The 144,179-nt window shown below is 34.7% G+C and overlaps 9 protein-coding genes, 3 non-coding genes and 2 pseudogenes across 13 annotated transcripts in view; 5 read left to right on the top strand and 9 right to left on the bottom strand.

The window, feature by feature from the left end:
* The window catches only part of LOC145616848 (nuclear pore complex protein NUP98B-like), an 8,956-nt gene extending 5,946 nt beyond the window's left edge, over window positions 1-3,010 (top strand). Inside the window, exons 5-11 of the mRNA XM_081671570.1 lie at window positions 1-200; window positions 433-472; window positions 580-637; window positions 795-933; window positions 1,043-1,159; window positions 1,268-1,445; window positions 2,316-3,010. The exon at window positions 1-200 is cut by the window's left edge and continues 222 nt beyond it. Coding sequence (XP_081527696.1) covers window positions 1-200; window positions 433-472; window positions 580-637; window positions 795-933; window positions 1,043-1,159; window positions 1,268-1,445; window positions 2,316-2,863 — 1,280 coding nt within the window. The 3' untranslated portion in view covers window positions 2,864-3,010. The remainder of the gene's footprint in view (window positions 201-432; window positions 473-579; window positions 638-794; window positions 934-1,042; window positions 1,160-1,267; window positions 1,446-2,315) is intronic.
* Window positions 3,011-8,912: 5,902 nt separating this feature from the next.
* On the bottom strand, window positions 8,913-17,194 carry LOC145616624 (glycine--tRNA ligase, mitochondrial 1-like). Its single transcript, XM_081671379.1, has 9 exons — window positions 16,681-17,194; window positions 14,864-15,246; window positions 14,644-14,761; window positions 13,927-14,121; window positions 13,591-13,815; window positions 13,369-13,428; window positions 13,180-13,260; window positions 12,660-13,065; window positions 8,913-9,385 (listed from the first exon to the last, which is right to left on the bottom strand). The coding sequence occupies exons 1-9, from the start codon at window positions 17,179-17,181 to the stop codon at window positions 9,153-9,155; spliced, it is 2,202 nt and encodes a 733-aa protein (XP_081527505.1). The 5' UTR covers window positions 17,182-17,194; the 3' UTR covers window positions 8,913-9,152.
* A 1,131-nt stretch (window positions 17,195-18,325) lies between these two features.
* On the bottom strand, window positions 18,326-19,060 carry LOC145616847 (uncharacterized). Its single transcript, XM_081671569.1, has 2 exons — window positions 18,827-19,060; window positions 18,326-18,784 (listed from the first exon to the last, which is right to left on the bottom strand). The coding sequence occupies exons 1-2, from the start codon at window positions 19,058-19,060 to the stop codon at window positions 18,326-18,328; spliced, it is 693 nt and encodes a 230-aa protein (XP_081527695.1).
* Window positions 19,061-29,478: 10,418 nt separating this feature from the next.
* Window positions 29,479-42,566, top strand: LOC145616550 (cysteine-tryptophan domain-containing zinc finger protein 3-like). 2 transcript variants are annotated; one of them, XM_081671296.1, is made up of 14 exons: window positions 29,479-30,129; window positions 32,959-33,031; window positions 33,118-33,248; window positions 33,406-33,774; window positions 33,861-35,140; window positions 35,322-35,635; window positions 35,725-37,433; window positions 37,538-37,695; window positions 38,195-38,355; window positions 38,755-38,915; window positions 40,650-41,339; window positions 41,436-41,497; window positions 41,622-41,719; window positions 42,252-42,566. In XM_081671296.1, the coding sequence occupies exons 1-11, from the start codon at window positions 29,965-29,967 to the stop codon at window positions 40,845-40,847; spliced, it is 4,719 nt and encodes a 1,572-aa protein (XP_081527422.1). In that variant the 5' UTR covers window positions 29,479-29,964; the 3' UTR covers window positions 40,848-41,339; window positions 41,436-41,497; window positions 41,622-41,719; window positions 42,252-42,566. The 2 variants fall into 2 exon arrangements, with proteins under 2 accessions (XP_081527422.1, XP_081527423.1); XM_081671297.1 differs by having other exon boundaries at window positions 41,419-41,497.
* A 3,688-nt stretch (window positions 42,567-46,254) lies between these two features.
* Window positions 46,255-48,263, bottom strand: LOC145616846 (uncharacterized). The gene is made up of 3 exons (XM_081671568.1): window positions 47,923-48,263; window positions 46,522-47,830; window positions 46,255-46,440 (listed from the first exon to the last, which is right to left on the bottom strand). Exons 1-3 carry the CDS (start codon window positions 48,261-48,263, stop codon window positions 46,255-46,257), a joined length of 1,836 nt encoding a protein of 611 aa, XP_081527694.1.
* An 8,806-nt stretch (window positions 48,264-57,069) lies between these two features.
* LOC145617835 (homeobox protein LUMINIDEPENDENS-like) lies at window positions 57,070-65,519 on the bottom strand. Its single transcript, XM_081672589.1, has 13 exons — window positions 65,049-65,519; window positions 64,890-64,917; window positions 64,501-64,631; window positions 64,045-64,391; window positions 63,857-63,950; window positions 63,685-63,778; window positions 62,893-63,016; window positions 62,755-62,806; window positions 62,620-62,663; window positions 62,431-62,519; window positions 61,820-62,215; window positions 58,763-59,361; window positions 57,070-58,172 (listed from the first exon to the last, which is right to left on the bottom strand). Exons 1-13 carry the CDS (start codon window positions 65,220-65,222, stop codon window positions 57,444-57,446), a joined length of 2,901 nt encoding a protein of 966 aa, XP_081528715.1. The 5' UTR covers window positions 65,223-65,519; the 3' UTR covers window positions 57,070-57,443.
* Window positions 65,520-68,307: 2,788 nt separating this feature from the next.
* Window positions 68,308-70,476, bottom strand: LOC145617410 (protein LYK5 pseudogene; annotated as a pseudogene).
* Window positions 70,477-94,503: 24,027 nt separating this feature from the next.
* On the top strand, window positions 94,504-95,046 carry LOC145616845 (glutathione S-transferase T3-like). The gene has a single exon (XM_081671567.1). The coding sequence runs from the start codon at window positions 94,504-94,506 to the stop codon at window positions 95,044-95,046; it is 543 nt and encodes a 180-aa protein (XP_081527693.1).
* A 1,374-nt stretch (window positions 95,047-96,420) lies between these two features.
* LOC145616844 (uncharacterized) lies at window positions 96,421-97,496 on the top strand. The gene is made up of 2 exons (XM_081671565.1): window positions 96,421-96,561; window positions 96,990-97,496. The coding sequence occupies exons 1-2, from the start codon at window positions 96,421-96,423 to the stop codon at window positions 97,494-97,496; spliced, it is 648 nt and encodes a 215-aa protein (XP_081527691.1).
* A 2,004-nt stretch (window positions 97,497-99,500) lies between these two features.
* Window positions 99,501-118,582, top strand: LOC145616625 (metal tolerance protein 2-like). The gene is made up of 12 exons (XM_081671380.1): window positions 99,501-100,892; window positions 103,975-104,044; window positions 107,916-108,013; window positions 109,131-109,276; window positions 110,753-110,868; window positions 111,891-111,987; window positions 112,574-112,658; window positions 113,545-113,607; window positions 115,096-115,201; window positions 116,943-117,085; window positions 117,894-117,985; window positions 118,069-118,582. Exons 1-12 carry the CDS (start codon window positions 100,512-100,514, stop codon window positions 118,184-118,186), a joined length of 1,515 nt encoding a protein of 504 aa, XP_081527506.1. The 5' UTR covers window positions 99,501-100,511; the 3' UTR covers window positions 118,187-118,582.
* Window positions 118,583-120,213: 1,631 nt separating this feature from the next.
* Window positions 120,214-120,289, bottom strand: LOC145618773 (small nucleolar RNA Z155). The gene has a single exon (XR_014108023.1). It is a non-coding gene; the product is annotated as a small nucleolar RNA Z155 (small nucleolar RNA).
* A 93-nt stretch (window positions 120,290-120,382) lies between these two features.
* On the bottom strand, window positions 120,383-120,458 carry LOC145618771 (small nucleolar RNA Z155). The gene has a single exon (XR_014108021.1). It is a non-coding gene; the product is annotated as a small nucleolar RNA Z155 (small nucleolar RNA).
* A 146-nt stretch (window positions 120,459-120,604) lies between these two features.
* On the bottom strand, window positions 120,605-120,696 carry LOC145618770 (small nucleolar RNA R41). Its single transcript, XR_014108020.1, has one exon. It is a non-coding gene; the product is annotated as a small nucleolar RNA R41 (small nucleolar RNA).
* An 8,605-nt stretch (window positions 120,697-129,301) lies between these two features.
* Window positions 129,302-129,823, bottom strand: LOC145618384 (nuclear transcription factor Y subunit B-5 pseudogene; annotated as a pseudogene).
* Between the last annotated feature and the right edge of the window lie 14,356 nt (window positions 129,824-144,179).

The raw sequence follows: 144,179 nt of genomic DNA, 5'->3' as shown, positions 1-144,179 counted from the left end.
TCACTGCCGGTGATCCTAATAATCAGCTACTACATAATCCTCAGTTATCAACTCAAGATTTAAGACTTTGGCCTGATTACTTAAGAACAACACCTAAACACCTGTCAATCCACTCACCATCTACTGGAAATGAATGTGACCAAGCTATTAGATTGACAAAACCATGGCCAAACAATGGAAATTCAGTGATCCATACAATTGTAAGTAATGCGCAGTATTTTTCTGAACTTCCTATCACTTCTTTCTGTGTGTTGCTCATCAAGTAATTTTCATCTGATCTGGTTGAAATTGCAATACATGATTTTCTTGTTTGGATTATGTTATAGTTTTATGCTCATTGCTGTCTCTTGGATATTTTAATTCTTTTCTTTTTTTGGTAATATTTTCTTGCTTAATTTGTTCTACTAACCTCCTTTTGTCTTCCCTCATCAGCAAGCATCATCTCCCTGGACAACACCTCTTGTCTCAGCAGGTATTTTTAAAAAGTTCATATGATCATTATGAAAATATACTAACGGTCTCTTTGCTATTTTTGGCACAGCATTTTAACTTTCTTTGCTATTTTCTTGTAACCATTAGGGAATAATGGAGGTGTTTCACTCGATGTTGGCTTGCCTCAGCCCGATCCTCCTCAACAGTAAGCTGATGTTTCTATCTTCATTTTTATTGTTGTAAAAATTTGTTCAGTAGTATCATACTTTTATTTCATGCATTGTGCTGTATACATTTTTTTAAAAAAATCAATTAGTTGACTAACCACAAAATATTGAGGCAATCATCTTATTTCTTTATAGGTTCACAGCAACAAGCAATGTCACGGAAAACATTATAGCTGTGAAAGATCCTTTTGGATCTGAGACTGCAACATTCCAGCCAGTGATGGATCACTCTGCCCATTCTTCATTTATTCAACATGGAATCTCTAGCATGCCCGTGAGTATTTCCACACGCTTTCCATGCTACATTGAAAATAAACATTTTTTTTTTATTTAGCATGATTTTCTTTTAAAAATCTCACGGGCTATGTTATTGTGCAAAATAGGTGTCTAGTAAACCTGCAAAAACCAGAGTTCCATCTTATTTTACATCAAGTCACCATTCACTTAAGCCCTTGAAAGTGAGTGTCAGGAAATATCATCCTAGCAGTGATGGTACAAAGGTGAGGAGGGTATTATTTATGTTGAAATTCTGTGAATTTGTTGTATCTGTACTTTTTCTTTTCCCTTACTTTGTTGAAGTCTTTGTTTCCACTCATTGTCCAATATAGGTGCCCTTCTTTGATCAGGCTGCAGAAGGTCTAAATATAAGCAAGGGATATAATTATATAATTCCAAGGGAGAATCCTAGATCAGTGATTGCTGCATCCACCGAGCCAGCCTTTGACGGTGCTTCCAAAAAAGAGGCATCTTCACTGAATCATGCAGCTACTGTGGAGTATGAGGATGGTATGTCATTCATTTTGTGTGTTTTTAGTCAAGCTCTGATAAATTGGTCTGACTGTTTTAGGAGCTTTTCCTAATTTTTTCTATCTTGTTCTAAAATCCTTTAAAGACTTATATGCCAGGTTGTGATCTGCAGATTATGTGTGCATATACATATTTTATAGGTTTTGATGCATCATACATTTCCACTATACAGGCAACAAAGTATAAAATGGATTAATGATAAATGAGACACTACCTATGATAAGAAATCTTATTACAAAGGTGAGGAAATTTTGAGTAAAATAAACACAAAGAAGATATTCAAAAAGCACATAGTTTTGTTAAAATAAGTTGAGGTTCCTGATTTTGTTCTGTTGGGAAATATATCTATGATTTTAGTACTTTGGAGGACTCGTGGACAAGGCTTCCAGAAACTTGATTGGCTTTTGTCTTTGTGTTCATGTTTTGGATTTATAAAAACTCGTGCATGAGATGGTGCCAATTCTAATTCTAGGGGAGAGTGACATTACTTGTTAAGGAGGTGAGTTTGTTAATGTATCACAATAAAAAAAGTATGAGACGGTCTAAGCTAAGACTTGGTTTCATTTTCTAGCCTTGAATAAAGTATGTTCCCATTTCCAGATCATATCACATTCTGCCATTCTGGCCACCATATATGTCTCCTGATGCCTCAGAATATGATGGGATTGCCAATTATTATTCTAATATTTGTGTTGTATAAGAAACTAAGCATCTGGATGTAGCTACTTGAATAAATTTTTGTCCTTATTCTATAGTATCATTTATGCCAATTTATGATTTCTACAGTTTTGATGTCTCTATAATTGTCACTTAATAGAGATCCTAGTTTCATTTCTTCTGATGTGTCAGGTACAGACAATGCTAAGAAAGCCCAAATCAGCAGTTCTGAACCCATCTCTCATAAAGATGATTTTGCTAAAACCAATGACAGTGCAAAAGAGTTGGAGCTCTTGCTTCCAAAGCTACAACGCTCTGACTACTACACAGAGCCCAAAATTGAGAAGTTAGCATCAATTGAAAGATCTAATCCAGGATTTTGCTCCCATGTAAAGGACTTTGTAGTGGGCCGAGATGGCTTTGGTTGGGTGAAGTTTTACGGGGAGACAAATGTACGTGGACTCAATCTTGACTCCTTAGTTCACTTCAATTATCGAGAGGTGATAGTGTATGATGATGAGAGTGAGAAGCCTCCAGTTGGACAAGGCCTTAACAAGGCAGCTGAAGTTACTCTATTGAATGTTAAATGTGTTGACAAGATTGGAAAACAGCATACTAGTGAGAAAATGGTTGAGAAATACATTGAGAAGTTGAAGCAAGCAGCTGGAAAACAAGGTGCCGAGTTTGTCTCCTATGATCCAGTGAAAGGGGAATGGAGGTTTAGTGTGCAGCATTTTTAGTTAGTAGATTTTTCGTAATGTCAGAAGAAAACAATAGTTGAAGGTACAAATAAATACCCCAGTTTTTTTCTTAGTTCAGAATGTCGAGTTCCTTAAGTGTTTGTTCATAGATTTAATGATGGTTTGATGATAAGAATTTTTTTCGAAAGTAAAGATTTTCAGTATCTAGTGATAAATTTGTGAATGCATTTCATTAGATGTTTCGAGTGCAATTAGGCTAAATTTTCATTCTGCAGTGAACTTTGTGTAATCTGTCTTTTCTATGTCCCTCACTCCATTCCAACTTAGCTCCTGTTAATGTTAAAAAAATGTTTGCAAGGCATAAGAGTATTTTTCCCAACATTGCAATATGAAAAAAACGAAGGAAGTATAGGTTTGGAAATCTAACCACCATCAAGTTCTATTTATATTTATGACATGTTTTAAATTTACAAGCACCCCAATAACAATAAATGGCAATTGGTTTTTTTCTTTTTTTTTTTTTTTTTTTTTGACAGCTGAAAAAAGGAGAGTTAATCCCCAGTAACAATACAAATACTAAAACAATGAGAGTTTAACAGTAAATCTGCAATGTTTCAAAGATGCATTCTTGCATGTTGAGCTCCTGTACAATCTCCCTGCAACCATTTTAGAAGTCTTCTGTCAGGGATAAAAATTTGTAAATGCCACAAATGCAGCTTCACCGCTTCTTTGACTCCCTTGAAGATTGTTGCCAGCATGCATGAAACTATCTGCTGGTTGCAAGGACCACTCTCCCTCTTTAATGGCATCTGCAGTAGTTCTAACTTCTAAGTATCCACCACCATCCTCGATTTTTGTTTTTGCTTCTTACTTGCCTGATCTCCAGAATAGTAGGTCTGCAAACACCACTTCCTGCAGTTAAAATGTAACACTTAGTCACTTACTCTATTGGTGTGCTTCCCTGTTGACCTGCCTTGATTCGAAGCCTGGGGAGCAGCTTTGTTCTGACTCGGAATCAGCTGTAAGGTCATCATCTTTAGCAGCCATGATACCAGAACCCGCCTTATGTTCCATTCTCGACTTTCGTCTCCTCATCAAAACAAAGTTTGCAGGCATCAATATCCCACTCGGCATTATATTTGCAGAGGGAGGCTACTCTAACATCTGTGATGGTAGCTTGGCTACTCCAAACAGGTGGCTTTCCATGAACCTAGGGAAGGTGAATATAAATGACAATTGTGAATTTGTGATGTTAAGAACAAACTCTACTGAAGCCAAATCTCTGAATCAGACCCTCACACACGGGATACAGCTTTGAATAGGCATAGCATGGAGGTTTTTTCTTCACTAAAACAATCCCCACCCTTGAGCAATAGACGAATATCCAATTTGAAAGCTCTATAAAATAATTATTTTTGAATATGAGAAAAAAAAATTACTACGTATTTTAATGTTAAACTGTCATCCATGCCAAAAAAAAAATAAAATTATTCAAGGTAAAAAGAACATTAAGCAGTCCTCTCACAACGGAAGGTACTAATGCAAAAAAATTAGAAGAGAAACAATTTGGCAAAATTCATGAATGTATGCCAAAACCAAAAGTGGGTGAAAAGAGTTTAAAGATGAGAAAAGAATAAAAGGTTGGTTTAAGCACCATTATGCCTCATATTGTAACCTAACCTTATCATTTTCTTCTAATCATTACTAAATGGTGTTATCCTCCAAGTTGTTGCCTTGTTTATTCCATATTTACATACATATTAACATATATAATGCACAATTTCCATTGTTGAGCTTGCTAGCTACTCTGTAGCGGGTGAAAAGAGTAAGAAATTTCGTGTTTCAACATCAAAAGAGACACTTCCAACAAATTCTTTTAAATAATTGCTTTCATTTGCAAATTACTCCTTCAGGACTTTGAATGCGAATGATTACTAAAAGCCAATCATAAACTATTATTTTTAACAAAGACTATAATTTATCAAACATAGACGATATATGTTGGGCTCAATCCTAGCACAGTTCAAGGGTAAGAATTACCCCGCCTTCACATAAGTAAAGCATTTAACAATAATTATTAAATAAAATACTACCAAACTAAGATATCTTGTAGGTAAGAATGAATAGAAGTTAACATGGACCATGCTGATCATAATACTTGAATCGAACAGGTGACTGAGGCTTTTGGTAAATTCTTCAATGCGTTCTCGATTAACATATGATATTTGGGGTATTTTTTTTACCCTAAACAATAGTCCAGTCAGCCTTAGCTTTTTGTCAAAGAAAAGATAGGTACATTTTATTTGCGGTACCATACTCTCTCCTAGCCTCAACTTTAGCTGTTATAGCTTCCATGTCTCTTGGGTTAGAGTGCAGATAAGTTTGAGCTCTATTGAGAGTGTCTGCAGCAATCTGGAACTTCTTCACCACATCCTGACAATTATTCTTGTTGTAAATCAACAACTCCTTCTTTACAATCTTCAATTTCTGCACCACTTGATACATAAGTGTCCCTGAAACAGAGATATCCCAAGCATGCCTCACCATTTCTTCAAATCCTGAATAAGTGCTCTACATGTTAAAATATCTAAAAGATTTTTTAACACAACATTGGTAAGGATACACTGTGACCACCCTAGGACAATGATCAAAATCACCTTCATTAACAAAGGCCATATCAGAATGTTCAAAACTGGTACACCAAAGATCATTGACTAATCCTCTGTCAATTTTAGAGAAAACTCTAGCAAAACTCCTTAGCTTAGTTCAGCTTAATTAGGACCTGTTCTCTTTAGCTTAAGTTCATCAGTTCAATTCAGTTCAGCTCCAATCAGTTCAGTTCAGTTCAGCTCTAATAAGTTCAGTTTATATTTATGTTAAATGATATTGCTAATGATAATTAAAGCCAAATTTCATACTTTTTAGCATAACAACGATGATAATAATAATAATAACAATAATAATAATAACAATAACAATAATAACAATAATACTATTAGTAGTTTAATTCAGTTTAATTCAGCACAGTTCAGTTCATTAAATCAGTTTAAACCCTCATTCGAGTTAATATGAACCGACCCTTAAGATATACGGAACCCCTTTTTAAACCTCCACGTCCCACCCTGTTTTAACCCCCTAGACAAGAACCTTCTAAGAATCTTCTTTAGTTGATACGTCGACAACAGTCACCATCATCATTACACGCATTTCATTAAATTTCACAAAAATGGCAGAAGATCCGACCGTCAAAGAATTGACTGAAAATGATGTTCTTCGTAGGTGCACAATATCTCCTGAATTGCACACATTACTCTTTAGACCCAAATTTGCCGAAAGACGCCCATTGGATGCAGTAAAAGCTGATGAACCCATTGGTAATGGTGACCCGATTTTAATACCGGCAAGAAACGCAGCTGGAGCAGAAATTTACCTTTTCAAATATGACGTTCGAAGAATCGGTAACAATGTCAATTTGATACGAGAATTGTGCAACGAATGGAGGCGTTTTGATGTTGATTTTGCATTAATTGAGGGTACAACAATTAGGTTTTTCTGGCATGAAAATCAAGACTATTTGTTACTAATTAGTATTTTTCCCGCTCTTTGTAAGCTTATTATTGCTGTGAAGGTGCTCACACTTTGTAAGTCTAGTCTAGTAAATAAAAGGGCTACTACAAGCATGCTCTCCCCCTTTCTCTCATTTGTGCTCGCTCACACACAACACACCAATGGCAATTGTTGTCTGGGCATTTTCTCATATATGGTTTTCCTTGCAGTTGGAGGACATCAATGTTTCTTGTGACCCCTACCCCAAAGAATATGTTTACTCTGGAACAAGTGTAGTTTTCTACCAGTGCCTCAACATTGATCAATGTACGGATGTCAATGTTGATTCCCTTGAGAAGGAATTCAGGAACTTCGATCAGTAACAGCTACCGAGGAAAGCCAGTGAAGATTTTACTGAGTACCGTGCCAGCTTCAGAACTCCCGAACATTGAACAACTTTCTACCAGAAAAGTGAAAGAAATGAAAGCATTGTTAGGAGCTCAAGCTGGTGTATTGAATTACGCTTTTTGAAATGAAATGGAGCGAGAAAAAACAAATGTCCATATTTTTTGGTAGTCATCTGCTAATCATCAGCTCTAGGTAGCTTTCTCATGTGTATGACTGTTAGTAAATAGATATATGTACATAGAGAGGGTACAAAAATTCTCTGGAATGTATAGATTTACGTGGTGATCTACATCTGTACATGAAAATCAAGTACAGTACATTGACGTCTTTCAAGATCAACTAAGATCAGAGGAAAGAACAGAAAATACACTGCTGATTTTATTTTTAGCCATGAAGCTGCTTATACCCCCAGTGGGAATTTTTTCCAATAGCGAGAAGCACTCATTTTTTGAATCTTAATACCTGTTGTATATCATTGTACATCTTATACAGGTTCTTTTGAGCACATCAACAATCTGCAACACTTGGTCAGGCAATACTCGGTATTTGGCACATAGTTGATGTACATCTTATACTTGGTCAGTCAAATACTGTAAATCTTATACAGGTTCTTTTGAGCAATGTACATTGTGTTTGTAAGCAACATTATTGACAATAGAAGGATCTTTCTTATTTGTTTTTTTGTACGTCGCTTATAGCTGAACTTAATATCACTCAATCATGTGGCAATTGATCTGAACATGTGACTCCAATCTTCATTATATACATCATGCATTCCTCTTGTTTTAGAAGCATTTTTAGGTACTTAATCCTGTACTACTATTTGCTTCTTCACTGTATTTGGCAATGTTGCCTTTGCATACATATGGAGGTTGAAGTCTTCCTTGAACATATAGTTGGTGTGTCTTTATTTTTTTAATTCTTTGAGATGAGGAAGTAGTAAAACACAATATTATATGTTTTGTTACTTTTAATTCTTTATACTAAGGAGTAGTAAAACACAATATTATATGTCTTGTTATCCCGAACAAATTCACAATCCTAAAAAGAAAACACAAACAAAATTCATACTGGTCTAAATTCATTGTATAAGTTTTCTTTTTTTAATTTCTAACGATATGAAAAATGTTTCAAAACATGTACTCTAAAAAAAATTATTAGATAAAATACGAAGTAACATTCTATAATTCCTTGTTACCACCGTCTTGTACATTTTTTTATGCTTGTGTGGAAAATTTAAATTGATCCAACGAGTAAAAAAATTCTTGATTAGCTGGTGTTCAAATGAAGGTTGGCTACAAACCCTATAATATTGATAGTATACTTTGTAATTCCCTTTAGTTAACTCCCTACGAAATTGAGGTAAAAATTGCTGATTCTTTAGACCTTTGTATGATACACTGATTGAAGTATACAATATCGCTTTTTTCATAGTCCGACTGTTGTTCTATAAAAAGGGGTTGAAGTTTCTAATGTATCCAATTTAACAAGTGTATTACTGCATTGTTCTACTCTGAGTAACCAAGGATAACAAACTCATAAAAATATAAAAAAACAGGTAACCAACCAGGTATTCAGGTTTGCGAAGAAAGCGGGAGCAACGTACATCAACAAACCCAAAATGAGGCACTATGTGCATTGCTACGCAGCCACGCTCTCCTCCTCATCCAACGCCCTGAGATGAGCTTTCAAGGAGAGAGGAGAAAATGTAGGTGCCTGGAGGCAGGCCTGTTATAAGTTCCTTGTGGCAATTGCTGCACGCCAAGGATGGGATATTGATGCCATCTTCAACTCCCACCCACGCCTTTCCATTTGGTACGTCCCAACCAACTCCGCCAGCTTTGTCATACCGAACGCAGCTCTAGTAAGTTAGTAACACAAGCAACTCCATCTCTGCTGGTGCTGGGCCACACCATCTTCCTTTCTAGGTAGTCTTTTGTAGTTGTGCTATTTCTTGTAATTTTTGTGGAATCACATCACGCATAGTTCAGAACTTGAAAATTCTTCATTACTAGGGTTTATCTCCCTGAAATTTGCTGAATACTACCGGTTTACATGAATGATTAAGTTTTTCGTAAAACCATGGGAGGCATATTTTGTCAAAAGAGACAAATAGCAAATGAGATGCTCTAGATGTAAAATTCATAGAAGTGGCAATTTCAGCTGCTAAGAGTATGTTGCCGAGATGAATTTGAATGCAAATATATCCAAATTGTCTAATTCAGAACAAAAAAATTATACAGCGTGACAAATTGATAAATTATCTAAGGAGAAAAATGGCTGTCAGCATATATGGTATCATGAACACATACAGTTAAATAGCACTATTTTTAATCCTTGCCTCTGTAAACAACTCTTTTTTCAGAAGCTCTTCTTACTCATCAGCGGATGCAGATGAATGAGATGGATATCTCCACTGCACATCTGCCCAGGTGCTCTGACCATCAGTCACCTCTTTAATAACGGATGAGACCTCATTAACATTGACCCGGATCTGTTGCTTGCTATCTCTTTCCCGAACCGTGACAGAGTTTTCTGAATCAACAGTAATTGCAAAGGGTACTCCAAGTTCATCGGTCCTTGCATAACGCTTGCCTATTGATGTACCTGCAAAAGTCATGTCGGTGGTTGGTAAGCTACTGAATGCTGATACTCTTAGTCTTTACGTGCCAAAATGGGGCAGACAGAATCAAAGGTTTTGTAAGGATGCAACTTCTACGAGCCCTGCCTATAAGGTGAGATTTTCATAAGGCAGAGAAAAGTATTGTAAAACGAAAAGTAGAAGTAGCTTCCCATGAAACAGAGTTTCCCATAGAAAACTAAATCTCATATTCCCATGTGATCTAAACAAACACTATGATCATAACACCTCCTGGAATACCAGCTTTTGGGAAGTTAAACAATACTACTCAGGTTACCAATCAAATTTTCTCAAGTGAACATAAGCAAGAAGCACCTCTGAAAACACAGATCAACTCACTATCATGACTCTAATACCACCCCCTTCTTTATTTTGAGAGCACCTACCTAAAACAAAGTGGAATACAAGAAAATGTCATACAGCACCTTCTAAAATTTTATTTGTCTCGAAGCTTATCAAACCATTATCCAAATTGCTAGAATGGTGCAAATATACAGCCACATCGTTTCAGTTGGGCAGTAATTTCAAAGAGTTACAATAGTTCAAACCAAAAACTGTCCCTAATTTAGTACTCTGTTTATCAAAAACACCAAATCTCGTCCAATTATATGTTTCAACCCTTAGTCACCAAGCATTGAACATAACATTTCACTCAAAAATTCAAAAGTTACAAGCTATGCAGAGATACAATGAAAGATTAACCCATTTCTCCTTAGTAATGGCTTCAAGCCTCTAATGGTCTGCTCTACCTAATCAAATAGCTTACAACAATTATAAAATCCTATAAGATTTTGAAATCAAACGCACATTGACAACCACAGCACGATTGGTAACCACGCATCATTTCCGTTACCAAGCCATGAACCAAAATTGTTATTTTGACCTATTCTTTCAAGTTCCACTTGTCGTTCCTTTATTTCCTTTCCAGTCACTTCTTTCTTTCCTCCCCAAACCATTTTCCACTACTAAGCTTCACCTTTAGCAACAATTCTTACAAAACTTCAAAACCCACTTCATAATTAGACCATAAGCTCAAGCGTTCTCAAATTTTATCCAAATTATTTTCCCTGCACATTGAAAACCTGGCTCATTCACTCATCTGATTCAACTCATTTCGTTAGCTAGTAAGATTTGACCTCAATTTGTTAATCAATTTATATATCTAAGATAAAGCTCTATAATTACCCGCCATACATTGATTGATTATGTAATCCCGCCGAGAAAAGACAACTACATAAAATTACCAAGGACAAATAAACTAATTCTGAAACTTTCAAGCTCTCATCCTCTTTGCTCTTTGTTTTGGGTCTCAACAAATCACCATCACAACTCCATTTCTACTACCCTTAATCCACCACCACCATGGTTATAATAGAACCAGCAAATTGATACCTTATTTCCCTCTTGATACCTCAATTTTCTCGATCTTTGCTTTGCGTCTTTGGGCTTCCATCATTCTGGAAACAGCAATCCTTACTTTATCGGAAAGCAATGTTAGCTTAGGAGGTTTAACTAAAAGCACGTCCCTTTATTGTTGCCTTGCAGCTTTCAGATACATTAGTCATGCTCCCCCCCCCCCCCCCTCTTACTTATCATCTCCCCAAATAGCCCCGTTGGATAATATAAAAGATATTTAATCTATAAAAACAAAAAAAAAATTGTGTGTGTGTGGGGGAAGGGGGGGGGGGGGTGGGGAGGGGAGGAAAGATGCACGGGATGAAAATGAGAAAGAATAAGGAAGAGGATAAAAATAAAAAATAAAAAGACAAAAGCTTAAACCTTGACTTATTTGGCAAGGAAACCGGTGATTAGTTGCTACCGACCAAGGGAGTGGCCTCATAAGGTTCTTCTAGTTGGCGGAAAAAGTCTTTATGGTACTATCCCACAAAAGTGTTTAAGACTTTAAGGCATTATATAGAAACAAATTTACTGATAATTACTTAAAATTTGATTTTCCTTTTGAGAGCTTTGATCCATTTTATAATAGCAAGGACTGATTGCTCAATACACCTTGGAGATCTATACAAGTGTAAAGGGCCCTAGAAAATTTAGGGGGAATTTGGTTCACGTAATGGTATAGGTTTGGAATCAGGAATAAAACTAAGGTGGTATGGGGTTGGAACTTGATTCTTAATATTTGAGTTTGGTTATTGTAAGTGTATGAATTTTTTCCTTTTTTTAGATACCTAGTGGTTTGTATGAACCATACCCACCTCCTTCCTTGGGTTTCTAAAACCCATACCTTATGGGATTTTCTTAAAAAGACAAAAGGTATGGGGTTTACCCATTCTACACCCATGCCTTACACATTTATACCTAAATTGCTTTTTTAAAAAAACACTGTACCTAAAGTGCTTGAAACTACAACCCCTAAGGTTTTGGGAGATTTGGCAATTGACTGTCAAATTTTTTTTTTTTTTTTTATTAAATTTTAGAATGGTTGTTTGACCAAAATGTATGGAATCAGCCATCAGGCTTTTGTTGTTTAGCCTAGAACTACGCAAAATTACATTTAACGATACCAAAAAAATCTTTCCCTCTGTTTTCTTCTAAGTTACTTACTTTCTTAAACCTCCTTTTATTCTAGTGACACACTTTCCCTTTGGAAAACATGTTACTCCCTCCATTAGTCCATCCAAATTGCAACATTGACTTTTTGCACTATTCGCAACATGTTACTCCCTCCGTGCCCAAAAAAAAAAAAAAAAAAAAAAAAAAAAAAAAGGTGTTGCAAGTATAAAAATAAAAAAAAAATAAAAAAAACAGAGGAAGTATATAGATCAGTTGTAAATAATCTTGTAAAAGCTTCTAAAGATAAATTTAAATTTTTATTTTCACGGATTAGATGCCACTACTTTTGATAAGTCCAAACAAGTGAACTATGAGTTTATGACCAATAAAAAAAGTGATATTATTTCAGTTGAAAGAAGCTCAAGTTTACGGTTTACCCATGTTATAGTTGTTTTGCACGGGATAAATTTGAAAAAAAAAGGAACTTCACACATGCAAAGCTTAAAATATTGGCTCACCTCCCTATTATTTTTAGTTAAAGGTAGTCCAAATTTACCAATGTAATTTTGTTTCAGCATGCAACGAATTTCATTTAAAACCAAAGAGAATCCATGAATCATATATACACAAACAGGAATACGTGTCATTATTCCTTCTCCAAGTAGAAAGAAATTAAACTTTGAAATCAATTATTGGCCAAAGATTTTCAATGAAGGATGAGAAGAGTACCAGTGGTGTCAATTTTATGCGAGATACCAGCTGCGGCCAATGACTTAACAATTTGTGCAGCGACTTCCTCATACTGCTGATTTTGAACCAGGGGAAACACAGTGCATTTGATTGGAGCCACAAGTGGAGGGAAACGGAAGACATTCAATTGCTCATCCCCGCCTTTGCTTTGCCTGGTATAGAAAGAATGCTCATATAAACAGTAAATAATTCGCCCAATGCCGAATGATGGTTCAATAACTGATGGCGTAAAAACCCTCTGATGTTCCTTCTTCTTCTCCTTCTTGATAGTTACCATCTTGTTTGTTATTGTCACATTCTTCCCAAGAGTGCAAACATTGAATTCCACTTCACCCTTAGACTCCAAGTTGGCCTTCATTTCCATAGCTTCTTTTTCATCCATGGCCTGCATGAGTCGAACCAGGGCAAATTTACATATAACATAGCATTCCACTATAATGAAGTAACCAGTTATAGTCTCAATGTAGAGCAGTATGAAGGAAAATAATTTAACTATTACCTCCAATGCTTCAACCACCATCTTTTGATTACCCTTGAATGCAAGGCCAAGTTCCTTTTTCACTGGAGTGATAACAATTTTCTGAAAGAATATCACATACGTACATCAAGACAGTTGGCTAGTACCATACACTTAATAAACAGACCTGAAAAAAGAATAATCTATAGAAAGAGAGGAAAGTGGTTATACCTCTACTTCTTTTGGTTCTGCATATTTCTCATGAGCCACAAGAGCTACACCACTTTTATCCTAAACAAATTTATAAAACTTGTAAGTTCATGGCAAGTTCATGGACTTCACTGATATCCCTTTTTTCAAGTAAATGTTACAAAAATGTTTTCAGATTACATCAAAAGAAAAGGATGTATTAGCTGCATAAAATCAACATAAGATTTGCTAACAAAACCTTACCGTGTGAGCACGCAAATCATATGCAGATCTATCAGCAATGCCAACACACTCAATCCAGCCATATGAGCATTCAATCTCAGCATCCCAACAATCAGCAGCATAATGAGCCATCTCATTTGCAAGATGCTGACGGAACCGCAATCGTTCTTTGTCAATTCCAAGGCTGGTGAGGAAGATGTAAACTCTCCCAATGAAATAGCCCAAAGTTTCATTATTGATAGTGCCCTGTATAGCAAGGAACATAACACATCAGCAAGAAATATAATGATGTTACTCAGAGTGCACTCAGAGGAATCATATATGAGTAAACACATCAAAACATGAACATAAACTAACCTTGCTAACTGCTTCACCAAGGACCATCTTCTTTGCAGATTGCCCAGATACCTGCAGCTCCCTTGGAAACATCAAAAACTCCAAATTTGCTACTTCAGGAAATTTTCGATGAGACTTATCTTGGGGATCCACAAAATGTTCAATTTCTGCCAACGTAAACTCACGAACCCTAAGAAGACCTTGTCTTGGAGAGATCTGAAACACAATAATGACAATAAGATATTATGATTTCGGAGAAACATGATAAGAATGAAGTGAAAATTTCCCCTATTTCATTCCTCATGCCTGCAATTTACCCTAAACTTGTCTGTTTTCTCCGCCGATTCCAATTATATCAATATCAAGAGCACGTGTAGTAAAAGAAAATGACCTAATACACAGGATGAAGTGCAGGAAGAATGCATTTACGACAACTAGATAACAGTTGAAATAATTTTGATGTATGCCTCAAAGCCAAAACCCAAATGAGCAATCCATATGTTCATTAAGTTAAGAAACAATTGAAAATCCACACTACATTCTACAGACATCACAGTCAAGTCATACAAGCCCACCATAGCACATAGACTTTTTAATAATTTGACCGGCCTAACATGCAAGGTTTTATATAAGCGTTCAACACACACTGACCCAAACAGAATCTACCTGACTCCAACAATATGGTAGACAGGTCAACTAGCAACTTAAATTCACAGAGAAACAATGAAAATTACAGACCTCATTTCTAAAGGCTTGACCAATTTGGGCAGCAGCAAAAGGAAGCTTATTGCCATTGTAATAGTACAGGTCCTTGAAGTTCACAAAAATACCTTGGGCTGTCTCTGGTCGCATAAACCTACAAGGCCCAAAAAAAAAATATCAGGTCATTGATTCACCAGAGGAAGGGGCAGACAAAATCAGCAAACATATGTTTTGAGAATTTGACAAACAAACCTACCCAGGGCTCACGCCGGAAGGACCTATTGAGGTCTGAAACATCAAATTAAATGGATATGGATCAGAAAGAGGATTTTTTGTGTCAGGAGCAGTTATACCATACTCCTTTATCTTTGAGCCCATCTCTTCAGAAGAGAAATCATCCAGCATAGCCAATACATGTTTGAGTTCTGCTACTTTTTCTGCAGACAGACTGAGGTCCTTCTCGAGTTTCTCCTTGCAGAAATCCTTGATCAAGTGGTCTGCACGGTAACATGTGCCGGTCTTTTCATCCTTAACCATAAGGTCAGTAAACTTATCCACATGTCCTGAGGCCTTTAGCACAACTTCTGGTGTCACACATGGGCAATCAACCTCCAACATGTTTTCTTGCATGACAAAATGCTGGCAGTACAAAATATTAGAAGTTTCAGTTCTATAACACATGCCAATTTGAAGTATTGAGCGTAAGTGATTTGAAAAGTAGGTAAAAGTAAATGATATTAACAACAATAGTGAGAACAGAAGAAGTATGATAGCTATTCTAATTTTTTCATAGCACAGCACATTGGGGTGTTGGTGTCCCCCCATCCAATCTACCTAAAAAATGTTTAAAAGAAATCCCACAACACAATAATCCTCAGTATATGATAAGCATGTGAATCAAAACTATCCCTGTAACTAAACCTAAGAGTCAATGTTGGTATAATAGGTAAAAGTTGTACATGCACAACAAAAAATTATATGCTTTGAACAATGAAAGTGCAAGAACTAAATCTCCTACAAGAACCACCATGATTACACAAACCCAACAAGGCATTACGGATTACAGACTTCACAGCAAGGTTACGAAATAATAATGAATGTGGCAAACATTTCACACAAAATCCTTACTAAATTGAGTAAATCCTAGAAATTTTGAGCAATTCTTTCTCAAATTCTATTTTTAAATACCAACCAGACTCAAAAATAAACCAGTGTACATATCGACCAAACCTCCCTGGTCCGCTAACAGTCGTAAACTACATATATCGTGAATAACATGATCAGCCTCTTCTTTACTTTCCATTTCCATAATAGACAACTAAGAAAAACATTCATTGTAACTTCATGCATTCCTACCCAATATACCATCAAACCAATAAACATCAAAACATATAAAAGTTTAAAATTTAACTCCAAATCCCACATAAAAACTCAACTCAACTTCATGCATTACCGAATCACAATCTCAAAACAATCAAACCAATCATAACAAATAAACATCAAAACAATAAAATGTTCAAAATTCAATCTCAAATCCAACTTAAAAACGCAGCACAACTTCACTCATAATCAAATCACAATCCAAATCCAATCAAAACCAATTCATCGCAATTAATTACACAATTCAAGCACAAAAATGCTCAAACTTCAATCTCAAATCCCACATAAAAAACACAACACAACTTCATTCATAACCAAATTAAAATCCCAAACCAATCAAAACAATTTCATCACAGTTTTCTACACAATTCACTTCGAATTCAAACATAAAAATTTTCAAACTTGAATCTCAAATCCCACATAAAAACCCAACTCAACCTCAATCATAACCAAATCACAATCCCAAACCAATCAAAACCAATTCATCACTATTAATTACACAATTCACTTCCAATTCAAACACAAAAATGTTCAAATTTGAATCTCAAATCCCACATAAAAGCCCTACTCAACCTCAATCATAACCAATTCACAATCCCAAATTAACCAAAACCAAATCATCGCAATTAATTACACAATTCACTTCGAATTCAAAAACATTACAAAATCTCGAAATTAAATAATTTATAATACCTGACGCCAAAAGGCAAGAACATTCTGTTTAACAGCACAACCAGGAGGACCATAATCATACAATCCAGCAACACCACCATAGATCTTAAACGAAGGAACATAAAACAACTTCCTCTCAAGCGTATTAATCACGCCTTGTCGAAACGCCTCTTTACTCTCACCACCATTACTCTTAACAATTTCCTGAAGCTCCTCTTCAATGGCAGCCTTCTCCAATTTCAAACCCTTCAAACCTTCAACGGCGGCGTTAATGGCGGCCTTATCGGCGGCGGCGGAACCCTTGAGCTCCCTCACAGTGTTCGCTTGAGCATCGACGGCGGCTTGCTTGTCAGCTAGGGCTTTTCGAAGGGAGGTTTCAGTGGAATCCATTAATGGTGTGAAATGGCGGAGGAGAGAGAAAGTGGTTAGGGGTTTGGAAGAGAGAGAAAGTGGTTTTGTTAGTGGATGAAGGAGTGAGCCCACTCTTCTACAAATGTTCTCTAGTATCAAACGATGATACATGAAAAAAGAAATTAAAAACACCTTTAAGTTGTGGAATAATTGTGATGTCAATGGGGGTTTTAACCTAAACCTTCCATTTCCAAGCCTTATTGCATGAGGGAGCCACACGCCCGCACTAAACAAAAATCGTTTATTATGTGGTATTTTCGTAAATAAATCAATATTTGAAAGACTCATTTTAATAAAAGGTGTTGCCTTATTTTGCGAAAATGCCACTAGATAAACACCTCTTTTTTTATCATGAAGATCAACTTGTGTTTTCTCTTATTGTATCGCCCTCGATTGTCATCTACAGCAACTTGACCGCAGAGACTTATTTACATCTCCAATCAATGTTCATTATAATCATCATCTTCTCATCATCATCATCATCATCTACACTTTAAGCATCCCATTAAGTTATAAATATGTGTACGAACGCCCCTGCCCGAGAGTACATTTTCAGTCAAACCCTTTTAAAGAATTTTTGTGTGTTATGTAAGGTAAATGAAGAGTATGAGCCTAAATGTTTGTTAAGAAAAGAAGCAGGTTGCTTGTGCTCTCATCTACTATCTACAAATTAGCTTGGAGAGCCATTGTATTTGTAAATTACCTGCCAATATATGTAAAAACCAATATATATATAATTGATGTCATGTCCTAATGATTATGATGTTCTGTTATTCTCCGTGTGTTGAAGATGTATTATGTAACTATGGATTTGACAGTTTGTCTAAATTTTACTTTGCATTATGTTGTTGTTCTAATTCATTGTCTCGATGTTTGATCTTGCATTATTTTCTTTTTGTTTTGCTTCTGAATATTCCTTCACTCTCCATATGTGTAATTAACCCACATCATGTTTTCATGGCTCCAAAGCAAATATAACTTGGTTTGTTGTTTTAGGGGGTGGATGTCTGCATGGTTGTGCACATGAGACCGTACGTGTATGGCGAATGAGATTAAATTTTATTATAATAATCAAAACAGGACAAATGAGGAACAAATCAAGGAGCAACCAACAAGTTTTACAAGCTTGTAAACCATCAATGAATTTCACGAATGAGACAAACCGAAGGCAACCACAAATAAAGGAGGCCTTGATTCATTGAGGTTTTTTTTTTAGAAGAAACAAGGGAGGGAGCATTTTATTAATAACAAAACATCAAATTACATCAAGCACCGCCAAGGAAGTCACTCCTTGCGGGAATGAATCAACATACAATTGCTCCACTCCAATAAAAGGAAGTAATCTAGCCGTTAGATGCGCCACCACATTACCATTCATTTTGATATGAAAACAAGAAAAGTCAGCAAACTCATTACTTAAGCAGCAAATGTCCTCCACATCAATCAAGTCAAAGGCAGACCTCCCATTACTCCTCTTGTTGATAGCAGTTGACAGGTTAATGGCATCACACTCAAGCTCGACGTTGGTGTATCCTAACCTTAAAGCAGTCCGCACTCCCAACCTCGCAGCAAGTGCCTCAGCAATCCCAACTGAACCCCTGAAGTAATCTCTCCGAACCACCACGACAAGCAGGCAGCCCGCTTCATCTCTGATAACAACCCCTAACCCCACGTCATTACCCTCAAACACCACAACATCGGTGTTGATATGCACCTTACCATCCAAAGGGGGGCTCCACTAAGATCTTGAACACACCCCACTCCTAACAAGCTTCCCACAAACCATGGCATTACAATTTTCAAAATCCAATACTAGCTTGACAAAGCCCGTCGCACCCACCACATCATTGTTCCAAGCATCCCCAAATACCACAGAATTACGGTAAGCCCACGCCGCCCAAGCAAAAGCCAAAAAAAACCAGCAACTCGTGATTTTCAAACTTGTCAAAAGCCCTGGACAGTCTATCCACAAACGAGGAACTTGGAGCATATACTAACAGCGAGGCATAAGGGAAATAGTCCATATACCTTTCACATTGGGGCATTGAAAGATGGCGTGGATAATTGTTTCTCTCTCGGTGTTACAAAGGCCACATTATCCATTTTCATGTATATGTCGGTCATACAACCTTCCCATGACAGCAACGGAACCAGAGCAAGCCTTCCAGAGGAAATTCTTAAGCTTAGGAGGGCAATCCAACTCCCAAATCTTGTTCCCGTCACTGCTTAACCTTTCTCTCCAGCTCGTGACATGACCAAGTCGACCAAGCTAATAACTAGATTTTGTAGAATAAATACCATTTTTAGATGGCCACCAATATCTTACACTAGTTGTGCAGCAGTCATATTAAAATGTTGCTGCATGGTCGCTTCGTTCCATGTTTCTGCCTCCAATCGATCAGGTCTGCCACGAGAAGATTAGGGGGCTAACTAAATTCGGAGAAGGAACAAGATAATTATTTTCCCCCGGTAACCAAGAATCATCCCATACTCTTATGGAATTACCATTCCCAACTCTCCAGTTTATCCCCTCCAACAATAATGCCTTAGCACCCCAAATGCTTCTCCAAACGAAACTAGGATCATGACCCCTCAAGGACGAAACGAAATCACCATTCTTGAAATATCTAGCTTTAAGAACCTGGTGAGTGAGAGAATTTGGGCCACACTTGAGTCTCCAGCCTTGCTTTGCTAGAACAGCTTGGTTGAAGATTTTTAGGTCCCTAAACCCCATTCCTCCAATAGATTTCGGAAGACATAGTTTCTCCCAACTCGCCCAATGCATTTTTCGCTTTGTCCCTTTAGCCTCTTACCAAAACCGGGCTAACATAGAATGAATCTCATCAATAATACAATCCGAGATACAAAATATATATATATATAAATATTTCTTTTTCATATTTATAACATGTTAGATAATTAGCTTAGATGGCTAAATAGTCACTTTTGTTGTAAGTGGTTTGGGGTTCGAATCCTCTTATCTTCATAATTTTTTTATATTTAATGATGATGTGGCATGCTGTGATGTTGGGTAAGGGACGTGGCACCATCAAGTGTTTGTGAACTGATGTGGCATCATGAATTATTAGTGAAGTGACGTGGCGTAATTTGGAAGAGTCTACGTGGCGCATGGACGTTTTTATAAACGCCTTTTAATATATTAGTATAGATATTTCAAGTTTGATAGTTGGAGTTTGTTATTCACTCTAGTTCTATATTATCATATTTTTATGAGTGGAATTGTAAGAGTTGGGATTGTTTGATATGTTTGGAGTTGTATTTGGTGGATTTTTGTTGGAGTTGGATATGTTGGAGATGTTGATCATTATTTATTTTTTATCATGGGTTTTATTAGGATTTGGCTCCCTTTTAGCATAGCTTTTCTCTCACATATTCCCATATGTTTCCTACCCTTTACCCTAGCCTTACATTACAAGCTTTAAAGACCTTCCGACCTTGTGCATAGAGTTGTGTAGATGTGAAAGTGTTGCTTATCAATGCAAGTTATGACTTGACATATTCCGAGTAAACTAATAGGTTGAGTGTATGTCTTTTTAAACACACGAGTGTATGAGTTTGGGAGGGCATTGTTCACATAAAAGGGGTTGGGTTGGAGAGCGATCGAGTACATCTTTTACTCGCCACATAAATGAGAGTTGAGTGTGCGAGCACTAGTCTTGAATTCTATATGCTCATGTGGTTTGCTCTATTTGAAATTTGCCGGGGAGGATGAGTGATTGGATGAATGAGATTGATTGATATTGAAGCATGTTTATTAGATTTACCTTGAATCGTTTGTGCTTGATTTGTTTACTTGGGGTGAGGCATGTTTTATATGTTAATTGAGGAGCTCTTTTCTTATGGACAAGCAAAGGTTTGGCTTGGGGGAGTTTGATGTGTCTAATTTATATAGTATTTTACCCCCGTCCCCGGTCATAATTAGTAGTGTTTTTGGCTCTTTAGAGCCACTTTTATCACTAATTGGTTTTTTTATAGTGTTTTCATAGTTTTGGTTGAGTTTTGTAGGAAATTGCACTTTTGGAGCATTTTCATGGGTTTTTCATATACGGACATTGGAGGAGCACGATCATCCTTCGTAGCCCAAGGCCGGTTAGAGTCATCGCACCGGTGATTAAGGGCTCGGTATTTGAGATTCCAAGGCAATTGGACCGAGTATTCAAGACCCAAGGAGGATATTTGGTTTGGGCCGAAGTTACGAGCCCAAACGAGGAGTCCATTGTCCCCAAGTGGCCTTGCTCGGCCAAGAGAGCTCCCGCCCGAAGGCGCGCCCGACCGGGCAGGGCGGAGTATGTGAAGCAGCTGTTGTCGCTTGAACTCGTGCCCGGCCGGGAGCGAGAGAAGACTCTAAGGACGAAAAGGCGGGCCTGATCAAGTGGTGCCTCGCCCGATCGGGCGCATGTCAGCATTAGGAGTTTTAATCGTCGTTTAAGTATGTTTTAGTTTAGGATCCTTGCATGCTTAGTATAAATACTTTTCTGTTAAGCAAGTTTAACATCTCTTTTTACTCTTTCTTACTCTTCTCTTAGACTTTCTCTCTTTACTTAGCTTATTTTCTCTCTCTACACTTTATACTTTGTTCTTTACTCAACTCTTAATTCCGATTATTTTGGTAACAATTTCTTTTCTCTTAATCTCAGTTATTTATTTTATTCCTTCGATGATGTCTTATTTTATTGCTTTGATTGGTTTAGATTTAATTATGCGTGAGTAGTTTTATTTCTAGGGTTTATGGGGATCCATAAATAATATGAAGGGGTAATTTATTATTGTTAATTATCAATGCTAGATTAATTTCCTATTGATTGATTTAATGCTCTGTGACTAAATTAGGCCTGATCTTTTATGTATGAGTTTGACAATATTGATTCAAGATTCGAGAGATGAGAATTAATGTTTAGGTCTAGTTTCAATAGGCAGGTTAATTTATAAATGGTTAAGTCGAGATTCGAGAGATGAGATTTAATACCGGTAGATTAATTCTGTGATTGTAATACGTAGCGAAAGCCCTTTATGATCTAGTTAATTGATGCATTGATGATTGACTATTATTGATTATTGATATTGCATGATAATTTCTTATTGAATTGTTTTATCGCTTTACAATTATGGCTTGTAAAAGTATAACAATATTGAATTGATGAATCGAGCAGATGTTAATTTCATAATTTGATATTAAAGGCTATTATCAATAAGAGCTTAGATCTAGTAAATTGCGAGAGCCTGTTAGATCTATGTTATTTATGCAATGTTAATGATTGATTGTTATGTTTTACCCTGGAGTATTATTTATTGGTGAACCTATGCCCTAGGTCTTTTATTCATTGATTTTTCTCTATCCTTTACTCTTGCCTACTTTTAATCTTCATAGTTTAGTTTCCCTTTTATAATAACACTTGGTTACCTTAATAATTTAGACTATAATAATTAATTGGGAATAGAAAGACTTGTTTCCCTGTGGATTCGACCCTGCTTCCCTATCTACTTTAGTTAGAGGATTTAGGTAATTACTTTTGATGAAGTGATACGACGACTTTAGCCTGTCACGACACAACTCATCAAGTCCGGACACAATATTCTTGCAATTGAGAAGCATATTAGCATCTGCCACAGCACACTGCCACTCCCCAAGCTCTTTTTCCTTATCAGCAATCCTCTTTTTCACATTGCCAAAAGTGCTAACTGCCCACTTACTCAAACTTATAGCGCAAGCAACTAGTTTAAAAGGCATATTTAAATTAGCATTACCTTCCCATGCATCTTTAATTCCCTTATGACAATCATCATTAGACAACCAAGCAGCTTCAACATGGAATCTTTTCCTACCCTTTTTACATTTAGGAGCTTCACCAATTTGCAATAATTCTTGTTTTCAAATCATCAACCAATAACTACCAACAATCACCATCTCTCTCTTCTCTCTCTCTTTAAGCTAAAGCTTATTATTTCTCTCTCTTGCTTTTCTAAACCTTGCCTTTTCAAAACACCATTCGTCTATCACGAGAATTAGACACACCTAGTCAAGCTCGAAGTTGCCTTTGCCCTCGATGTGAAAGGTTGATAATTTCTTAGGGTTTGGTCCCAAATCCCTATTTCAATTATTTAATTTAATTGTTTGATTTAATATTTTATTGAAGTTTAGTAACGTGTGTATTATTTTGATAGAAAGATATACGAGGCATCAAAGTAAGTAGTTTAATTACAATTTCGATATAGAAAACATGCTTAGAATATTATTTTAATTTCTAATATTATGTTGGGATGTTTTTAATGCTTTCTAGAATCATGCTTAGGTTGCTTCTTATTTCTTCTATCTATCATGTGAGGGTTAAAGCTTTGATATTTAATAATTAGTGACATACTAGGATTTTTTATTAATCTTGTTAGTATCATGCCTAGGATCTTGTTAATATTATTATTATGCTCTGATGAGATTATGATGATGATGATTGTGTCTATAATATTATGTTGCTTGATATTTTATTGTTATTGCTTGATCACGCCTATTCTGCAGGTTTAGAGGGAATTTGTATTTGAAATCACACCTAATAAGATAATTAATAATTTGATTTAGGCTAATATGACTTTAATTCAAGTGATCGCCAATAATAGAGTTATTTGTGCATTAAAAACCAACCAACATAGATTAAACGGGTTTAGGACTAATTTAATGATTGTATGTTGATCAGAAAACGTGAATGAATATGAGAAGAATAAAGTAGAGGCTTATTTTAGGGCGGGTTCAATCTCTTTTAGGTTGGATTTGTACTTTCATCCCCGAATATCCAGTCATGGTTCCAGACCACTATGGTGTTAGCGATTTATAGGATCGTGAAGGGGTGTAACCTTCACCCTGTAAACGGTTTACAAGTTCCTAAAACTTGTTGGCGATTATTTTGCTCTAGCTTCTTTCCCTTTGGATGACACCATGCTTAAATGCATTATCACAGTGGGGCTCAAGTTTGGGATGCATGAAATATTCCCTACAAAGGTAAGGTGTTTGTTAGTAGTTTCGGGCCACTCGTACATACCTACTGCGCTCCAAAGAGGGCCACCATTGTCATCCGTTATTTCCACCGTAATATGATGAATGGAATAAGAAACAACATGAGAATTGACATCCCGTTACCACAATCCAATCCCTCCTGAGTTCTCATCACTACTTAAACAAAGACCCCCCGAAAAGCCGCTTTTATTCCTAATTAACTCCAACCTTCTATCATCTATCTATCATCGTCTCCATCACAAAAACAAGATTTGAGTGCTCTCTCCAATACCAATCTTGGAGAGCTTGAACTTTCTGAGGGTTGCCCAACCCTCGGCAATTCCAACTTAGGATTTTCATTGTCCTTCGTGGTGTTGGTCATCGCCAAACACCGCTACTTTTGAAAGTGAAACACCCTCACTTAACTCACTCACCACTTTTTCTTTTTTTGCAACCCCCACCTCACCATCAACCATTTCTACCAATCACATACCTCCCTTTCTTTTTCCCCCAACCAGCAAAGTACTCTCTACACACATTCTCTCACCCCTATTTTCAAAATGCTCACCTTTTTCACCTTTCTCTCCCTACCCTTGGGCCCCTCTGCAATACCCTCTACATCCTTCTTCTCTGCTACACCAGATAACTGAGGCTGTAGCCTCTTTACACTACTATCCCCCGCACTTATATTTCCCTGATCACTCACTTCCCCATCCTCCACCCTCTTCTCTTGTCTTTCCTCACCAAGTATGGTCTTCTTAATGCTACACCCCTCCAACTCCTTAGAAACCACATTAGAAATAACATGTTGTATTTGCTTGTTTTGACTACTCTTCTTAGCCACGAACAGTTTCTTACCACACCCCTATGCCTGTGCACCTCTACTCGGAACACTTGCCATGAAGGGTTTCCATGGAGAAAAGGCACGAAGAAAGTCATCAAATTTACAGGTGCTGGAACATCTCCATTGTTCTTATCTCAAGCCTTTTCCCCGTGTCCAAGTTTCCCACAAACATAGCAAAACAATGGCAACTTCTCGTATTTTATCGTCGCCTTCTCTTTCACACCCCCTCTAACTTCAGGCTAATAGAATTCACAAGAAGGCTTCCTTACAACAATCAACACACGAATTCTAAGCGATTTATGCACTCCACCACAAGCTTTATTGTCAAAAGCAAGGTAAGACCCTACTTTGTCTCCAATAGTCTTTGCATTATTAACATTATCCCTGCCAATCATTGGTAAATCATAAACCTTAATTTAGTAGGGTATACAAAACAGAGGGATATCAGAGGGTTTTTTTTATCTCCATCAATGTTACTAATAAGGATCAATGCGTGACGATCGAAATGCCATGGCTGAGCATCCATGACTTTTGCCTTATCACTCCAATGGTGAAATTGGAACACAAACTTATTTTTGTCAGTACAATTTGCCTCCAATCCATGTTTTGGACTCTGTAGTTGGGTAATTGTTGTGATAAGAGCATTTGCATTAATGTTTCGATCCGTCCAAACCCTCGCCACCATTCCTAGCGAGACCTTGGCATCCTCATCCTCTTCTCCTTTAGTAACCCATTCAAAATCTGCCTCCACGTCATTCGCCGGGGACTCCTCGTACACTTGTTCACCAGACGCCATCTCACAAGACTTGGAAAACCGAGCACAACCCTCGAAAATGAGGAAACTAGGACCACTAGACAAAGCCCTCCCAAGCATCGCAACCTTAGAGGGAAAAAATTGATTCATTAAGGTTCATTACACCCCAATTGCGAAAAAAAAAGGTTTGTTACACCCCTTCAATGATCCAACAAATCGTTGACTCATATATGGTCTAGAGATAATTTCGTAAGTAAGAAATGGAAGGGTGTTAGTTTTGGATAGATTTTCGTATTCCTTTCATATCTTTTTTGTTATACCTCAGAATTAATATTATAATATATCATTGGAAAGATAATTTCAAGATCTATCCAACCATATAAACTTTGGATAAAGATTATGAGGCACGAAAATAATATCGGAATATATTCCATTTTTAACAAAATAAGGATTCTCAAAAGGATTAGTTTTATTCAATTTTAAACTCTTTGAAACATAATTATCAATCCTAACTCCATTAGGATTTAAGAGAACCTTCTAGAGTATTCTAGAAGACTAAAATCAATCCTAATAGCTTTAGGAATGATAATTAATAATAGGCCCTCCTCTAGATCATTGGGCCGTATGTAAGAACCAAACCGGGCCCAGTTTAGTATTTTGGCCATAACTTCCTCATTATTCATCGGAATTGGGCTTATAATATATCGTTGGAAAGATCTTTTCGAGCTCTATCCAACTACACTATTATTGGACCCTTATCATGGACCAAACTAAACTGGATTGGATATTTTTATAAAATAGAGCAGGTTTTTGAAAACAGAAAGAAAGATTTTAATAAAAACTAACCGCAACACTAGACTTTTCACACTTTCACTTCATTCGATTATGATTCGACACGAAAGGTATTCATCACTAGGTTTGGTTTTGGGGAGACACAATTGGGTGTCTACAACCGCACACAAATTTCCGTGCGGATGGCTTGGCTGATATGTTTTAATTGTTGGCTTATATGTTTCATGAGTTAGCTGATATGTTTCATTTGTTGGCTAATATGATTTTGAGGTTGGCTATTGTATTCTTTTTGTTGGCTGATATATTTTTTAAAATTTTGATAAGTTCTTTTTTTTTAGCTGATATCAAACATCATTTGGCTTTTATGTTTCTTTAGTTGGATGATATGTGTATTTTAATTGTTGGCTTCTATGTTTTATTTTGTTGGTTGATATGTTTATTTTGTTGGCTTACCTGTTGGTTTTGTTGGCTGATACACGTACTTCATTTGTTGGCTGATATACTCCTCTTGTTGGCTTATATGTATCTTTTGTTGGCTGATATACTCCTCTTATTGGCTTATATGTATCTTTTGTTGGCTGATAAGTTTTTACTAATGTCTTATATGTCCCTAATGTTGACTGATTAAGACATTAACTGGCTGATATGTTCATTCTAATGGCTAATATAGATCTTTTATTGACTAATATTAACAACATACCCACAATTGTTTCTCTCTCTATCTCTCTCTCCTCTTTCCCCTCTCTTCCTCTCTGTTTCAAATGAGAATAGGTTTAATTTCTCATTAACAACAAACAAAGAGAATCATGCAACAAAATAAACAAATAAAGCCACTGTCCATATCATCATCATCATCATCATACCATCATCATCAACACCCAAAACCACTTCATCTCACCATTTTCGAACTCTAACCCAGAAATTGTAGAGCCTGTATGTTCGAAGCTCCATCACTAAACACCACAACCCCTCCCCTACCGCTGCCCATAGGCCACCACCCCTCCCTTGCTACGAGCCACCACCACCCCTCACCAAAAATTGCATCCCTAGCGAACTCCATCGACCAGTCGCTGCTTCTAGGGTTTAAATCGTCGATCGTCATCGTTATCGTCGTCATCCACCATTGCCGTCATCATCATTGTGGTCTTTATTGTCATTGTCTTCTTCGGACGCACAAGCACTTGGGTGCGGGTGGACGCACCCAATAGTTTGCGTTTGTTAAATATAACTCTACTTACACTCCGAATTCTAAGTGCTACCTCTTGTTGTGTAGGAGTAATCTTATCATTATGCTAGATGAGTATAAGCTTTTGTTATTTTCTGAATATGAATAGAGCTAGGAGTGTATAAGCTTTTGTTATTTTCTAAATAGGAACAAAATGACCATTAATGGGAAGATAATTTGATATTATGAGTGCATGGAGAGTATTATCTTTGAAAATCTTTTCTTATTACTGTATCATGACTACGATGATTAATTGCCAATAAAATATGAATAATATTTTGAACTCTTTCAATTTCAATTGGTAAATCTTCTATTATTTCTGTATGCATCATGAGACTATTATTTAGTATTTCTAATTTGCAATATGATTTTTAACTTAAAGATCTTTTTCCAAAACATGTAGAATAACCACTAACAATACGTACACATAATTTATATTTATTGTAACCTTTGATGCATATACTAATTGGTATGTAGATATTATTAGCATTAATGCTACTTATTTCATTAAAAGTTGGGTTAAACCAATGTCAACTAAATCTATGAGGTCACACTTTACAATGTTAGGTCAAACAAGGAAACCAGGTCTAAAAGTTAATGACCGGCCATATGAGATAATAAGATTACATTATTAAGGACTTTGGAAAGATAACATGACTTTCATCATCTTTCGAAAAGAAAAACAACTACAACCGATTAGAAGTTCTCCATAGAAGAGAAGATTAATCTCTCCCGTCCAACTAATATTGGTGGAGGTTCGATCTACATTTGTAGACAATTCATAGAAGATCGTGGGGCTCCAATCTTCGCAAGAAGCTAGAAGAAAGCTTGGAAATTCACATGTCAAAGGTTAATTCTAAACTATTATGTGTACTTTCATATAATAGGAGATATATATAATTATACATATGCAATAGCTAGGGTTTCATGAAAAACCTAATCCATACACCTAGAATATTCTAGAAAATACATGGGTATAATGGACACCAAAAATATTTCATAATAATTTACAATTTTTAAATCCAGAAGCTAGATTGATTATGCTATGATTAAACCCAAATTGGATCAATAAAAGCAATTCAAAATCTGAACTGAACATATTTAGACCAGCATTATATAATCTACAACACTATTAAAACTCATGGGACAACATGCTAATGACATGTGCACCCATACGCCACATATGCACTACATGTCATTCTACGTATCGTTCCTTTTCTCTCACCATATTGATGAATTGTACTAATGTATAGTCTCTTTAACCAAAAGCTCTTTATTGGTTTAACTTTAATGCTATATAATAATAAGTGTTTAATTTAATTGAAAAACTTTTCATATTAACCTCTTAATATATTTTCATTTAGTAATGAATATTGTTTAACATCAACTCTTCTAAATTAATTTAATCAAACTTATGAAATTATGATATTCGGGACATCGCCCGGGTCAATAACTAGTTACCTATGAAAAACTAATTGTTTAATGTTTTTTTTTAAATCATAATAAACAGGGTGTCTCTTAAGTTAAATCTTTAAATCCTCTTCCGAACATATTAAAAGTAAAATTGAATTATTCCAGAATTTTTGATAAATTGATTTTGGACCGAATTGAACCGAACCAGAGACCAAACCGATTAAACCCTCTACATGCTAGAAGCCAAAATTGGAAGCAAATTATGATGAAAACATATAATTATGGGAACCATAAATTTAATTTTCTCCTCTTTCTCTAGTTGGATCGGCCCACTTCTGACAAAATAAGAAGATAGGAGAAGTAGTATAATATTTTTTTTTTTTTACCTTCAAAATTTTTAGAAAGTGGGGCAATAAAATTAAAACATAAATAAGAAAAAGGAAAAATAAAATTAAAAACGCGGCTGCTTTACACCAAAACAACCGTAGTTCATCTCTGCTAATCAAATTCCAGCTCCCACAGATCGTCAATTTTACGATCCACAACTAAAAAGGGGTTTTTATTACTCCTCAAATTTCGATCAATTACAATTTAATTACCCTAAAAAAAACCCAGAAAGATTTATTCTTTTTCTTCCCAATTTAATTCATTTAATTTATTGTTTTTTTTTTGTCTTTCAATTAGGTGTTTTTTCTGGGTTTCAGCTATTGATCTTGATCTAATTAGGTGAAATAACTAATGGGGTTTTCTAGATTTCGATATTCTTCAATGGGTCGAATAGAATTTGTGATTTTATTTTCTGGGAAATTGTGAAATTAGCTTGGTGAGTATTTTTGTCAATCGAAACGTTTCGCGTTTCTGAGATGATTTCTTTGGGAAGGAAGGGATTAGAGCAGAGATTTAGCAGTAATAATAACAATAAGAGAGAGATGGAGGTTGAGACTGAGCTTGAAGAAGGAGAAGCTTGCTCTTACCAAGAGGATGATGATGATACAACCATTGACCCTGATGTTGCCCTTTCCTACTTAGTAAGCTTCTTAGTTTAATTGTTATTGGGTTTTGTTTTTGATTTTATTGATTAATTTTGTGCAAATTTTGTAATTCAATTATGTGGTGTTCTTATAATTTAAGCTGTTTTTAGATCAGGAGTCTTTAGTAGCATTGAAATTTTGCTTAATAGAATCTATTTGTTTTATAATTGTATAATTCTTTAGGCATTGTTATTGTATTAGTCAGCTATGTGATACTTAGATATTCGAGGTCGAGGTAGGAGCATTTTTTATGGGGTTTTGTTGGTGGGTGAATGGTGTTGAATTTGGTATGTCATGTGGTTAATGAATTAACCATTGTGGTTTTGAGAATTGAGATGCTAGTTTCGATTGGATATTAGTGAATGTGAGTGTTTCTTCGTGAATGTAAAATTTGAAACCAACTTTGTGTGATGAGGATAATTGGTTTTGACTAAGTCTGAGATGTTATATGATTAAAGTTTGGGATTTTACCTCAGTGCTTGACTGTTGAGGATATTTCTTGTTTGATAATTGGGATACTATCCTAAGTTAATCAAATATTAAAACTTGGAGCTTCTCAAAGACTATAGCTGATTAATAATAGGTGTGGACCACACAGAAGAAATGTTGATCTTCTTTGATTGTGTGATGCTTTGTAATGAAGTGCCAGTAGCACATATATGTCTTGGAGGTTGGAAGGAACTATACAACAGTTGTTCTAGGTTATCCGACTACATTTGAGATTTTATGGACTATGGTGGTTGATTAAATGGATCCAAACTTGCTGAAACTTTGTGAAATGCCATCGAATGATAGACCTTGAATAATTACTTGGCCTTTTTCATGCTGGGGGAGGTGGGGAAGAGGGGGTAGGGGGGGGGGGGGGCAGAGGTTGAGGTTCACTCAACTTGTTGATTATTTTCATGCTAAGTTTCGTAACGGAAGTTACTCTAAACTCTAAAAAAATCTAGATCTGCTTGCCTGCACATTTTATGACCAGCTACTCTTGAGCAGCAAAAGGAAGCGCTAGCTCTACTCATTAACTGTATGGACTCATTTATTTGTTATTAACTACCTTTCAATATCTGACATCTTATCTTGATCAAAGTGTCCGTTGATGGTACTTTCAAATTAATACAATTACAAAATATTGTATAGTGTGCTGTTGCTTTGTCAAAAAGTAGTCTTTTATCATGGAGGAACTGCCTCAGTTTAACGGTAGGATATATATGAGAATCCCACCCCCATTTGGAAGGATATTATTAGCATATAAGGGTATATCTTGAATGAATAGTAGACTGTCTTAGAGAAGGACTATGAGGAGAGATAACAAGAAATATTTGGTATATCAATATTTTACCCTTATATGGTAATACCATATTTGCCAATCAATGTAATTTTCTAATTGAATAGCAGGGAAGTGCACATTATTTCTTCATTTCCTGATATCTTAATTGAGGAGGAATTTACTTATTAACTAACCAGCGTCCAACATATAAGATTCTTATTACAAGTCATAGAAGAATGTACTATTTTGCTTTTCTAAGTATTTAATTACTATTGACTAAGTGAACTATAATTGATTTTAGATAACTTGTTTGTTGATGCTGTATACATACAGCTTATCTGAGTGAACTACAATAAATGACTGAACTCCTTATCTAGGTCTATTGATTGCTTTAGAAGTCAACCTTGCTGAACCTCAAAATGAGTTGTGATTAAAGAAAGAGGGTCCAGGAGCTACAAACTTGCTGAAAGCATATTGTCTATTAAGCTAGTATATTGCAGAACAATATGGCATAGTTGAGCATGATTGACAAGATTAGTATTCCTAACATTATCTCGTTGCTGGATAAAGAGTGTGAGAGTTTGTAGATTTATGATCACCACATTTTGTTCTGATAGAGTAGAACAGATGAAAGACTTGCTTTTAATTCTTTTTTATATCCGGCTAAGATGGCACGTAAGGTCAGGAATTATATATATATATATATATATATATATTTTTTTTTTTACAGATGCAGAGACTTTTCTTTGTTAATTCTTAATTAAACTTTCTAGTGACATTGGTCAGTTTCACTATCAGGTGGTTAAAAGTAAGTATTAGAAAATAGTTGATAGTAGTACTATGTTTTCACCTTTCATGGTGGTATGGCATATAATGATGGACCAAGGTTATTTCTATTATGAATTTATTCCAGTGATGGAGAATTTTTTTTTTTTATATTTAAGTGCATATTAAATTTTTTGTTATGGCCCATGATACCAATTCATGACAAATATAAGCTTGTGACTTAGGATAGAATGATTGATGGCTACCAACTATTTTAGATACTATTTTGAAATCAAAAAAATCCATCCTAATTGATTTTCCACCTCTTGAGTTCGGTGGCTAACAAGATTGCGAGTCACAAGTTTAATAGGGGACAAATGATCTAGGATGATTTAGTACCCATTGTTTCTTTTCCTCCATACTCCCTTTTTCCTTTTTTTTTTTTTTTTTTTTTTTTTTTTTTTTTTTCACGATTAAGATTTGCTTTTTAAAAATAGAAATCTGATAACGCCACACGCCCACAGAGAGATGAAGATAAATCTGTAGGGATCTGAAATTTTTTTGTCCTAACTTTGTCAATAACTATATCAGTAATGAATTACGGGTGTAGATGTTTTCAAGGTGAAATATTTTGGCAGTGTTACTGTTACATCTTGTTTATAGAGTAATGACCAAACTGTTGATACAAGTCATTTGTGTACCCCTTCTTGTTATCAATTTTGACTCGGTTTGTCACTTTGTTTTGGTGCTTTACACTATATTACTGGTGACAATATTTTAATTGTCTTTTCAAGGATGATAAACTTCAAGATGTACTGGGGCACTTTAAGAAAGATTTTGAAGGGGTGGTTTCGGCCGAGAGTTTGGGTGAGTCAATTATTACTAACCATCTACTTTTTTCTATGATTTGAAAGATTTGACGCATTCATTATCCTTGCCTCATGATATATCAGGAGCAAAATATGGAATATATGGTTCGTTCTTGCCAACTTATCGCCGATCACCTGTTGGATCTCAATCTAAAAGTCCACCAAGAGTTCAAAATAGTATTACTCCCCAGTCTCCAAATACATTACAAACGGAGGTACTCTTACTATATTATTTTATGACGTATATCTTGTTAAATTAATTGGTGGAAACATTATTCATTTGCATAGAAGGCATTGTCTTTACTTTTGATTTGTTTATAAATTTTAAAAATGGCTTTTTGGATATTTCTTATTTGTCAAACTTGTTTTTAGGTTGGTCATCATAAATCTCTTGCTCCTGCCAATGTCTCGTATTCAATAAAACAAGGATCTGCTTCATCTGTTCCTTACAAGCCATTACCACCCCAAAATGACCTGAGTAGAAAAAATGGGAGGAAAAATTCCATTAAGTCATTGGATTTGTGTGCAACTAAATCTGAAGTTCGTGATCAGAAAACGCTGAAAGTTCGAATTAAAGTGGGTTCAGATAATTTGTCAGTGAAGAAAAATACTGAAATCTATACTGGTCTTGGCCTTGATGGTTCTCCAACTTCATCACTTGATGATAGCCCCATGGAGAATGAAGGGCTGTCTTGTAGACTTTCATTTGATGGTTTCGAGTCTCCAACTCAAATTATTCATGTGAGTTCATGGTTTTGTTTACATTTTCTTATGAAAATTACTTTTTCTCTCTTATTCTTATTGATCTCTATTATATTTCTGGGCAGATGATGACATCCTCCCTGCTATTAGGAGGTTGCTTTTTGTCTCCTCTTCCAGATGACCTGATGTGTTTGAGTGAAAGGCCAAAACACATGCAAGACATTCTTACTGAAACTTCCTCCAAGGCCGAACTGAAAAATTCTGTCACAGGGTTCCCAACTTTTCCAATCAAAGATAAGACAACAAGTTCTGTTGAGAACAGCATGAAGTTGGATAGAAAAGAGTTATCTTTACAAGATAAGGGAGATGGGAAGGACAGCAATATAGGTTTTGGTTCCCAATTGAAGGAAACAGACATTGATGCTGTTTCTTGTGATGAGCTTGTTTCTAAAGCTTTGAAACTTCCCCTTCTATCTAATGCTCACAGTGATGTGAGAGGCTCTCCAACATCTTCTTTGAAAGAAACAGTTGTCAGGGATACATCAGAGAGGGAACCTTTAGAACCAGTTCTTGTTCATGTCAGCTTAAGTGAGAAATCAACTGGGAAGGTATCCTATGCTGCAAATAACTTAAATAGCAAAGCTGCTGAAGTCCGAAACAATATGGTGACCGATCCAGAAAAAGTTGGTAATGACAAAATTAAAACAGTTGACAGTACTACTAATTTCAGTACTGGTGCTTCCAATTTAAAAAAGGCTTCAAAGAATGGACTGAAAGATCCTGTAAATCTAGGGACCAACAAATTTACTTCCGGTGATGATGCTATGGCTATATCTTCTGTGAACGGACAGTTCTCATCTGGGGATGAAAAAAGACAAAAGAAAAGTCAAGCTCGTGGATTTGCTACTGGAAAAATAGCCATGGAAATTAATGAAGATAGTGCTCCGGTGCTGAAAGACATGACGTATACTGATGCTGAGAAAACTGCTTGTAGAACTGAAGTGCAAAAGGATTCCAAGATAGGCATGGGTCAATATGTTGACTTCTTTGGAGAGATGAATGAGGAAGAAGGTGATGTAATGGACTCCCCAGATGTCCCTCCTGGAGAGATGTTGAAGACCTCTGAGGTGGTTGACAAGAACAGCTTAGTTTATGAGAACAATTCTAAGGAGAGGACAAGTTCCTTGGATACGCGCAAGGGGACAACCGAGAAACTAAAAGGGCACTCTACCAATGCTCCAGTGCCAGAAAATGGCCGCCCTATATTTGAAACAGCTCCTACTAGCAATGAAGCAAATGTTGATTGGGTTGGCTGTGACAAATGCCAGAAATGGCGAGTCTTCCCACCTGGCTGTAAACCTGACAACCTTCCTGATAAGTGGGACTGCAGTATGATGACCTGGCTGTAAGCTCTTTTTAGATTAAATCTTTCCTTGCTTTTCATCCAATTCACACTGCTTTTAAACATTTTTTTGGCTTGTGATGGCTGATGGGCTATCATGCAGGAAAGAGTTTCTGGTGTTAATTTTTCTTACCCATTTCAAAAATTATGCTGAGTTCTTATACAATTTTGATTTTATCTCTAGGCCTGATATGAACCGTTGCAGCGCTAGTGAGGAGGAAACCAACAATTTCCATGTCCCTCCTCCTGGAATGACTTCAGCTGATATTATGAACTCTGGGAGAATAACCAGTAAAGTAAGAAAGCCATCAAAGTCATCTTTACAAAATTCTCCAAAAAAGCCTCCAAGCTCTATAAAGAAGCAACTGTCAGCAAAAGAGCCATACCACATGAACGGACCAGATCCTGAGCAACAAGCTAAGTCTGGTGACATATATCCAGATACTGGTCAACATAAGAAAATAGAGAAGCACAGAATGGATTGTTACTCTGATGGAGGTATTAAATGTCAAGTATCCTTGTCTAATTGTTCTGATCTAAGCACTCTTATTTGTTATAGAGAATTGATTTTCTTGTTGTTCCCACAGGTCATGCTCAGAACCCAAATATAAAAAGCAAAAGGGAATCCAATCAAGATTTTTCTAGAACTTCTAAGAAAAGTAAAACACGTAGCATGCAAAGTGGGGATAATGATCGGGTAGCTGCTCATGATCAAGGTTTTGAAACTATGGGTGTTAGCTCAGGCTATGGGCTGGGAGCTGGTATATCTGGAAAGGATCAGGTATCTGACTCAGAATTCTTTGCTTCTCAGAACTCTAAGGATGACATCGATAGCATCCGTCCAGATTATATTGGGAAATCAAAATTCCAACTTGAGGACCTCCCAGTTGTTGGTGCCGTGCATGTCAGCAAGTCTGGTAGTGGAAATAAGAAGAGAAAAAGTGATAATTTCAAGGATCCTCCAAATTCTACTCCATCTTCTGGCAAATTGAGGGATGATAATGAAAAATCTAGCAGGAAGAGGCATAGGATATCCAAGTCAGAGGGAAAAGATTTCAGTGCAAGTAAAAGAAATGGTAAAGCAGACAAGAAGGCTAAAAATGTTTCGCAACACAGATTGGTTAGTAATGAGTCTGTGCTAAAGGATTCATTAGGTGCAAATCCTGTTGTGGCAGCTACATCAAGCTCTTCAAAAATTTCTGGATCTCTTAAAGTCAAATCAAAGTTCCAGGAAATAAAAGGTTCACCTGTTGAATCAGTTTCTTCTTCTCCCTTGAGAATCCCAAATCCAGATAATTTCATATCTGGGTGCAAAGTAACAGTAGGGAATGATGACGTCCAAGAGGCCATCAAACTGGCAACAAACTGTCCTACAAGGTGCTCTGCTGTTGATTATGATGGCAACACTGATCAATCTGGAGCTATACTGAATGATAAAATTGCAACAGGCACACTTCATGGCTCTTCAAATTTGATTGGCGTGCAAGACAAAAGTATAGGAGATTCACAGCTGACTAATGGTAACAACCGCATTGAAAACTTGAACCTAGATAATGGGCTTCCCTCAGAGACACAAGCTTCACATAGATGTGTGAATGAAACAGCAGCTAGAGGTGAACTCCGTCTTGATGCCAATATTTCTAACTCCGGGAAATCTTGTAAGGATTCTCCTTCACTCTCCAATGATAAGAATCAAACTTTGAAATCTAATTCTGGGAAGAGCAAAGTTAAGATGTCCAACTCATATGAGAACTCACTGAATCATACAATAGCTCATGAAGAGAGAGAACGGGACAGGAAAGTAAAAGTTGATGAGAAATGTGGGTCAAAAGCTGATAAGAATATGAATTGTACAATATTAAACAATAAAGAACCCTCTTTTCCAAAGTCTGAAGGAAAGCCAGAATATGATGAGAGAAGATTTTCAAAGAAGGTTGATGTGGATAAATCTGAGGACTTGGTACCAATATCTGCAAAAGAGAAGTCCAGGCATATACTGCGTTCTGATGGTGAGAAAAAGGAGGCGTTAGATAATCTGCAACCTAAACAAGGTATCAAGGCCAGTACTTCAGCCAGTGATGCTCGCCCTGATGCTCTTCCTAGGGAGCCCAGACTGAATAAAAAAGCTGATAGTCAGAATGGAACTCATATTTTGTCAAAGCAAACAATATCTAATGGCCACAGGATCAAGAATCAGGATGCTCCAAGTCCTCTTAGAAGGGATTCTTCTAGTCAAGCTGCAAGCAGTGCTATTAAAGAAGCCACAAACCTCAAACACTTGGCTGATCGACTGAAGGTGATAATAGTCTTTATTCTCTCCTCTGAAAAGAAATCAGAAAATGAAAGAAATACTAAAGTATCCTTTCTTTCTTATTTGGTGTTATTTGCTGACTGTTGCAGAGCTCGAGTCCAACAGAAAGTATAGCAATGTACTTTGAAGCAGCACTGAAGTTTCTTCATGGAGCCTCCCTTCTAGAATCTGGAAAAACTGAGAACATTAAACATGCAGATATTGCTCAATCTAAGCAAATATATAGTAGTACCGCAAAGCTTTGCCAGTAAGTAAACAAGACAAGCACATATTCACTATTAATAATTTAATATTGTCGTATCATATAATGATTGGATGCACAGCACTGAAATTGCTAAGACTAATTATTTCCAGCATTCTAATACTGGGTGGCATATAGTTTCAACTAAAAAGGCAGATACTTTGAGGAATTAGTTGTGCTTCATGAATCCTTTGATATCTCTCTGTGGCTATCTGTTGTCTGCAATTTCAGAGAACGTGAAGTTGCATGTGCGCGCACACATACACAACACATTATATCAACTTTGCTGTTTTTTTTTTTTTTTTTTTTCCTCTAGTAATATACACATGTTGATTTATTATCACACACACACACATGCTGCTTATAATTATTGACCTGAGTGACTGCAGTGATTGTTTCCATATTTTATTTCAACTTTGCTATAACCTCTAGTAATATGTAGTCATATACATCTTGATTTATTATGTTCGCTAACTAAAGTTTCTCCTCCCCAAATGGAATATAGGTTTTGTGCCCATGAATTTGAGAAGATGAAAGACATGGCTACTGCTGCACTGGCATACAAATGTGTGGAAGTGGCATATATGAGGGTAATTTATTCTTCACATAATTCTGCAAGCAGAGATAGGCATGAGTTGCAGGCTGCTCTGCAGATGGTTCCTCCAGGTAATGGAATATGCTTATACTTATGACCTTGTTTTCCTTTTTCTTTTGTGCTATTCTTTTTATCCGCTTTCGATATTCTGGGACTTTCAATTAGTTATTTATTTTCATCTTCATATCAAAATACATAGCAGACCAATTTTATGTTTTTATGCTTCACTGCAACCAGCGGTGTTTCTGCCAATAGACCCTATTTTGACATGTGTTTGGGGTTGAGGGAAGTAGGGCTGGTGGTCAAACCCCTTACATCAACCTGAATTATATTGTTGCTTCTTTCTAGTAGCTGTTTATCATTGATCATTTTCATAAATACTGACCCCTGTCCAATTTTTGACCTTGATCAGCTGCTGCTACTGATGTTTAGCAAAGTAGAAGCCACTAATTTTGAATTTGTATGTGTAGGAGAGTCACCTTCTTCATCTGCATCTGATATTGACAACTTAAACAACAATGCTAATGGGGACAAGGCTGCTCAGGCCAGAAGTGGTGGTTCACCTCAACTTGCAGCAAACCTCGTCATTGCAGCCAAGAACCGTCCAAACTTTTCTAGGCTTCTTAGTTTTGTAAGTTCCCCTGTTGCTTGACTGAAATAATGGTGTATCTACTTATGCTACTGAAACCTGATGTTACTTGCCTTGAGACTGAGAAATAATTATTCTGTTTATATCAGCCTGAATAACTAATGTTTGGAAAAATAATTCTAAATATTCCAATTATATTCTTTTATCTTTTGTGAATCCCAACTTTGAATAAATTTAGATTTATCCTAACCTAAGAGGGGGAGGGGAGAGGGTGGGGGCGTAGGTTTCCCAAACGACTCCTCTCTAACGGATTATGAACTATTGCAGTATTTCTAGTTCCAAACCAATGACATTTAGGCTAAGTTTAGTTTGCCTTGTTTTTGCTTATCTAAATTTATTATTTCTGATGTGATGTGATGTGATTTGATCTAATTGTTTAATTTGACTAAACTTTGACCTTATATGTACATTAATTCATGAGGAAAAATATAGTAAACGAGGTCTTATTAGATTTGTATAAATGTATATTTTCTAAATATGTTATTTTCATAATCGCTTTCATTACGGCATTTAAAAAAAAAATTAGCGACAAAACTTTGCACATAAAACAATATAGTGTGATCTTAACTTTTAATTTCTGATCTCTAAACAGTCATATTTCGTAAAATGTGGGCTTAATTTAGTTTGAAGAGTTGAGAAAGTATGGGTGGTGGTGGAGATGAGGTGGTGATTTACACTTTTTGAGTTGATGGGGAATAGAAGGAGAGTGAATGTGTATGAAAGAGGTAGTGGGGAGGGGCCAGACTAAGGGTATGAAGGAAGAGAGAAAACACGCAATGACTTTTTTGGACAATAAACATTGCAAATTAACCTTGGATCATGCTAATGGTTATCCCCTTGAAAGTTGAACTTATATTGCGTCAACTCAAAGTTGAGATTATATTTAACATGCGGCTCAAAGTCAGATATGCTTATTTCTCTTTGTATGTTACGTGAATCTTAAAGCATGTTGGACTGTTGAGTCTTGACGTTGCATAGTTATGTTTCAATTTATTATTCTCTTTGAACAAAGATGACTATGTCATTTCAAAATAGCATCAACTGCTACAACCTCACTGGTGAATGGAGAAGCTCCTACAACCAAACCGTCAAGTAACCATATTCTTTAGCTGACTCTTGTCTCTTGCTAGCTAGTTATACGGCAAACGTCCCCTAAGTCAAAGCGAGGATCCAAAACCTTGCATTCACAAACTTTCTTGTAGGTCCATAATTATGCAATTATACCTCTAGATGTATTTATCTCTATAAATTTCTATCACCACACCACTCATTAGTCATACTGACAATCATTATCACTTACCAATGGGGACTTTGTATAATTTTACTAGGAAGTGGCATACTGAAAGTCCATAATTATGCAATTGTACCTCTAGAAGTATATTATTTATATAAATTTTCATCACCACACCACTCATTAGTCATAACCAACAATTGTTTTCACTTACCAATGGCTTAGCTGATCCCACTAGCTTGTGAAATTCATTTTTTATCAGCTAAAGTTTCCCTTGCCCTCAGACCTTATTTAATTACTGAAACCAAGATTAGAGGTTTGACTGAAATCAACGTCTATAATGAGCTCAATCAGTAACAAGCTATTCCATAAAATATTCCTATATACCCCTACAGTGCTGTGGCTTAGAGAAGCTACTTTATCTTCATGTAAATTCTCTAAAGTTAAGATTGATGTTATGCCCTGATAAGGTTTATCTTTTGCAGGCTCAGGATGTAAATTCTGCTATGGAAGCTTCAAGAAAATCACGCATTGCTTTTGCAGCTGCTAATGTTAGCACGGGTCAGGCAGATTTAAAAGAGGGAGGTATCACTTCCATTAAGAGAGCTCTGGATTTCAACTTCTATGATGTTGACGGGCTACTGCGTTTGGTACGGCTTGCTAAGGAAACAATCAGTCGTTAAGCAGTTATTTTTGGCAGCTCTGCTGTCCAGAGGAAGTTTGTCTTTTGTGGAACTGTCTTGTGGAGGTAAAAAGTGGATGGGTTTCATCCTTTGCTTGCATGTGGTTATATGGACCAGAAATCATTTCATGTCTTCAGCTGGTTCCTCACATGGACAAGAGACTCATTGCAAGCTGTTGACTATAGTATCAAGGCTATCAATTATCTTATGTTTCCTGGGGTAGCAGTCAATGTGAATTCTTTTTGCCGCTAATTTTTATTGAAAGGGATGGCAATTATCATACTTGGATTTCCATCCTGTTATGACAAGAGAATTCCTACCCCATTCATGTTATTTTTAATTCATGTATGATTGTGTACATAAAAGAGAGTAGAACATGAGAAATGTAGCTCATATGGAGTGACAGTCACTGGAGCTTGCTGGGAACCCTGAAACCACATCACTCTTGTTTCTAGCTAATCCCAGAAGATTGAAAAAAAACTGCAATTTGAGGTAACTACTTTTTCCAATGCTTATCATGATGGCTTTGCGAAGATTGTAATTTGATTGTTTCTTCATATAATGATGTTAGTGTTTTCTTTATGGCAGTGCTGACATTTTCTACATGAGAGGATATAAGTGGCATGAAGCACCGAATACATGTATATAAGGTGAATAGATGAAGTCCGTATAACATTTGTAGTATCACATCTCATTAATGTTGATATGAGTTTCTACTTGAAGGCATGTCTTTATAAAGCTAGTGTACTCATTTTTTTCTGTACTGACAAACAGGCAGCAAATCTTCCGTATATTTTTAGGAAGAAACACTGCAGAGTTTGCACAGCACACTCCTAAACTGGGATCACTTATGATGGGATCGGCTCTAACAGGTAAATTTAAATTGCCTGCTAGATCTCCAGCTCTTTGATTAATAGATTGTCCTGTAATTCTGATCAATCTAAATTCCCAAATAACTGGAAGCCTTTTGTTAATTTATATGAAAAAATTAGTTAGTTCTAAATCTGTATTTTGTATATTTTCATTGCTGATTGCATAAGCATTTATTTTAGTTTTAGAGTATTGATCTACCTTATTGATGTCACATATAAACATAATTGCGTGTTGAAATGGTGGTGCTTGGACTTAAAGAGACTTGAACTGAATTGGTGCAACATCATATTATCGTTGTTTCTAGACGAATTGTCATCTTTAAACCTATCCTCTCATGAATTTGTTAGTTTTGATTCCTTTAATCTTCCCGCTATGTTATTTTGCTGAATCTTTTCAGACGAGTAACATTGATTATTGGCATCATTGTTTGTAATATCTTCTGTTTGATTCGAATTTTTTCATCCACAACACTGTTCCTTTCGACTTTTGTTTTATGAACTAGATTGATGAGATTTTTATTTTGATTTTCAGGTGTATGCTGCAGGTTTTTGTTAACTTTGAAAACTGTAAATACAAGAAACATGAATACCCCTTTACCTATTTTAAGGTTATTTCCCCCTCTAAATTCGTTTTTTTTTTCCAGAAACAATGTACAAGTGTTTTTTTTTTTTTTTTTTTTTTTTGACGAAAACAATAAGTAACCTTTTGTCTTACTACAATCTATGTATTCTGTTCATCTCTTAAATACACCCCAAACAGTATGTATATCATTACCATATGATACACTAGTACAATCCTAATCTTAGGCCCCGTTCTCTTACGTTGAAATTCAATTCAGCTTAGCTCAACTCCTAATTTCCTTCTCTTATAAAATATTCATTTCAGTTCAGCTCAGCTCAGCTCAGTTCAGTCAATGAGAACAGGCCCTTAAAGGGCATTGCTCGGTTACCTCATGTTGTTTTGTGAAAGGTTCCGACTTGATAAAGTCTTCTTCTTACCTTTAAAACAACGTGACAGTATCTTTAATAGCACCTAAAATTGGCCCCTTAATGAATATTCAGTTTCATCAAAAAGATTTTAAAAAAAAAAAAAAAAAGAAGAAGGGGGGTGGGGGTGGGTTATGTTCAGAAGAATGTCTATCATCTGAAATTAAAATCAATGTCTGTACTTTTTTTTCGAGAGAACATTTTGTACAATTATTTTACATATGTATAACTAAGGTCCCGTTCTCTTCACCTTAATTTTGCTGAACTGAAATTATTTTTACTGAACAGAAATTATTTTTTGCTGAACTTAAATTATTTTTACTAAACTTAAATTAATTTTACTGAACTGAAATTATTTTTGCTGAACTGAAATTATTTCTATTAATTTTCTATTATAATTCTTATTTAAGAAAACTGAATTTTACTGAACTGAACTTATTTTTACTCAACTGAAATTATTTTTACTGAATTGAACTTATTTTTACTTAATATTATTTTTTTAAGGTGAAGAGATTAGGGCCTAATATTACAAATAAAAATCGTTCAACAACAAAGATTTAAAATGAGCTAAACTAGCTCTTACAAGCACCAAAATACAATAACGTGCCCTGGTTTTTCAACTTCGGAATAACTAGAGAAAGAGCCCAAGTTTCTAACATCAATAAACAATTTTCATTTATAGTTCTACGATAGATAAGTTGCCTTAATTTTTGTGCGTGCTCCATTTAAAATAATATATGCACTTTTGCCAGCTTTGTTTCGCAAAATGCGATTAATGTTCATTTCCTCCTCCTGTTCACCTTCTTCTTACTCCTACCTACCTTCATCTTTTCATCCTCCTTCCTCCCATTCAACTTCATCATCTGATTCTTACCCACTACAACTTCGATTTTGCCACCACCAACAGCGTACCAACACCGCCATTTCCGACGGATGTGCCATTGAATAAGTTAAACAAAAATCCGAAAACCAAATGGAGAAATAAAGGACATGGTTAACCCCAAAGGATAGGTGAGCTTCCCCACCTCCATTGATTTCATTGGTTCTTGTTATTGCTTCGTTTTCCATTAAAATCGAAGGTTGAAGGATGAGAAAGAAACTAAGGTGAAAAGAGTTGATGGAGGAGAGAAAGTAAATGATGTAGAGTATAATGCCATTAAGTGAAATGTCAATTACATACACCCTAAAATTGTTTGTGTTATCTAAATTATAAACTTAAATCTTCTCTTTTCTTGAAACTTGCTCCTTTTGTCTTGGATTGTACTTCCTACATGTACAACTTTGTTGTTGCCTTGTTGGCAAATGTGATGATAGAGTGCCTCAACTTTGGCTGACTTCCTATGAATTTAAGTTAAGAGTCATTTCAAAGCTAAAAAGATAGTTAATCATCCGAAGTCCTTTCGATTAATGAGATTGAAAGGGAGCACACTTCCAAAGGAGAAAAATCAAGTGTCTTAACACGTAAAACCAAAACAAAATAATTCACCTTCAAAATATTAGACATGTTTCACTCAAGGTTAGAAGGTAATCATGGATCTAAATTATGATCTCCCACCCACTATGAGACTCAAAATTCCTTGGAGAACAAGTCTATGCCTAGGATCTCCCTTCCTCCGTAAAGTCGAAGGCTTACTAGAAACCAAGCTTGATCACGCCTGGAAACTAGCGAGCTCTCCAAGGGTTTATGGGGTAATTCCGAATTTCTACTATTAATTTACACCAAATATATTAATAGTAGAAATTCGGAAAGAGGACAAAAACATCGAATATTAAACAAGTAAAACGCAGATAATGGAATTTAAGCTCTCAATTTCAAAACAGAATTGAGGGACCTATGCATATATTTACAAAACTACCACTGACAAATATCTTTCGTTCATCAATAAGAAAAGCGGGGCTCTATTGAATTTATGTGTTTTGGCTTAGATTGAGAGGAAGGTAAAGAGAGGTGATAGCTTTATTTTAAAAGTACAAAATTTCTTTTTTTTTCTTTTTTTTTTTTTTCTTTTTTTTTTTTTTTTTTTTTGACAACGGAAGTACAAAATTTTCAATGTAGTAAAATAAATAAATAAATGATTCATTTTGTCATCATGTTAGCAAAAGTAATCCTAATGAACAATTTTCACAACTTATGTACATTTATATTTCTTGTTTTTATTTTGTTATTAAATTATTAAAACTAATACTCTTGTGTCCTTTTATTTTTGCCCCATTTGACTTTTCACGGTATTTAAGACACATGTTAAAATGTTTATATCTCCATTTTTATACGTGTAAAAATTATTGAAAAAGATTTATATTAATTAAATATATAATTAGACGAACCAAACAAGATCCCATATGACTATCTTTCCTTTTGTAGAATAATGGGAATTTACGGTCAAAGCTTTTAAAATTTGACTTACATTTTAGTAATGGGGCAAAATAATAGGGATGGAGGGAGTATAATGAACAAAGAAATCACTCATGGAGTCATGGATATACTTAGCTTTAGGTGAATTCTAGAGTAAAGCACAAATACGGTCCCTAAACTTTCGTATTTGTGCACTCTTGGTCCCTCAACTTTCGTATGTGCATTTTTGGTCCCTCAACCACCATACTTGGTGTTTCAGATCAAAAGTTTAGGGACCTTGCTTAGTCAGCAAAAAGATTAGGGACCATGAGTCAGCAAATTTAAGCAATCAGCAGCCAAAAACTTCAGGGACGATGACTAATCAAAAAGGTTAGGGACTGCCACCATTAATGCAACAACAATACACATCAAATGTTTAAGAAAGTTTGCAGTGTCAAAAAACTAGCCGTTAAAAATTCAAAACATCATTATAAATAACACAACAGCTCCAAAAAATTGATGTTCATCTTCAAAAAAATCTGGCTTCTCAAAGAAATTGCTTCCATTGCATCAAGAACTCCAGTCAAGGTACCTACAAAAAAAAAAAAGAATTAAGTTTGCAATTAGTGTTCATTGGTGAAATAATTTATTTTTATTTTTTTTATTTGTTTTTTGTAGGATGTCTTCTTATAGTAGAGGTTCTAGTGGTAATGGAAGGAGGTGTCATTGTGGCTTACCTCTGACAAGAGCAAGGTCCTGGACTAAAGATAATCCAGGCAGGAGATTTGTAGCATGCTCAGACTACGATGCTGAGACCAACAAAAGAGGCTGCAAGTATTTTAAGTGGGTTGATGATGAAGAGCAGACAGAGTGGCAGAGGCAGGTCATCTTAGGGCTACTTGAAGACAAAAGGATGTTGTGTAATGAAGTGCAAGAGCTGAAGCAGAGGGTTACTGAAGCAAACACAGTTGCAAGAAAGTTGAACTCAGATTGTTGTTATGCTGAAAATGAAAAAAAAAGGGTTTCTATATGTTTTAAGTGTGAATTGTGGGTTATTTTCGCACTTGCTACAATTGTACTTGCTTGGTTTGTTATTAGGAAGCAGGCTATCTAAATGTAATTGTTTTACTAGTGACTGTTATTATTATGAAATTATAAATAAAAAGAAATGAGGTTACCTCAGTTGCTCTTGTTTCTATTCTGAACTTGCTTTGTCCTAGCTAAGTTTCTGCAGTGACCGTGTTGTTATTGTCTGTGATGATTGAGATGGGGCTTCTGGTTGTGTTTGTGACATAGGGTATTCCTGAGAGAAGGAATATATGGTCTGCTCCCCAGCATAATCAGAGTAAAATGCAGCTCCTCTTCTAAAAGTTGTTGGATTTGGCTGATTAGTTGGCTGAAACTAGTGACAGGAAAAGTAGTTAATTAAAGTAATATATAATGCATAAATAGAAATCAACTTAAGATAATAACAAAAACTTACAGTTACTTGTCTTTGATAACCATTAGGATAGGTGTATACACCCACACCTCTGTTGTGCATTGGGACTGTAGGAGTAGCTGCAGTAGGTTCAGTTGTGTGGGCAGAAGTTGTGTTAGTTCCATTGGAGCTATCCCTTGCTGCATTTCTACATGTTGCTTTGTTGTGGCCCGGAACCCCACACAAGCTACATGTTATTTTGCCCCCTTTCTTCCTTAGCTTCCCAGACTCAGTAACTTCACCAGCAGAGGCCCTTCTCTTTGTCTTAGGTCTGTTGTGCACCTTTTTCAGCTCTGGAGCAGTCACAATGTTCTCTGAAGTAGGCCATTCTTGTGGACCATTTAGAGGCTCAAGTAGGTGATTATAAGCCTTGGCATATGTGTGTTTTTTGAAAAAATCATTCACATATTGCTCTGGTTGGTCCACTTTGTTCCAAATGGCCACCACAACATGTTTGCATGGTATCCCACTAACTTGCCATGCATTACAGGAGCATGTTCTCTCTGACAGATTAACAACATACTTAGTTTGAGTTGCCCCATCCCTTACTCCATAGCAAAAACCTCCATCCCAGAATGCATTCCAACCCCTAGCCCATATCTTATGCTTCTCTAGTTGTTGTTGGATTCTTGGACATAAACTGAGATCCCTTTCCTTGATCATGTCCCTTTTCTTGTGTAATCTGTCCATTAAGCTCTCCCTAATGTCTTCTAATATGCTAATGATAGGCTTATGTCTCCATTTTAGAATATATGCATTAAAAACTTCACTCATATTATTGTCTACACTGTCACAACAAGACATAGGTGTGTAGAAAGCCCTACACCATTTCTTATAATTTCTTTTCAACAAATCCTCAACAGCATCATTTGAAAGGTCCCTCATTACTTGTAATTTAGCCAGAAAATCATTCTCAGTTGTGGACTTTGCAATTATCCAAAATTGCTTCCTAAACTCCAAGCTACCACCAAACACACCCCTAAAGTTGCAATACACATGTCTTGCACATACCCTGCTCTCAGCCTGTGGAAAAACCTCTGCAATTGCAGCAACCAAGCCCTTTTGTTGATCTAACATAAATGTAAACCCTGCCCCTTCTTCTGTTCCCAAATCAGCAACAAGTAATTGTAAAAACCAACTCCAAGTTTCAGTGCTTTCAACACCTACTACAGCCCATGCTAAGGGGAACATTTGGTTGTTCCCATCCCTACCTACTGCAACCAATAATTGCCCCCCATAAGGACCCTTCAAAAAGCACCCATCAAGTGTATAAAAGGCCTGCATCCACCTAAAAACCCTTTCCTCAAAGCCTCTAAACAAATGTATATCCTGTCAAAAACAGTCCCATTTAACTTGAGCTTGACTGTATTCCCCCTATTGCTTCTTAAAATCTCAGCTGCATACCTAGGTAGCAATCCATATTGCTCCTTGTACTCCCCCACAATAAGAGATTGTCCTCTTCTCCTAGCCCTATGAGCCAAGTACCTACTGATTCTAATGCCCCAATCTAACCATATAGTCTCCATGAGATCATGTAACCTCATGTAAGGGTTGACTTTGAACTGTGTGTTATACTGCTTTGCAATCCAAGAGGCTGACATTTTCTTTACCTTAGAGGATCTGCCACAAGTATGTTCCCCAACATAAGATTTGACACAAAACTTTGTTTTATTTTTATCCCAAGCGGCCCAAATTCTCCATGGACACCCTTTGTCCTTGTGCTCACAAACTGCCCCTACCCTCATCTTATCATTCTTATGAAAAGGTATGTTTCTGCCCTGTTGTATTGAATGATTTCTGATGGCCTGTTTAAAGCTGGATGGGTTATCAAATGTCTGCCAGGATAAAAGACTTGAGATTGGGGTTTTTCACTCTCCATGATCCTAACACTTGACTTAACATATTTGTTGGAAGGTGGAGCAACTAAAAAACAACAGTCACTATCATCATCATCTTCATCAGGGCTATCTAGCTCATCAAAACCTTCAAAGTCACTCCCAATTTCTCCCAAACCCTTAAATGCAGCTAGCTTTCTCAACATCTCCAACTCATCCTCATGAGAAACCACATTTTTTTTGTCATTGGCTATCTCACACCTTGCTTGCACACACTCCTCATCATCCACATCAGTCCCTTCAGTGTCATAATCTATATCAGCTTGGTCATGCCTAGGAATATTATCCTGTCCATGCAAATTCACTCCTTCACTTGACCTCTCAGCATGGTCATCATCTGCCCCAATGTCTGTTGTTAACAAACTCATAAAACTACCCCTTCTCCCTAAATTCTGAAATAAAGGAGTGATAGGTTCCAGATGCTCTGTATAGATGTGAATGAGCTTGTATTGTAAAAGTAAACTCAAGAAAGGGTCACAAATATTTCTGTCAAAACCTAGGTACCTAATCCCAGTGTTAAAATCTTTCCTAGGATCTAAGAAATGGACCTTAACAATACCATCATATCCCAAACCATCTATTAACTTCTTGACATAGTCAGCATCCACAGTTTCAGGTATATCCTCAAACACATTTATTTTTCCCCTAAGTAAAATGATTCACAGCCAATTTGCCACTGACCACCATGATGTATAATCAAGCAAGATTTTAATTCCATAATCTGACAAAAGAATGGACAGCTTTAAGCATTTGCAATTCAACTCAGTACATAACTTACTTTAGTACACATGAACAACAATGTCATCAATTAAATCAAACATACAGTTAAAGCTAAATGCAAAAAAGATTAAGGTTTAAGTAAACATAATAAAAGCATTCATTTCCATTAATATAATCATCATAATTGTCATTACAAAATACCCTACATTAGGCTTCATTGAATTACATACAACTCCATCATCCTAGATCACTAAATGAAGCCTAACCTGATTAAGTTAGATCATACATTGTCATAGCAGTGACATTCCCAAAAAAAAAACCATCATGAATGTTCAACCTACATACATACATTAAGCTATGACAATTTCAAAAGATTACCTAAACCATCTATTAACAGCACATAAACCAGCTGATACCATAAGCAAAAAACTACCCACCCTACCACCCCACCTACAACCTTCTAATCCTCCTTGAATAGAAGTGGAAAGACATCGAAGTACACTGTCATGTCCTTCTCAATCCACGCAAAGAAGTCCCTCCCAAAGTTGTAGAGAATGTCATTCAGAACCCAATCCCTCAACTCATTCCTATGGTGAATGCGGTATGGGAGGTAGGGTGCAATGTGCCTTAGGGTCCACCATAGTCGCCACTTCCAGCATACCCTTTCCACACTGATCTGGTCCACCCAATGGAGTTTGGGGAACACATGCATCACAAGAACATCCTGGGTTGCCATCAGTGGGTGAGCATCTTCCAAAGCCTCCATACCTAGGTTATTAGGTGAATACGTCTATTAGATTGGCCGTTTTATGTGATCACATTCAAAAACAGAGCATACAAAACCCTAATCGTTAATGTAAAACCCTAACTCTACAAAAATCAAACAAAACAACAACTAATTTCATCTGATTGCAGAGAATAACAAAGTGAAGCATAATTTAAGTAGATCAACACAAAAAAATTCAAAATTTTTAACATTTTCATCAAACCCTCACTCGCTTACGAACATAAAAACAGGGCATATTTCATATAACCATAAACAAAAATTGAAATAGGGGATGAACTAACCTTTAGCTGATGTCAAAGACTCGATTTTTGCTTTCTTCTGCGACGAGGATTCACCAAATTCCCACCCAGACATACCAATGGAGCTCGTATTTTTTCACTTTTGTTTGAGATGAAGATGAATGACCCTTCACCTCTTCTAGAATATATAAAGAAGGTTTTATCCCGCCAAAGGATGATTTTGCATAAGGAATAGAAATCGAAACGCTGAGTTTTGATTAAAAGAAAATCAATTGGGCCACGTGGCTTGTTTAAGTCCCTTAACTTTTCTTAATCATGACTACTGCCAACTCACAATAAAATAATATTATTCACAAAAATATCTTGGGAAAAAAAAAAGAAAAAAAATAAATGTTGACTCATGGTCCCTAATCTTTTTTCTGACTAAGCAAGGTCCCTAAACTTTTGGTCAGAAACACCAAGTATGGTGGTTGAGGGACCAAAAATGCACATACGAAAGTTGAGAGACCAAAAGTGCACAAATATGAAAGTTTAGGGACCGTATTTGTGCTTTACTCGTGAATACTACAACAATTAAGAATTTGTACACATTAAAGCAGTTAAGAGGGAAGGTGGGGAGCATAATGGGTCTTCTGCCAACTTCAGTGGCAAAATAAAAATTATAATTAAGAAAAAACAAGGCCAAATCATATAATTAATAACTAATATAGAAAGCTAAACTTTTAGTTCACGAGACAACAACACTTGGCGTTGTAACATTTCGCCAAGTGTCGCGCCATGTAAGCAATAATTTATTATTAGTATGACACATGATTTTATTTTGATATATTTTCTTAGGATAAAAAAGTTGAATACATTTAGATAGATTTTTTAGGATAAAAAAAGTTAGTTTAAGGTTTTGTTTTCTATAAAATTTGGATAGATTTTTAGGATCAAATTGTTGGTTCAAAAAACTTTCTACGATAAAATTGCAATTTTTATGTATCAATTGAATTATAACTTTCAATATTTATCTTATAAAATTTGTTTCAAAAAAATAAAAATAATTATCTTATAAATTTAATATTTTATTGGTTTTTCAAGTATTTCAGCCATTATTAAATATATAAATTTATACAATAAGTCAAACCACGATACAACAATACTTAAGCCATACAATTAGGCAATGAATATTTTGATTATTTTTTTTTTTTAGCAAAGCTTAGAATAATTTCTGAGTTTGGGGAACATACTTACGTGCCAATATCAATAAACAATTCGGACATCGCTCGGGACACAAAACTAGTATAATGCTATTACAATTCTACTAAATATTACTAATAATAATAATAATTTTGATATTCAAATGAGGTAGAAGGCAATATAAATTACAATTGGAAGCCAGAGATTTAACCTGTGTGACCCTTAATAGATATTTTAAAAGATAATTAATTTATTTTCTTTATTTATTTATTTTTTTGAATAGCAAAAAGTTAATCAATTTTGTTAGGGTAAGGTATTAAAAAAATATTTTCTTCAAAAAAAAAAAAGGTATGGCAAAAAATAATTTTAAACATGGGGGGGGGGGGAGTCCCTAAACCAAAATCAATAGAAAATAATAATAATGTTATACCTCATACGGAGTACTACCTTTATGGATTGAAAAGATTTTGGCCCATTCGTGAAGCATTAGAGTTTGTACTTCCTTCGTTTTCTTTTACTTGCAACACGGCAAATTATAACATGCACCATGGTGCATGTTAAACTGTGTGCACCACCAATAATAAGATGCCACGTTTTTACAATTTATCATCACTACCAACATTATTATATATCAGTATTTTCTCTCTCCTCTCTTCTCCTCCCTCACACTTTTTTAATTTCTGATTTCTCTCTCCTCTACCTTCTCTCTCCTCTATTTTTCTCTCTCTTAAATTCATTCATTCATCACCATAGATCGAGATCCTTCATATTTTCCTCTTACAATTCATAATTTCTAACTAATTTCTCTCACCTCTATTTTTCTTTTTCTTAAATTCATTCATTATTGTTGTTGATTTAATTTCTTCATCACCATTGTTGATCACCATAATTTCAAAATTCGTTTTCTTCAACCTTCAATTTGAAGCTTTGTTAATGGAGTTTTTGCAGAGAAGTGAAGTTTAAAATGGCGGATTTGACGAGGAGAAGGTGTTTAAGACGACGGAGTAGATTATTTTCCAATGAAATTCCATTGTCTAAATCACTATGGCTAGGTTTGAATTTCGAAATATGTAGATTTCATATTATTTTAATTTTTTTTGTTAGTGATATTTGTGTATTCTATTATTAATAGATCTGTTTTTTGTTACATTTTGGTCTTTTGAACATTTTAAGTTAAAAATCTGAACGTAGGATACGTTTTCTATAAAGATATATTTTTACTGACATATATTTTTGGATTTATGAACATCTTAATTATAATTTTGAACATGTGATACATTTCTTATGAACTTTTTTTAGATCTGTGTATTTTGTAATCATTTTTAAAAAATTGGTGTCTATACTTTATAATCTATATATCTGAACATTTGATTCTTTGCATATGAAATTTTATTATGTTTTCGATTTATGAATTTTTAAAACTTTTTTATGTTTTGTAATTATAAACCTATTATGTTAGATATTTGAACATGTGCATGTTTTTTTTTTTTTTTTTTTTTATGAACAACTGATTTAGATTGATTATTTGAAAGATATTCATATATTCAATGTTATGTAAGCTGTTGAAAGTGTGTTGAATTTGATTTTTGATTTTAATTGCTATATTTTTTTTTATGATTTTCAGTATCATTTATAATTTAATTGTTGAATTGATACTTTAATTTGTATTTGATGAATATAATTTGTTTATACCATGTTTTTGAATATTTTTTTCATATAATTTGAGTAACGCACTTTCCATTGTATTTATTATCAAAATTGTTATTAGCAATATCATATTATGAACACTGTTTCTATTTTTATGAACATTTAGGTTACTATAATGAATCTTCCATTTTACATAATTTTCTGAGTATGTATATATGCTTTTTAGAAAATAATTGTAAATGTAATTATGAACATTTTTTTCCAATATTTGAACTTTGTTGTTTTATTTTTGAACTCCAGTAATGATTATTATGAACTATGTTTGTTTATTGCAGTTAGAACATATGAAGTTGTTTATAAGGAAAGTATGAAGGCTGAGCAACATCTGAGCAGTGTCTTCAGGTCAAGAAGTTTTGGAAGGGTGTTTTAGTGGTTTGTGGTTGGGGTTCAGAAGTTTATGTAGGGTGTTCAGTGGTTTGTGGTTGGGGTTCAAATAATTTGGTAGGGGTTAGTTTCAGAGGTTTTTTAGGGTGTTAAGTGGTTTGTGGTTGGGGTTCGGAAGTTTTGTAGGGTGTTTAGTGGTTTGTGGTTAGGGTTCAGAAGTTTTTGTAGGGGGTTTAGAATTTTTTGTGGGGTGTTCATTGGTTTGTGGTTCGGGTTCAGAAGTTTTTGTAGGGTGCTTAGTGGTTTGTGGTTGGGGTTCAAAAGTTTTTGTAAGGGAGTTTAGAAGTTTTTGTAGGGTGTTCAGTGGTTTGTGGTTGGGATTCAGATGTTTTTGTAGGGGGTTCAAATGTTTTTGTAGGGTGTTCAGTAGTTTGTGGTTGAGGTTCAGAAGTTTTTGTAGGTGGTTCAAAGGTTTTTGTAGGGTGTTTAATGGTCCGTGGTTGGGGTTAAGAAGTTTTTGTAGGGGGTTCAAAGGTTTTTGTAGGGTGTTTTATGGTTCGTGGTTGGGGTTTAGGAGTTTTTATAGGGTATTCAATGGTTTGTGGTTGGGGTTCAAAAGTTTTTATAGGGGGGTTCAAAAGTTTTTGTAAGGGGTTCATTCCTGAACGTTTGTTGATTCCTGAATTTCTGGTTCTTCTTCAATCTAACCTGCTTCTTGGGAGCTTTTACTTCTTATTACTCTACTTGTTGTAGGAATTTTTTCCTTTAGGTTTTTTAAAAGGCCATTCAGAGATGGTCTTTAAAGGGGGGTTCAGAGGTTTTTGAAGGGGGTTCGGAGGTTTTTGGTGGAGGATTCAAAGGTTTCTAGGTGCTTTTCACTTGTTTCTTGGGGCTTTTCAGCGGATTCTGGTGGGTTATCTGTGTTTTCTGGTGGCTTTTCAATGATTTCAGAGGGCTTTTCATTGGTTTCTAGGGGCTTTTCAGAAGTTAATTAAGGTTGTTTAATATTTTGTGGGTGTAGTTCTGATGTCTTTGGGGGCTGATCAGTGTTTTGTGGGGGGTAGTTCAAATGTTTGTAGGGGCTATTCAATGTTTTGTGGGGCTGATTAGTGTTTTTTGGGGCTGATCAGTATTTTATGGGGGTAGATCAGATGTTTCTGGGAGCTGATTAGTGGTTTGTGAGGGCAAGTAAGTGGTTTGTGGGGGTTGTTCAGTGGTTATTGTGTGTTGTTCATAAGTTTCTTGTGGTTGTTCAGTACTTGGTCGATCTGATAATTAAAAATCAAACAACAAAGTAAGAAAATAAATAATATCTAAACAAATTATTACATTATACGAACGTAATTAATTGAATTTCTAAACAAATTACTACTTCATAAAGCACATAATATATGGACATAAAGCACAACGTATATGAACATCAAACAGAAACTATATGAACATAAATATACCTGGTAATGGGACTTTATGATATTTCTTTGTCTAATTCTTCCAATATTTTTTGACAAACAATTGGACTTCCTTTAGATATATCATCTAACTTCTTCTTTTTTGGTGTTTGAGTTGAACATTTGACTAATTGGACTATTAAAAAAAATTTAGGGTTTAATTTAGTATTCAATTCCAAAAATGAAAATTTAAGATAAAATTGGGATTTTGAGTAATAAATTAATTACACTTCTTCATCTTCATTAGTAGGAGAACATAGTTATGATTTTCTACAAAAAGTAAATTGAAAGAAAAAAAATTAAAACGACAATTATGTTCATGATTTTTGAAATTTGTTGAATTATATTAGCAAATTTACAAAAATTTAAGTAATGTTCACCTTTTAGAACTGTTATTTGTTTTTATCCATGGCAGTAAAACAATTTTTTAGAGAGAGAAAAATGGAAAGAGGAGAGAGAAAATTAAAATAAATAAATAAATGAGAAAAGATTTTGAAATTATGAGATGAAACAAAGTTTTTCAAACAAATTAAAAAAATTTTATGGTGGTTGGGAGAGGAGGAAATAATTTTTTCTTAATAAAAATCTGATTAGTATTGAGCTGGTATGTATTGGGCATGTTTTTTGGGTGAATATAGCTACTGGGCTATTATTTGGGCTTGGTGCACCTATTTGTAGGTGCACCAAGGTGTATGTAAAACCAATTGCTTGCAACACTTCCCTAAAAAGTAAATGTCACAATACTTGCAACACACTATAAAAGGAAAGTTATTTTAGGGAAAAACTATACTATTTTCCTTATTTAAAGCACATGACCCACAATTACACTCCTAATAGCCACTCATCCTATTTTAAAGTTTATTATATCATGTAAACCCCGCCTTTCTTAATTACCGCGCTAAAGGGTGTGTTGCATCTAAAAAAACGAAGAAAGTAGATGATATATATGCCACATATTTGAATCTCCCATCCTCCTCCATTTATGAGAAGATATTGTGTCATTGTGTGAGTTTGGACTTACACTGAGATGGATATTAATTATTGAACGTCTCATTTAAACTCATTTTGAATTCTGAAAATTTGGATATAAGTTGAATTATATAATTTTTTATTTTTCTTTTTCATTAAGATATGCATTGACATTTTCATAAAAGCTACTCTCTTCACTTTTTTTAAGTGCATTTTCGGTTCGTTTGACATCGCTTTATGGTTTTTTTGTTTTTCAAAAACATATGACATATGTCATATAATGGATCATAAATTAGTCAAACTTATTAAAATCATGATAATTTTGAAAACTGATAACTGAAAATTGGAAACATCTTTTTCTTGTTTCCTGCTTTTGATTTTTTGTTTTCAAAAAAATAGAAACAACAAAAAAACGATGCCAAACAAGCCTAGTTTTATTTAATCACTTCACTTCCGTTTTTAGACATACGGTCTTCATTCCTACTTTTTTACCAAGTATTCTTTATCTCCTCTTATTAGGAATTTTATTTATCTCCTCTAACATCCCTTACTTTTTATTAATAATAATAATTACCCCGCTATCTATTTTCTATAATTTTAATTCGCTAACAAACTTCACTTAAGCAATATCTTATTCAATTCAACTCACCTTCCTAAACTTACGAGCCAGTCAAACCAATATACTAAAAAACGAACAGAATATCTGACATATATATCAAATTTTAAGTGGGTAGACTCACGGTGAAACAGACTCATCCAACAACATCCTCTATGATTTATAATGCCCATATGCCATTTGGACCGAAAAATATATTTAAATTTTTTCTGTTTTATTACACGTATTATTTTAGAATTGGACTAATATACAACATATACTCCTATGGTCCTTTCCAAATCAAGTAGCTTTCCCTTCAACTTGTAAGCTTTCTCATAAATGGTAAAGCAAGAAAATTTCAAGAGTAAAAGAAGGATAATTCCGTCATCTTGTTGCCAGGTGTTCAAAAAGTGAAGAAATTGTTTTTTCTTTTTTTTTTACTTGTTATTGCACGATTAAACCAACTTAATTTCCCAATTGCTACTTAATATATTTATTAAGGTGATAAACTTGTATTTTAAAGGAGCGAAAAATGCTCTTGATTGCACCTTACAACCATGTAAATAAAATTTGGAACGCTTTAGAAATACAATGCCAGAAGCTCAGATTAGTCATAGTTCTATAGATAATCAAAAAAAGGCAATTTGATACGAAAGTCCAAGTCCTTTTTGTTTTACTCGTTTAACATCAAACAAATATTGGGCTTTTGTTAGCTTGTTTATCTTTTTCCAATTTTTTTTTTTTTCTTTATTTTCATGTACTGTTTTTAGTTGATTATTTCATTACACAAAATTCAGCAGTCTCTTCACGTAAAAATGTTGAATAGAACATTTTCTCTACAAGAATATGAAACGGGTTGTGTTAAAAGTCTCAAGACTTCCTAATCAAATGGAATTGCCATATTAGAAATGTGTTTTCGGATCCGTGGTCGAAGGTCCATGACTCTAAACTGTCAAACAAAATCTGCTCTCATCCGAACTTTTCCGGGTACCTTTGGTATAACAAGAATAGCCAACCTATGCACAGAACAACAAAGCCATACAAGCCAATACAAAGTCGTTATCGCCTCCGGTCACCACTATTCCAACGCCGATTAACACTACCACCACCACCACGCCAATTTTGGTTCCTACTAAGCCTATCAGGAGGTCCATATCCTCTTTCCCTTTGCTCATGGTAACTCCACCCTTGGCCATGATGATGCTCAGGTGGGTACCTTGCTGGGCCAGGGCTATTCTCTGGACTCCATGATTCATATCCTTTATGACCACCCATGTGGTAGTCGTTCCTCTCCCGTGGGGGGCCTGGTTGGCTGCCCGCCATAGTCGGATTATATACGTTTTGACTTACATGATTAGAGAAAGGCGTGTGGGACAAACCATGCCTAGCTTTTACCACTCCTGTGTTACTACCTTCAGAAATCAGATACTGCTCTGTTTGATGATGTGGATGTGAATGTGCATGTGCGTGTGCATGCATTTGTGACTGTGAAAGTGCAGGTGATGGCCGGGAATATGAAGGCATTGGTGGGTTATGATTCAGGACAGGGGGGAAATATGTCGGTTGATACTCGGGTATGAGACTTTGAGAAGGATGGTGCTGAGGCAATGATGTGATTACAGCAGATGCTGTTGACGGAATCTGGCGCTGCAAGCCGCAGCTATTCTGAGGCCTGTCTGAAGTAACAACAGCAGCTGTAACTACTGGAAAAACTGTCATAGTATCCTGAACTCCCATAGCGCGTCGGGAAAACGGATTCTTTGCAGCCTCTGTTGTTGTCCATCCACTCTGCAAATTTATGTAAAACATACAATTTTAGTATATGAAACTCTCGAAAATACATTTAATCAAGAAAATTAGGCAAATTTGGGAAGAATTATTCACATTTAATGAATTTCCATACTGTGAACCAGCTAGCACTAAAACCAGTAACCAGAAATTAATATCAAAATTTCTATTTAGTAATCGCATTTTAATTGACAGATTTATTATTCTTTGGGCAGATGAGACAGCTAGCTTTTGATGTTCAATGATTAAGAATTTGTCAACTCCGTTAGTTTTGTCCCTTAATAACAAGTAGGATCTTACAAAGGAAAAAAATATACTAGTATATGAATAAGCAGAGATTGGCCAGGAAAATTAATTACTACGTAATTTAAAAAAAAAAAATAATGATGGGATGAGCGTGGTCTTCTTAACTAATTACATCTAAGCACTAAAAGAGCTAGGTGAAGGCACATATATTAGAGTGTTTGTAACATGATGAAAGACATTTTAAAGTCGAATGATGCCCGGAACAAGTTATTAATTATATTGTCAAAATCCATTGCAAGATAGAGATGTGAGAGTGTAGTGATATGAATACAATGTTCACGCACCGGACCAATATTGGTGGAAGGCGTCGGGGAGGGAAGAGAAACTTCAAATCTGCTAGGTGGGGTTGGAGATGGAAGAGAGACTTCAACATTTCTGGTAGGAGTAGGAGTTGGCGAAGGAAGAGAAACTTCAACTTTCACTTCCTCAGGCTTCTCGGAAGCCTGCCCATTCAACAATGCTGCCCCTCCATTCGACTTGAGCAAGTCAAGGAGTTTCACAGTATCTTCACTCGACAGCCCGCTTGCTTGACCAGAAGTCAGGGCAAAAACTAATTCCGGGTTTTTAAGCAGAACTGCTAGGAGCTCAAGATCAGGCTCAGCCTGTGAAGAGGTGGAGGGATCAACTGGAGCAACTGTGGGATTTTGACTTTCAACTGAAGTACCTGCCGTATCTGCACCATCAGCATCAGGCAACTGCTCAATGGGGATTTCTGGGGTTAAGGTGTCATCATAGTCCATCTCAACATCCCATGGCTCCTTCGGGTTTGGCGGGATATCTTGAAGTGTTCGATATGTGGTTTCCTTTTCCCGGTGGATTCGGTTCCTCTGAACCTCCATTTCTTTGCTATTTTCTCCATTGCCAATTTCTGCCACAAGAACTTCTGCAGGAACGGATAAAACAACAGAGCATCACTGTTACCATGAGTTCACTCGTAGGCACTAAAAAATCCATACAGCAAAAATTATGTAAAGCAAGAATCAATCAAAAGAACTGATTTCCTAAACAATTCCGCAAAATCATCATATCTCCCAAGAGGAACTGATCAACCAAACAGGAAAGAAAATTACGTTGTCATTGAACGTCTGAAATAGTAGTCAACTTGTTTGGACGTTTTGAAAAGATTACCTTTTTAATAACGTTTATTTTAAATATTCTTATTATTTTAATTTTCCTATTCGCATTCTCTCCTCTCTTCTTTCCTCCATTATTTTGCTACAGTTGACTTTTTTTTTCTTTTTAAAATGATGGTAGATATAAACTTCATAACAAAATTTGCCCTGCAGAAGCTTTACTCAATAGTCAATACACCTCTGTAATTGATTATTTCTCAGGGGCATATCTCATTAGATAGCTTGGAGTACTAAATCAGTTTCAGGCTACATACTGCGCACACAGCATCGCCATTGTTATTGTCATCAACGCAAGTTATATGAGATATTCTGGTAAAAAGACTGACAAATTTATGGTGGTCTTCAATTGTGACCACCTTACTGATAATAGAAGATTTGACCACCAGGTTGCCTCTCAAAAATGTACATGATAATGCCTCAGAAGATAAGTGAGTTCAGTCACCAGTCTTCATTTGTCTGTCAAAAAACAGTATAACGGCAACACTAGGCTAATCACCAAATTCTGTCACATTGAAATGAAATTGAGGTTCGCTTAGGGTAAAGCAGAGCTTAAGACTCAAATTCGGCTCCCCAAAGCCAAAAGGCACGCATCAGGAGCATCATATCATTGTACCATCAACCAGAAAAGTTCAGACAATGAGAAAGTTATTGGAAATATTGCCTGCAAATACAAGGTGGCTGCTGACAAGGAAGTTTGAATCTTTATACTACGTAATAAATGGCACGAAACTGTTAATGAGATCACAAGCTCCCATCTGTTGCATTTTTATGATCTCTGCTCTAGGAGGGTAAAGGGGAAATATGAGCAATATTTAGAGGACTCACACCTTAATAAAAATACAATTTGTTCAGCCCATCTTTAATGGTGAGAGCAGTCGAGTCGCATGACTTACATAATCCATAGAAACAACATTCAAACTGTTGATAGTACCATAATTAGGTCACAACACTGCTACCAGTTGTTAACACATGAAGTGAACCAATCATTAATACTTCGTACAACATACACCAGTTTATGCATTCATATAATGCGTATACACTTCCATATGTCCTATAGTAGATATGATTATCACTTCCAATTGCAACTTTTAAAATGCTACTTTAGTTTGTTAATTATCTTTGAAATTAAAAAACCACTAATGTTAGATCTAGTTTATCTCATCAGATCTTAATTCCTACCTTCGCTATTGGAAATCCTATAAAGTCTGTAAGGAATCCAACGCAAATCCCTTACACTATTGGAAAATGCAAATCTCAATCTCACCTTTTACCCTACAGTCCTACACAATACTTTTTAAGACCAAATTAGCATCAAATCACAACCTACAAAAATGAGTGAACTATTTTTAAATTCACAAGTGGAAAAAAAAAAAAAAAAAAAAAAAAAAAAAAAAAAGCATATCAATTACAGGAAAGTAGGCACCTCAGAATGGTTTTGCTTTATTTCTCAACATATCAAAACTTAGGCAGCCCATTGAAATACATGAAACTTGTAAAAATAGATTTGGTCCATAATAGTTTAATGGGCAATTTTACCCATGCATATGGTTTACAGGGTTTAATAAGACGAACATTATTTACTTTAACAATTGTCTTCCCACAAATAATAAATTTAAGACGAATCATGTGTTACAATTCATACATAATGCACAGCAACTTTTGATAAATTGATGGTAATGCTCATTGAGTCTTTGACAATCGAAGGAAATTTCAGACCTTAATTCCTTGCAACATGAATTGTTAGTACATCTTTCACCAAACAACGCACACAAAAGGGATAGCAAGGCAAGTTTTAGGATTGCAACCAATAAGGGCTGGTGGGGTGATCAGATGATTTTTCGTTCTACAATATGAACTAAAATTTTTGAGGGGAAAAAAGTCTTTGTAAATAATTCTTTCCACTGATTAATCCAATGACTGTGCCATGTTCTATACATCATAAATACAGCTACAACTAAAATCTACAGAAAACCTATGACTAAATCACAGATAGATTTTTGCCTTTGATTATATAGAAACATGAAGATAGAGAATTGTAAAACCGTTGTTTCTCATCTGAAAGAGTTTCCCACATAACCAATATGACGATCCTTATATCCTTAATTGAAGAAATTCTTAAACAGTTACTGTCCAACAATGAGTGCCATTTGAAAAATGATCTGACAAGGAAATAAAAGAATCCAACAACAAAACTTGAAAAAACTGTACCTGGGGGTGCCAACCAAGGTATTTGAACCCTCCGGCACTTTTCCAGCAAAGATTCTTTCTGGTCAAAAGCTGGCTTCTGTTCGGGGACAAATTCCACCTGTTTAATACTACTCTTTGGGGGAAGCAATCTTGCTTTTTTTTGCGCTTCAAGCTTAGGACGAAGATAAGCTTCTGATGCTGAAAGCAAATCATTAGTGAGTAAAGGAGGTTTCTTGGGACCTTCGGTTTTCCTTTTGCTGCTCTGCATAAATTGAGCGCGCATTTTTGCCTTCTGTATTTCATCAGCTGTAATAGGACGCCTTTGATTGACAGTCACTGCTTTTATGGGCTGACTATTACTAGCTGCTTTTTGGCCTGGTTGTTCAACAAGCTGAACCTTTCTGCGTTCTTTATTATCTGTAAAATAGCTAAGGAATGTGTAATTCATCTAAATAACACATGCTTAACTGGACTTGCTATTCACGATACTTGAAACTGTTATTGAGCTTAATCATGACAGGATTCTTACTGTCAATAGTGTCAACCCTACATCACATAGCTCCCTAATAACAATGTTTCAAAAGAATGCTAGAATAAAACATGTAAAAAGGAAGACAAAAAAAAAAGGATACGAGCAGTCGATGCCCCCAACATGAGCTTCTTATTAGATTCATCCGAAGATGCTGTGAGCAGCTTCATTGCTTCTATAGTTTCCACTTTCCTAAAGAAAAACCATATGTCAGTCCTGTCAATCTTTAAAACAAAAAGTAGAAACGTTGGGCTATTTAAGAGGAGGTTAGTTAAATGCACAATCTAATTACCTTGTATCATCTGGACCCAGATATGAGGTAACCAACATGTCATCCTGTTGAAATGGAAATAAGCAATAAACATGTCATAAAAGTACAAGAACAACCTTTGAACCAAGCAACAATTCTTATTTACATTATACTCACAGAAGCATCAACAGAAGACTGCCATGAATAATCTCCAACAAGTTCACCAAACCTAAACATAATTCATGTTCCACGTTATAGAAAGGAAAAGGCAATATAAAACAAGAGATATTTTTTAAGCTAATGCAGGAAGCATACCTTTGAGTCAGGTCTGTATCTTGCTCAGTGGCAGCTCTAATGCCATTAGATTTCTTAGAAGCTTGGCTTTTGACAAACATTTTGCTCCACTTTGACAGGAGAACTCTTGCCCTGTTTGAGATATCTGATCTTCAAATCAGATTAATAAGAATTGAAAAGAACAGGAAGCAGTGCTAAATAAATTTAAAGCACACAAGATAAATATCAAAGCTGAATTCGACAAAAGTTACAAAAAAACACAAAAATTACACGAGAATATGATAATGCACCAGTTAAAAATGATGTATTATCTCTCACATTCAACAAACAAAAAAATTTCAATTGAAAAAGACTCCTGTAATTAAATACATTAGTTAAACCAATCAATTGTAAGAAAAGTAATATTCCAATTATACTAGGTGTGCATGTAAACTTGTCATTACTCATTACTTCATTACACATGCCAATAAGAAAAAAATTAATACCCAGAATCCCAACACCCAATTTTGCTACCAGATTCTGAGCTACAAAAACTTACCTCAAGCTAGAGTATTGGAAATTCAACACATACATGGAAAACCATCATTGTTAAACACACACACACACACACACACACACAAAATAAAAAAAAAAAATAAAAAAAAAATAAAAAAAAAAGACACTAAAAAAAACTTAATAGTCACCATGTTAACATAACAACTTGATGATGATACTAATTATGCTGCCATTCATACACACTGTTATGCTATTTTGCAGAAATTTATAAAAGCAGCATCAGCAGGAAAGGGAATCAATAGGAAGAGAAGCACAAACCTGGTACTAGGTAGAACCGCAATTTGTTGACACCTTGGAGTATTGCTGACATGTGAGCTGGGAGAGCTTTATTCAAGGGCAAATGACAAAGAACCTACATAATAGCACATAAGCACATTAGTTTAACCTCTAACGTGAAACCAGAGAGGTCCGTAACAACATAAAATCAAACCTTGAGAACAGCAGAAATAACACTCGTTTGTTCTTCGGTAGCAGCTTGACTCAACCAAGTAGCTAGAATCATGACACCACCTTTCGTCAAAAACCTACAGCCAAACAAAAGAGCTGCTTAGTCACTACAGAACTATGAAAAATTCAAACACAAAAGTCCTATGTATCTGTTGGTTGATAAGCAATTACCAGCACAAGATTGTAGGATTTTCTATCTGCAAGATCCAATCCATCAATTTCACCTGACCAGAAAAGGTTTCTTCTTTACACATAGAGCTGAAAATATTTTCAACAAAATCTTTTTCAGACTCGCCTAGTCCTGGCAAACCTTCATCCTGGTTTGAACAAGTAGGTGCTTCCTCAACATCAGGACCAACGGAGCTTAGCGGAGTAGTATCTATGGGCAGCATAAGGTCAGAATCAGCAGATATACTATCTTGTAGTTCCTTGTTACCATTCGCCCTAATCGCTCTTTCTCTAGATAACCGTACCAATTTCCTCACTCTAGAACGCTGACTAGCAAAATACTCCCTCACCTATTATTGCATTAAATAAAACCAATCACAATCCAGTTCAAAATACAAATCGTTCCGTCTCAAGAAACACAGCTTAATCAGTGCTAGCATAAATTCCATTACACGATACCTGTGTGACTGTTAAACCAAACAGAGCACCAATCTCCCGAGATTCCTTTTTACTGATAGCATCTTTCATCGAAAAAACTGCTTGCATATATTGCAAAGCCTTCGGATTCAACAAATCTCGAGGCCTTTTCCCTGTAACAAGGATTCAAATTTCACATTAACAATGTACAATCAGTATAAACTTCATACACCACTACAACGCTACTAAGATAACGCGGTCCAGTGATCACACATGAAAAATACATTACAAATTACTCTCCCAATAAACAATAACTCGAACAAATACACACATTCAACAAATGTTTGGGATAACACAAATACGAATAAAGATCAATCACACTAAAATCAATCAATATTAACAATAAATAGAAAGAAGGTCATAAAACTTACCAATATTTATAGATAGAGCACCAGCTGCCTGCATTCACACACGCAAAATAAAATCATCAAAAAAAAAACAGTAAAGCAAAGAAAATGAACTCATCCAATTCAAATTCTAGGGTTCTAAATTTCCCCAAAAAAAAAGAGAAAAAAGGAGAGAGAAAGAACCATTTCTTGAGAAAGAGGGTTAACACCAGTGAGTTTGCATTGAGTGACGACGATGTTGCGAAGTTGATCGATCTGGGTATGGAAAAGCTGCTTCTGTAAATCCATTCCCTTCTGAACCGACTCCATGGAAGACCCAATATCAATTTCTGAAGGATAATCCTTCAAAACTTCCATTTCTACCAATTTGGGGGAAAAAATGGGGAAATTAAGACTTTAATTTTGCTTTGAGCTTAGATTTGTGAAGATTTGATGGATTGCAGACATTGAATTTCTGGGAAAGAAAAAAATTAGGGTTTTTGCTCGACTGTTTTAGGGCAGGTAATTCGTTTTCTGAATGTAGTTTGGTAGGATGTACACGATTTCTTCGAGAAATGATTTTAAGGCAAGAGAGTGCACGAAACTTTTATAATCCGTATGAGGATGGACGAATTTCCCTCCGTTCATTAAAATTCGACTCACCTTGTTCTTACACGGTCACCTATGCACATCTTTAATCAAAGTATTTTTATTTAATAAAATACGTAATAACCACATTTTTTGTGAGAATGAGGTAAATTAAACGAATACGAAGCAAATAAAGATATGTCATTTTCGAGGCATTTGGCATATAAAAATGGGAATTTCTAGATGAAAATAAATAAATTTATATCACAAATACATTACATTGTTGCCCTCTCATTCAGGGCAATTTGGTCATTTTATAACTCTCTCAATTCCCTTCGATTTCTAAGCCTCCATAGTGTCTTTTAAGAATAAGGCGTTTTATAACGGGTGGAGATGAGAAGAGGCAGAGAATTCACCTTATCTCTTGGGAAAACCTAGGAAAACCAAGACAATCGGGGAATTAGGGGGTGGAGATTCCTCACCGAACCAAATGTCTTATGGTCAAGAGTTCTTATAAGCAAATATTGCAAAAGGAGATGCGATATTATATGTTTGACACCAAGGCTAACGTGTCCAATGCGTGGAAAGCAATCATGGAGAATGCTCACATCATTAGCAAAGGCAAAGAACAACCATAAGTGATGGATCGATCACTCTTAGCTTTTTTGGGACCACCGTTGGGCATGCTCAAAGAGTCTTAGAGAACTTGCAATTACATATATCGGTGTTATAGTAGCTGAAATGTAGGATGTAGAAGAAGGTTGGAAGTGAGTCGGGGCTCTGTTTGCGGATTTTATACCTCAAACAACGCTACATGGATCGAGGCGCACTCCCTCATTAAAAATCTAGAAAGAGGCGACCTTCTCTACTGGAATAGTATATATAAGGGACACTTTAATTTTCTATCAAGTCTGCGTTGCAAATAATAAGACAAGACAATAGAGAGCAGGAGGATTGATCGTGGAGCTTGGTGTGGATACAACAAAGAGTTCGAGTGTTCCTATAGATAGTTTTGCATGACAAAATTTTGAGCAATGCAAACTGCTCCAAAAGCTCTTTAATTGATGATCATTGTTGCAAGCTATGCCCAAATATTGAAGAGGTACAACTCATGTGCTACCAGATTGCAAAGCTACGAGAGAAGTGTGGTGCCATGTGGGTGGTCCAGCACACACAACAGATTTTCGCAATGGCTCGCTTTAACAGTGTGTAATCCGAAACATAAAGATACGATAACACAACGACATGTCTCCTAAAATTTGGCCAACTTATTTTTCTATAGTAATATGATGGATATGGACGTGGAGAAATGCAGTAGCTTTGGTCGTTCTAGTGAAATTCTTGACGTTAAGCAATTCTTGTTGGATCACTTTGAGGAAGTATGGAGAGTCATGAGGGATGGAATGATAAGCTCTTCACATACACCTATTGCTCGTGGGGAAGCCTTCATCAAATGAAATGCACCCACGAGTGGATGGTTTCTCGCTGAATTCGAAAGGGGCAGCCGATTGGACCTTTGGACCTGCTAGAGACAACACAAGAAATCTTTGCTACGCATACACCCTTAATCTAGAAAAGAGTGTTGCCTTCAAAGTCGAAGTCCTTGCAGTACAATATGGGATAGAACTAGCAAGAAGGATGGGCATTAAGAAGCTACAAAATCAGCCGGATAATCAAGCCATAGTCCAAATTTTAATAGGTCAGATGGTTACAATGGAGAATGTATCCATGTCATTCTACACTGCCGAACTCTAATTGATTAGTCGGATTGGGATGTGGAAGTGAAACATATTTATAGAGAAGCAAATTGAGCTGCAGATTGGCTAGTAAATCAAGGGATCACACAAGTTTGAGTTGATTCAAGTCACACTTTTAGTTTTAGATCATATTTTAAATAATAATATTGTTGGTGTGGCTATGCGCCTATGCTACGTTTTGTTCCCCCTTAGTTTATTTTTCTCCCCTACATTTACAATCGTATAATCAAAATCAGTGACGTAAAACCATGAGATATACAATTTTGTTTCTCACGGTGAGAAACCTAAGTGCCCTCGTAACTTTTTTTTCTTTAAAACAAGTCATATAATAATAACCGAATAAATTTATTGATTTATTTTCAAAAATATCATATGATCATAACTTAGCCCGTAGATTAACTTTAGTACTCCATAACTCCTAAGTCCTAAATATTTTGGTAGGGGAAGAGAACCGCCAATAACACGTGTGAGTGCAACGAAAGTCACCCGTCAACCTAAACGAAAAACAAAAACCCAAACTAAAAAAACCAGTGCTCCGCCACTTCACAATTCTTCGCCGGAAAAAGTTTTCCGGTTGCCGGAATCTGGAAAATCTTCCGATATAGTTTCACAGCCAAAAATTACTTGAATTCAATGAAAGCAGTGCGTTCACAGAGATGGGGCTATGTTCGAATAATCACCGGCACCATTGTTGGCGGCATTCTAGGGTTTTACGTTATGCATCGTGCTGAAATCAGCTACAAGGTTCTTCTTTCTTCCTCCCTTAATTTTTGTTGATTTTGATTGATTTTTCTAATTTTGTTTTTTGGGGTTTTTGATTTGGGATTGCAGGCAAAATGGGAAGAGAGATTGAAGAAGTATGAAGAAGAGAAGATGAGAAGAGAGAAATTGGAGTTTCAAGCTGATGATGCTATTTATTTTTCTGATAATCTTTCATCTAATCAAAGTGGTAATGAACAAAATGAGATTTGAATTAGTTACTCAATCAAAGAAAAAAAAAATGTTGAATCTGTATTTTTGTTTTGGTTTTGGGATTGAAATTGTATTGTTGTTGAATTATTCGAGAAAGTAATACATGAGATTTTGATTATTGAATGACTATTTGAATTGGCAATACATTTGCAAAGTTTATATTTATAACTGTGATTACATAAATTGGATTGTTACAAAAATAGTTGGGACTAATACATGAATGTGTAAAACGTGAAGAATTATCTGGTATGGCTTAAGGAAGATGAATTTCCGAGCTCGTCTGAAGGATCCCAATCCAAAGAAGACGAGTATATCTTTGAGAGTGTCATAGAGACCTCGGACATAGTTGGTCGAGAACTCATGTCACGATCAACACATTTGTTGCCTAATTGAGCCAATGTATATGCCAAATCCAAGGGGTATTCCCTTCCTAGATTCGAGTCTATGAATTCCATAAGCTTTTCCCTCACATTGTCCCCCTCGAACACCTTCCTGATTACCATGAATAGCAAATCGTCTGCACCTCCCTTGTTAGTTCCTGATGGTTTTACAGCTGGTTTTCCTGATAAGAGCTCGAGAAGTACAACCCCGAAAGAGAAGACATCTAGTTTGGTGGTTACTGCTCCGTTTTCTATGTACTCAGGGGCTAAGTAACCGTGAGTTCCTACCACGTGTTTGGTTAAGTGTAACACCCCATTTTCACTTTCGTCTTGGATAGTTCTTGCTAGCCCGAAATTTGTGATCTTTGCTCGGAAGTTGCTGTCTAAGAGTACATTGCTAGTCTTGAGATTCTTGTGGATGTAAGGAGGATGAATGTAGCTATGCAAGTAGTTCAGGGCATCAGCTATGTTACAAGCTATATGAACTCTTTGTTTCCAAGTAAGAACAGGCGGGGAGAGCGAATCGTCGTCTGAAGATAGGTGCTTCTCTTGGCGAAAAAGCCAATCATCAAGTGAGCCCTTCTCAGCATACTCAAATACCAAGTAAGTGTTCCCCTCATGGGTGCAATACCCGGATAATCGAGTTATGTTGGAGTGGTTGATACTCTTCAGAATATTAATCTCGTCATTAGGAACATTACCTTTCAAGACCTTGATTGCAGCTTCATCACCTTTGAATTCGCCTCGAAACATAGAGCCCTTAATCCTATTTCCCTCACTGAAATTCCCTGTTGCTTTCTCTATTTCCTTAAACTTGTAAGCAGTCAATGACCCGATTGCAAGCTTCAATCCTTCCAAATCAACGGACGATGATCTCGTGCTGATATGACTAGTAGTGGTATAAGACACAGGCGTGGGTGTGTAAAAGGATGATTCAGAAACCTTCTCACCTTTCTCTGCAGTCTTGTAGATTGGTAGCGGCTTCTTCTTTGAAGGACGAATGAAGAAGCACCAGACTAGGAAGGCGCCAAGACCGAGCACCAAAACCCCAGCTCCAATCCCAATTCCTATAAACACCCCTTTGTTGGAAGATTTACCACCAGGACTAGGTCTAACAGGAGTAGATTGAGGAGGTGGAGCAGGGGAAGGAGACGGAAGGTTTATGCCAGTAGGAGCAGATGTTAGAGGCACTAAAATCGGCGTAAATGGGTAGATAACATCATCTTCTTTGAGATCATTAGCATCCAATACACTCTGCTGATCAACCCCAAACAGTTTTGCAATCTGACCGACATTATCACCCCAGGTGACAAGGTAAGACAGCAGAAACTGAGACCTGTATCGCCTCGTCTGGTTAGCAGTAGGACAGGCACACATGATGGGCACCAGTAACTCATACCCAATATGGAGGCTAGTGATATTAAAAGGGTTCTGAGCTATCATAGCTTGGCATGTGCTTAACCCCTGATACGTATTGTTAGCTGTCGTGAAATACGTTTCAGTCGCAGCCTGCAGCTTGTACCGTGCATTATGCTGGTAATATGTGTTGTTGCGGCCCCTTGTCCTACCACAGGAACAGGTGACAGGAACAATGACCAGGCGGCCTGCAGGGATAGTGTCAACCTCGGATATATTATTAGCCTGGGCGATAGCTGGGGCGCTCGAGTTAAGTAGGAAGGCGATACTCGGGGGATTAGCATACGGCTGTTGTGATCTGAAGGTGATGTAGGATGTGCAGGACCTGTTTCCATTGCACACAAAACCATTTGTGTTGTTGTAGTTGTTGTTACAGTCTAGCTGATTGTTGTTTACATACGTCTGTTGCGAATTCGATTGCTGTATTTGGAATTGTAGAGTTGTGATTGTGATTAACACCAAAACTAATGAAGAGATTTTCATGGTTGTGTAATGGTGGACTGCTTTCTTTGAAATTGAGGTTGAGTTTGAAGAAAGATTGGGTTGTTGCTGTTAAAGTAATAGTGGTATTAATTGGTGGGCGGGGACTTTTTTGTCTATTACACAAACATCGTTGAAAAAGAGAGTATTATTGTGATTTAACTATTTAAGTATACACTCTAAATTCCATTGAAAGTCTAAATTATAATTTTTTTTGTTAAAAAATTCATGTCATAATTAAATAAGTTTTAATTATTGATGTGAATAATTTTTTTATTTTGGTGACAATTAATGTGAAATTATTGGATATACAGCCATACAGGTAGAAATATAGAAACAAGGAATCAATTTCGGCACTCCAACGACTAAGCACACTCCCTCATTTAGTCATACTTCCTCCCCGTCTTTCCACAAGAGTGATACTTTTTTTTATTAGGCTCGTTTAGTTCAATTTATTTTTACTTATTCTAGAAAAAATAAGTTAAGATCAGATAAAAAAATAAGTTCAGATCAGATGATCATATACGGTTTTTTATCGTTAAATATTTTTAATTACATAATAAAAAAGTATTAATATGAATCTAACAAGACCTCACTTGATATATTTTTTCTTTATAGATTATCGTACACATTAGGTCAAAGTTTGGGCAAATTAGACGATCAGATCAGATTAGCAAAAATAAGTTGAACTAAACAAGCCCTTACAATCAAGTTAAATGACACATTTTGACTTTTAACAATATTCATAAACTTTATTTTGGCAAATATTTATTATGTATAATTATGCAAAAAAAAAAGTTATGTGTGAATTTGTTAGAATCATGATGTACTCATTTAAACTTCATTTTTATTTTACAATGGTACAATTAAAGTTATTTTTTTCTGATCATTTGATGTAAACTTTTTCTTTTTTAATTTTTTTTATTTTTAATCTAATCTAAAATAAGTAATAAAATTATTAGATAAGGTGAAGTAATCATAGGCCAATTTATATTGTACAAGTATATTACTCCAGTCTAATTATCACCACAATTTAAAATTCTGTTGGTACCAAGTCATGAATTTAATTATAAAAATGAATTAATTAGGGATTATCATGTTATCATAATCCATTAATCCAGTTTATAATAATAAAGCATGCCATGATAATGTGGGAATCCAATTAATATGAGCATATTGCATAGAATAAAATCGTAAGTAATAAGTTGGCAGAATTATACAAGGGCTGTGTGACGCGTTATTAGCATTGACGTTGACTTTTTCCTCTAACCAAACAAAATTACAAAAATATTTCTCTCTCCTAATTTGATTGGTTAGAAAGGGTGACAATTCTATGTGGGCCCTTATCATAGTGACTAGTGAACATAACTAAATTTGTGTTTGGCAATTGTCAACTTGACTACTTATTGTCAACTTGAGTATTCATGTATCGGGTTTGGGGATCAATTCAAATGATCGATCGGGTTCGGTGAGGTTAGGTCGGGTCAACTTTTAGGGTCGTTTGATTGGGGGTTAATAAATAGAACGATTTTCCACAATATTGCTAATACTAAAATAAAGTCCTTTATTGCGTCGGTGTAAAAATAAATTCCCATAATTTAATGAATAGGGGAGGTGACATGTGACATTTGTGAAAAATAAAGTTTACATGTGGCATTATGGGCTGATGGTTTGTGTGTTTTAAATAGTAAAGTATAGATAGATACTTGCGATCAAACGGGATTGCAAGAATTATTTCTTACAATACTATATATTGTATTTAAATTAATACGAATTTCAAAAAAAAAAAAAAAAAAAAAAAAAAAAAAAAAAAGAAGGGGGAATGGGCATGCGTGATTTGAAGGTTTTCAATATGGCTTTGCTTGCGAAACAAGCGTGGCGTTTACTTACCAACTCAAACTCTCTGATGGCAAAAACTTTGAAAATGAAGTATTATCCCAATGTCGAGTTTGGGCAAAGGTGAATCCTAACGCCAGTTTTACTTGGTGTTTTATTCTGACTGCTAGGGAGATGATCACAAAAGGTGCCAGGAAACTTATTAGGAATGCCTCTTCTATTGATGTTTGGAAGGATCTGTGGGTTCCCTCCTTGCCCGAGTTCAAGATTTATCCTAGATCCCATGTGTCTGATGCTGTCCCAAAGCTGGTTTCTGATCTGATTTGTGAAAATTCGTGGGATTATGAACTGATTGAGGCCTCATTCTCAACTTGGGAAGATAATGAGATAAAAAAAATATCCCCCTTTCCCTGACTCAAAATGTTGATGGCTGGACTTAGCAGCTCTCCAATAATGGGAATTTCACTGTTCGAAGCGCTTACAACGCCAATCTTGCTGCAAAAAATAACGACATGGCCACCTCTTCTTCTCATACTTCAAATCATGTGTGGAAAAAGTTGTGGGATTCAAACCTCCCCCCAAAATTAAACATTTTGGGTGGAGATTCCTTCATAATGGTGTTCTCGTGAAGTGTAATCTTAAGCGGCGTGGTATTACTGGCTGTGATGTGTGTCCTGTTTGTGGTGAGGCTCTTGAAACTCTGCTTTATGCTCTCTTCCTTTTCCCTCACGCTAAAGCTACCTAGTATGGTACCCCATTTTTGACTAATTAGAATTAGAAGTCAAAATCCCACGTTAGTCGATAATATGACTAAAAAAAAAGAAATTAGAGTCGCCACTCTATTTTTGCCCGAATAGAGACGGTCTTTTTTGTTTATGATCCTTTCAAATAGAAAACGACATTGACTCCATTAGGTGAGGCACTATATAAGTATGGTCTTAGGAAAATTAGAGATCTAGGTACGGGGTATAAGTTAGGAAGATCGAACGTTTGGAACTCGTCTCTTCCTCTGTTCTAATGAGCAGGCTCTTACTAGTACGTTGCTAATTGGTTATGGTTATTCACATACTTTGCCTTAAACTAATGCACAAAAACACGAAAATTTCCACATTGTCAATCACACTCAAATGTAAAATAAAAGTGAATTAAACCTTACGATATATGGTGGGTTTGAGCATTAAAGTTGCCCTACGTACCGTTCATTGTGGGATTTGAATCCACTCCCGGATCAAAACCCTACGTAGTTCTTACGAACGTCCATTTGTACATGGTCAAAGATTCCATACGAAGTTTCAAGAAGGTTTATAATTTTATTTGGGAAGGGTGGTCGATCCGTATGGGGTTATTTGAATGAGGCTGAACAATCTTGCTTTCAAGATGGAGGTCAATTTATCAAGGTTGAGGAAGTCACTAGAATTAGCGACACCATAGGAGTTTCTTTGAGGATAATGCTTTTTTATTTGGAAAATGCGTTTCAATCAACGGCTTTACTTAGGGTTGACCAACTTCTGAAAAGAGATCGTATGGGCTTTATTGGAGTCTGATAAAAAGGGGTATTTTACTTGGTATGAATCGAGAAGAATACAAAGGAAATGTATTTGGGTTGTAGGAAATTGACTTATGCAAAATGGACATTCCATATGGCTTAAATCTAAATGATAGGTAGTGAATTGAAAACCTTGATCATGTTAGATTACGTAAACGATCTATCAGAGATAATAAAACTTTAAAAGTATAGTTCTCTGTGGCAAAAGATCATCTCATAACCTATCATGATTGAATATTCAATTTTACCCTCTTATTTAAATATAAGCCATAAACCACAACTCGAAAGGTTTATTTTATTAATAAAATGATACAAGCATGCAAAGCCATATTTCACTTAATTAAAAATTAGTTGTCTCTTTATTAAGAAATGCATAAGGAAATTTTGCTCCTCCGAACGGTGATGGAATTAAAACTTAAACAAGATTTATATATAAAAAAAAGTAAGACATTCTATTCCGAAATAAATGAATTATTTATATCGCTCCTTTTATATAGCCATAGGAGGAAGAAGACTTTTTTTTTTTAGAAAAAAGAGTGTTAGTCTTAAAGTGATACATATGTGTCTCTTTTTTGGATTAATATCAACTTGAGGCATGAGTAATTTATAGCTTCCTCAAATAACTTAAATTTAAATCTTTTAAAAAAATTACCAGAGGTGTATATAATAGGGTGACACAAATTATATAATAAAGTTCATTCTTTCTTAAAAAAAAGAACTTAAGGGTTTAAAAAAAATTTCCTTAATATTTCGGATACCATAACTCAAGTTTTAACAGTCGGATTTGAGCATATGATAGATCCCTGAAAAGGTCTATCAGTCTTCTATAACATATCAAAAATTGGGATTCATCCAACGGTTGAATTGAAAAATAATAAATTTTCTTTAAAAACACTCCAGTTTGAGACGTTCATGGGGAATTGGGTGATAATGGTCAAAATACTTCGAAATTGGCATGATCCTTTTAATGGTATGTTAAGGACAAGCATATAAATGCTCTGTAGAAAATTCTCCCTTTTTAGAAGTCATTTGATATGCCAAATAAAAAGAGTATGCTTGGTTGGGGAAGACAGCCTCAAATCAGTTTATCATTTTGTTACCTTGTTTTGTAAAAATCATAAAAATAGAGTATTTATCCAATGGGAACGTGTGACCCCAATTTACAAAGCTTAAGGAATCTTCTTTCTAGATAGTCGATTCAAATTTTATTATTAAAAAGGATATTGATCGAAAATTGGCAAATAGACAGACCTGTAGTAAAAAATTTGTGGTCTTACTATGTCTTCATGTCTGATTTTTTGTGGATTGGTTAAAATTTATTTTTAAGAAATTCCAAGTCTCATACACTCCTAAATACATAAGCTTACTGTAAAAAATTTATTTCTTAATTTTATAATAAAAAACGATTTTTTTACATAATAAAATAAAGTGGTCGAAAATGCTATCTTGCTAGAATTCCATCATTCATTCTTTGGAGCTTCCTTATTCATTTTGTACAATTATCATTGCTTCCATTTCATACTCTACATAATGATGATACATACAAGAAAAGAAAAATCAAACAAACCATGTATACTCACTCTCAAACTCGCTCGTGGTCGGTCAAATTCTACTTGGTTTCCAAATTAGGAAACCGGCACGTATAGTGCCCTAGGAGGTTATGGAACACACAAAAGTAGAAACGTTAGTAAATGTATGTAAAAATAATATGAAATCACAAATAAAAAGAAAGAAAATATTACCTTTGACTTTGAGTAGCTATCTTGAGGAGTTAGTAAGAGTAGCGTGATAGTGTCAATACGATCGAATTAAAATTAGGCCAAGTCTTTCTACAATATTTTTTTTTTTTTTTTTTAACGGAAGATAAAAATTTTGATTTCTTTTTTATTTTTTTTTTAAGTCTAATAATAATGCTGAAATAATTTATACTTCTTTTATGGCTTTTTTTTTACTATTCTCCTCGATTTTTTTTTTCTCCTCTTTTCGTGAAGAGTGGGGTGGTATATATATGGGAGCAAATGGAAGCTAAGATACAAAATACAAAGAACGTACTATTATACGAAATAAATACGTACAAATACAAGAGTTAGGTAAAAATTGTAACCAAAATTCATCTTAATGAAGTAGAGGACAAATAGAATTAGCTTACTACTTCATGCAAAACTTAATTAATTTGACTGAACACATGACAATATTATTAATGACTAAAAATAATTAAAAGTACTAATATAATTTTAACACAATTGTTAATTAGTACTACTTTCCTTCGAAGAGTGTATTTACTCTTCGTATTTCAAACTTACCATAGCTAAACAAGATTATTACAAAACCCACTTATCAGAAAATAGCAAGGAGAAAAAAAATGTTGCTTGCCATGGATTGTGGATGGTCATATCACCTTACTGTTTGGGAAGAAACACAGCTCAGTGATACAATGTATTGTCATATCACACCATTTTCTGATTCTCATTGCTAAATTACAACTATGACTTACCATTTTCTTCTTTTGCATGGATTTGACATATCAAATGAGTGGTTATGGCAGAGGTATCTTTACTCATAACCACTCTTTCACTGTTAAATATTGTCGTCATTGCATTAATCGGGAAGAAAATAACATGCATACCTTACATTTGTTGTTTTTGAGTGTATAAAATAGAGGAAAAAAAAAGGGTGAGTCATGAAGGCATTGTGGTAATGGTGTTTTGGTGGGAAGTTGAAGGAAGGAAGAAGATGAAATATGAAGTAGTAGTAAGTTATTAGCAAAGTAAAATGGTAGGATTAAAACAAGTTAAAATTAAATAAGTTGAACAACAAAAAAAAAATAAAATAAAAAAAAAGGGAGCCGTGACTTTGGTAATTGATATGCATGCATATTTTCATGCATGCTTTGCATGATTTTGCACTTATCAATATATGCTATTTTGTTTTTTATGATTTGTATTTTTCCTCTTTTTTTTTTTTTTTTTTTTTTTTAAAAATAATAAAATTATAAAGGAACAAAAGCCATGAATATGTTAATGGGTTAGACATATTGTCAAACAAAATCCAACAACAATGTAACAATTATTTACATAACATATGATGAACCCACTTATAATATAAAAATAGTAGAATAATTATAATAACAATAGGATAAAAAAGAATCAGTATTACTAAAAATTTATTTGGGGTTAGAAAGTGATACTTTAGAAATGGTCACGGTTTTAAAAAATGTACAGATTAAAGGGTCAAAATTTGATACTATTGACCAGGATATGTCAAACGACATGATTATTACATATTTCACTGGTAACAACATTGTTTTTATTTTATGTTATTTTTAAAAGATACACTTACTACTATTATTAGACTAAACGATTATACAATTGGGATACGACAAAAATACGGATAAGATTTATCCCTTATAAAAGGGAGATTTCCCTTATCCGAAATCACCCTTTACCCGAAAAACACACCCCTTGCCTTTTCCTCTTCGGTTTCCATGGCTCCCGGCAACCAAAATCGTCAAGCTCCATCTCCGTTTGACGAGCATTTTCGAGTGCTAAATTTATATTTAGCTTTGATCATGGCGTTAGTGGTGCTACTAATGGCGTTAATGATTTTCATAATCATGAATAAATGACGACTTGAAGTTCCCGGCACGGAGTGTACAAGGTTCGAGTTATGCTTCGAATTAATCTCGTATTTTGTTCGTAAATTAGGAGTACAAATTGTAAGAGTTTTGTATACTCCAAAATTATAAATAAACACTACTTGAATTTGTCTCTTATGTCTAATTATTGCGGTTGTCGTTAGCAAAATCAGATCTTATTATTATAATTATGAAATTACACAAAATTTATTAGTGAATTGAAAGTAAAAAATAATATGGAAAATAGGGGATCAAAATTTGGTGTCTACACCTAGTATGCCTCTTCCCTCCGTTTTGAGTCCCAATTGTGATGATATGTCTTCTCCATTATCTTGGATCTTTTCTCTGCATTGCACTTTCAAAACAAAAATTGGTAGGATCTTTTCTAGAGCATTCTTTAGAATGTGTAGTGGATTAGCAGGAATGCGTGGTGTTTTGATAGTCGGAGGGTTCCTATTGAAATTATATTAGTGAGGGTTGTCTCCTTTGTAGGGGAGTTCAAGAAAGCCAACCCTTGCTTCCTTCTGAGCATCTATCTAGGCAAGCTGCTTCTCATAAGTGGACTGCCCCTCCTGAAGGTCTTTACACGCTTAACTCTGATTCTTCTTGCTGCGTCATTGGCGTTACATGCCTGGGTGGTGTTGTGCGTAATGGTGTTGGTGATGTGATGGTTGCTACGTGTTCGACGGTCCAGGGTGAGATGAAGGCTAATATTGCTAAAGCTATGGCTGCTAGGCCTCTTTATCCATTGCTATTGACTCGGGTATTACCAAGGTAATTCTTGAGTCTGGCTGTTTGAAACTCATTCAACACTTGAAGTGCAGGAAGACTGAAAACTCTGATTTTGGCCGTATCATCTGTGATATTCTTGCTTTATCTTCAAGGTGTCTTTCTATTAGTTTTGCCCATATAGGTAGGAATGGCAATGGTTTTGCCCAAAGATTTGCTTGTGTTAGCAGGAATTATGATGTGATGAGGGTCTGGATTGAGGAAGGTTCGACGTGTGTGTCTCGGATTCTGTTGTTCTTGACTCTTTGGTTGAATAAATTTGCTTCGTATTTCTCCCGTAAAAAAAAATAAATAGGAATCAAGAGATGTATGTACCTTTAGGGATGCCAATTGGGCGGTGCAGGTGCGAGTACCCCCTCCCCCATACCCGCATCCGCCAAAATTTTTTATACCCACTGTTTTGGGTGTTTTTGTCCCTTGGGAGAGTTACGTCACAAAGTCTGGTCCGACTCTGTAATCCCCCGTATTTTTTTTAAATATTTTATAAATGAAAATTTATTTTATTTATAATATTTATTTGTTATTTTTCATAATTTAATTTCAAAAGTTTCAAATTATTAATCTGGGTCGAAAATTATTTGAACAAATTATTTTATGCACCTTAATTCTACAATTTATGTTCAATCACACAAGCCTAACCCATTTGTTTACTTAATCGACCCATTATTTTTATGAGGCTCAATCTTTCTTTTTACCCTACAATAATTCTCTCCTATAAATACCCCATGAATCTCCAAAAATTTCCCACACAAAAAGGTTAGTCTTATTTTCATCCTCCTTTGTTTCATTATTTTGCTTAATGTTAATTTAATTGTTTTGGGTTTTGATTTTAGTATAAAGATTATATTTTTAGTATCAAATTATATTTTAATGGTATAAAGATTATAAATTTCAGATTATATTTATGTTATAAATTTCACATTTTATGAATTATAAACCTAGGGTTTCAATTTATTGAAAATCATGATTTTAGGGTTTTTATGAACAATTGATTTAGGGCTTTTATAGTAATGATGTTTTGAAATTTTGGTGATTATAACTACTGATTAGTTTAACTTAATTCCAGATTATTTTGAACACAGAGATTCGTGTTTTAATTTTTAGATTTTCGTTCGTTAATATTAATCCCGTTTTAATCCCGATCAGATTCTGAACTCATCCGATTTTGATGAAAAAGTAGTGTTTTCCATGTGAAAACAACGTTTTAAAAAAGAATCACTACCTTTGGTAGTGAGCACCACCCTATCGTGGCCAAATTCAGCCTCTAAATATGATTTTCGGGCAGTTTTTGATTTTAACGAAGTTTTTTTATACTTAAAATATTATCCTTGAGTTTGATTAATAAAATTAATTATGTTTAAAGTTAATTAAGCATAAATATATGTTTTTATTGAAGTTTTAAGTGTTGGAAATAGTTTCTAAGTACTACTTTTGATGTTTTATAAAGAGGGTTTAATCACCCATTAAAAAGGGAGATTTTTAGGGGTTTTTATATAATTTTCAGATTTTTATTAGACTTTGAACTTGCGGTAATTTCATGTATAAGAGTGTATTTTAAGGTTTTTATGAAGAAAAATTTAAAGAACTATATATAAGCCTTTAATTTTAACTAAAGGGAAGGTTTTAAAGTGTTGTTTGATTTGGATTTTGAAGGTTTTAAAGTAAGTTAGTATTGCTGTAAATTTGATTGATTGGGTATTGATTGAGATGTTATTATTTGTCTTAGGAGAGGAGTTTATTGAAGGTGATTTCTAATTAGTAAAGTGGCATACTAATTCGTTTGCTCAAGGTACGTACAAGTTACGAAACCTTTCTTTTAGGTGCATGTTTAAGGACGACGGATCGAAAACTTAGTATCATGTATAGGGATGACTGAGTTAAATTGTTTGGTTATACATTGTGAATTTCGTATGACGTGCACTATTTTATATTGCAAGTATTATTTGTGCTCTAAATATGCAAGGTGCGCTCAGAGGCAAAGGTATATGATTGGTGTAATGATTAATTTATTACTCATTCATGATTATGCAAGCAGGATGAGTAAAGGAAGAATTTAAGTCTTCTAAGACGAGGTTGAGGTTTTGGGGTGCCTTATGCACTCAAGGTGTTTGTACACCGAGGTAGTAAAGGAATAAATAATAAATGTTGCTTGCCACTAATAAATCAAGAATTGAAATTGAAAAGTTGTTTTACTTGATTGAATTGATATTGGATTGATTGTATTGTTATGCATATGAGTCATCACCAAGTCTAAACCTGTAAATCACGTAAAGTGCAAGATGGATGAGCAATAAAACTCTGGATTGGTGCACTTCTGGAGTAATGACAATCAGGGGTTGGGGTACATGGGGTATTAGCCGTGTACTTTTCTCGAGGCCGTTTGATCTACGAGTCTCTTATTTTAAATATTTTTCAAAACTAGGAGTTAGGTGAGATCTCATGCTAACTACGGTCACGGAGTCGCGCCCGTGGTCGTTGGATGTTTATTGATGTTTCCGAAAGGAGGCATGGGGTTTTTCTTTTATTGATGTTCCAAATGGAGCATGGGTTGGACAACCTTGTCTATTGCGTAATCCAATGAATAAAAATAATAATTTACCTATTATTAATTAATGGAGTCTTAGTAATATAAATAGCTGAGTCGTGTGTTGAGTCTATAATTTAATGATGCATGATGATTGATTATTAGTAGCATGTTATGGATTTCTTAATTTATGTTGCAGCTTGTATGTACTCAGCTTTGCTGATTGCGTGCTTTGTGTGTCTTTCTTTGGTCATGGCCTTCGCCTTTCAATGACCCTGTGACGATCCAATTTTTACACTTGTAATATTGGGGAGCAGAAATACCACAGGTTCTTACACATGCAGCATTCATCAGGGTTGTGGGATCTTGAGTAGAGAGTTGGTTGTTTGCATTTTATTTCTTTTGCAAGTTTGAATTTATTTTAATTCGATTTTATTCGACACTATTTCTTTTGGGTTTGAATTTATTTGAACACTGAATTTAATCACTTACTACTTTTATTGGGTTTTGAATAAGGGCCTTAATGGTTCCAAGTTGTATGACTTAATTTGGTTTCATTCGTTGGTTTTGAAACTTATTTATAACTGATTTAATTTTTCCGCTGTTATTTTCTGATAAAGCCTTAACGTTTGAACACGTGGCGGTAGCTGAAGGAATTGTGTCTTCGATAAGTGCAATTACTAGATATATCAAGGATCACTATTATGGAGATAATAAGTTCATTCTATTGGGGCGTCATCCTCTGTTGCTAGACTATGAGAGATGATCTTTGGGCTAGTCAAATAGCCCAAAGCCCTTTAGAATGGATCCTATATTGGTCACACACAAGGGTAATGGGTTAAGTAAGTTAGAGGCCCATTAATGGGCCTCATGAGCAATTAATTAGTCATAAGTATGATTGGGCTAAGTGTAGTTTGAGTGGGATTAGGAATTGGGCTTGGATTTGGACTTGGACTATTATTTAGAGATACGATCTATAAATAATAGTCTTGCCTAGGGTTGATTAATCAAGTCACAATTAACATACAGTGAATTGTGAATCTAAGCAACCAACATCCAAAAGCCCTCACCCTCTCTCTCTCACACTCACACCCCTCACTCTCCCCTCTCACCCACGGCCGGCCACCCCTAGTGGCCACGTGGTGTTGCGCGGTGGTTCTTGGCTAGTTGATCGTTTGTTCATCTCCGTAGAAGGTCGATAGAAGGGTTCTCTCGCGACTAACTAGCATTAGTGGAGGTCTTAATCTGTGCCCGTGGACCAAGTAGAGGAATCACGTTTGAGGTTCTTTATCTCCCCATTGTTCTTGCTCGATCACCGTGGAATCACGCTTCAAAGGTATAATTCTTACTTCTTTATGTGTTATGCATGAGATCCTTGGTTTGGTGCTATGTGAATATGATTCATGTTATTTCCGCATTTAGTACCTATAATCTCCTACAGTGGTATCAGTTAGCCTCTTGAATTTACATATATTGAGTAATAATTCTTTGATAATCCACAATTTTAATTCAATTAGGAGGGAGAATATTTAATTATGGGTCAATTGTTATTTTAAATGTGATTTAACAATATAGAATCATTAAAGGTGTTTAATTTGCTCCATATTAGCCATAATTTTATCCGAATTTTGCCCCAAATTAATCAAAAAAATTCGAACCCCAAAAACCCTAATTTTCGAAAATTTCGAATCTTAACCCTAATTTGTGAAATTTTGTGTTTAATTTTTGATTTATTTCGATGGTAATATGTTTAAGGAATTTAATCTATTTGATTACATGTTAAAATTATGAATTTTTCATGATCAAATTATTTAATTTCAGTGTTAAATTAAATTGGGGATTAATTTCATCAAGAACCCTAATTTCAAAATTGAATATGATTTAGTTTTGGAATTAATTGGACCACATAAAGTTTAATTTATTTTTACAAAATCTGTTTTGTTTTAATTAATTAAAATCAATAAAAAAAAGGGTGAAATTACAGCAGCAGCACCGCGGCTGGGTGGCGCTGCCACGGTGGTGCCGCTGCTGGTGGTCCGGAGGGAGGGGCGGGGAGGGGCAGCAGCGAGGATCAGAATAGCAGCAACAGCAGTGCCGCGCTGCAGGTGCACGGTGCTGCTGCTGCTGCCCTGCGCCGCTGCACAGCAGCGTACACCTTGCGGTGTACGGCCACCGTGGCTGGCTTCGGCTGGCCACACCACGGTGGCTGGCGGTTTTTCAAAAAAAAAAAATTTTATTTTATTTTATTTTAGATAAAATCAGTTTTCAAATTTTAAAAAAGATAAGTTTAAATTTTGAAAAGATAATTAACAAAGTTAAAGTTGTTATTTTTGTTAAGTTTTGGAGCAAAAGATTCTATTTGGATAATAATTGATTAAATAATGTGATTATCCCATGATTATTTATGGATAATAATAATTGATTTAAAATATGTGATTGGTTAGTAATTAGGATAGAATTTCCTAAATTAGTTAGGATAATCATGGAAAATAAATATGATTTATCTTCCATAATTCAAATAAGATTTGATTCTATCTCATACCTAAATTAAAATATATGATATTTTATGGTTGGTCATGAGTCATATATGATAATATCTAATTACAGTAATTAATTAAAATATGAGATATTTATAGCCATGTTTCCTTTATTGTGAACATTCGATGTTGTAGTTTAGAAAAGCATGATGAGTGATTTATTATATGGCACTTTATAATATATGATATTGTTTATTGCTATATATAGACTAGTATGGCCCATAGATTCTAAATACGATCTGCGCATCGTGATGTATTTTTGTAATCTAAATACGGTCTGCGTACCGTTAAGTATTTATGTAATTTATTTTATTTTATTTAAGTAGTAGATAGAGTAGAATAAAATTACAGGTTGCAGTTGATCCAAAAGCCAATGAAGTGAAGGCCCAATGGAGCAAGATGGATGAGATCCATGAAGGTTCAAGTGGGAGCATTTTGCTTTATTAGTTTTCTTAGGATTAAGGGGCCATACTATGTCATGTTTTATTGCATTAGTAGATTATGCATGTTTAGGTTTATTTATGTTGCTTGATGATGCGCTAGAGTTCACTATATAATCACAACATTATAAATCTAGATCCCAGTAATATTGAGGCAGCTTTTCCAATTAAAAACCCGATGAAACCTTTGACATTTGTGATGGGTCATGCCAAAGCTGGGCATCATAATTTTCATTGGGGAGTGGGGGTAGGACAAATTCTAGACTTTTAATTGGTTATACTCAACAGGGTTACCTAAAGACAAAGTTTAGAACCTTGAAGCTAAGGGTAATAATTAAACATGTGATGATTAATTATTCAACCAAGAATTACAAGAGTTGTAATCAGTAAAGAGTTTACTCACCTTGAAAATGTAATGGTTGATGGCAGGGCCAAAGTCCGGTTAATTATTGCACAAATAAAGGATCTTGGAATCATTTTATTCAATAGGGATCATTTAATATTGAATAAGTGCTTTAAAGCTACCAATAAATTCTAAAATTACTTGTGGTACTTTAAATTTATTAAACATAATTATTGAATTTTGCCTCGTTTTGTTTTTGTTTGTAGATGAATAACTTATATGACAACACAGATTTACCAATGAAACTCAATTTAAGGCTAAATCTCAGAAACTACAGGCAATGGGAGGGCGAATTGAGAAATGTTCTCACAAGCCACAAGCTTGAAGCTCGTCTGTATGTACCCATTGAGAACAAGTGTGCTCTTGGTCAGGACCCTAAAATGCATGCAAAATTAGTTTTGGATGCACAAAAGGTAAAGTACCTAATAATGGAATCTATTCCAAACTGTTGGTATCATAGGTTCAGACGGTATGAGGCGACCAACTTGTATCAATGTCTTCGTGCTATCTGTAGAGGTGGCATGGGGGCATTGGGTAGTGGAGGTGTCAACGATCCAAATGTAAGAGAGATCGTTAACTCGATCCCTCAGATTTACTATTCCTGGGCTGACAGTTTAAGGTATGAGACTTACAGGATTCATGGTAAGATAATGGCAAAAGAAACTCTTACCTGGTCAGTCAGTGAGGAACCATGTCAATGAATTGGTTGATATGATCAATCAAATGGATATCCTTGGGAGACCGATCGATGATGATTCTGCGCGTGACATTATCTTATTCTCGCTCCATGCTGGTTTTGACATTGTAAGACTCTCTCATAATGATGAGGAATCATCAGCAAATTTGATCAACATCTTACTTAACCATGCTGAGGAGTACCTGATAAGGAGAGATTGCCAGTGCTTCTTTTGTGGTGGATGGCAAGCCCATACACCAGGGTGTCCTCATTACACACTAGTGAAAACAGAAGGTAAGGAGTTACTTGATGTTTTTGTTGTAGAGATTAATCTTACTTCATCTTCCACTTGGGTTTTTGATACCAGTTGTGGTGCTCATATCGTCAATGACGTGCAGGGCTTGAAAGGAAGTAGGAAGCTAGATCCAGGAGAAGTAACACTTCGAGTAGGAAATGGAGCAAAAGTTGCTGCACTTGCTATTGGGAGTTATCATTTGAAACTTCCTTCTAGACTTATTTTAATTCTTAATAACTATTATTTCGTACCTAGCATTACTAAAAACATTATTTCAGTTCCAGTTTTAGATACTGAAGGTTTTTCATTTGAAATAAGAGACAAACGTTGTTTTATTTCGAAAGAAAGTATGTTATATGCTAATGCTAAGTTAATCAATGGCTTGTATGTCTTAGAATATGCAACTCATGTCTACAACATAGATCATAAAAAGCAGAAAACAGATGATTCAAACCCCAACTTACCTATGGCATTGTAGGCTTGGACATATTAACCAAAAGCGCATCCAGAAATTACATAAAGATGGACTCCTTTCTTCTTTTGATTATGAATCATTTGAAAATTGTGAGTCATGCTTGCTTGGAAAAATGACTAAGTCACCCTTTACGGGTGTAGGTGAAAGAGCTAGTGACCTTTTAGGACTCATACATACAGATGTATGTGGACCAATGAGTTCAAAAGCTAGGGGTGGATTTAGCTACTTCATTACTTTTAGTGATGATTTAAGTAGATATGGTTACATTTACTTAATGAAGAACAAGTCGGAAGCCTTTGAAAAGTTCAAAGAATTCCAGAATGAAGTACAAAACCAACTTGGGAAAACAATTAAGGCATTGCGATCTGATCGTGGTGGCGAATATTTGACCCAAGAATTTGATGAACATCTGATTAATTGTGGAATACTTTCATAATTAACCCCTCCAGGGACACCTCAATTAAATGGTGTGTCATAAAGGAGAAATAGGACCTTACTAGACATGGTTCGGTCCATGATGAGCTTTACTGATCTTCACATATCATTTTGGGGATATGCATTAGAGGCAACTGCGAATATACTAAACAGAAGCCCGTCCAAAGCAGTTGAGAAGACACCATATGAGTTATGGACTGGAAGAGTTCCAAAATTGTCTTATCTCAAGATTTGGGGATGTGAGGTCTATGTAAAACGTTTACAAAGCGACAAATTACACCCAAAATCAGACAAGTGTTTCTTTGTGGGTTATCCTAAAGAAACAAAGGGGTATTACTTCTACAATCGCGAAGATAACAAAGTGTTTGTTGCTCGCGATGGTGTCTTTCTAGAAAAGGAATTTCTATCTAGAAAGCCAAGTGGGAGTAAAGTGATTCTCGAAGAAATTCGAGACGAGCAAAAAATGGATGTGGATAACACCACATCAGAGGCGAGGGCGCATGAGACGATTAATCATGCGTCGGAGCAAGCTAATTCCACCAGCGAGACTCCTATCGTCCCACTTGAATCTAATTCATGCGAAAATCTTCAAGGAGTTGGAGAGAAAATTTCTACTGTTGCTCCTACCCCACGTAGGTCTACCAGAATCAGAAACAAACAGTTTGTCGAGGTTCTGTTAGCTGAGGATTATGAAATCTTCTTATTGGAGAATGAGGAACCCACAACCTACAAGCAAGCTTTGTTAAGCCCCAACTCAGATAAATGGCTTGAGGCCATGAAATCCGAAATGGAGTCGATGTCTGAAAATAAAGTGTGGACCCTAGTAGACTTGCCTAATGGGGTAAAACCCATTGGTTGCAAATGGGTCTACAAGATTAAAACAGACAAGGATGGAAATGCCTACATCCATAAAGCAAGACTGGTTACAAAAGGGTACAGACAGATTCATGGTATTGACTATGATGAAACTTTTTCCCCAGTAGCAATGCTTAAGTCCATTCGGATTCTTCTAGCGATTGCCGCATTTTTCGATTACGAAATTTGGCAGATGGATGTCAAAACCGCCTTCTTGAATGGGTTCTTGACGGAGGAAGTGTACATGACACAACCTGAGGGTTTTGAAGATCCAGAAAATCCTAGAAAGGTATGCAAGCTTGAGAAATCCATTTATGGATTGAAGCAGGCATCCAGGAGTTGGAATCTTCGTTTTGATGAAGCGATCAAAAGGTTTGATTTTGTCAAAAGCGAAGAGGAACCTTGTGTATACAAGAAGTCTAGTGGGAGCAGCGTAGTTTTCTTAGTCTTGTATGTGGATGACATACTTCTCATGGGAAATGACATACCAATGCTTGAGTCAGTCAAGGAATGATTGAAGAGTTGTTTTTCCATGAAAGACTTAGGTGAAGCCGAGTACATTTTGGGAATCAAGATCCATAGAGACAGGTCTCGAAGGATGATTGGACTAAGTCAAGAGACTTATATTGATAAGGTTCTTGACAGGTTTGAGATGACAAACTCCAAGAGAGGTTTTCTCCCCATGTCCCATGGCATTATGCTCAGTAAATCTCAATGCCCGGTTATGCCAGATGAGATGAGACGTATGGCTATCATTCCTTATACTTCCGCAATAGGATCGATTATGTATGCCATGATTTGTACAAGGCCGGATGTTGCATATGCTCTAAGCATGTGTAGCAGGTTTCAAGCAAATCCAGGTGAAGCACACTGGACAGCTGCCAAGAACATCCTTAAGTACTTGAGAAGGACGAAAGGAATGTTTCTAGTGTATGGTGGCGAAGATGAGTTGGTTGTCAAAGGTTATACGGATGCGAGTTTCCAAACAGACAGGGATGACTTTAGATCTCAATCTGGATACATTTTCTGTCTGAATGGAGGAGCAGTGAGCTGGAAGAGTTCGAAGCAAAGCACTGTCGCAGACTCTACGACAGAATCAGAGTATTTGGCTGCTGTTGAAGCAGCTAAGGAAGCAGTTTGGATAAAGAAGTTCCTAACTGAGCTGGATATCGTACCAAGTGCTCAAAAGGGAATCGAGGTATACTGTGACAATAATGGAGCTATTGCTCAATCGAAGGAAGCTAGGTCACACTTCAAATCCAAACATGTAGAGAGGAAGTTTCACCTCATCCGAGAGATCGTTGACAGAGGAGATGTCAAGATGAGCAAAATTCACACGGATGAGAACATCGCTGATCCGCTTACTAAACCCCTTCCAATGCCTAAGCATGAGAAGCATACTAGTGCAACTGGATTGAAGCGAATGGTGTAATTAGAAGTTGTTATTTGTTTTGAGAAAATAAATTACATATGTAATACATTCATTTGCAGAATTATGTTTAATCAGAAATTATCATTTCTCTTATTTAATTGTGGTTTAAATATTAAATAAAATGTCCAAAATAATTATGAATTGATGGGCTCACTAGGTTGATGACCTTTTGAATGAAACCCCACAGGTGAACAAAATTCATACGTTATTTAAGTTCCTAATTCGGAATCATTAAATTGGACATAAATGATTTCAATTTGGACTAGCATGTTAAGATTGATTGGATAGTGCAGTTTCATGGGCTATAGGAGCGTAGTGATGCTCGGTCAATCACATGGATATGCATGAATGATGCATGATCGAACTATAGACCTACTTTGAAGTTCAAGTATAGAGCTTCCGGATATATTAGTGGATTCCTTTGACATGAGTGGAACATTAATCTCATTCAATGGATGATATAACTGTGGTACATTCAAACGTTTGCTCGTAACTGGAGATTATAAAGGGTGTTTCCTGGTTATTTCAGAAGTTGAGTGGGAGCTTTGGTTGCCACAAGATTGGATAGAGTCTTCCTAATAAATTAGGAATGTGTCTTGTTTTGGCCTCTTGAAGAGGGAGAATTCAGAAAATGCATGGCCGTGCTCAAATGTGTTACATAGTAAGCATTTGTTTTGTAATTCTAACTCAGATTTCAAGAAATGATTTGTAGATTAATAATGATTACATAAGATGCAATCATATTATCAAATCGACACAAAATGACTTAAGGAATTTGAATATTGCGCACTTGTCTCAGACAAGTGGGAGATTGAAGGAATTGTGTCTTCGATAAGTGCAATTACTAGATATATCAAGGATCACTATTATGGAGATAATAAGTTCATTCTATTGGGGCGTCATCCTCTGTTGCTAGACTATGAGAGATGATATTTGGGCTAGTCAAATAGCCCAAAGCCCTTTAGAATGGATCCTATATTGGTCACACACAAGGGTAATGGGTTAAGCAAGTTAGAAGCCCATTAATGGGCCTCATGAGCAATTAATTAGTCATAAGTATGATTGGGCTAAGTGTAGTTTGAGTGGGATTAGGAATTGGGCTTAGATTTGGACTTGGACTATTATTTAGAGATACGATCTATAAATAATAGTCTTGCCTAGGGTTGATTAATCAAGTCACAATTAACATACAGTGAATTGTGAATCTAAGAAACCAACATCCAAAAGCCCTCACCCTCTCTCTATCACACTCACACCCCTCACTCTCCCCTCTCACCCACGGCCGGCCACCCCTAGTGGCCACGTGGTGTTGCGCGGTGGTTCTTGGCTAGTCGATCGTTTGTTCATCTCCGTAGAAGGTCGATAGAAGGGTTCTCTCGCGACTAACTAGCATTAGTGGAGGTCTTAATCTGTGCCCGTGGACCAAGTAGAGGAATCACGTTTGAGGTTCTTTATCTCCCCATTGTTCTTGCTCGATCACCGTGGAATCACGCTTCAAAGGTATAATTCTTACTTCTTTATGTGTTATGCATGAGATCCTTGGTTTGGTGCTATGTGAATATGATTCATGTTATTTCCGCATTTAGTACCTATAATCTCCTACAGTAGCACGCCAGTAATTCTCTTGAATATTGTTCAGGGTCCTCACAGGTTTAAAGAGAGAATTATTGGGGTGTTACAGACTCGAGTTGTACCTGAAAAAACACGAAGACCCCGGTTGTTGGAGCTCCGCCTCCGAAGGTCAAGTTAGTAACTTAAAAAGGAGTAAAAAGTGCGGAAATTTAGGTGTTATCTGCTTGGGTTCAAAGCTCAGGTGTTCTCTGATGTGAGAGAACAAGGGTGTATTAAATGATTGTAGATGTCCCCAAAATTGGGGAATATCTCCATATTTATAGGGTCGTTGGGACATGTGCCCCTCCCTAGGTCACTCTGACCTAGGACTGATGGGCTGCGCCGCAAAGTGCGGATTCTTGGAATTGGGCCCTTGAAGGCCGCAATTCTGGTGAGGCTCTGGGACAACCACGTGTCAGCTGGTGAATGGTCTTTGATGACCTGCCAGCCTTCGACACGTGGTGCCCTCTCATTGGTCCAGGTGTCTAGGGTATTTTTACCCCAAACATTTGCCCCTCACAAGGGTGACGTGGCAGGCCACGTGGCGCCTGTGATATGTGTTCCCCCATGAGAGGTGAACAGTTAAACGACTAGTAATTAATTCGGGGGTGAAATGGGGGCTTCTATAAATAGGGTTTTACCCCCTTCCTTCTCTCACTATTTTAATTTCATTGAGTTTCTAGAGAGAGAAAGAGAGATTTTAGAGAGAGATACTCTGATTCCGTCTGCGTCAGTTTCCTCAAGATTTCCGTGTGCGCTATTTGACGACACCCGTCACTCGACTGTAGCAGTTTTCAGATTTTTTTTAGAGCTAAAGTAAGGTAACCGCCTATACCCTCTTTCAGCTTTTTCTTCATTTCCGTCTGTATACATTCTCTTCAAAAATAAAAATGGACTCTCCATCCACACACACACGGCACTGCTTAGGACATTCAGACGGTCCCCTGGTACGGCTGAGCTGAGTCTAGAACCAAGTGCCTTTTCTGGAAAGCCGGAACTGCTTTGCTCATCTCCGAATTCCTCCCTCTCTGTGTCTATGCAGGACACAATGGCAAGGGTTAAACAGACGGTTGTAAACCCCAGACAACGACGCTCTAGGGAAGTGCCCGCGGATGAGGTTGTTCGGGATGAGGACTATGATGGTCCGGAGGAGCAAGAAGTTTTCTGAGATGGTTCCCCCTCTTCCTCAAATAACAGCAGTTCCAGGGAGGCAGGCGGCGAGGATGTCGCCTCCTCTTCTGAGCCGGAAAATGAGTCAGGCGGCGAGGCCACCGAAAGATCAGAAGCCGAAGCATCTGGCTCTAGTCAAGATAGACAACTTTGCTGCTGATTACCAGCAGTCGGCTAAAACCTCTTCTCTCCCCGATCCCAAAGAGACAAGGATGCTGCCGGGAGATATTGCTTTGATGAAAAGTGGCTTCAAATAGCAACATCCCTTTGGAAGGGGATCGGATATCATCGTCCCGCCTGCTGATGCAGTGATGGCTTGGGATGACAACATAGATAACGCAGACAACTACTTCGTCTGCTACGAGGCGGTAATAGAAGCCGGCCTCCGCTTCCCCCTTCACACGGGAATTAGAAAGATTTTGAAGGGGTATGACTTGGGGGTTTGGCAGCTCACCCCAAACTCTAGGGTTAATATTCTTAGCTATATCGCCGCCTGCGAGCTTCAGAATATAGAACCCAGCTTCACCGCATTTGCTCATATGCACTATCTAAGCAAGGCTCCAGGCAGGTATGGGGCATGGTATACTCTTTCCACGCTCCCTGAGTACTTGATGTGCCTGGACAAAGTGTCCAAGTGGTCTGGGTGGAAGGAGAAGTTTTACTTAGTCTCCTCACCCTCTTTGAGACACAACCGGACATAGCGCCGGTACAATAAGGAGCCAGCTCTCCTAAGCAGGAAATGCGCCCTTCCGTCCCACGCTCTCTTCTAGAGCTCGGGAACAAATAATGGAGCCGGAATTCTTCAAGACCACGACTGAGCCCTTGGGGGATGGGACTCAAATAGTTGTGCCAAAAAACTCGATCCCCCATCCGAATTTTTTCAAGGACGAGAGATTTCTGTCCGCCTGTGGGTTAAGCACCATGTTTCTCAAGGGTAGATCCACTTATTCATCCGTCAATTTGCCGTCTGTGTTTATGTAATTGAATTCTTTTACTACCTCCGTTACACGTTAAGTGCAACATTTGTCAAATAAGGATGCTACACATTAAGTGCAACAAAGTGAAAATTGTCTAATATAGTAAAAATTTTCTGGTGAAATTACAATTTTGCCCTTACTTAATTTTTTTAAAACACAATTAACACAAATTCACAGATTTGATTAGAATCCATTCCTTAGTTAATTTATCAAATGACTCCCACCAAAATCAAAACACAACCCTCCCAACTACCCACATTTAATTCAAACAATTCACATAAATCAACTCCCACCTTCATCATTCATCTTCAAAACCCAGAAACCCTAACCACAACCATACACCCCTCTTTCTCTCTCTTCCATCAATCTCTCTTCCATTCAATTTTCCTAAGTTGATTTTCCGATTAGATCTGACCGGAGCCAACTCTGTTTCTTTTTTTTTTTTGAGAAATTTCGCAGATCTACTCGATTTTCTACACTTGAGTACCTATAAATGGTTGATTTGACCCCTTTACACGATGCGTTTTTTGCTTGTGATGATGAAGACGAACTTGAGGTTCTTAATGAGCTTATTGCCTATCTTGAGGATGATTTTCCTTGGCCTTTTAACAGATTCGATGAAGCTAGGGAGGCGTTGTGTGACCATTCTTTTGAATGTCTGGGAAGGGTCCTTAATTCTATTCAGATGACAAAAGGTGAAGATCAAATCCTGTGGTGGATTTGGAAGAGAACTACCATTCTAGGGTTCCAATTTTCAAACCGACTAGACACACCTTTAAACCACGAAGGTTAGGTAGAGCTACAATTATGCAGAGGATAAGTGGGAAGGGGGTGAAAATTTCTGATGCAAATGAAAGGGAAAACGGGAAGGATGGAGGTTCAGATGGAAAGGGAGGGGGAAAACGCGGGGAAAGGGGAAGGAGACGAAGAAAGGGGGAAAGGGTGGGGTAAAAGAAAAGGGAAAGGGGGTGGAAAACAAGCAGACCGAATGTGTTGAAGAGGAGGAGTATTATGGTTTTACAATGAAAAATCCCCAACCAAAATGATCTTCCCTTCTGAAGAAGCAAAAGATGGCAACAAAAGGATTAGATCTGGGATAGTGGTTGATGAGGACCAATTTGATCCAGCATACCTCGATTTTCTGAATTATCTTGATCGGAAATTTTACCCTTCTTAGTGAATGGGCAGCGTATAATTTTCTTCACCCTAATTTAATTTCTGTTTCTGATTATATGAGTCCCTTTGTTGCTTGAAATCTATGCTAGCTCTAGTTGCTATATTCTTCAATACATGTTTTGCTTTATTGTTATTGCTATTGCTACAATGATATCATCTTGCTATGAGTCCCAATTGTGATGATTATGGATGTTGCTCCTATTTTGAATATGGTTGGCTATTCTGGTTGATATTGTGAATATGGTTGTGGTTTTCTGGTTGATATCGTGGATATGGTTGGCTATTCTGGTTGATATTGTGAATATGGTTGGCTAGTCTGTTTGATATTGTGTCTATGGTTGGCTTTTCTGTTTGACATTGTGAATATGGTTGCCTTTTGTGGTTTTTGTTGTGAATATGGTTGGCTTTTCTGGTGATATTGTGGATATGGTTACCTTTTCTGGTTGATAATTTGAATGTCACTAAGTCCCTTAGTTAACAAATTTGGAGAAGGTGGTTGATGAATGATGAATGTTGCCTTGTATGCATGTATTTCATTGAATTGGGGAGGTCATTGTAATGCATGTCAGTCCTACTTTGGTTGATTGATCTCAGTGATACTTAGTTGAGAGATCAGTTTAGTCTAACTTCTAGATGATGAAGGGACTCAATTGACATAATGGTTCATGTGTTTGATTTTGCTCCATTAAATTGTGTATCATTTGATGTTTGAGGTAACAAACCATGAATCATGTACTGAAAAAAAAAATTACCTTCTGATGGAAATGCTTTTAATAAAAAAGGCACACACACACACACACATAGAATCAGATTAAACATCAAGAGTCCCTACTTGATTGCCTTACATGCCTTTAGTTTAATTACACACAAAAGATGGCATAACCACATAGCAAATTTTACTAAGGGGCCCTAGACTAATTACATTCATAAAATGTGGTTAAATGTGGCAATCAACAAATGTTACAACTTGTAATCACCTTGATTGCCTTCCATGCCTTTTCTTACCTATACATACAAAAGGGCATAAACACATAACCACATTGTAAGGAGTCCTACAACTATTACCTGCACAAAATGTGGTTTAAAATGCCAATCTCTACTGCTGCATTTAGTCTGCATCCACTTCATTCCTTCCTTCTTCATTCCCTACTTCTTGTTTAGCATTTGTTTCATTTGGTCGATTTGCTGGCCTGAATCTGTCACTAAGATATTGGACTGCCTCCTTTAAAATTTTTCTTCTGCTTTAATGTTCCCAATGTCTCAACACGTTGGAAACCAAGTGGAGGATAGTCCAAAAACTCCCGGGGGAGATGGAAGTAGTAACAAAACTCCTCCCGATGAAAATTATGATGATGACGTAAATGACGATGATGACGTTGATGGTGAAGATCCGAAAGATAGCAACACCACCTCGTCAAATGCAAAGTGGGGTGCACAAGAAGACGACGCACTTGTCTTAGCTTGGATAGAATGTGCGATTGAAGATCCGGAGACAACAACTTATCAGAGTTTAGCTATGATGTGGAAATCTATATATGAGTTGTATGAGCAAGCTAGGGAAGATAATTCTTCCACTATCCGCCGCAGAACCTTGAGAGCTATGAAAGGTCGTTGGGGTAGAATAAACAAAGATGTGAACCTATGGGTTGGGTGCTATGCTGTGGCACAACGTAGAAATTCAAGTGGTACCAACACTTACAATGTCATGACTGAAGCTCAAGAAATGTATAGTGCATCATGTAACGGAGCTCGATTCACTTTAATTAGTATATGGAATGTGTTAAGAAAATCTGATTAATGGAGGCCAACAAACAAGCAAGTGCTGAATACCAGTGAAAGTGATAGCTCCAAAAGATCAGAACCAAATACTCCAACGGAAGTAGGTCGGCGTGGACGTACAGATGGGTTGAAAAAGGTAAAAAGAAAAGGTAAATCTGTAGCTAGTTCAGGAATTAATAGTTTAGATTCGTTTACTCAAGCCTTATCAGAGATGAATGTGATGAAGGAGCAATACAAAAGTGTTGATGAGAAGCGAGCTAATGTAGCGCAACAAATGTTGAATTATCAAAAGGAGCGATATGTCATTAAGAGAAAGAGGAGGAAAAGAGGTTCAAGTTATTTAGTGTTCTACTTGCAAAACCAAACCTCTCTGAAGACGACCAACAATTTCGAAAATTGAAAGAGGAGTTCATCCACCTTTTAGGCTAGTTATTTATGTTGTTAGTTTAATATTATTGTAAGTTAATTTAAGCTTCTTCAACGTTTGCCTTCATTTGGTATGATTTTACAATTGTTTTCTGAGCATATGTAAAACTTGTTTTAATTAATGCTATTTAAATATTATTAAAGTCATTGACTTGTCAATGAATAAACTCTTTAATCTCATCTTTTAGAGATGTGTGCACAAACATTGGTTTGCAGTTAGATGGAAATCTGCAAACCTTATCAGTAATCTCATCTTCTAGAGTTGTGTACCTATATGATAATTCGTAATTGGATAGAAATCAGGATATATCATCAAAACATCTCATCATCTAGAGTTGTGTGCCAATAATACATGCTTTGTTTTGTAATTGGATATAGAAATCTGCAAACCTTATTAGAAATCTCATCTTCTACTTTTTTGTGCCCATACATTATATCATCTTTCGAAGGAGGCAGGAAAGGAACGCCCTCATCCCATTTCCTACCAGAAATGGTAAGGGAGGATAGCAACATTAACCACATTGTAATTGTTTTTAAATCATTTACAAATTTCTATATAAGGCCTATTCACTTTGTAGTTCAACACACAAACAAAAATACCCTTCCTCACAAAAACAGTCTTACATCAAACATTACTCTTTTCATATATACCCAAAAATGAATTCTGATTCAAATTTTAGTTCATCAAGTTTTGGTATTTTCGATTATATGGTGAACGACTATGTTGAGTGGCACAAATCAATTACTCAGAGGCGTAAGGAAGAGGAATTAATTGAGGAAGTGATCAATTCAGCTGTTGTCCCCCTTGTCACCTCTACTTTTCAGGTCACATTCACTCCTAGTCCTGAGAAGCAAAGGTGGTACGTACCAAGACATCGTGAAGATGCTGATACACGGTTATATAACGACTACTTCAGTCCCAAACCACTTTATAATGACGATATGTTTCGTTGAATATTTTGCATGCATGCGTAAACACGTTTTCACGCGCATTGTTGAGGAGCTAAGCGAAAGTAACGAATACTTTCGACAAAGGCCTGATGCCATTGGAAGACTTGGTGCTATGGCTTTTCAAAAATGTACTGCGGCAATGAGAATGTTGCTTATGGTACAACAGCCGATGTAGTTGATGAATACCTCAAAATCGCGGCAAGTACAACAAGAGATTGTCTCCAACACTTTGTTGAAGGGGATATCTCTAAATTTGGACAATAATACTTGAGGAGGGCAACACCTTCAGATGTAGAGCGACTTCTTCGTGAAATTAATGTTCGTGGATTCCCCGGTATGTTGGGGAGCATTGACTGCATGCATTGGGAGTGGAAAAATTGTCCACGTGCATGGAAAGGAGTGTACCAAGGAAGGAGTAATACTGCGACCATAATTTTAGAAGCTGTTGCTTCCAAAGACTTGTGGATATGACATGCTTTTTTTGGGCACACCTGGTTCACTAAATGATATAAATGTCCTCCAACGGTCACCAATGTTCGATGATATTTGAGCCCCAGAGGTGAGCTTTAATGTGAATGGAAATAGATACAATATGGGATACTACCTTACAAATTAAATGGTATACATCCAAAATGGGCAGCATTTATCCCAGCCATCAAGCTTCCACAAACTGCTAAGCAAAGATTATTTGCGAGGAAGCAAGGAAGTTATCGCAAAGATGTTGAGCGTGCCTTTGGAGTGTTACAAGCTCGATTCGCAATAATATGGCAATCAGCTCTCGCATGGTGGATAGAAATCCTATGGAAAATTATAATGGCATGCATTATCATGCACAATATGATTGTTGAAGATGAGCGAGAGAACTATTTGCATTACGATGCATCTGAATTTATCACTGATCAACCTCAAAATATAGCCGGATCTTCAAACCAAGATGTTAACCAACCATTCACTGTGAGAGAAGGACGACTACGTAATCTCAGTTTAGTGAGTTACATGGCAAACAAAAATAATGTCCGAGACAGGGAGACTCATGTGTCATTGAAAAAAGACTTGGTTGAGCACGTATGGAGTCGTTTTGGTAATGAATGACGATATCAAGTAGACGGATAATTATTTTCTTATGTAATGTTTTTTTTTCATTGTAATGTTTTCCCATGTCGTGAAACCTCTTTTCAGTTCCGTCTATGAATTAAATGGGATATTGTTATTTTAAGAGTAATAATAGTTAAGTCTTCAATATATTTTTTTAATAATAATTACATTAATCATGTCATTATTACGAATACTTTGATAATTATTACAAATAATTATTACGTAAACTAAGTTAATGACAAATTCAAGAACTTATAGATGTCATTAGTTAGACTAATATGTTAATTAGAAAAGTAATTAAACATAAACTTCATTGGTAGGAGAGACAAAACATGGTGGGGTATTGATAAAAGTAGGAGATAGAATGGTGGGGTTACTCACCATTGTAGGAAAAAATAAAGGGAGTGACTCAAGAGAGTGGAATATAATGTGGAGGGACCCCACCATTGTGGGTGCTCTTACTCACCAGTTACTCAACGGTGGGGTGTTCTCCTTACTATGAGTAACCTGTGGGTCACTTTCCACAATGGTGAGTTAACTCACAAAGCGGAGAGAGAGTGTTGTGAGTAACTACTAAGGCCCTGTTCTCTTACGTTGAAATTCAGTTCAGTTCAGCTTAGTTCAGTTCAGCTCAGTTCAGTTCAGTTCAGTTCAATTCAGTTCAGTTCAGCTCAACTCCTAATTCCTTCTCTTATAAAATATTCATTTCAGTTCAGTTCAGTTCAGCTCAGTTCAGTTCAGCTGAATTCAGTCAATGAGAACAGACCCTAACTAACCAATGCTCATGCTCTAAGAGCATGAGCAATGGTGGGTAACTCACCACCATTACAACTCATCTCATTTATTTCTCTCTCTTTCAAATTATCTTCCACCTCACTTTCTACAATCTCAAAGTTACTATTACGAGTCACCTTATTTTTTATTTACAATGGGTAAGGTTACTCACCACTATCTCTCCTAATTCATGAATTCAAATATTGCTTTGAAGGGGACACTTGACATGTTTCTATTGGATAAAAGCAAAAAAAAATATAAAGTAACTTGTGGGCCACTTACTCATCAGTGGGGTGTTCTCCTTACTATGGGTAACTTGTGAGTCACTTCCCACAATGGTGAGTTAACTCACAAAGAGGAGAAAGAGTGTTGTGAGTAGGGTACTAACTCACCAATGCAAATGCTCTAACTAACCACAAACCAAAACTATAATCACAGAAAAAAAAACAAAATTATCTACTTTTCATTAAAATTAAAAAAAAAAAGAAAATAAAAAAAAACCAATATAGTTAACATATACCACTGCATGCATTTTCATCTGATCTGTTTCGTAGGAAAAAAAAAACCCTTAAAATGTATTAAAAAGAAAAAAAATACACATTTTCTAATCTATATACGTCGTTGTAGTACGATAGATGTTTACTCTATGGTCTTGAATCTTTTCTAAAAAAAAACTCAACAATCAACAATATTTTCTAAGGTTAAGGTACAAGAAGTGGAGTATTTGTTATTATCTATTTTTCTTTTATGATCTTTAATTTAAAGTTTTATGTAAGTATTGATTTTCGAAAAAAATCTACAATAACAACATTACGAGTACAATATCATATGTTTGTTGTACACGCCTAGTGTGTATCTCGTAGTTTGTAAAACCATAAAGTATGTCAGAAGTTATTTTTTTTGAGCTAATCTGATCTAAATTTAAATTTTCTAAAATAAGTAAAAATAAGGTAAACTAAACATGACCTTACTCTTGTACAAGACATCACCACAAATTATCAGAGCAGGTGTGTAGTTGCTTGTGTGAAAGAAGAAAGTTAAATGGCTATGATGAAGGAGGGAGAAGGGAGGTAAAAAAAAAACAATGAAAGTACAAAGTTGCCCTTAAATTAAGTAAAATGACTCATATACCCATTGATATACCAATTTGATATCAAATTTGGTATAAAAAGCCGATGAACAAGTTTTTTTAGTCATTTTAAGTGAAGTGCTAAATTCCGCCACAAAAAAATTTATCAAACCACCATCAAAGAGACATCCTTGCCCTTATTAAATTTTTTTCCCATTTTCTTTTCTAGCATCCACCACAACCAAGTCAACTACCACCAATCATGACACCGATAGGACTTACGCCACCGCATCGACCACCCCCAACCCACAACCACCGTGTCAACCACCACCATTTACACAAGACCCTTGAAAGTAGCGCGAGAAATAGATGGTGATGGAGGGGCTCGTCGGAAAAATGAACCAGAAACACCATCGTCTGCTTTTCAGCAGGTAGATATTTTTTCTAGGGGTTTAAAGTGGTTTTGGCCTCCGGTTACTAGGAAACCAGAGTTGCAAATCAGTTATCGTCCACAGTAACTAATTTTGACCTCCAATCATCGTGGTCAACCGGAGCTAAAACTGGTTACCGGTTATGACTGGCGATCAAAACTGATTACTGGGGATGTTAACCGGTTTTCAACTCCGATTACCAGCCACCTACTTTTTTTAAAAAAAAATGAAAAACAAAAAAAAACTCCATCGGAAAACTTATCTCCTTCCTCGGATTTCCAGCCATCCCGCCACCAAAACTACCGCCTCTTGACCTTCGCTTGACTAGCCGCCTGGTTCCGTGCCGCCGCCGCCTTCTCATACCGGGAACCTCGACTATGCGGTTGTGGTGGTTGTGTGGAAAAAGGTTGGTGATTGGGGTGTTTGATGAGAGAAACAAAAAGGGGAGAAAAAATGGGTTAAGGTTTAGTAAGGCCAATAATGATGCCGATTTTGATAAATTTAAATGGCGGTATCTAACATTTTTTTTTCCCTAATATTTTTGTCAAAAGGAAGGTTGAAATTAGGGAGAGAATCAGGAATATTTGAGAATCAGGTTCGTTGACACATGGTATTACTAGCTTCCCAAAAGATCACAAACATAAGAAACGATCACAAGCACAGGAAACATTCGTTCAAATAATATGTGCGCACTTTCCCTTAAAAACTGAATACAGTAGTAGCTAACTTCAATCTAAAATGGGATTCAGATTCCTCAAATTAAATCTCATTTACAAGCCATATCTCTCAAGAATTTCCTCAACTACCCAGAAAAATTCAATCTTTACTCTTCACAATCCATCAAAAATCAACTCTTTAACAACCCAATTGCAAGAAATTAATGATCCTTCAAATGTGATTATAAACCCACCAAATTCCCAAATTTTCAAACGCTGGCATTTTGGGCATTCACATCATCATCATCATGGTCCACACCATGATTCTAGCAAGAAGAGTGAGAACATTTTTAGGCTTGGACTTGCTGCTGATATTGGTTTAACTGTCGGAAAAGCTGTCACCGGTTACTTCTCTGGTAGCACCGCTATCATTGCCGACGCCGCACATTCACTCTCCGATGTGGTAATTTAAGAATTTTAATACCGCGTTTTATCTTGTAATTTTATGTTGTTTGTGTAATTAATTTGATGTTTGTGCTATTATGTTTGATGGGGTTGTTTGGAAATTTGGTATTGGAATTGGCAATGTGCATGTTTTGTTCTGATTATTAATTAGGAGAAGAGGGTTATTTAGTTTGATTAAGAGTACAATTTACAGTTCATTTGTAATGATACTAAGTTTTTGGGTTTTGAAGGAGTATGTGAGTGAATTGCCTATTGTTATGTTATTAGGATTGACCATAGTGAGGCAAGGAGCCGAGTTGTGTATGGTTTAATCCCGAAAATTAATTTTCGGGTTTCTGGATTTATGGCTAGGCAAACTTTTGAGGGAAGTTTCACTTAATATTGTAGATTATTCCCAAAAAGTCTGGGACATGTAATGATGTAAATAGAGGTTATTGGGATGTTTCTCTTCCTATAAACTAACTATAAGTTTGTGCCTTATACTGTACCTTCTAATTTTTGCAAGGTTTCTGAAAATATTGAGTATAATGCTTTGAGGGAGTTTTGTTTTGTCATTAGCTAGTTAATGACTGTGTGTGATCTCATATTCTGAAATGCTCTGCACTTATAGGTGGGAATTACCGAATTATAGAGGAAAAGTCTTTAGGGGGTGTTTGATTAGTAGATTCTAGGTATGCGGTATGGGTTTGGAATGAGTAGAACCCATGCCTAATGTCTGGTTGAGAAATTCCATCTTCTAAACTCATACCTCAAACCCGCAAGAGGGGAGAGGTGGGTATGGCTCATTCCGCTCATACAAACTTCTAGCTATCAATTAAAATAAAAATTATATTTCCGAACATGGCATGTTTGAGTAGACCCTTTTTCTTTGTGTTACTGAAGTGAGAAAGCTAATTATTAGAGAAACATGGCATGTGTTATGATTTTATGTAGGCATATCTTTGTACTGGCTAATACCCAATGTGTTGAAGTTGCTGAAATTGAGGAAATTATGGAAGCTCTTTACCAAACATTTTGAAGTGATCTGACGTACAATAACTACACCATAAGCTTGATCTTACTTTGTCGTTGAGAAATGAAACAAATATATACCTCTGAGTTTAACTTAGATGCCACTTGCTTGATATAGGGTGTAAAGAGTTATGTGGAATTCTACCCAAAACATAATAGTTTCTGCCAGTTTAATTAACATATGTGCTATAGTTCAGTAGCTCTTGAAAAGTTTGCGGCTCATGGTTTAGCAATGATTAACATTCATAGTGTACTGAGTGCCTAGGTCTTTGTTTGTTTGGTTCTTAGTATTTAAGGGAACTATAAGACTATAAGTTCTGCTGATAAAGAGAAAGTTGCTTCCTGCATCTTTAATAACCACTAACCAAGAATCTGGAAGTCATTTTAAGGAATTGAGTCAATATACCACAGTCCACAATAACTCTTCGCTATATTAATCTTTTCCTCTTTGCCATCAGTATACTCGTCATTTGAAATTCATTGTTAAGGGTATCGTGAAGTGTGATATAAAAAGGTTCAAAGATAATTTGTTAAATTTCGGAAGTCACTTGTTATTTTCAGTCAAACTAATATAGAAATGGAGTAGTATGTTGTTTAGTTGACTACCTTGTAGCTAACTTAATCTCTAGTTGACTTATTTCCTTTGAAACCATTGAAGTTTGAAGCTTGGATCAATAATCAGGAAGGTTAAGTCGCACTTTTATAGTTCATCTGTACCTCAATGTATCCTTTTTCATCCTTTAAAGCTATTTTTTGTTTGTTAATGGGGTTATTATTAATCTGTGCTAACAGCCAAACATGAAAATCGTAATTGTATCTCATGAAATGTCACTTTTGAGGAACTGTTAACTATTTATGGAGCTAGGCTTGTTGAGCAAAACAAGGCTTCTAATGTGTCAAATGACTTGCTTAATGGATGAAAACTAGTATGCTGTTTTAGGTGCAATAGGTTCTTGCAATAGTTGTGTGATAGTTGATTTTGTGGATTAGAAATGTGTTTTCTCGTACTTACTTATTGTATACTGACTTGACACTTGATAGTAATGGCCACAATTGGATTGTAGAATAATTGTTGGTTTAAAACAGGATTTATAAAATATTTCTCAATATTGGGTGGTCCAAAAAGCAGTGGAGACTGCCAGATTTTTCACTTAAATTTTCTGAAGTTTGTTGCTTTGCTTAATCTGGCTGGTAAATAATTTTGTATTGGTTTTCAAGTAAAGATTACGACTTAAATTGCAACATGAATATCTAGAATAATTGTAGATGTGAGTTAAAATAAAGTATTGGGAGCAAGATCAAATACAGTTTAGCGAGAAGAGGACCCTCAATGAACCTTAGGCTCTTATTGCTGGGTGGAGGTCCCTGGCACAGGCTCACTTATCTCCTTTATCATGGCAAATTGGCAATCATGCATCTATCTCTGACTTAAGCTAGTTTGGTATCAGGAAGGAAGCCCTGGCTTACATGCCATGATCTTTCTTTTATTTCTGGCTGAGAGATGATTGTGAAAAGTTCTGGTTTGTTTCTAAATTTTTAGCACAAAAAAATACAATGAGGGGAACAAATAAGGACGAAGGGAGTATTAAGTAAACTGTAGTAAGAAGGTATGGTCTGATTCTGATGTGGAAGAAGCAAAAAGTTCATGAAATAATGTGTTAAGAACATAGTCTAAGGTAAATGCTGGGTACGTGAATGAAAGTTGGAACCACCGTTGGGGATTGACAGATCGTGGGTTGATTTGAGTTATTGAGATGTTGATCTGCCTTAAAGAATAATTATACCCTGTTTTACACCATTGATTGCATTTAAATGGTTATCTATGGAATAGCTAACTCGCCAAATGTTTTTCCTACCTCTTCCCTCCTGTCTTTTGTATTGTGGTCAAGGACTGAAGAAAGAAGAAGACTATCAGATATCATAAGATTTCGTCCTTTTTTACAAAAATAACTGTCCATATATTGTTTGTTTAGCTTACACTGTCTTTGTCACCTAAATTTTTTGTCTTAGTTATGTTGGTGATGGTGAAAAATATATGTTCTTACTTAACTGGCATAACTGTATTGCAGGTTCTCAGCAGCGTTGCTTTACTCTCTTTTAAAGCTGCCAGAGCGCCTAGAGACAAAGAACACCCATATGGTTAATTTATTTCCCTTTGATTCACTTTTGCTGATCCCTTTATTAGGTTTAAAGCTTTGATTGTTTTCATTACTACATATTATTTTTGTTTGCATGTCTATAGCATTTTATGTCTATGCCCATTATGAATTTGTTTTCTGACATATATATATTTATTGAAAGGAAAATTGCCAATTACTACCGCGTATTAAAGCGACTTTGTAAATTACTACCGCGAAATAAAAAACTTGTGACTTACTACCATAAAAACTTTAAAAAAATTTAAATTACTACCAACCTTTACTTTAAGTCCTTTATGACGTCACTAACCCACATTAAACCCATGGTTAAGCAATTTAACCACCTAAAAATAAAAGAAAAATAAAAAAAAGAACTAACCTATTGTTCACCCCCAACTACCATAACTAAATATCCCTCTTTCACTCACTTCCCCTTGAGCATTTTTGAAATCTCTCCAAATCTAAGTTGTTTGTCCAAATTGAAGACTAATACTTCCCATCTATCCTCAAATCGATTAAGGTAATTATCAATTTGTTTAATTTCGCCGTCAAACATATTGTTTAATTGATTTTGAATTCTAGGGTTGTACGAATTTTCTGGAATTTACAATTTAGGGTTTTTCGATTGCGATTTTGATTGACAAATTTAGGGCTATTGTATACTTCTTTGAATTAAACTATGATTTAAACCTAATAAGTGATAGAAGTTTCTGTTTCTGTTGTTAACTTCGTAATTGTGACAGGGAGGTACTGTAAGACCTTTCTTTTTGGGTCCTCCTCCTTTGTTGTTCCCCTTTTCCTCCTTCATTGCTAGCGTCACTGTATGTTGAATTTAGGAAGCCCAAATTTTTTCTTCCAGACCACGTGCACACTAAGAATCTTCGTCAATGGAGTTTGTAGACACAGTTCAGAAGAGAGAGAGAGTATGAGAGAGAAAGAGGAGTGAAATTGATTTGGGTAGTTGGGGGTTAACCATGGGTTAGTTCTTTTTTTATTTTTCTTTTTATTTTTAGGTGGTTAAGTTGCTTAACCATGGGTTTAACGTGGGTTAGTGACGTCATAAAGGACTTAAAGTGGAGGTTAATAGTAATTAAATTTTTTTAAAAGTTTTTATGGTAGTAAGTCACAAGTTTTTTATTTCGCGGTAGTAATTTACAAAGTTGTTTTAATACGCGGTAGTAATTGGTAAATTTTCCTTAATGAAATTATTATTTTGTGTTCAAATTTTTGATGTGATATAATTGTAATGGCTAATTTCATTTTCTTTGTACCCTTCCCAGTTCCCACTAGTCATTAGTCTATTGTATATATTCACCAATCATAGTGATGTGATTTCACTTTTTTTCACCGCATTTGCGGTGTGAGGTAGTCCTTTTGGCATCCTACTGTGGAGCTGCAAAACATTGTGTCCTTTCCTTCTTTAGGATTTTCCTTTTTTATCTTAAGTATTCCTAGATAATGTTTTGAATACTTACATAGAAAATAAACATATAAATCTTATTTACCTTAAGCCTTCCAATGATGAAAGGCTAATGGATATTCTAAATGTCCATTTTTATTTGATTAGTGGGATCATTAGGCTACCCGCTACCTTCACTTGCCTTAAACCTAATCATACTACCCTACCATGAGTTGTCACGTACTCGTCATTATTTTCATCAGATGCCTTCACCTTTGCTGTGTATTTGGCTGGTTTTTCTTCATCTTGCATCAAAAAAAAAAAAAAAAAAAAAAGATCTTGCATAGTTGTATGACTGGCTTGTATTGAAAAAGAAATTAAGTCAGAGGAGGTCTGGTTTAATTGATTTGTAGTCAAATTTGGATTTTTATTTTACTCTGCTATTTCAAAATTGAAAATTAGGATGACCTTTTTTTAATTTTTTTTTTTTTTTTGAACATAAACTTTTTAGGCAGAAGGTAGCTGATACCCTATATTATTAATGATCCAAGTGAGTATATTTACTTTTTATAGAGAGAGGGGCTCACAAATTACATTTCCTCTTACCTTGCAAATGGTTGCAAAGACTTTCTTACGTAGGTAGGTGACTTTGGGCTGGTAGACTGGATACCATTGTCAGTATCCTCATGACCCCTAATTGGCTTACTCATGCAAACTACAGTCGTAGTTTTGTCTGTATTTATGTTTATTTTTCCAATAGCCTATGGAGCTCAATAAAGCACAATGACATGATTGTCAGTTAAGAATTATTAAAGAAACGAGAAAAAAAAAAAAAAAAAAAAAAAAAAAAAAAAAAAAAAAAAGAGGGAAAGAATAAAAAATTGGCTGATGTTGCTATGCAAAGTGTTGATGTTCAAATCTTTTCTAAGGGTTGTAAGTGTAAAAGGTTAAAAAAAAAAAAAAAAAGAAAAGAAAAAAAAGGGCAATTTGTGAGGAGATGTCAAAAATAAAAATATACAACTTTTAGGACAGAAAAACTCATGAAATGATAATCATGTTCAATCAGTGAGTTTGAGGATCCAATGATATGTCAGTGACCTTCCTCCTAAAGGATAAGTTCAATCAGTGAGTGTTGAGGTTCCAATGAGAAGTGAGCGGCCTTCCTTATATAGGGAAGGTTCAATCAGTGAGCTTTGAGGATTCAGTGAGGAGCAAATGACCAACCTCTTTTAGGGAATTACTTTAATTTTCAAACTTTATGCTCTCACATTTGTGTTACCTTAAAACTCCTTGCGAAGCAAGCTGGTATAAAAGGTGAGAGAAAATGGTAAAGTTTGTAAATGAAGGTACTTCTCTAGAAGAGGCTATTTGGAGTCACTGGATCCTAAAGTTCACTAATTGAACCTTCCCTGGAAGAGGCTGGTTACTCGCTCCTCAATTGATCCTCATGTTTAATGATTGTTCATGGATTGTGTATCACTTCGTGAGTTTTACTGTCTTAGTGATTGTCTAATTCTATGTTTGATATCTCTTCGCAAAAGAAATTTGTTTCAAACCAACCACTCTTGGTAAACACTGACAAAACTATGAGGATAATTGGCATGAGTGAGCCAAGTAGGGGTCATGAGGATGCTAACAACGCCGCAGCAGTTAGTTTTAATGTTATCCAATCTAGTAGCCCAAAGTCATCTACGTCGGAGACCCTTTGCATCTCTGAGGGAAGGTTTTTTGTAAACCCCACTTCTCATAAAAAGAAAATTTTTCCACTTGCATCATTGTTTCTTGGTTCCTTACACAGCCGTGGTGAACTGGTGATTGTACGTTAAATCCAATTTTCAATGTTTCAAGATCGTACACATAAGTGGTGATTGTACCTTGCTTGACCAAGTTTTAGTCCAAAAAGATTCCTATGCTGGTACCTTTAGTAAGCAGTTTTTGGGAAGAGTATTGATTTTCACAAGCAAATGAAGGCTCTTTTGAGTTAATTCCACTTCAAGATTTTGATGCATCCCACAATCCATTCAAGATGAATCTTTAGGCCGTGGCAAATCTTTCTTTGACCCCTGACCAATCACCACCTTCTACTGAGCCACACAAACCTTTTTAGAATCCCCCCAAGAAGATAGTGCCTTATTCTCTTCATTATCAGTCAAGAGTGGGAGACACCCCTTGAAAAGTAGATGAAGGCTTATAGATGGATCTTCAGGCTGTGACTGATCTTTCATTGGCCCCCAACCTGACCAAGTATTTCATGAAGAAATATAGCCATCAAACCATGTAGTTGAGTTAACTAGTCTCAAGAGCTGTTTGTTCTGGAATTACATGAATTTTGTACTTTCTAAATTGCATCGAAAATAATATATGGGAAATAAGAAAGATGAAATAAAAAATTAAAATCTTAATTTTCTTTTGTTATGAAATGATTTGATGCTTTAATTTCCCGACCTCATTTTTCTTTCTGTATATACTGCAGGCCATGGTAAATTTGAGACACTAGGAGCTCTAGGAATCTCTGGCATGCTCCTTGTAACTGCAGGAGGTATTGCATGGCATGCTGCTGATATTTTGCTGGTAGGACCTATCACTTTGTTTCCCTCTCTCCCAGACTCCCAGTCCCTTCTTTTCACTGCCTTTTGTATGTGTGCCTACTTTGCGTGAAAGTTCATGCTTGTTCCATGGAATAATGTAGTTGTCACCCGTTACAATCACAATCATCATGGAATAGGTAATGGGTTGTGGCATCTCAAGGATGTTAAGGAGCTTCTGTGGGGATTAATTATTATTGAGTGAAGTTTACTCCTCTGTCACTAAATCTTCCTAATTTCTTGGTTGAACTTGAGGTTGAGAATTAAAGTGATCTAATATTCTTTGCAAGGGTTATATACTAATATCGACTTGCATGATAAGGATGCCAAGTTTGCCAACCCACAATGCCAATAAATAAGGCTTTGAGAGTCGATTCACTTCTGACATAATAGATATGCGCATTTAGAGATTGACATGTAGTAGGTCTTTGTTTCTGCAAAGTCTCAATATTTTTGAGCCTGTCAAGCATGTGACCCACTTAATTGCCCTAGATTTTTAGAGGCACCTTGGCTTAGACTCTTACTTAACTCTATTGGAAAAATAAGTTTAAATGTTCAATTATAAATTGAATGATTTTGAAATTCTAGAATTCGTATAAAGTCCAGGTAGTATTTGTGTCAGGTTTAGCAACAATATCTTCTCATCTGATCTCATAATAGCCAGTTATGGACGCCATACGATGATTTTGAAATTTTGAAATGGTGTCACATAACAGCTTGATAACTGGAGACTGAATAAAATAATCTTGGGTGGTATGTGTGTGTATTTTTTAAGGATCAATGGGGAAAGCTGGGAGTAAATGATGATGGATGCACTGTTAATTTTCATGGCAAGGTTGGTTTAGATGGTTGAAAGCTTTGGCTGCTGGTCCACTGAGGTGAAATTTTCAAATTCTCCCTATGTCAGTAGAATCTGATTCTTTCTAGTTTCATCCTTTTTCCCTTTGTAACAAAATATATTGTTTAACACCTCAAGAAACTTTGGCTTAAGTATAGGTTGTCGTGGAATTCATATTTGTATGAAGCTATATTACTTTTGATTATTTTAATAAACCAAATGTTGCCCGATTCCCTAACTAAACTATGATATTGTTGTTTTGCAGGGTTTGCTTACAACATCCCCTGAAGTTGTTAGTCAATCCTTGATGCATGAGCATGGTCATCATAGTGGGCATGACCATACGATCGATATGAATCACCCAATTCTCGCATTAAATATGGCTATCTTATCCATTGCTGTAAAAGAAGGGTATATAATTTATTCTACAACTTATCCAGCTTGGCTAGCTTCTCTAAATTTGCTGTTAGCCTGTTATCCTTTTGGACTATTTTTTTGCTTTCCCCTTGTTTATAGTCTTGAATGCTTCTTCAATCAATCCTGTTTTGCATCCTCTCTTATTGATATTAATGTGTTATTATAAGGCATTTATCCATCCCAAATAAGTACATCTACGCTAACCCTTCTGATGCCTCTATGATTGTCATGAAGCATACTTGACTTTGACTGCTGTACCACCTCCAAAATGTCAGTTTCATGCCACTGACTTTATGTTACATTGTAATGCCAATAAGGCCCCCTAGTTACTCTGAATTTCTGGCCTCTCCTGTATTGCATCCCTTAAATATTTTACGCACTTTATTTTTTATTTGAGATTTAGGTTTAACTTTCTAAATAATCTTTGGTTCTTAGTTTGCTCTTGGAGTCTTAGGTAAAAGTTAATTTGGTGGCTGATCTTAAAAGATTCTTTTCAATGTATGGATTAATATTTTTATTGGGATTTGTGGGGCCAATTATGGTGCTTAATACAAATTGAATGAAGTAATCGTGTGACTGCCTTTAACCTCACTCTAGTATAAGCTGGTAAGTGGTAGATACTGTGGATATTGATATATAAGAGTAGTTTTTATATGTTATCCTTGCCAATGCTAAGTTGAAGAAATAAATTAGGTATATGCTCCAATATATTCTCCCCTCATTTTTTGAATGTAATGCTTGTGATGCACAGATTAGTTTGTTATGGTTAGTCATTTGTTATATTGTTTAACGACTTTGATTTTGGTAGACAAAAGCTACTCAAAAGTCTCAAATGGTTAACATTTTATATATAAATAATGGTTTAGATTTTAGAAGAAGTAAAAATGGGATTAAAAGGTTCAAATGCGCCAAGGCATCATAGAATTTATATAACTTTCCAAATAATGAAAATGCTTAGAAGTTGTCAATCTAATACTAAAATGTGTAAGCTCATATCATTTGATAGATGTAAAAGGAAAGTAAAATAGTGTATCAGTAAATCTATAATGAGTAAATTTATTGTGGATATAACAAGTTAGCATTGGATTCCTACTCCTGGTAATATATTAATCTGTTATATACTACTCTTTATCTTCTGTCACCCATAGTTACCACTCAGATATCTATTACAATGATAACAGAAATTGGACAGCTACACTTGAAAATTTGATCTCCTTTTTAACTCAAAGGTAGCAGTAATATTCCAATTTATAACTAATCTGATAGAATTACAAACAATTGTAGTAGTTTATTACAAACTTCTAGCTTTTTGTTACTAGACATCTCACTTATGAGAAATTATTATTTCGATTTTTGCCATTCTGATGTTTGTTTCAGATCCCTTTCATTGTGATCCTTTTTTATTTTCTTCATGCCCAGATGTATATTAAGTCAAAAGACCGTGCTTTATATGTTTTATTATTGTTGCAGTCTTTTTCGGATAACAAAGAGAGCTGGGGAAAAGGAAGGCAGTGGACTCATGAAAGCAAATGCATGGCATCACAGGGCTGATGCTATCTCTTCTTTTGTTGCTCTTATTGGGGTAGGTAAGAACTGTCTGTTGTGAATGTATGGCTATAGATTGATTTTGATCCCCACAGCCTAAGTTTACTTCACAACTTTGAAGCTTTCAGTACCAGCGTCATTTTGATATTAAACTTCTGCAGTAATTGATCAACGTAAATCAGGAAGCTTGGTGTGGTGTGGTAAATTAGGCAGATTTCACACTGACAAAAATATTTCATGTTTAGTTAGCATACATGGAATAATGATCCTGTATAGCCTTTGAAATGCTAGAAGCTTTAGTGTTTGTTTGGGTATAGAAGCAAGGCCTCTTTGCCACTTTTCTTACTCTTATCAAGTATTCTATTATGCTGTTCAATACTGCTCTCAGTAGATGGTTGCTACTTATTATATTTACCCTCGGTTCATGTATTGCAAAATAAAACACTAGTGCTGCTTACGGTTACATGGTTAGCTCTCAACTATTTGACCCTTACCTAGGTAGCCTACCCTATTTCGTTCTTTTTTTTTTATTATTTTTTTTTTATGTAATGGTGGAAATCATTATTAGATGCATGCCAAGGTACATGTGTATCAAGCTGGCATAAGCACAACCTTAAGCTGCCTTTTTCTTGGTTTGTAGCTCCCCATCTTGGTCTTGGGAAGCCACTCCCAACTCCCAAGGGGGGTCTTGCTGCTAACCCAGGTCGGGTTGACTTGTGCAAGGTTCCTATCCTGTAGGAGCATCTTTTCCTTAGCCAAAGGAAAAAAAAATACTTGTCTTTGGAAGACCCTATCTGTACAAATTATTAGCTTTTGAAAGTTGTGATCTTTCTCGAGATAATGTTAGTGGAAGAGTTGTAGATTTAAAAGGGGGGCTGGGTTTTAACCTTTGTGATGATTTCTCTACCAATTCACTTTATTATAATATAAGTATGAAGTTAAATTTATTGTCATTTCAATGATTTGTTTTGAATAATGACGTGGAAATGTGATCATATTGTATTAGTTTTTGTCATTTTGACTGACAGAATTGACGACAAGTGTCTTTTAATTTTTGTCTCAGGAGGATCCATTCTTGGTGTAAAATTTTTTGATCCCCTTGCTGGTCTTCTTGTGTCTGGCATGATTCTAAAAGCAGGTCTGGAAACTGGTTACCAGAGGTATCCTGTTTTTCAACCTTCATAGATTGATTCCTTAACTGTATTTGCCATGTTTTTTTTTTTTTTTTATTTGCAAACCTTCATAAAATTGGAATATGTGAAGGGAAGGGATGATGGAAAATTTATTAAATTTAGAGGTGAGCAAAATAATCCGAAAAACATAATTGAATTTCAAAATAATTGTTGAAAGTTATACAGTTTCTAAACTTGAATGTATTTGTAGCTTTATATCATTATTTTTTTTTTCATTTTGCAAGATGTGATGTTTAATTAATAAGTATGATGTATGAATGGTGAATAATTACATTGTCAACTAATGGCAGTATGAAAGCTTTTTTAGTGTTGGAAACAAAGCTAATGGTTAGATAGTGTTGTGTTGTAGATTAACAGTCATGTTAGTGTGGATCATTTATATCTGCTAATCTTTGCTATATGATCTGAACTAGTTATTTGCACAATTTATACTGCTAACAGACATGACGTATGATTTTGTGAAGATTGAGTCTAGGGCGTAAATTCAAGTTGACAAACATGTGGACGATACATTGCCTAAGTTAATATACACTTTTTTTGTTCAAAACTGTAGTGTTTTAGAGCTGGTGGATGCTGCAGTTCCACAGCAGCTATTGGACCCTCATCGAGAAACAATTCTACAAGTTGAAGGTGTGAAGGTAAATCTCATCCTTTTAAATTCAAGTTAAGGTGTAGTTCCTTTGCAAATTTGAATGAATGTGCACTTAGTGCGGAACTAATTAGCTTGCTGCTGCATAAGGGTAGTTACCTAGGATTCTTCTACATCACTTGAGAATATTTCAGCATAATGGTGATAGAGCAGATAGAGGATTCATTTTGTTTTCTTGTGGTAACCATGTAGATATAGTTTCTGAAGCTTTTACCAAGTGTGTTGCAATGTCATTGCCATAATGGCCATTACTCATGGAAGTGGAATCTTGGCATCTTACCTTGGGAGTTTGAGGCCAATAAAACATCATTGTTATATGTAAAGGCCATTATGCATTGTGGTTGTTTAGGATAATCTATTATTTAGGTTAAATTTTTTTTGAAGTTTCTGAGTTTAAACATTTGTAAATTCTAGAATGGATTTAAAGTTTGCCTATATGAAACAAAATACTTTTATAGGTGCAATGTCATGATTTTAGTTTAGCATCACTTAAACACTTTATGATCTGTCATGCGATAGCAAGTTGGAATTCTTTTGCTTAGCTGGCTAGCAGCTGCTCCATAGCATAAAAGCAGTTTTTTTGGGGTCCATTCTGAAGCATTCTATTTGCAAAATGATCTCCAATCTCTTTTAATTCTCTTGTTAGCCATATAAGTTCTAGCAACCATCTGAGTGCTTAACAACTTACTGATTCAAATGTTGATACCAAATCACCATCCAATTTTTGCTGATTCTTTTAATTTTAAATCAGTTGCTTCTTCAGTCACTAGGACACCCTATTTAAATGAATATATTTTTTCTGTTGCAATGAGTTCTTGAGTATTCACAATCTTCACATTATTGCTTGCTAATGACACCCTTGGCTATATATATAGGGATGTCACCGTCTGAGGGGAAGAAGAGCTGGCTCATTTTTGCACCTTGATGTTCACATAGAGGTATAATACCTTCTCAATGTTTACTAATTCAGATTGGATGTGTGCATCATGATATTTCTGGAATTTTTGTCTACAAGCTATTGATAATGTTCAGTGATTTTACACCTTGCTCAGCTGAATTTTATTAATAAATGAATGCCATTATGCCACCATTGTAACAGTTCTTTAACTCAAGGGATGACATAAATGATAATATTTCACAAGAGTAAAAAAAAAAATAATTAAAAAAAAAAAAAAAAACAAACAAACAAAAACAAAACTATATACAACAATTAAATGAAAATTAGTGCTTATACTCTTAAAATACCATTCTTTCCTCTATGCTCAATATCCTCTGGTTTTAAAGCTTTATACTCCGTCAATGTCTTTTGGTCAAACTTGAAAAACTTTGTTGTTTATAAATTTTGCAAATGAGGATTCTCAAATTTCCATACTCTAAAAGGGATGAGAGTTGTCTTTGGTGATAGACAGGCCCTAAGGCATTCCACTAAGGGGTGATGGCTAGAACATAGACAACTCCCTAAGGGGGTGTTGGTATAGCAACTACCCTGCCCCCCTTTTACCACAAAATTAATTCTCAGTATCAATAATCTTATTTGGAGGTCGTATTTAGTTTTTCCTTTTTAACATCACTTCCTACTTCTGGTCTCCTTTTAGAAGGTTGTAGGTGTCTTCAATAAGGGGGAGATGATTATGAGAAATTATCCTTGAGCCAAGGGTAGTAAAGGATAGGAGGGGACATCCAGTAGGTTGGGACATTGTGCTTAAATCTAGGGTTGGACTCTAGGACTAGAAGATTATGGTATCTTATTACATATGCTGAAGATTATGGTATCTTATTACATATGCTGAAGATTATGGTATCTTATTACATAAACCATATGCAAATTATTAAATTGTGCTGTACTTTTGAGTTTAATCTGATATTTGAATTATTGAATTCTTCCTTATCTCCTTCAAATTAGTCACTGTATCCTTGAATATTCATTTCAAGGATCAGACATTTGAATCTGCACTTGTATCAGATTTATATACCCTCGTTTAATAAGTACATAGATTTGAATTATCTATTTTTGAGAAAGAAAAAAGTTAGCTTGACTTTATGGTACAAAAGTTTGTTTATCCTGTGTGTTGTGGTTAGGATTTATAAGATTTAGAGAAGTTGTTTGATCTCGATATGAATCATATATATTCCTTTATTTGTTATTGTCAGATTGATATCCAGTGTGTTTTGCGCTCTTATTTTAAAGTTTTTCTTTTTCAAAATTTCAATTATATGGAATTTGATTTATTTTGTTTATCTTGTTTACCTAGTCCGATACCTCTTTCTTGTAAAGCTGTTTTTATCTGCTATTGTTTTTTTGTTATATAAAATATTAGGGTTACTTGCTGAAAGAGTGGAGAGTGAACAATTGAACATTGTGGATATAAGTTGGAAGCCTTGTTCCATGTGTTGTTATGAGATTTGAATCAATGTGTACCTTGCAGGTTGATCCTTTCACCAGTGTCAGTGCTGCTCACCATATTGGTGAAAATGTTAGGCACCGAATTCACAAGTCTCATCCTGAAGTGGCTGAAGTCTTCATACACATAGGTAGACACTGCTGCTGTGCTGCAAGTGTACTTTTACTCAATTCTCATATTGGCATAACATAGATTATCTTTGTTGTTACAGTTTGAATCACCTATATTTGGTTTTGGATGAAGTGACTGAAATTAACTTTTGTTTTTCTATTCATGGATTGGACATTGGAAAAGCATAATGGACCTAATGAACTTACCAATTTGATATTGTGCTGGCATTACTGTATTTGTGCCTGCTTTTAAAATGATAGTATTTGCTTTGTTCGATATTGTATATTGGACGGATAGCAAGCCGATGTCCTTGACCACCCTGACGCCCTTTTACTGTAGTTTAGGAGATGCAGAAGGTACTGAATAAGGTGAAAATAAAACTGGTTGCATAATGAAATATGCTGAATAGATAAAAGTGCAATATCCTTTGTTGAATTAATTTCCAGCTGTTTAGAGAGGATTTTTTTTTCTTTTTCTTTTTCTTTTTCTTTTTGTAAGATAGGCTATCATTTATAAGATTTTAGTATGTGTTTAGCCAAGTTTCTAAAAGAGCTTCTAGGACCCAAAAGCTAAAACTGGGCCAAACACCATATTTTTTTGAAAGCAAATTCTACTTCTTGAGAAGCCCATAAAGGGCCAAAATAGCTTTTAAGGGACTTGGAAACAGAAGCTACAAATTGAATCTTCTCAAATTTGTTTCTCGGGCAAGAGTTTTATCTATTTAATAAATATTTTAGTTTGTCTAAACTACCCTCACATAATACATAAAATCCTTTGTTATCCCATGAAAAAGGCTTCTTTTTTAATAGCCTCATTCTTCACAGTTTCCCCACCTACACAGTATGACGCCCCCTTCCCCATTTTCAGCCACCATGTCAAGGCGATGTAAGGTGGACGGCAATCTGGGCAAACGGTCAGTTTTTTTTTTTTTTTAAAAAAAAAAAACATTTAACACCAAGACCCAAAAAAAAAGTAAGAGAGAAGCAACTCAAGTAAATTTCGGCGGGATACTCTTGCCAGATAACCACGTGGCTCGTGTCCACTGTCTCTTTTCCGATGACATTTATTAACTCATTAGCATTGTTTCATGGTTGTTATATCTTACTGGGCTACTCTCATATCGATTGTTGATTTGTACAATGGGAACAATAGGCCAAACAGTGTGAAATTGTTTCATTTTTTTCAGAATTACTTCTTACTTTTTATGGCCAAACAATTCTATTTCTGATAAGTATTTCTCTAGAAACAGTTTCTGTAAAACTACTTTTAAGAAACAGAAGTTGTTTTCCAGAAACTTGGCCAAACAGATTAGTGATTTTGAAAATCCCCCAAGTAGTTTGAAAGAGTAAAGATGGCTATATTCTAGGTTGCCGGTCTAGGAAGAGGGAGTAGTGAACGGAGGGCAATGTGCCAATATAGCCTCTTCTTTGCTTGGTCAAAGAAATTTTTATTTTTTTATTTTATTTTATAGCATTTTCTAATTCAGTGTCTGACTCTAATACGTTATTTTGCTGCTGTTGGATTTTCGTTATGATTTACGACCACTGCTATGCAAATTTAGTTTTCTGAAGATACAGACTTAATTAGGCACAGCTGCTTTAAAGTTCAGACTATGGCTATTGTAATCTGTTTAAGCTTCTGAAGTCACTGACAGTGCTTGTTAATGCTAACGATAGTATAGCAGTTGCATCACCTTTATTCTTGATCTTGTTACCTTGTACTCTTGTAGGTTCATTTTAACATTGGAAATTTTATTGCAGATCCTTCTATTTCTGAAATATCACCGGAAGTTGATGTGAAAGAAAACTTGGACAGCTTGGATGAAACTAATGACAGTATCTCCTTAAAGGACAAAGACTTTGATCATATCATCTCTGATATATTCTCATCACAATTTCCAAAGGTTCATTCTTCTATCCCACTCAGGCTATGTTCAATTCAACATTTTAAGCAAATATTTGCTTCAGACCAGATCAGATCTAACTATAAATTTTCACATCTAGGAAGTGTACGTAGCTTGTTTTGTTGCCCTTTTAATCTTACCATTTTTTTCTTTGGGAAGTATTGCGGGTGGCTTGAATGAATGCTACACCAGACTGCAAATATCCCTGGTTCTTTGAAAGCACTTGTGCTATTACTCTACATTTAGGGCACAAAGACTGCTTGTGGCTCATTTGCTAAGCCATATTCCTATAAGGATTTTTATTTTATTTTTTGGGTGTTTAGAGAGCCACAAGGGCGGTTCCTATAAAGGAATTATAAGCGCAAAACAGTTTATATATCCACATTTGTGTAATAAATATTCCTCAAGTCACTAGGAATTCTTCTTTCAAAAAAAAGTCTAGGAATTATGTACAAATATCAAGGACACATCCTCTAGAGTTTATTGCTGGTTGATATCAATGAAGACAAACATGAACAGACGCGTCGTTGCATTCTCTTGCTCTCAAAACAGTTTTATTGTACTCCCGTGGAGTAAAAGAGAAGAGACAAAAATAGAACTTAGGATTGATATTGTGGAATCGAGACATTCAATGGGTCACTCTACTGCTTAGGATTTTCTTACCCCCTCCGCTCCCTTCTTTCACTCATAATGGGGGTAGTTACTGGTTCCGTAGTTTTATATGTCCTTGATTTCTGCGGAAATATATTATTTTTCCTTTTGTTTACGTTTCTGTTATTAATCCATCGGGCCTGAATTATATTTCCAGAAAATGAAGCTAGAGCACATAACACCTCACTTGTTACAAAACAAGATTATGCTGGATGTTGAGGTCTCCATGCCACCTGACATAATGATCAGGTAAAATGCTGCAGGAATTGAAATTATCGTTTACTTCATTCAATTATACAAGTACATATTTTTTATACCAATTTCTGTGTCAGTGATGCAAGGTTGATGGCAGAGGAAGTGAAAAAGGAGATTCTCGGAACAGTATCTGATGTCATTCAAGTTCATGTTCAGTTGCGGCTTACACCTGCTAACCATACAACTCCCTCGTAATTTTTTCCTGAGACTATGACGCCTTTTTGCTAGAATTATAGATAGCTTTATAAACATGAAATGTTCCTCAAGTAGTAAATTTTCCCATAGAAAGTCATAAACATGAATACGTACTGCAGGAAAATAACACTAACCTCGGCATCTTTATATGGGTATATAGTTCTGTGGATAGCAGAAGGGGATATAAGGTGTGATGCATAGAGTAAGAAAGGAAGTTAGATAGAGTGATTTCCGTTCTTGAGATGCACCCTATAAGTTGTATAAACAAGTCCATTTTCGGACATACAAACAATGATAAGGTGACTGATGTTTAGAGTCTTGTACGCAGTGCAGCAGTGCTTCTAAACTTGCTGCTTTTTTTTTAGCAATGCTATTTTGCTCGCAACTTACTACGAAGTATTTTGCATCTCATATTAATATGCTGCTTTTATGCCTATTGTTTGGTGCGATATACTCTTGAAGTAAACTCGATAATATCTCATCAGATCGATCCAATTGGGTCGGTCCTATAGGAACAGTCTTTTAGATTGCAGCATGGAGTTAGATTATAGAAAATACAGTGTAGTGAATACTGCACAAACTCTTGAAGCTATGAATGGCATCCTACATTGCTTTACTGAGTAATATCATGATGTTATTAGGTAATTATATTAAGCGCATCACTTCAAGTTTAATGGTTTGTTCTCTTCAGCTTATTTTCAGTTCAGTTCAACTCTAATAAGTTCAGTTTTTAATTTCCTTCTCTCATAAAATATTCAGTAAATAAGTTCAGTTCATTCAATCAGAACAAGCTCTAAGTATTAATTTTACTCGTAATTTTTTGTTTAGAAAATTGAAATTATTCTATTTTTACAAGATCCAAATAATGTTTTATATGGAATGATTACCATAAACTCTTTCATTATATGTGGTTGTATCACTTGTATGAATTAATTCCTCAAACATCGTCCATATAAGATCAATTAAAGAATTTTAATTAGTTTCGATGGCAATAACATCAATGAAATGTATGAAAACCATTATTATCTTCAACAATTTTCTTTAACTCGGTAAATTGTAAACAAATGATTTTGTTTAATTGAAAATCACAATGAATTAATTATTGGTAAAAACCACCTTTTATGTCCAACTTTTTTGAAAAAACCACCTTTTATGTTTTTTTTTAATTAAACCACCTTTTAAGTACCTAAACTAGTGTGTAGCCCGGGCGTTGCACCTGTTACTACTTTAATTAGACCTTGTGATTACTATATACATTTATTTTTATTTTCATGTATATAATATAGTTTGAGATTGGCTTAGATGGTTAAGTAATCATCTTTCTTATAAAAGGTTAGGTGTTCGAATCCCCTTATCATCACCGTTTTTAGTAACGCCTTTTAATAGATTAGTATAGATTTTTAATTGCACCACCCCTATTTCAAATTATGACAAAAAAATTAGCTAAGACGTCAAAGGAGCCCACAACTTGTGACTTTCGCTCCTAAATCATGTATTTTGTTCACCTCCAAAAACATTTTACCCTCCCCTTTATATATATGCATGACTAAATTGAGTAAAGCTCTAAGAACCCACACTTAATTTTGCTACAAAAATTAAATTGTAGTATTTGTTTATTCTCAAAACCTAAATTGAGGTAATTGAAGTGGATGGTTGATATGGAAGGGAAAGATTTGCTATGGTTGATGATTTGGAAGTGGATGGTTGAGATGCAATATGTTAGATTTGAAATAGGGGTGGTGCAATAAAAAATTTAGGTACTTAGGTGGTTTAGTTAAAAAAAAAACTTAAAAGGTGGTTTTTTAAAAAAAGTCGGACAAAAAAGGTAGTTTATACCAATTTTACCAATTAATTACAATAATTTCAAATTTATAAGTACTCTTTAATATGAATGGAGTTTAAAAATTTTCATTTTATATCCAATAAAAAAAACAATGACATGTCCAAAATCTTGTACTTCTTCATATGTACTCCTTAAAAGAAGATAAATATTTGCCCATGTCATTAAACTCATATTAATATGTAGTGATTGAATCAGATAATTGTAGTCTGTAGTTTTAGTCGACACATTTATATTCCGATACAAATTTCATCACTTCAATAACTCCAATTTTATTCTTATAACGAAAACAATAAAATTATAATAAAGAATGAAAATTTTGAAGTATAAATTTGATATAAATAAAGAAAAGGAGCCATTGAATCAGATAATTGTAGTCTGTAGTTTTAGTCGACATAATTATATTCCGATACAAATTTCATCACTTCAATGGCTTCAACTTCAATCAAATCACCAAAACCTCAATAAAAAATAAAAACCCAAGAAAAAATAAAATAAAAAAATTTCAAACAAATAAACCAAAAAAAACATTTAAATTCTTTTCTTAAAAAAAAAGATCGAAAAGAGAGATAAGAGAGAAAGCTCAGAAGGATCCATTGGTAAATTATTAATCAAAGAAACAATTAAGTTTCTCAGAAAATAGGTAGTTTTGAAGCATCACTGCAATTTCTCTCCTATTTCATAATAAAATTGACACAAATTTTAACAAAAACACAGTAATAAAATGTAAGACAGAATAATGAAAAGCAGAGATGAAGAGTTATGTGATTGATTGTTGTAAATTGTGGTTTATATACGGTTATAGCTCGTATGATTAGGGTTAGGGTTTGGCGTATGCTATCTCTCTTTTGGGCTGGATTCTGGGCTTTATTTTTTTATTTTGTTTTTGGACTCCCGTCCGCAAAATAATGCAAAGCCTACGGGCCTTTTTGGTTGAAGGGATTTGGGTGGAAAAGAAAAGAAAGGAAAGGGTATTAATGATGTTCCCATGTTTGGGTTTTTTTTTTGGGTTTTTTTTTTTTTTTTTTTTTTTTTTTTTTTTTTTTTTTTTGTGAGGGAAGTTCCCATGTTTGGTTGAATAAATGAAATGAGAATTCAAAGGAAAGGAAGGGAAGTGGAAGGAAAATTCTTTTACAAATTGTTAGCTTTCCTTTCCTCCCAAAATTGGAGGAATTCGACTTGAAAGAGAAAAATAAAAGTTATACATTATAAATTTTCTTTCTCTTCCCTTCCTTTTCTTTCATTAACCAAATATTAGAAAATAAAATCACCTTCCTTTCCCTTCTTTTCTTTTCTTTTCCCTTCTCTTCCCTTCCTTTCTCTTCCTTTATTAATATTGAACCAAACAAAGCCTATATGTTTTTCGAACTCTTCCTTATTGAGTATTCATTGTAACATTTTGACTTTTACATTCTTTACATAATTTAGTTTGACTCTTTAATAATTTTTATTTATTTATTCTGAAATAGTAAAATCAACCTATTATAAAGTTTCATTTGTAGTCGGCCACAGACTAGAAATAGTAAAATCAATCTATCATAGAAAGACTTTCAAAATTCAACAATGAAGGTTAGGGTTTTAGAGAAAGGAGACAGACATATATTATTAAATCTTAAAATCCTTTAATAATTTACTAGTTTTGTGTCTCGAGAAATCACCCGAGCTATTTATTGAATAGACAAACTTTTTATATATGCGACAACTTAAAAACACATCATTGATACAAACAATGTTATTTTTGATTTATGATATTTGGACGTAAGATACCATTAATTTTTGTAAGAGCGCAATATAAATTATAGAATTATACACTCTATATGAGAAAAATATCTATATTATTCGAAATTCTCCTCATGGTATAATAATCACCTGACAATTGTTACACCCAAACTTAAATTTTCTTGACTTACGTTTGATTCTGGTGTTTGACCAATAATGATTGACTTTGAAATAAAGTTATTTTACTAGAGTAATGTGGTCCAGCGATGGAGATATGTAAGTATGTAACCAAGTATCAAGGCCCAAAGGAGAAACCCAAGATATAAAATAAGGCTGGTTTGAGCAATTAAGGATGTTTGAATTAAAAGTAAACTAGCGCCCAGAGCAATAATCTATTAGCGGTTATAGAAGTAAGTGGAAGAAAAACTGCAAGCCATTTGCCTATAAAATAGAAGAAGAGTTCTAGAAATCGATATCAACAAATCAATCGATACAAAGCATTTCATTTTATAAGCTTTCTTTATACCTTTCTTAGTTTCCCCTTGGCTTAGTTGCCAAGTGATAATGTAAGTTATTTGGCATGTATTAAAGATCAATCTTTCTTCCAGTTATATGAATATGGAGGTAATCTTTCTTTCAATTTGTACAATTGTTGCCATGACTTTATCTCTCAATTAATGAACAACATTTGCATCTTTTGTCATATGTTTATCAACTCGTTTTTTAAGCAATCTAGTTTGTCTAATTAAAACGTTTTTAAGGAGAAATTCTTTACTATTTTGTTATGTTACGTTAGCGAAGTAATCAAATTCGAAACCAGTAACAGTAGGGCTGCCCCTTAATACTCTAGAATGTGATAAGGTATTTGGCTTGTTGGTAAAAAAAAAAAAAATATTTACCTCAACAACAATCATATTTATAAAATAAAAAAATATGTTACCACCACTCATAAAGTTGTGAGTAGTTTCAAGTAAAATCTTGGGCTATATTATGTAGTTCTTGAAAGTGACTCCAGTAGCATGGTAAGATTAATTCGAAAAAATCGGTTCGAATCTGAGTGCACCTATTTTCATGTGATTGGATGATATCTCTAGGATGAGTTGTGATTTTAATGTTTTTATTATACTCATGTTTGACACACAAGTAATATGGCTACCCATATGTTAGCTAGATGGGAAATTAATATGAATTTGGAATACTTATGTACAACTATTTTTAACAAAGTATTCAAACATAGGTGGATCTTCATTAAATTTAATTATATCCCCAACGTCTTTCAAAAAAATATATAAAGTATGATATGAAAATCATTGTGAACTTTTTAATTTTTATTTGATTTAAATATGTCTTAAATATATCTTTAATTATATTTCCCATTTGGGCCTTTGACTGGGGTTAACCCATTCAACTTTACTTCCATCGTTAGGCTAAGGCCCTTAGCGGAATCCTAAAGTCTATTTTCCTTTGGTCAACCGATTAAAGTCAAGAAAACTCAAAAATTTTACATTGGGTGTAAACGATACTAATCACTATTATAGAACAAATACTTGGATTTATTAAGAGATAGTCAAATACGGAATATTATTTTATTAAAATATTCATGTGATATGGTTTTAAAAAAAAAAGAAAATTCAAATGATATACTTCGCATACATTTTTCTTTTTGAGTAAACTCTCAGTAAATGATACTAGCTATTAGGAAATTTATCTTCCTTATTTGGAGTATTTGGAAAGAGCAAAATTCTATAATTTTTCGTCAAGAATCCTTTGATTTTCCTAGAATTTTCTACCGAGCGCAATTTGCGTTCAATGAGTGACACTACAGAATTCTCACAGATACCTTTTCTTCACCGGGATCTGCTATTTGGAGATCCTCATCTTCTCCTTCTCATTCACCAACAAACACTATCATGGTTTCTTGGGAGGCGCCACCAACAAATTTCTACAAACTCAATTTTGACGGTTCAGTACTCAACAAGTCAGCAGCAGCAGGGATCCTCATCAGAGACAGTAGTGGGGCAGTTTTAGGAGCTCGCGATTTCAACCTCGGCACCACCAAGGTTTTCATAACAGAGGCCATGGCTCTTCATAAAGGCATTCTTCTAGCTCTTGAGTGTGGGATCAAAAATATCATGATTGAAGGTGATAATCTTTTAGTAATCAACTTCGTTAATGGCATCTGGTCAACACCATGGCAAATTGATCATATTATTAAAGACATTTGTTTACTTCTTAGCAATTTCGATAATTGGAGCATTCGTCACGTCTTTCGGGAGGCAAATCAAGTAGCGGACTTGATAGCAAATGGTGCTCATTTAGTTAGTGATAGTATGGATATAGACATATAGTTCCTTGTAGTAATTCTACTTTATTTCCCATCCTTTCTTCCAACGCATTAGGAATTCCCCTCGTGAGGAGGGTTTCCTAATGTTTACTTTTTTTTTCTTACCATTATTAAAAAAAAAAAAAAATGATACTAGCTATTGGTAGTGAAAAAGTCATGTGATAAATTGAGAAGTTTTCAAACTATTCTGAAACAGAATAAAAATTTAAACTAAAGTGCAAAACTACTAATCCATATTTTTTTTTTCCTCTCTTCCCGCTCCTCTCTCCTCTCTTAGGTTTTTAGTTTTATTTGTCATTTAGGTCAAAAATAGTCTAATTTTTCCAAAAATCTATTAATCTATCTATACTTATATACTAAAGTAATCCCCGTAGTTTTCCCTTAAGTACACGTGTCATCACCATATAAAAAATTTTCCCTTCAAAATATTTTTTTACTTTTTTTTTTTTTTTTTTTGGTGTTATTGATATAAGTTTGTTACCATATCTAAATTAAAGGAGAAGTTTTTGCCTTATATTTAAGGAGTGATATCCAACAATAATAATTTAAATAAAATTTAAAAATATAGTGATATTGAATAAAATGTTACGTACAATTATAAAATACTATTTAGGATATTATCAAAATATTTTTTTTTTTAATTTTTTTATCAACCAAAATAACATGAATATTGAGTACTTTTTTTTAATTAAGAAAAGAGTATCTTTTATATTACGAATACTAAAATCTTATTAATTCTTCCATCTCACATTAACTACTGTAATGTAATTTAAACATTGAAATTAATCTTATGATATATCACATTGTTTATTGTACTTTTTTTTTTTGTACTTCTAATAATGATTCGTTTTGTACAGCTTCTAATGAACAAATTGGTAAAATATTATTGTAAAACCGTGCATAGCACGGGTTTTGAACTAGTTAATAATTACTAAAACAGAAAATGCTAACGTCACCACTGCACATATGTCGCTCTCTTAATAAAAAATTTCCCGCCTAAATGCAATGATGATGTTATCATTTATTTTTTGTAGAACTATTATATTTAACAATTTTGAAATTTAAATATTAGAAGTTTCTACATTAAAACTAAAACTTATAAATTTATCGTAGGAAATTGAAACAATTTTAAATAGCACACTAATATATGACCTCCTACATTGAACTATGAACTAGCCGGCGTTGAACAGATACTATATCATAATTTTGATGAAAATAAAAAATTTTAAAATTACAAATTAAAAAGTACGTAATTCTTATTTATATAATTATATCCACGTATTATAGCTATTTATTTTTAAAATATACAAATTAAAAATAGGTTTTATATAAACCGTGCATCGCACGGGTTCCAACCTATTAACCTTCTTCTTTAATTATTATTTTTTTTTTTGTTTTGTTTTTTTTTTCGGCTTTGCTCTCTCCATTTGTCAAAGTCTTTCCTTGATCTCTCATCTATGAATGACAATTTTATTTTTAAGGTTTGTCATGAACTTTATGGTCATAAATCATAATATCAATATCAATGCAGATTGCGAAGACCTCTACCTAGAAAGATGCAAAAACAGCGAAAATCAATACTCTCGTCAAGCTTGAAGCGGTGGAGTGTGAGTTATGTCAAATATATGCAAGTAGTTATAGTTTCGATTGTAAAAACTTATGTTATTTCTCTAAATTTGTGGTTTACAGATCTAAGTTATTATTGCAGATGTGGTATAACTATTTATTAATGATATTATTATTCTTCTCGTAAAAAAAAATTAAAAATAAAATAAAAAAAAATTTACTGGTGGGCTACATACTTTTTTTCACAAATTTGTGCATAAATCAAGAATTGTTCTGGCCTACGTTTTCAACTTGGATTATTCATCATAAAGCTTGATTTAAAAATTGAGGAATTCTTAGTTATATTATTTGTTGTGGTGACAAATATAATTGACCTATTCTTAAGATCCAATCGATGAGTTTGACTGATTAAAGTACGTGTGTGACGAAGACCAGCATTTTGGTTGGCTCAATTTGTCATTAGCGACTTTCCATGCCTAATTAAGCATCAATACTTGAGCTAAGCTACTTATACAATTACGTGGTCCCAAAAAAATTCCAATGATTTTGAGTTTTGAGGAAAAACTTAAACTAATCTTAGATGTATTAACCTTTTTAATCGCACCATATACATAAATAAATTACCTTTTTGCTTAATCACAAGATATATAAATTGTTTAAATCTCTAGCAAAATCCCTTGTACAAAAGTATTATTATTAGGTATAATGCATTTGCCCTTGAATGTAGTAGTTGCTTGTTTTGATTAAGTGAAAGTATTATTATTCCATGTATTGTTCAACAAATTAAATAGTAGCAACTAGCAATTAAGAACTAATTGTACCAACATTTGATACAAAAGCTAACAAACACTACAAGTAGGTATATAATAGCTACTTTTACCAAGCGTGTTCAAAGTCTTTATCATATAATTTTCGAGGATTCAACTCATTTTTCACTCGATACTATTTTTTGCAAACAAAGCAATCGGCTGAACCAAAAAAAAGAAAGAAACTTTAACAAAAACTACCACTCCAGATTCATACTCACAACTGTCACAAGTCACAAAGTGATTAGTAATGTAATAATGATCACTGATTTTGATCTTTGTCATGTTAATACATACTTGTATATGTTATTGGGTAGTCACTTCTATGTCACAATGTCCAAGTTTATGTGGAAATAAGAAACATAGTGAAAATGTTAGTTTAACCAACTCATTGAGTAATTACTATGTTAAGCTAGTTTTAAATATTCGTAATTAGATGAAGTCACATAGCAAGTGTATGGGTGAGAATGAAAGACAAATAATATACTAAATTGTACTATAGTACATATCTTCTACTATTAGTAACTTTCTTTATTAAGAAGTGACAACAATTGCATCTATAATAACAAAATCAATGCCCTATAGGCTATAACATCAGTATTGATTAGAACGTGCACCAACATCAGTATTGGTTATCTCTCTCTCTCTCACTTTTTTTTTTTTTTTTTTTTTTTTTTTTTTTTTTTTTTTTTGTGTGTAATTTACTAATATTATTAGAAGGATTAAGGATAAATGTTTGGATAAAATTATATATATTTTCATAAGAGAATATGTGCAGTATGTTGGAAGATAAATCTTTGAAAATTGTAAAAATCTATCACAATATTACTCTACATAATTGAAATTAAAGAATAATAAGGATTACTATGTTAAAAAAAAAAAAGATATATTTTAATAGTTTATATTGGTCACAAATTCTACCAGGAAAAAAAATATATACTTCAAATTAATTTTCACTCTTCCTCTTGTTATTTAAAGTTAATTAAAGTTATACGGAAGATTGGAAGACCCCCCCTCCCCAAAAAAATGATAATTGTTATATACATTCAGGTGCACCGTGCACCCAACAAACCCATATACAGGTGAGATGGCTTTTTTTTTCTTTATCATCTCATCCTTTATTTTGTTTCTACTCAATTTTGACATTTGTTACTCATAATTATAATATCTAAGAGATATGCTATATATACAATCAGAATTGAACACATACATCCTAAGATTCCTAACATATCAAATTGTAAAAATAACCACACAAAAAGATATTTTTCAATATTGATTACATAGCATATCTCTAACTAACATAAACTCAAAATGAAGAAAAAAAAAAAAAAAAAAAAAAGACAAACAAAGATCTTACACAAAGAATGTTGCAAGATTTGTTTCAAAGAATACTCAGCTCGATCATATGGTATGTAATAGGGTGTCTCTAGCCAAGGCCATTCGGGTTGATGACAATTATTAATTAACTCATCACAAGCCATGTTCGACGAAACATATACAAGCCATGTTCGACGAAACATATACAAGCCATAAGGACAGTCGTATAGCACAAAATAACATTGAACATCATGATCTAATTTAAAAGACGGACACCATGAGCAGAAGTGTTAAAGCATAGTTTCTCCAAACAACAAATTTGAGCATATGAAGTACCAAAAGGATACACAAAGTTTCCTTTTACAACTTGGATAACAGATTTTGATACTCACAGAGTCATAGTCTCATACTAACATAATATACAAGTAATTAAAAACATGATAAAATTATAAAATTATAAATTTACAGTTTGTTCCTTAGAAAAGCTAATCTTTTTAACACATATACAATTGTATTTATAAAAGTGACCCTGAATAATTGAATTAATATAATTCGAGATTAATTACTACTTCAAGTAAAATTAAGTACAAGTAGATTAATAATAGGGCACATGTTTCCAGCACATAAGGAGAAGAATGTCTTGAAAAAAAAGACACAAATAAGCTATATTTCATGTACTTAAACGACAAACAAAATTAATCAAATCAATATATACTGCATTACTGTCATTAGTCAGTAGTCTAAAACCCTAATTTATGTTTTAATAATTTATAGGGTTACTTTATTTAGCTAAAAAGAAACGAATAATTTATCTCATTTTACTCAAAACGCAAGGAATCTTTGAGAAAAATTTCAACTTAGAAATTACCACAGTAGATGATTAATTAATAATTAATTTGACTAAGTCATCATGACCTAATTGTCAAAGATGCAAACTTTACCTTGTAAGATTATTCGTAAAGACTTTAATTAGATCAATCAACAACTATAACTATACACTTAAACTAGAGATGAAATAAAAATTCTCTGATATATTACCCATAAATCTAGATGTGTATTGGTGATTTGTGGTAGAATCCGATACCTAAAATCGACTCCTACTTACATCTATCGTTTGTGGCTTTCTACCCTCCCGAACGAAAATCGAGGTTGAATGAACCAAATTCAATAAATAAATTAATAAAATAAAGCGATTTTTCATTATTGATAATAGGGTGAAGGGGGGCAAAAATATCGCAAAATTATTTGAGGGATTCTTTTACCCAGTTACGGCCCTATCAAATTCAATTAGTACTCTTTAATTTAACCAATACAAGAGATCTAGTAGTTAATCAACAAATCTCTTCCTTACAAATTAGGTTAATTATAAATTAAAATTCCATACTTTTTTTTTTTATCTCATAAATTAAACAACCATAAACAAGCTAAAATAACAAATAAAATTAAAAAAAAAGGCAAAATATATATTACCAAGCTAGCAACTCATAAAAGTTGTTGATTGATCATGAGATGACTAGCATCTATCAACCATGGATATTTTCCCTCTCCTTGTTTTGATTAGCAACCCTTTCCCCTTCAAATTCACGGTATCGATGAAGGTACCTCTTCAAAGGGTCAGCATACTCATCAAACCCTAGAGAAGACAAGGCCCAGCATATATCATCACCATTGACCGTTTTGCGTTTCTCTTTGTGACATTTATCGGAGGCTTCACCCGTAACAAAGCTAATAAACTCGGAAACACACTCTTGCATAGTTTCTTTAGCTTCCTTAGAGATTTTAGCATTGGGGGGTAATATATGCTTCATTATTCTCCCAACATTAGCTATAGGGAGCAAACGATCTTGCTCTTTAATAGTCCCTAGGGCTTGATCTTCGTGCTCGTGATCATCGTGCTCATTCGAGTTCCTTATGTTACTACCTTCATGGTAAATATTTTGATTGTAATTACCATGGTGTTGTTGAGATGATGAAGAAGTTGGTGTAGGGTTATAGTTGGGAAGTAAACTTCTATTTGAGTAAGAAGAAGTTATATTATCAACCATTATTTTTGTGTTTTGTATTAAAAAGAATGAGAGAAAAGAAAGTAAAGAGAAACTTGATAGATCCTCTTATAGAGAGACACGTTGCTAATGGTTTCAAATTGCTCATTGTGTTGTCTTATATATATAGGCACTTATTCACAATTTATTTATTAATATTATATTATGACTATGTAACTAAACCTTTACCAAAAGTTTGTGCGCTAAATTAATGGGATAGATTTTAGTTTAAGTTTCTAATACCTTTTCCAAATTTTATCAATTTAATTTGATATATTTTTGCTTTATTATTGTATCTTATTTTTATTGGATAATCATATTTACATATATACTTTTATGTTATTTCACCTTTGAAAGGTTTAAGGTATAAAGGATATGTTTGACAACACATTTCAAACACTTTAAGTGATAAAGTGTTGAAAATTTAAGATACACCTTAAATTATTAGAATTGTTTGACAATCACCTTAATAATAAATAGAAAGAACTTAATTAAAATGTTGATTTTAGTACTGTTCCAAAAATTAGTGTTGAAATTTTTGTATTTATCTGTCTAAATAATCCTTAGTGCTATATTAAAATTTTGTTGAAGTAATTAAATTTTTATGCATTTACAATTATTTGGCACGCATTACTGCATTAGTGATGATCGATTCAAAAGCATTGATTTTATAATTAAATTTGTGGAAAATCAATTTTCCAAAACTTTTACAAGAAAAACAAAAAGGCCAATTAATTAAATTGCATAAGTTATCAAATAAATTATACATGTATTCCATTATCATATACCACGTACTACGTATGTAACTCAAAGCCATTCCCACTACACACATTACATGACAATAATAACAAGCTTTCTAAACGCATTTGATTTATAAACAACTAATTCAAAGAGCATTATTGTTAATATTGTACGACCATTATATTCCAATTCAGAATAATATTTTAAATCTGTTTTGCAAATTGTAAATCTTAATTGAAGAGTTTAAATAGATTATTGGAGACTCAACTTGTTTAAATCGTTTCATCATCAATATGCAGTGTGATGTGCCACACTATTATGTGATGGTGTGACAAATTCATCAATTGAAGTTATTGACAATATATGAAGCTAATGATGGATAAATTGGTCACTACACATGCATAATTGAGATATCTATTATTATATAACTAAAGAGATAGCTAAAGAATTGATGAGATTACTAATAATGATCTTAAGGGGATATCGGTAATGGTTTGATGGGATTGTTGATTATGTTACACCATCAAACAAGCGCTTAACACATAAAAGACCAATTATGAATATATAACATGTATATTCACATACATTAGTCTAAGTTTCATAGATGGTGATAAAATACATACGCAGTAGTTAAAGAACGATGGAAATATTCTCCTTTCTCTTCTCTAAACATTTCGCCACAAGCTATATTTCTATTATGATGAGACTTATTCACTAAAGCTCAAGGGTACCTCATGAAAATTTCCTTAGTAAAACTTCAAGTGTAATGGGAGCTTAAACCAACAATGCGGGAGAAGTGGAAGCATGAACGCAGTCATTTCAACCTAAGTCTCAATCAATCTTGATTAACTTTTTCCTATTTGGATTTGGATTTAGGTTTGGATAATTAATTAGATTTAGTTGGGAAAAATTATGCTTTATACATGTCCACTATATTGCCTCACGTATCAACACCTAGCAACTTAATTTGTTCACATAATTAATTTTTATGTTTAGATGACTAATTAGGGGGGACACAATGGCAGGCAAACCTCTAATGTATGAGGTAGGTACCCATTAAATTAAGGTTTAGAATTAAGAGTATTCTACACACACTAAAGCTTAAATTTAAAAGGTGATTAAGCAAGATTAATTATTCTAAATTCATTAATTATTTAATTAATGGTCCCCTCTAAACAACATTGGTCTTAGTTAGTCTCTAATGCTATCAATAAGTTTGGACAAAGTTGTATAAAATATTGTCTTAAGTTTGAATCTGTGGACTCCGTGATATGCACGTAAACCTATAGATTTGTGTCCACAACCTAAAAACTTGACCTGTAAAGAACTGATCAAGGAATTGGTATTAAGCCCTAATTAATGTTAGATTACGTAATTAATCGTTCATCCTCAAATTAGATTACCTACTAATTATGGGTATTTTTACTTTTCAGCTTGGAAAGATACAAATGTCATTATGTTAATGCCAAAATATATGTATAACATTTTCCTTTATTTATTAACTCCTATAGCAGAAGTAATGGTCCAAATAAAATTTGCTTATATCTATGTTTGTGGTCCTTTATTTTGACCCTTAATTGTTGGTTAACAAATAGAAAGGTCTTCCTTTCAAAAGAAATGTTAAATGTGTAAGGTTTTTCTATAATTAGAATGTGTAATGATACTGTTTTTATACGTACATTTTTTGTATTTAAAATGACTAATTATTGATGAATACTTAAGGCCTGTTCTCATACGATTATTTCAGTTCAGTTCAGTTCAATTCAGTTCAGATTTAATCAATTCAGTTTAGTTCAGCTCTAAACTTCCTTCTCTTATAAAATATTCAGTTCAGCTCTAATAAGTTCAGTTCAATTTAGTTCACTTCAGCTCATTTCAGTCAATGAGAACAGGCCCAAAGCTAGGAAGATTCAAATCATTATGAAAACCACCTTATGTATGATTTTGATTTCCATCATTAGTATGCCTTTAACAGCACTGAAGATATATATGCGATGATGTATTAAGTTCGATTTAGTTTTACAATATTTCCTTTAAATTTTTATTTTGACGGGAATATTTCATTATAATTTGTCAAACCCCCATTATATTTTTACCTACCTTACATGTTTTGGGGCCTGTTCTCATTAACTGAACTCAGCGTAACTGAACTGAACTGAGTTGAACTGAACTGAACTAAACTGAAATGAATAATTTATAAGAGAAGGAAATTAGGAGCTGAAGTGAACTGAACTGAACTGAATTTCAATGTATGAGAACATGCCCTTATTCTACACTATTTTCACTCATTTTTCGTCTTGATTTACTCCCTCTGTATTTTTGTAAGTTCTCGATCTGTACTTTTTTGTTTAATTCATTTTTTTTTCATTTAAATTTAGGCACTCTTTTAAATTGTTTTTACATTCCAAAAGCTTCTCTCTCCTCTTTTCTTTTAGGGTTTATTATTATTTGGCTATTTACGCCGGAAATTAAATAGTCTAATTTCTTCGGAAATTAGACTATATTTCCAACCCTTTAATCTTGTTTGTCGTCTTCCTATGATGGAGTGTCGATCTCCCTATGGTGGAGTCGTTAGTTTTTGTTTGTTTAGTTGTTTGTTTTTTGTCAGGGTTTATTTGTGTGTCAGGGCTTATCAAAAAAGTAATCTTTTTTTTTTACAAGCCAAAAAAAAAAAAAAAAAAAAAAAAGTAATCATCCTTTGTTCTATTATCAGTTCGTTGGTTAACATTTGTTCGGGATCGCAACAGTTGTTGTATTCTTAAATGCATTCAAGCGAACAATATAATAATCATCCTTAAGGCTACAACAAATCGTTAGACCGTTTCTACGAAAAAGCTGCATTTTTTAGCGATGTGTGCAAAGGATGTACCACAGTGATTGATATTTTCAACGATCGTACGTAGCTTTGATGAAGGAACCCTTTATTTGATTCAAATTTATATATTTGCTAATTTAGATTTCATTTGTAGATGCTGGATGACTTTTTATTATTGAATTGATTTTATTAATTTTTTTTATTTTTTTATTTTTGAAACATCAATAAATTAAAAAAAGTTAGGTCATTTGGAAAATTGGATATATATTCAAATGATTCAAAAAAGACTTTTTAAGAAAATCTCACGGTGTGCGTGGAATTAGATGCTCTCCTTTCAAAGGCAACCATGAGTCCATGAGGTGTATATTAATATTATTGTTCCTATGTTAATTAGGTACGTAGAGTGGATCTTACACTATTCACTGCTGTTTTTGACTATTTGGAACAACAGTAATTGTACGAGATAGGTGTATAGCCAAGGTGCTATAGAGAATTAGAGACTTGTCTTATATAGGTGTCCTTACGAGATCATCCAAGGGCAATTCTCCAAGGCAACCTGCCTCGGAGAGTAATTTAAGTTCAATTCGCCCCTTTAATGCTCAAGTCAGTATTACGTAGAATTTCATAAAAGAGTTTAGGAAAAACACCTTATATTGATGTAGTAGATTTTCTGCCGATATTAGTATACATGTATTTTACTTTTTATTTTATGAAAATTGGATTCTTAAACTGATCAAAGATATTTTCGTAATTATTGACATAATGGATTATTCGGAGTTGTGAACTTGATTAGATTAAGCTAATTAAGCCTCGGTCATGAAGAGAGGGGAATTTGATGTTTTTACTTGTAATTGGACTTAATTAAGACTTGGATCAGTCCTAACCGATTGAAACTTCTCTTAACCACATATAGCACTATGCACACAAAAAATTGGAGTGAAAGTGATGTTATGTTGAGTGAGTGTAAGAAAAAGTGGACAGAGTAAGAGAGAAATCGTAACAACTTTAAGTATGACTCAGATGATGTAAGATAGAAGCCTACGGAGTATAAATTAAGAGACAATATTCATATTTGAGTAAACCTTTTGGGGGTAATAAGAAGTATAAATGGTGTACAAGTGATTTGCTAAAAATGGAATTGAAGTTCTAAAATTTTTCATCAACAGATAAAAAGAGAAAGTGTTTAGAAATTTCATAGACAAATGTAACTCCGTGATAACTACTACTCTCGTGAAATGAGAAAGAATTGCATAAATGATACTCCCTCCGTTTCATAATGTTAGTCCCATATACTATTTTGGGCGTTTCAAAAAGATCTACCCATATTGAATATATTTTATTTATAACTTGATTTTTTTTAGAATTAATTGATTGTGGATTGATGACAAGACTCTAAGTAAGGAATTATTTACCTTAAATTATGCAATTATGACTTGTGTTTTCCTAATAAAAAATCAAAAAATTTAAATAAGGTAAACTTATTATGAATTATGTTGTACATTAATATTAGATTCCAAATATATTTCGTTTCTTATTTTATGTTATTGATTCCATATGGGACTAACATTATGAAACGGAGGGAGAATTATAATTAAACAAATAAGGTAAGCTAGTATGTGATTAATTAAGCTATGCATAGGAGTTAAAAATGGATTGATATATATCATGCATGTGATGACTAAGGTGGAAGGCGACAATCCACAAAACACGCATCCTACTCCATAGAGTAAGTCTTAGTACGTGCCCCTTCGAATTATAACAATCCCTCCACAATATTTGTACCCATTTCAAATCTATTTAGGGCCTGTTTGTATGTATCAGATAAACCTAGTTGTTATTTTAAATACATTTATGTCAAACATGTTTACACATTCTTTTTTTTTTTTTTTTTTTTTTTTTTTGGTGTTTAGAGAGCCACAAGGGCGGGGTGAGAATCGATCCCAGAATCTTCTGGAACCGGGAGGGAAGCTCTAACCACTTGAGCTATCCCTCACTCTCATGTTTACACATTCCTTCAAAAAAAAAAAAAACATGATTACATATTAATTATATTTTCCATAGTAATAGGATAGTTAAGAAATATAAGAAACTACGTAATTTGTGTGCAGCTGCCCACATGATGATTGATGACCACTTATAAAAAGAACAAAGTAATCCTTATAACACTAATTAAATAACCCTGTAGCACTAACAAAGTAACCTTTTTCTCATGGCCAATTACATTTAAACATTGTGTAAAGCAAATTCAATTCTTATTGATTTATTTATTTATTACTGGAATGTAAGAAGCTTGTTTGACAATAAAGGTAATTTTAGATTTTTCTTGGTTCGAGCTAAAATATATAAAAAGCTACTCACTAGCCAAGCTTGATAAAAGTTCAATATGACTTTGAATAATACGAAGTAATTCTATAAGTTATTAATACTCAGCTTATTGACATTTCTATTTGCAAAATTACAACAAATGGAAAATTAAAAAATATATAAAGTAACAATATGAGATGGAGAGAGTATATATAAACGAGATAATTACTAAAGACAACTTTAATTTGGCGGATAAAATTAGCTTAATAGTGTAACCTTCTGGATACTAGGGAAGTAGGCAGTAATTAGAAAACAAGGGCTGATTTATAAAGTGGATTAAGAATCTAAGATGGTATAAATGGCATCAATTAATTGGCCAAGTTATAGCATGCTACCTACAAATTCTCTAAAAATTATGAGTATTGTACGCATTCAATTATAACCCCCACACTACCCTAATAAACATGCCTTTAATTATTACAACCGACAAACTTAAAATAAAAAAGAGATTTTGTAAATAAAAGTACTCCCTCCGTCCCAAAATGAACGACATATTTGGCTAAAACTTTATCCCAAAAAGAATGATCCATTTGCATTAAAACACCCACCAATTTGCAACAATATTTGTGCAAAATTAGCTTCCCCATATAAAAATTTTATTTTTCATGTTATTTTATTACTTTCTCTCTCTATTTTTTTACAAACCCCTTGTAAATTTATCTTTTCAATATACTTTTACTTCTTTTTACTTAACTTCCTTAATACCCGCGTAATCAATCCAAATGGGTCGTTCTTTTTAGGACGGAGGGAGTACAAAACTACGAAGTAGATTAACATTTAGAGACACAACAAGTTGTCGTTTTGTGAATTAGTTTCCTAAAATGAATATCCACTTCTTTGTTTAGGTCATATATGTGATACAATTCCGTTTTGTTTGTTCTCTTTAGAATCTTGATTTTGATTTTGATTTTGAGAAAGTATGAATAATTTTTTATTCTTCTTAATGTCTTGTTTAAAAAGTATGTTTTTGATTCGTTATGTAAGTATCCAATTTTCCTGTCAAAAAAAAAAAAAAAAATGTAAGTATCCAATTTTGATAAATAAAGAGAGAGCTAATTATTTATAAGGTGGGTTTCACAAAAAAAAAAAAAAAAAAAAAAAAAAAAAAAAAAAGTAAGGTTGAAAGGCTATATTTCTATTATCATCATATAAAGACCTGGTTATTGGGCGGGGCAGGTCTAGGTCGGTGCGGGTCAGTTGTGGGTCGGATCAAAGAGGGTCATATTCATAGGGTCAATATTAATTAGGTCGGGCCAATGCAGGTCACGGGTCCATAATGGATGGGCCTACAACATATCAATTAAAATAAATATAATACAAAGCCATTATTAAGTATATATGAATACAAATTTATCTATATTTTACATTATCTATTTTCTTTATCCGCAAATATACTTTTGAACATTTAATAAAAAATTCTGAACAATTGAAAAATTTGAACACTTAGTAGGAAAATGTGAAAATTGCAAATTTTGAATATTTGGTAAAAAAAATCTGAACAATCACAATGCATTAAGCCTATGCCTTTGAACATTTAGTAAAAAAAATTCTAAACAATTGAAAATTTTGAACATTTAGTAAAAAAAATCTGAACATCGCAAATTTTAAACATTTAGTAAAAAATCTGAACAATTGCAATGCACCCAACTATACTTTTGAATATTTAATTTTAAAAAAATCTGAACAATCGCAAATTTTGAATATTTATTAAAAAAAATCCGAACAATCACAAATTTTGAACTTGTAGTATATTAAATATAACACTACATAATAAACATCAACTTTTAAAAAAAAGTTTGTTTGACTCGTAATAATTCAATAGTTTTTGTGAACATATAAAATTGCAAATTTATGTTCAGTTTTTGTGACGTGTTCATATTTTTATACAAAATGTTCATATTTTTGTAAAGTTTTCAATTTTTTTCTAAATGTTCAAAATTATAGTCGTGGTGCACCTAATTCTAGGTGCACATAATAACTATTGTTCTTTATCAATAATATTGAAAAAACGTTTTGGCCCTATATTGACCCTACCCAATAAAGACCCTGTCCATTAAAATCCCTTTAAATTTGGCTTTGTTCCTATTATCATTTGACTACATACCCTACCCAATAACCAGCTCTATTCATATACTACCTCCGTAAACGGTTACTTGCAACATATACTATAAATGAATGCTAACTATTATGTGCAACAAACGTTTTTTTTATCCTTTTTAGGTAATCATTTCTCTCTATCTCTCTCATCATCACATGCACCCAACTTTTTCTCTCTCCATTTTACTCTCACAAACAAATTTTGTCTAGGAGTCCGCAAACACCCCTTTGCGGCTTGTAAAATTCTTAAGGTTCCTCGCAAATGGGTGTCTCCTGCTCACTGGTTGGATGGAAAGGCTCGTGCTCGGGAGTATTTTTTTGGTCTTTTTAAATTGTTGCTTGTGTCTTTCTTTATTTGTTCTCACTGTCAATAATTAAAAAAATAATTAAATAAAAAAAAATTAAAAATAAATAAAAATAAAAACTATCAATTAAGCAAGTCATCAAGTGCTATAAAAGATTGGCTCCATCCATTTGGTCTCTTTTTTTTGTCTCGTTACCAAGGTCTTAAAGTTTTCAACTCTTGTTTATGTTGCATTAAATTAATATACATTTAGTTGACATGGAAAATAAATTTTCGTAACAAATTTATTTCATGGAAAGCTATTTTTCTAATGAAATTCTTTTTGACACAATTCTAATGAAATTCTAGAATTAATGCAATATTTTTAATTTGTTTGGTTGTGACAATAAGAAGTTACTATCCTATTGAAATGCTAACAATAGCTATAAATTTAAATTGTGTGTCAAATAAATAAATAAATTGACTAACATGAGCCTTGGTAATTTATTTCATGTGGTTCCCGTCAAAAAAAAAAAAAAAAAAAAATTATGTTCTGTGGTTTTGTGAGAAGTTTGCATGAATTACTACTTTCTCTATTTTGTTTTGTTTTTTTTTTTTTTTTTTTTTTTGTCAACTAAACAACTATCTAAAAATTCCCATGAATGTTCAGTTCCCTCATTTTATTTTGTCAACCAAACAATCATTAATAGCAACAAATGAAAAGCACATACAAAGGTTTTTAGAGCTCTTAAGGAATAGCCTTCATAAATTTCTAAATCAAACCATTAAACTATCAAACTCATGTCTTGTACTCTTGTAGTGATTTTTTTTTTTTTTTTTTTGAGAGAGAATACTCTTGTAGTGATTGGATGTATGGTTCCTTTGCACAAAACTAATATTTCTGTATTTATTTTATTATGATTATTCAAAGAGATTAAGAGAGTTACAATCAAGAACAATGATTTGGATATGTAATTGAATCTCATACAATCTTGAAAATATTTAATGAAAGAGCTTGATCTTGTAATAATTCTTGACTAATTCTTATGCATAATTTTGAGTATTTCTCTATATTTTTCTGTTTTTCCCTTTTTTATTCTTTAACTTCTTTTGGGATTTTAATAGCGTCCAAGAAATTCACAATAAAAATTTGAAGCAAAAAAAAATAAAAATAAAGAAAAACAATAGATTTGAGCTACAAGAATAAGAATAATTATTTGTACAATATACACTTATTATTCTAACAAAAAAGAGGGTTAAATGTCATCACTAGCAAATTTTTATACCAATATGTCATCACATGGTAACTTTTACACCAATATGTCGCCGGTGATTAACTTTTATATCAATATATCACAACTTGCTAACTTTTATACCAATCTGTCGCTGGTGATAACTTTTATACCAATATGTCACAAGGATGCTAACTTTTATACCAATGTGGCTAATTGGCCGTCCTAGTTGATATCCACCTTACTTGTCTATGGTTATTACAATTCTAATTCATTTTGTTTGCACTTTGTGAGGTATACTTGTACATGTAAGAAAAATGAACTTTATTATAAAAACTACACACTCATGTATTTTTTTTTCCCAATGGTAAACACTAACTTTTCTAATTATCTATGGTAATCAATAATTAACTAAACTAATTCAATGGTAGCTTGAGTTAAGCATTTTAAGTAAAATTAACCATGGTTTATGTTTAAATGGGAGGGAAAAGATGAATTGACTAAAATACCCCCAATTATTTTAGCCAACCAATTGTGTCTTGTCAAAGGGTCTGATTAAAACCTTTGAACTTCATCATCTTCATTCGTTTTCTTCATTGTTGCCTCTGAAAATCGGATCTCCCTAAAAATTCTTGCTCCAAAATCTCTGCTAAAATTTACTGTATTGTCTTGGATAATTTAGTAGCAATTAAATTAGGGTTTTTCGGAAGGGTTGTGAATTGTTGAGGGGTATCTGGGTTGTGCGATTGACGCATAATTTGGGTGAATTTGGAGGCGAATTTGAAGCAAAGAGGTTGCGATTGTCAGAAAGGTTCGATCTTTGTGCGAATTATACCATTTGAGGTGCGATCTAAGTCAATTATGTATTTTTTTTCGCTATAATTTTGTGCATGCTCTGTTTTTGTAAATGTGTAGGGTATTAGTGTATTACTACTACTGCTGTTGGTTTATTGTTGTTTTTTTTGGCAAAATTAATGTTATGTTGTGTATGGAGTTAATTATTGGGGTTTTATTGTTAGATTTACTTGAATATTGAACTTGATGTTGTAGGTTATATGCTTATACATGTTACTTGTATTTGCTGCAGAATGGGTGATAATATAAAGTTACAATTTCAATACAATGGTAAAGATGTGACTGTTGTTGTTGAGGACATTGATAAGGCCAATTTAATTGATCTAATTATAGAGTACTGGGAGAAAGCAGCTAGGGACAATATAGAAACTCCAGAGCACCCTACATTTAACTATGTGTTTAAAATGAAGCATGTTAGTCTTTTAAGTGATGCTGACTTAATGAAAATGTTTAGTAATTTGGCCAAGAGAAGAGGGTGAGAAAGCCAAGGGCAAAAGATCTAAAACAGTCAGTTGCAGCAAATGCCAAACCTTTGGCCACAATGCACAGACCTGTCAAGGTGGAATGACAGGAAAAGAGAAGGCTGGTTTGCAAGCAACAGCAACAGAATCAAAGAAAAAGAAAGCTCCAACAACCTGTTCTCAACCATTAAGGAAATATCCTAGGGCAAAGAAGGCTTCAGCATCTGTCACTCAAGGTGTTTCTCTCAGCCAACCAGATCCAGCCCTTGCATCTTCTTCTTAACCAGTAAGAAGATCCCCAAGATCAAAGAAGGCTAGGACTGGTCTGTTTGTATCACAGCATGTTCCTTAGTTTAAGCATGCACACCCATTTTAGTTGATGTTTTTGTTTTGGAAACATTTACTTAATGATATCAGCTTATGTATGCTGACTTGTTTTTTGGACAAAATTAGTTAATGATGCAATTGATGTATGACAGTTGATGTTTTTTGATAACATTAGTTAAATGCTGATTTTAGTTTATCTCTGTCACTTTGAATGTGTAATTTGAATGTGTTATATGTCATATGCATGTGTTATATGCATGCAATATCTGTAATTTCATTGTTGTTGATAAAGAACAAATAGAATGCAAAATATACCATAATTTATCTACTTTTATTCAATTAGAAAGTAGTACATTATTAGGGAATACATAAACACCTACTTAACTGTAACTAAAGCTACCACAACCCCCTAATTACATCATCTTAATTTCGATTTGCAACAATAACTAGCATAATAAAGTACATAATCAGACCAATTTTAACAATTCCCTTAATATACTTCACCAATCCATCCACCTTTTCATTCAAAGCAACAATGGGACTCTGTTCGACCTCTAATTTCTCCCCCGACCTAATAACATCTTCCTCCTTCAGCCACGCAAAAAAATCGCAAGACCTGCACTTGTAAAACAACCTTCGTGGGTTTTTTGCCGTTTCCGAAACCATGACAGCAGCAGCCTGGGGTGGTTTGCAGTAGCAATGGACATGCTTCACCCAATCAACCTTCTCGTCAACTGTGATACCCCTAACAGAAGAACCACGAGAGAATTTCATTGAGAAATTTAGCTTAATTGCAAAAAACTGAGATAAAGGGGGAAATGTGATTTGGGGATTTCCGTTTCTAGGGTTTATAAAGAAAAATAATTGGGGATTTTGGATTAGGAGGGAAAAGGGCAATCTGATTTGGAGGGAAAACTGATTTTTAAGGGTAGATTAGACTTTTTGACTTAAGTTAACTACAGTTAGGCTAATATTAAAAGATTAATGTCAAAAAGTTACCATTGAATTAGTTTAGTTAATTATTGATTACCATAGATAATTAGAAAAGTTAGTGTTTACCATTGGGAAAAAAAAATACATGAGTACCATTGAGAATTTCCCATAAAAATATAATTTTACAAAAAATTGTACTCAGATCAATATCATTTTGTATAATTTTATTGTGTTGAGAATGATTGATCTTTTGAGACTTGAGTCGGTCTCTTTCTAGTTTTCACTAATATATTTCGGACATTAATCAGGCAATAAATTTAGTCACTAACTACTCGCTAAGCTACCATAATCACTCTCAATGCATTAAAAATTTAGTTCATATAGTAATTTATTCCTATTGTCTAACAATTGGTGTAATTTATTATTCCAACTACGACACTACAAACCCACTTTAAGCCTTTTAAAGGTTGTGCCGATAATCTATCTATATTTACTAGTCCCTTATTCTCACATGACCTAGTTGTTGAACCCGTCTTGATTAACCTATGTGAGAACCCAATCAAATATACTTCTTACAATAATGTACGAATAATTCAGTTTTTCTTCACATTATTACTTTTTTAACGACAAGAATCGTCACTCTACAATATGGAGTCTTAAGAATTTGTTCCAGCTCTTCCAGGGTATATTGTGTACGAAATTCAACCAAAACCATAATATAAACGAGTACATCCGAGACATAATTATTTTAGCCCTTCTTTTTTGTGCTAATTAAATGGAAATGTGGTCCATGCACGATAGATTGATTGGTACTACTTCTTAAACAAGAAGATTTTGCAACGTCAATTATATATACTATAAAAGACTAACCTATGGTCTAAAAATATGCTTATGCTTCTAATAGGTTTAATGAACCTTTGAAAATTATATATAAATTATAAATTATTAAACTCATCAGAATCTTAGCTTGCTTTTTTTGGTGCAACTGTAATACTTTTTCAGTTATATATTCTTAATTTAGTAAGACTTTTACCGACTCAAACATTATTAGTCCTTTCATGCTAGCTTCTCCCCGCTCATAAAATTTTAACCATTATTATTTTATGTTTAATAAATAAATAAAAATTGTATTTACAACATTTTGCAAAAGATAATGTTTTTTAATTAGGACAACTTTAATAGAGTTTTTAGTAGTTAAGGTACATCGCCATTATATATAAAGATTATAAAGATATATCATGCCCTTATGGAATGGGTCATATATATGAACAAATTGGACTTCCACTGGTACTTGTGCAATTAGTCCTCTCGAACAATTGTTAGGTTGAATGGCTCACCCAGAGCCGAATCTGATATTTCGGAGGCCTAGGGCGAAAAAAATATTTGGGGCCCTATACATTAACATACTTGTATGAGATAAATTCTTTTTATTGCTTTTGAACAAATTATCTATTTTACATGCATTTTGTATTACTAAAAGTTACATCATATTATTAATTTTTTTATTTAAAAAAAAATTAAGAGTTGTAAAATTCATTCTATCTATCATCTTCGACAACTTTATGTAAATACAAATTATCATTTACCAAAATTAAAATAATATTAAGATCGACCCTCTCTTGTAAATGAAATTCATTGCTAATATAAACATGATCCAATACCTTAGCAATTTTACTATTATATAACAAATAATTGTGGTGCATGCAAACATATATAATATAATAGAGCAAAAATAATAATTATATTACTCTCCAGTATTTAAATGATGAATTATTAAATGAAATTATATGAATAGAAATAGTATTGAAATATGAATTAAGGTATCTTTCAAATTGGAAAAAAAATAATTAAATATTTAAACAATATATATTGTATTTCCGATTTCAGTGGGTCTTTGGTAGTATAAGTAAGTTTGGTTTTTTTTTAATAAGACAAAAAGTAATAAAATTGCGTTCTTCTAAAAAAACAATAAATAAAAGAAAAGCTCAAGTATATATATATTTTACTTGTTTATAATGAATGATAAGAGGTAATTCTATAGTAGGTTGTATTGAAAAGAAAAAAAAACATTATCTAAATTAGTAAATGAGGAAAAGTATTAATAAAACGAAAAAATATAAATAAAGTGAAGCCAATGAGACTCGAACCATGAACATGCCAGCCTAATGAAAGTTACTCAACCACCAGGCCACATCAAAAACATAATTAATATTTCACGCAAACCTTTTGGTTGAGTTGAGTTGCCATATGC

This window comes from Chenopodium album, chromosome 26 (assembly GCF_948465745.1).
Source record: "Chenopodium album chromosome 26, dcCheAlbu1.1, whole genome shotgun sequence".
Taxonomy (NCBI): Eukaryota; Viridiplantae; Streptophyta; class Magnoliopsida; order Caryophyllales; family Amaranthaceae; genus Chenopodium; species Chenopodium album.
Note: the sequence above shows the minus strand (reverse complement) of the source record. Positions and strands in the feature narration are given on the sequence as shown.

Coding starts and splice junctions, on each gene's coding strand:
- LOC145617835 (XM_081672589.1), bottom strand. CDS start 65,222: ATGGAAGTTTTGAAGGATTATCCTTCAGAAATTGATATTGGGTCTTCC. Junction 63,951..64,044: donor AATCCTACAATCTTGTGCTG/GTAATTGCTTAT, acceptor GTTTGGCTGTAG/GTTTTTGACGAAAGGTGGTG. Junction 63,779..63,856: donor TTATTTCTGCTGTTCTCAAG/GTTTGATTTTAT, acceptor GCTATTATGTAG/GTTCTTTGTCATTTGCCCTT.
- LOC145616846 (XM_081671568.1), bottom strand. CDS start 48,263: ATGAGGGTAGGGGCAGTTTGTGAGCACAAGGACAAAGGGTGTCCATGG. Junction 47,831..47,922: donor CAATATGGATTGCTACCTAG/GTATGCAGCTGA, acceptor ACATTTGTTTAG/AGGCTTTGAGGAAAGGGTTT. Junction 46,441..46,521: donor GTTATCAAAGACAAGTAACT/GTAAGTTTTTGT, acceptor TCCTGTCACTAG/TTTCAGCCAACTAATCAGCC.
- LOC145616624 (XM_081671379.1), bottom strand. CDS start 17,181: ATGTATCATCGTTTGATACTAGAGAACATTTGTAGAAGAGTGGGCTCA. Junction 14,122..14,643: donor GTCAAGCCTTTAGAAATGAG/GTCTGTAATTTT, acceptor ATTGTGTTTCAG/ATCTCTCCAAGACAAGGTCT. Junction 13,261..13,368: donor CAGAACCAAAAGAAGTAGAG/GTATAACCACTT, acceptor ATATTCTTTCAG/AAAATTGTTATCACTCCAGT.
- LOC145616550 (XM_081671296.1), top strand. CDS start 29,965: ATGATTTCTTTGGGAAGGAAGGGATTAGAGCAGAGATTTAGCAGTAAT. Junction 30,130..32,958: donor ATGTTGCCCTTTCCTACTTA/GTAAGCTTCTTA, acceptor TGTCTTTTCAAG/GATGATAAACTTCAAGATGT. Junction 38,916..40,649: donor TTTCTAGGCTTCTTAGTTTT/GTAAGTTCCCCT, acceptor TATCTTTTGCAG/GCTCAGGATGTAAATTCTGC.
- LOC145616844 (XM_081671565.1), top strand. CDS start 96,421: ATGCGTAAACACGTTTTCACGCGCATTGTTGAGGAGCTAAGCGAAAGT. Junction 96,562..96,989: donor CAATGAGAATGTTGCTTATG/GTACAACAGCCG, acceptor GAATGGAAATAG/ATACAATATGGGATACTACC.
- LOC145616625 (XM_081671380.1), top strand. CDS start 100,512: ATGGGATTCAGATTCCTCAAATTAAATCTCATTTACAAGCCATATCTC. Junction 108,014..109,130: donor ATGCTGCTGATATTTTGCTG/GTAGGACCTATC, acceptor GTTGTTTTGCAG/GGTTTGCTTACAACATCCCC. Junction 111,988..112,573: donor CTGGAAACTGGTTACCAGAG/GTATCCTGTTTT, acceptor TCAAAACTGTAG/TGTTTTAGAGCTGGTGGATG.
- LOC145616845 (XM_081671567.1), top strand. CDS start 94,504: ATGTCTCAACACGTTGGAAACCAAGTGGAGGATAGTCCAAAAACTCCC.
- LOC145616847 (XM_081671569.1), bottom strand. CDS start 19,060: ATGCTCCAAGTTCCTCGTTTGTGGATAGACTGTCCAGGGCTTTTGACA. Junction 18,785..18,826: donor GGAAGCTTGTTAGGAGTGGG/GTGTGTTCAAGA, acceptor TTGGATGGTAAG/GTGCATATCAACACCGATGT.